The sequence below is a fragment of the Podarcis vaucheri genome, assembly GCF_965113315.1.
Source record: "Podarcis vaucheri genome assembly, chromosome: 12".
In the NCBI taxonomy this organism is placed as follows: Eukaryota; Metazoa; Chordata; class Lepidosauria; order Squamata; family Lacertidae; genus Podarcis; species Podarcis vaucheri.
The window spans coordinates 26,169,362-26,312,868 of NC_138750.1; the positions used below are offsets into that span (position 1 = coordinate 26,169,362).

Genomic DNA, 143,507 nt, shown 5'->3' on the forward strand with positions numbered 1-143,507 from the left:
TGGACCAATGCTGCCTGGCTGTGTACAGGCTGGTGGGGGTCATGTAATGCTACCTGCTGATTTTTAAATACAACCAGGGTGGATAAAAATCAATGATTATTTTTTTATTTGAAAAAAATAGAATTTTTAAAATAAAATGCTTTTGGAGGAAAAATCTTTCTAAAGATAGTTTTCTATTTAAGTCACATTATAGTCCAAAGCCTATTCATCAGGAAATAAGGATTTGTTTTACGCTTTTCATGTGAGCTCAAACTCAGTCTAAGTTGTTTTTTTTTAAATTGTTTAACATCAGTTAACAAACATGGAGACATATGCTATAATGTTATTGTTTTAGTTCAATAAATTGTTTAAATTGTTATTAAGGAAATGATTATTTTTCTCCTTCCAATGAAGTACAGAAGAAAAGTTGTCCAAATATAAACAGTTAACTTATTAAACCTCACAATAATTTCATAACTATTGGTCTGCGTATTTTTAATAGTATAACCAAATCAGTAATTTTTGATATAACTGTTAAAACTACACCAGAATTTTATTATTCCAAAAATGAAACCAACCATCTGGTTGTAAATATTAAGGTTATACCAGCAAGAATGAGTCTTTCTGTGTAAATTTTTTTTAAAAAAATACATTAAATCAAGTCTTAATGACTAGTGATTTAAATCATGATTTATATCGATTTGATTTAAACCAAATCCACCCTGAATACAACCATACATGACAAAGATACCCAAAGTCTCTAGTGTGCTCTCTGTCAAGGAAATCTCACATTTGGAAGAGGCAGACTTTAAGGAGGAGTGGAAACCTTTGCTTGGATATTTAAAGAACTATTGCAAATGGAGGTAGTTTTAGAAAGGTACGGGTGTGTTCTTGATGGCAGAAAGTGAGGAGGAACTAAAGAACCTTTTAATGAGGGTGAAAGAGGAGAGCACAAAATATGGTCCGAAGCTCAACATCAAAAAAACGAAGATCCTGGCCACTGGGCCCATCACCTCCTGGCAAATAGAAGGGGAAGAAATGGAGGCAGTGAGAGATTTTACTTTCTTGGGCTCCATGATCATTGCAGATGGTGACAGCAGTCACGAAATTAAAAGACGCCTGCTTCTTGGGAGAAAAGCAATGACAAACCTAGACAGCATCTTAAAAAGCAGAGACATCACCTTGCCAACAAAGGTCCGTATAGTTAAAGCTATGGTTTTCCCAGTAGTGATGTATGGAATTGAGAGCTGGACCATAAAGAAGGCTGATCGCCGAAGAATTGATGCTTTTGAATTATGGTGCTGAAGGAGACTCTTGAGAGTCCCATGGACTGCAAGAAGATCAAACCTATCCATTCTTAAGGAAATCAGCCCTGAGTGCTCACTGGAAGGACAGATCCTGAAGCTGAGGCTCCAAGACTTTGGCCACCTCATGAGAAGAGAAGACTCCCTGGAAAAGACCCAGATGTTGGGAAAGATGGAGGGCACAAGGAGAAGGGGACGACAGAGGACGAGATGGTTGGACAGTGTTCTCGAAGCTACCAGCATGAGTTTGACCAAACTGCGGGAGGCAGTGGAAGACAGGAGTGCCTGGCGTGCTCTGGTCCATTGGGTCACAAAGAGTCGGACACAACTAAACAACAACAACAACAAAGGGTGTGTTCACTGGGCTCTAAGGTGGTAATGTTAAGTTGTTGGATATTCCTGTTGCCTTTCCCCCAGCTACTCACATCAGCAGGACTTCATTGGTACGAGATTTGTTTCTGTTTAGAGACTTCCGGGTTAGCGTGATCGGCTAATGGCGGATTCCCTCCGAGCTCTGGAGGGAATCTGCTCGACAGGGGCTGGGTCTTGCCGTGCCGGCGACGCGGGGACCCTTAAAAACCACGGGCGCGGATGCCCGTGGACATGGTGACTTGGCGGGCACCGTTAGCGCCCTCCCGACCCGCGAAGGAGCCTTTTTAAAGGCTACGGAACGGGTGACGGGGAGCGGCGTGGTGCTGTGAGTCTTCTGCTTCCCCTGCCGAGCGAAGCCGCATGCCATTTGTCGGAGAGCGCTGACTTCTTCCTTTTAAAAATTTGGACTTAAAATCAAGAACAACAACCCGTGAGTAATTTGGAAATTGGACTAAAATTATTTCTTTTGTGGATTTGGCACGAGCGGGGGAGGTGCAAAGAGGAAGTCCGTCTCCCCCCCCCCATTGTAAACAGTTTAAAGCAAGGATTTGCCAACTAAGGTTGCGAGAAGAGCTGTTTTTTCTTCCTGATTGGATAAAACTTATTAATTCCACGGATTTAAAAGTCTAAGTTACTGTGCTGGAGGACAAGAGTTTATTTGTTTAGAATAAGTGCCACTCTTCTCGAGACCGGGAGTAACCCGTGAAAAGAGCCTGCTGAGGGTTTACAGAAGACTTTGACAGCTGTCAAATTAGCTGTCAAAGTCGGAAAAAACTGAAAGCTTTGGCTTTAGCCGGTTATATTGCTACAAAGTATTGAAAGTAAAGAAAGATTGATACAAATAAATTTGACTTTTGGATCGGAAGTGAAAGGAACATTAAGTAACCAGAATCCCCCTAGAGGGGATTCACGGACATTACAAGAATGGAAATAGGTCGGAAAATTCTGGCAGATCTGGATGAGGTTGTCTTTCTCATGGGAAAACTGCGAAAGATGTATGAGCAAGGCCATGTTTTGTCTACAAGTCCTACAAAACCGAAGTCAACAGTAAATATACCCTCTGAGTTGGAAAAGGACTTGATGTTCAAAACACAGGCAGCTGGACAGGAAAAGAAACCAAAGACTGAAGAGGAGGAAAAGATACTTGCTGAACAGGAGGAGCAGAAAGGAGGGGTGGCCGAAATGTTACAGAAGGTAAACGAGAGCCGGAGACCTGTCAAGATGACTTCAAGCTCGACCAAGGTGGAAGCTGGAGTATTTGGGACACATGGATTTAAGAAACAGAGCTTGAGCTCCACCTCTAAACAAGTAGGCCTGGCTGGAAGGATCATGGACATTATTGAGAAAGTGCCTCTTCGAGTTTGGGTGTCAACCATAAGAGACTTTCAAAGAAGCCGGCTGAAAGGGACTGAGAGAGATTTGAGAGCCTCGGACGTAAGGTCACCAGGCTAGAAAGACGGACTAATGGACTATGGTTTGGGTTTGAAACCGGGGAGAGAAGGGTGGGGTTTGGAAGTCCAAAGGGGGCTTGATCCTTATTTTGCTGTGTTAAAATTTTATGTTGTTTATCATTATAAGAATGGGGAATTCGTGGAAAGGAAATAGGGTCAACCTTAGAAAAGGTTTTTTTTTCTTTTACTTTTTTACATATGATCAAGGTATACAATTTAAAAGTTGTTTTATAAACTGAACTAAATATAATAATGAACTAAGGGTTAAAATCTACTATAAAGAAATACATTAACAAATTAAGGTTAAGACATTAGGGATAAAAACTTGTTGAACAAATAATTGGATTTGGAATACAAGAAGGGGAGGTGTGGGGAAGTCGTGAAAATAAGTTACTGAAAATGAGATCTTAAAGGTGGAACCTTTTTGTGTTTTATTTTGTTTTTCTGTTTTGTCTTTTGTACCTTTTGAAACTTTAATAAATATTATTTTTTAAAAAAGAGATTTGTTTCTGTTTATGTTCACACCAGGGCACATTAACAGGGTGGGGATGTCTTTATGCCACACCTGATCAACATGTGCTTGTGCTGTTGTCATCAATGCATGCTCACTGATGTTGAGGCAAACTGAGGCACAAGAGGGCAAGCGAATGTCCAGGTTTCTAATGGGAGGTAGGGATAGCATGTTGTTTGTATAGTATGTATAGTATGTATATTTATGGAGAGAGAGAGGGAGGGAGAGAGAGAGAGAATGAATGAATGAATGGACAATTTGCTATTACTTACCGGCTGCTGACTTGGCTGTCTCACTTTGTCTAGCAGTTTTGGCCTTGTCATAAAGGCCCTCAAGAAGGGTAGAGATGACCTCTTTCACTTTATCCTTTGTCCTTTTCACTTTATTTATTTTTTAAAAGCTGTTTATTTGAAAACCTATTTTTCAAGTATATTGATATACACTAGTGACCAAAATTGTCCTTTACCTTATCTTTTTTTTTAAAGCTATTTATTTGAAAACCAATTTCTCAAGTATATCGATATACACTGGTGGCCAAAAATGTGGAAAGTAAAGAAACTAATTGAGGTAACTAAAGAAACTTGTTAGTCAGAAGCAACCCAGCAATAAAACCCAATTAATAGAGGCAATAATTCAATCTTGGTTTCACATTATTACAGCTGCAGAACAAAAAAAAAAATTGGTTCACTCCACGAGAAGGCATTGTAAGGCCATAATTAAAGCTAAAGGTTATCCAGCTAAGTATTAACTGACATGCTGAGAATTTTTGTATATCTCATTTCCCCCCCTATGTGTTTCATGTTTCTTCTTTATGACTGCTGTTTTAATAAAGTATGGCAAAAAGAAGCAGACGGCACAACTCGTGACTGCTGTGGTCAAGTGTTCCGATGATGAGCGGCAAAACACCTGGATTATTGATTCTGTATCTTGTATATAGTAACTTGTGAGCCTGCTGTAAATAATAAACCTCTAAGTAACCAAGTTGTTCTTGTTCATCCAGTCAGCTTGCAACCAGATACTTCCAGAAAGTCTGCGTATGCTCTGCAATATTCAAAAAGGAAACACACTTTTTCCAAAAGGTTTCCACAGTTTTGGCCACTAGTGTAATACTGCAGATAGTACTGTAAGAGCTGCACTGTAGCTGCTACAGCAAAGTTGCCCAGCTATAGACCCCATTCACCCTTAGGCCCATCCAGCAAGAAAAGACCATGGTTCTGCCCAGTGCCGGATTTAAGTATAAGCTAAACAAGCTATAGCTTAGGGCCCCACTCTCTTGGCAAAAATGTAAAGGACAAAAAAACTGGATGTACATTTCCAAAATATAAGATATAAAAAAATGAAATAAACCCTACATACAGCAACAGTGTCTTGTGATGTGTATGGACCTATTAAGTCCATAAATTAAAAGGTTAACCATTAGGTCCAGTCGTGGCTGACTCATCTCGCGGGGTTGCGGCGCTCATCTCGCTTTACTGGCCAAGGGAGCCGGCGTACAGCTTCCGGGTCATGTGGCCAGCATGACGAAGCTGCTTCTGGCGAGCCAGAGCAGCGCACAGAAACGCCGTTTACCTTCCCACCGGAGTGGTACCTATTTATCTACTTGCACTTTAACGTGCTTTCGAACTGCTAGGTGGGCAGGAGCAGGGACTGAACAACGGGAGCTCACCCCATCGCGGGGATTCAAACCGCCGACCTTCTGATTGGCAAGTCCTTGGCTCTGTGGTTTAACCCACAGGTCCATAAATTGCCATATAGCATATATTCAACAAAAAACAAAAAAAACCAGCGACAATTTGTTGTGGACAAAGGGCAGCTGGACATATAAAGGGCCCCATTACCTTCAGTAGCTGAGGGCTTCATCAGATCTAAAAGAACAGTAGGGCAGCATCCGAGATAAAGGCAGCATTTCTTGTCAGGGAACTCCTGGAATTGATACTGAGCCATAGGGAAGCACAGATGCTACTGAGTACATGATCATAGCAGTTATATTATACGTTGGCCTTTTAATAGCAGTTACTCATTTGTCTTGTGACTGCACTGAATTTCAGCTTGGAAAGGTTGCCGGGGTTTCTCTGAACAGGTGGAAGAGTTGAAACAATTTTTCAGTGATGCTTTATTGCCACGGGCTCACCGAAACACCAGCTCTGCACAGAGTCCAAAAATCCTGGTCCTACATTCTGGCTATAATTGAAAACAACAACAAGTGGGCCTGGGTAGTAGGCATGCATGACAAAACCATAACACATTTCTTTTCAAAAGTGTGTGTGTGTGTGTGTGTGTGTGTGTGTGTGCGCGCATGCGTGCGTGCGTGCGTGCATGCAATCTGTCACTATTTTGTGGGAGGGATTCAAGTGTATAATGGAAATCTGGGTTTAAGCAAATAAAGTGGATTTTGAAGCACTCAGTTGCTTTGGCACAACAAAGTCTCCTTATCTCTCCACCATATCCCCATACTTTTTGTGGTTAGTAAAGTGCTGGAATGGGACGCGGGTGGCGCTGTGGGTTAAATCACAGAGCCTAGGACTTGCCGATCAGAAGGTCGGCGGTTCGAATCCCCGTGAGGGGTGAGCTCCCGTTGCTCGGTCCCTGCTCCTGCCAACCTAGCAGTTCGAAAACATGTCAAAGTGCAAGTAGATAAACAGGTACTGCTCCGGCAGGAAGGTAAATGGCATTTCCGTGCACTGCTCTGGTTTCACCAGAAGCGGCTTAGTCATGTTGGTCACATGACCCGGAAACTGTACGCTGGCTCCCTCAGCCAATAAAGCAAGATGAGCACCGCAACCCCAGAGTCGGCCATGACTGGACCTAACGTTCAGGGGTCCCTTTACCTTTACCTTTAAAATGCTGAAAGAATGCATGAGAAAGTGTGGGATGAATGCAGAAAGATGTATAAATACTACACAAGGAAATCAAGGGGATTCAGAATGAATGGTCATCATTGTATAACCTCCCCACAAACAAATCAGAACAAATGCTCGGTAAAGATTAGATATAATCTAACCTGCATGTAAACTTTGTGGAAGCAATTCTGGATGAATAATGAATAACAGGTTGTCTGGAGATGCCCATAGTAACTCTGGTCTGTATTGATGACAGCGCTGTTGCTGTTAAGAAGTATTAAAAAAACACATACCATCACAGCAAATATTCCAGAAGTGTTGTAATTCATTTAATCTATGTTTTGCCTTTCTGTATAAAATATATTCCAGAGGGCTTCCAAGAAACACAATTGAAACTAGTAAACAATACTAAGCAACAATGTAAAACAACAAGAGGAATTTCTCAAAATGTGGGTGATAGCCAATGTTTGTCATACTCACAGTCGACCCATTTAATCGACAAGCTTATGTTGATTTCAGGGGTCTGCTCTGAGTGTGACTTTGCTGGAGATCACCTACTATCATCTTAGGCAAAGAGACAGCAAGCTGGGGCAAAACTGTTTATGCTTCCTGTCTGGAGGCCAGCAATGATAGGGTCAAGATTATGGTCCTGTGGATCTCAGGAGCAGCGCAGCAAGACTTGGCTGTAGCAGAGAGGGCGCCATTTGTGTTCAGGGCTTGCCGATCAGAAAGTTGGTGGTTCGAATCCCCGTGACAGGGTGAGCTCCTGTTGCTCTGTCCCAGCTCCTGCCAACCTAGCAGTTTGAAAGCATGCCAGCGCAAGTAGATAAATAGGTATCACTGTGGCGGGGAGGTAAACGGCGTTTCCATGCGCTCTGGCACTTGTCACGGTCCTCCATGCACCAGTAGCAGTTTAGTCATGCTGGCCACATGACCCAGAAAGCCGTCTGTGGACAAACGCCGGCTCCTTTGGCCTGAAAACGAGTTGAGCGCTGCAACCCCTTTGACTGGACTTAACCGTCCAGGGGTCCTTTACCTTTTACCTTTTCAGGTAGCAAAATATTGTGGACTGTCACTGGAGGATTTCTTAGCTGCCATAGTTGGCAAAACCTTGAGTGGTGGGAGTGCATTTCGGTGGTGCAAACATGCTGAATTTTATTGTGCTCGAGCCGCCTTTTTCATTTTTTAAAGAATCGTAATTAATACTTAGGCCATAATTAATAGACAAGTATTTTTTCCCCCAACAGCCTTCCCTTGCTTGAACCAGAAGAAGCAGGTTAATAACAACAGAGTGTGCTCGTTTCTTGCCCTTCCTCCTCCTCCACCACCGCCTCCGCCATTATTTCCTCCACCACACTTCAGGCAGGGATGGAATTCTGTAAGTATGGCTTCAAGTTTTTATTTCTTGTAAGCAATTCCAAGAAACTGCCCTGCCACAGAAAGTGACATAACTCTTGGTGACCAGAGATGTAATGTATCAGAGGTGCAAAATGCAATCTGTTTAATGGTCTGGGGTTGCTTGTGGGCACATCTGGAATTCTGAGAGAAAACAAGGATAACATTCCCACTGGCTGCCATCACCCACCCCCCCGGACAACTAGAACATGGGCAGGCAAACTAAGGCCCAGGGGCCAGATCTGGCCCAATCGCCTTCTAAATCCGGTCTGCGGACGGTCCATGAATCAGCGTGTTTTTACATGAGTAGAATGTGTCCTTTTATTTAAAATGCATCTCTGGGTTATTTGTGGGGCACAGGAATTCGTTCATAATTTTTTCCCCAAAATATAATCCGCCCCCCCAAGGTCTGAGAAACAGTGGACCGGCCCCCTGCTGAAAAAGTTTGCTGACCCCTGAACTAGAAATACAAAGTGTGTTCACACATGCACAGAAAACACAAAGAGAGAAAGAGACTTTGCTTTTCCATGGAGTGGGCAAAATGGATCCTCTTTAACTGATATGATTTTACACAGGGTGCTCAAAAAATTATGATGTAGATTTCACAACAAACTCTATAGATCCAGTGCTTGCCAGCACCTCAAAAAACATGGATCCAAGGCACTGATACTCATGGATGTTGATGATTTTTACATACCTAAATGTTGTTGATTTTTACAACAGAACCAACAAAAAACCCACCAAACACATCTGTAGGCAACGACATGACCTTGGATGGTATTTTGAGGCGATGCAGTTCTCTAGGCAAGCTGTGTTTACAAAAATGCATATATTAGCGAAAATTATGCATAAAAATGAATATTTTAGTGAAAATAATGAAAGTGCATTATATGAGGATAACTTGCTTGCAAAAAAATGTGTATACTAGTCAAAGATGCATACAGACATGTGTTTATTGGAGAAATTCAAACTAAAATACGGATGAATGTTTATGAGGATTTTCAAAAAGAAAATTCGCAAATTGCTACAGAAATGTGGAGAGCCAATTTTAAGATTGGAAAACTGAGAGAACTGAAAAAACCAAAGCTGATAGCTCTTTCCACCCGTAGCCACGCTTCTTGTTTCACACTAATGCTGTACTTACACCCACTGGTGCTGATGCCCTATCATCACCCAGTGAGTGTCATTATCAATCAATCAATCAATCAATCTCAATCAATCAATCAATTTATTTATTTATTGTACCCTACCCACCTGACTGGGTTGCGCCAACCACTCTGGGCGTCTCCCAACATAATATAAAAGAACACAACATAACATCAAATACAGTGGTACCTCGGGTTAAGTACAGTGGTACCTCAGGTTACATACACTTCAGGTTACATGCGCTTCAGGTTACAGACTCCGCTAACCCAGAAATAGTGCTTCAGGTTAAGATGGATGAGAACAGAAATTGTGCTCCGGTGGTGCGGCAGCAGCAGGAGGCCCCATTAGCTAAAGTGGTGCTTCAGGTTAAGAACAGTTTCAGGTTAAGAATGGACCTCCGGAACAAATTAAGTACTTAACCTGAGGTACCACTGTACTTAATTTGTTCTGGAGGTCCATTCTTAACCTGAAGACCACTTTAGGTAATGTGGCCTCCTGCTGCTCCCGCGCCGCCGGAGCACGATTTCTGTTCTCGTCCTGAAGCAAAGTTCTTAACCAGAGGTAATATTTCTGGGTTAGCGGAGTCTGTAACCTGAAGCACATGTAACCTGAAGCGTTTGTAACCCGAGGTACCACTGTATTAAAAACTTCCCCAAACAGGGCTGCCTTCGTATGCCATAGAATAATTTATCTCTTTGACATCTATAGATAAGATTGTGCCGCAAATGTATAAGGTACAGGTTTGAGGGTCGGAGGTGGGTCAAAAAATATGCTTCATGTCATGTATACATGTGTACATGTAGCCGCCATATATTATAAAAGCTTCTTGTGATTTATGAGGCTTCCTACCCTCGTAACCCTACCTTCCCTCAACAACTTTCAGTACACAGTACAAGTTTGACCTAACATACCTAACATGTCACACAATATAGCATTTGTGTTGGTCATTAGGCTTCTAATGTATACCGGGGTGGGGTGGGGGGATGACATAGACTCAAATTCTGTTGGCACATGGATCTCCAATTATTGGAATACCAAGGTGACCCTGTTTCTTGACAAAGTGTTCTTTGAGACAGTCCAGCTCCTGATATATTTTGCACGGTTACCTATTGGAATTTTCCCCATTCCCTTATATGATATTAGTTTTAATACCTCAAGAGCCGCAACCCTGTTGTGTCATTTCCTGGCAGTCACTTGTCATTTTACTGCAGGTGAAGGCAGATGACAAAGAATTGTACAAAATCAATCTCTCTCTCTCCCTTTTATACCACTCACTCAATCAGTCACTCTTGCTGTAACTGCTAGGTCGAAATTTAGAGCATACGTATTGGGAAGAAGTCCAGTAAATGAAGTAATGCCGTTCTTCGTAAAATCTGTATAAAGAAGCTGAGAATTTCAAGTCAGACAGCATCATTGAACTTTGTGCCAAGGGTACATAATGTGAAATAAATCAAATTAAGATGCAACTCAAAAGCTGGCTGCCGAGGGGTTGTTGAATGTGGCTGTGGAGTACATGCCATTGCTGGAGTGAAGAGGGAGGTGGAAGTCTGGGTTTGGCCACGGAGACTATTTAACACCGGTCCTGAAAGACCTACATTGGCTTCCAGTACGTTTCTGAGCACAATTCAAAGTGTTGGCGCTGACCTTTAAAGCCCTTAATGGCTTCAGCCCAGTGTACCTGAAGGAGCGTCTCCACTCCCATCATTCTGCCCGGACACTGAGGTCCAGTTCCAGGGACCTTCTGGTGGTTCCCTCACTGCAGAAAGTGAAGCTACAGGGAACCAAGCAGAGGGCCTTCTTGGCAGTGGCGTCCGCCCTGTGAAACGCCCTCCCATCAGATGTCAAGGAAATAAACAAATATCTGACTTTTAGAAGACATTTGAAGGCAACCCTGTTTAGTTAATGTTTTATCATGTTTTTAATATTCTGTTGGGAGCTGCCCAGAGTGGCTCAGGAAACCTAGCCAGATGGGTGGTGGTATAAATAAATAAATTATTTTGTGTGTGTGTATAATTTTTCATTAACAACTCCAATATGGGCCACATTATTATCATGCCAAATCATAATACAATTTATACAGCTAATTATACATTCCAAATTCAACAAATTCAGTGACTTCCCGTGTTCTGATCATCCGGAGATAATTATTCCTAAATCCTGCATATAATTTCATATATAATCCAAATACAGCAATTCTGATCTTCATCCTTTCTTCTATTTTTGCAGCCACTGATGTAATGACTTCACTCGTATTCAAAAAACCCATCTCCATTAACTTGCAAGAGGGATTTAAAGCCTGTAGTTTTCTGTGTAAAATATTTATTATTATTATTATTATTATTATTATTATTATTATGATGTAGGGTCACACTTAGGCCGTCAGAGACCTCCAGGACACCCGCAAAAAAACTCCATAGGTGTTCCACCAATGGAGGGGAGAGGGGTAGCCTTGAATCCACAGAACCTAAAGTCCCAATTTTACCCTGATGTTCCTGAAACTACACCAGCTCTGGAAGGGAGGAGAGAAAAAGGCAGGTCTCCCACGTGAGCAGCCATAGCTTGGGATACCATAGAATTTCCATCCAACTGCTCTGCCATTTACCCCACCCAAAAACATTTGAACTCTTACCAACTGAGAGAATGATAATACTGTGGCTTTCTCCCACCTTTCGGTACATGTTTTGAGAGGGTCCTAAGCTGCTGTTGGAAATGAGAGATGGAGTAAAGGATGTAATTTTGTGTAGCCATCAAGAGGGAATCCTAAAGGCATGGAGCATAGGATTTTCTGCTGTGTACATTTCAGCTGCAGTACAGAAAATAATTATATAGCACAGCTGGATTTGTATGCAGTCTTCTCGATGAGCAAACACTAGCGGTTCAGCAAACAATAACTTGTGAGGGGGAATAAAATCTAGGTCTTGTGTCTCATATATATATATATATATATATATATATATATATATATATATAATTATACGTCCTATAATTGCTATTTGATAGATGGAATAATTTGATTTAGTTTCTGTGTTTATCCACCATCTAATACAACTTCTTCCCCACTGGCTTTGCCAAGGAGCAGAATTTGGCTTCTTTTAGTCATGCAGTCTGTGTTGCACTCTCATGCAGTATGAATTATTAGGAGAAGCTATTTCTGGGAGCATCTGCTACTTGCAAATTGAGCTAGGAACAAAATAGCCTTGTGTATTACTTGGGCTGAGGAGGATGGGCCATATAGTACTGGAAAGACTAGTACAGTGGTACCTCGGGTTACATACGCTTCAGCTTACAGACTCCACTAACCCAGAAATAGTTCTTCGGGTTAAGAACTTTATCTCAGGATGAGAACAGAAATCGTGCTCCGGCGGTGCAGCGGAGCAGGAGGCCCCATTAGCTAAAGTGGTGCCTCAGGTTAAGAACAGTTTCAGGTTAAGAACGGACCTCTGGAACAAATTAAGTATTTAACCCGACGTACCACTGTACTGGAGTACTAGTACTCCTTTTGCAACAGTACTGTATGGAAGATGGAGAAGTGCAGATGAAGAAAATCTAGTTCAGCCTTGCAAGAGAGTGTTTAAAAAATGTGTCCTTGATCAAAGGTTTACTCTTCTGCTGTGGCATTTAGTGATCTCTCTCCCTTTTTAAAACTTCTTAGATGTTGTCTCTGAACCTGAAAAACCTATGTCAAGAGCTTCAGATAATACAGTCTCCATGTGTAGAATCTCTGTGCCCTCCAGGACCTCCTGGGCCACAGGTTAGTACCTCCTTTCAGAACACACCAATTCAGATTCTTTAGACAGGTTCCTCAGTCTCTGCAGTTGAGAAGGCCTTCATTCTTCAATACTGTGGCAGTTTAGAACATAACGGCAGCTGGGATTCCTCACCCCCTGTGCAGTATGGTACCTCATTTAAATATGCATTACAAGTGACTTCTGGATTAGTAATGATAAATAAACCAAGGCTCATTAATGGCAAGGTGCATTATGTTGCTTCCACTTGAATCCTTTCAGTGTGACGTAAAAGAATGATGAGAAAATTCTCACTCTCCCAGTCTTTTCGCAGGAGACCGTTTTTTTCGGAATAGCTCACAGAATAGCTTTATTTAATTCAAAGCCAAGATTGGGATATTAAATATCATCCAGTAGTCAATAATATAGAGAAGACAAAAGAATATAGAGAATCCAGAAGAAATTTCAGAGTTAAAATTAGAGCATGAAACTACAATTCCTAGGACTGTATCAGGTCAGATGGATGGAATCACATTTTTGATTACTCTCACACCTTCTTTCCTAATATGGAACGACTTTTCTTCCAAACTCCATGATTGCTTTTCCATTATATCCTTCCACCCCTCATCACCTGACCCATCGCTGCGCCTCATTATCTCCTGCCTAAATGGAACTGTAGTGCGTGCAGCTGAAAATTAAATCCAGCTAGACAGTAGAGACTGACAGATGTGAACCCTCATGAACTGAGCTTCGTGTGAGAACTTCGGTCCTGATCTGAGATGGACTGAAGAGGCTGAAACATGGTAGAGATCCTTGGCAACAAAAAAAGTAGGAAGCCTTCTGATTACTTTGTCATAACTGACAGGCGAAAGACGCTGAGGCGAGCAGAAGAACAAACGAGGAGTGTTATCAGCAACGTTGAACGTCCCATTTCTTCTCTTTTTTTATTTTTAGGGCCCGCAAGGCGTTCCTGGCGTGAAGGGACCAAAGGGGGAAAAAGTAAGTGCCAGAGTTGGTTTTTGAACTGTGATAATTGGTGAGCCTTTGGAGGCTCACCATTAGATGTAAGGTCATTTCGGAACTGTAGATTAATTACCAGGACTGGTATCAGGTTTGAGGCAAGGTCCCACCAAGCGACACCCTGGTGGCATCCCCCAGCTAGTGTACCAGAGGCTGAGGTAGTGATGGGCAGTTTAGCATAAGAAAAGCAGATGAAGCAGCTGCTGCAGTCACCCCCAGAGGCATTCTGGGAAAATTAAGATGCTTTGCTTGAATCTTTTTGTTATGTACTGAGCTGAATCCTAGAACAATAGGATCCAGAAAACAGCAGTCTGATTCGTCCACAGGAGCCACCCAATCCAGCTCCTAGTGGAAGTGAATCAGCGACCTGATTGGCCTGCAGGAGCAGCCAATCAGGCTCCTGGATGAAGCGAATCAGCAATCTGGTTGGCCTGCAGGAACAGCCAATCAGGCTCCTGGATGAAGTGAACCCGTAACCTGATTGGCCTACAGGAGCAGCCCAGAATTAGCCAATCACGCGGAGCCCATTGTGTAAATTATATATATATAGCTAGACGTTTTGGGGAAAGATTCATTCATTGCTACTACAAGCTGAATAAAGAGCATGAAATTCACACTCGACTCTGAGTATATTTCACTTTTTTAAGCAGCATTTATATATAGTTTGGGGGGGGGGTTTAAAAATTCCTAAAGGGATGCTGGCATCAGCCCTGGCGTGCCCTCTAGGACCTGAGCACCCTTGAATTTGCCCCATACTGCCATGCCTGCTGGTTCCAGACCTGTAATGTCTGAGTTTACGATGACTAATAATGCTATGTTTTTAGTAGCTTCTCGTTTCAAAGCGGAATTTGCAATATCTCATTGTCTCGTTACCTGCTTTGTGAAGGCTTAGGCTATGAAAAGCAGGATGCGCCTATTTAGACAGGCCAATAAATGTACATGCCAGCAATCCCCACAAGCCAGAAACTATTGTGCTCCACCTCTAAAGTTTACCACGAAACAAAACTGCACATCTATCCCCATGGCAGTGTGTTGCAGTGGTTAGGGGTTCCCTGGGATACCAGCCTTCTAATCTTCACTTGGCCATGAAGCTCACTGGGTGAAGCTCACTCCCTCTCAACCTAGTCTACCTCACAGAGCTGTTATAGCTGTCAACTTTTCCCTTTTCTTGTGAGGAATCCTATTTGGAATAAGGGAATTTCCCTTTTAAAAAGGGGAACGTTGACAGCTATGCAGGGCTGTTGTGAGGATTAAATGAGGAGGGTGGAGAACCATGTATACCACCATAAAAGGGTGACTGAAATGCAGTGAAAACAAACAAATAAATGTGTTTGTGGTTTCTCTTGCCTTCCCCCAGTTGTCTTTAGCCTGGCACAAAAGATTGCCGTATGCTACTTGTGACCTGTTTTCTACCTTCTCCCATATTCGTGGGTTGTTTGTGTCTCCTACTGATGCGTTACTTTATCTTACAGGGTGAGATTGGCAGACCAGGAAGGAAGGTATGAGACAACTCGCATAACACCCTTGTACAGCACTGTGCCCATTCACGTGTTAAAAGAGATTTTTCCATGTCAGACCAACTGCAATGGAAAGAGTTTGAGGAGAAGAGGGGCCAAATGGAGCTCTTAGTTTCCCGCCTCTTTCTCCTCTGCAGTCACATAGAATTGTTGCTGCTGGGTAACAGTTGAGGGAAGGAGGTGTCTGAAGGTGTTTGGCTTAGCAGAGTCAGTTGACTGGCTCTGTGACACATCTCTCTCCCTCTTCTGCAGTCTGATGGAATAGCTGCTGGCAAGTGAGCTGAGGCAGAGGAGGAGCCTGATGAAACTGGCTTCCCAGCACTGCCCACAGAGTGGTCCTGTTTCCCATCTCCTTCTGCTTCATGTTGTTTAAACAGAATATTTTTTACAATCACTGTCACAACTCATCAGTCGATCCCACTTGCCTGCAAAAAAATCCCCACACATTGTAAGATATTTTTTTAGAATTGAAATGCAACAGGCTGTTGGAACTGATGCTACTCAGCTGACCACAGTACAGTGGTGCCTTGCAAGACAAAATTAATTCGTTCCGCAAGTTTTTTCTTCTTGCGAGTTTTTCGTCTTGCGAAGCACGGTTTCCCATAGGAATGCATTGAAAATCAATCAATGCGTTCCTATGGAGACCGTCCGGGGACAGAGGGGAAGCGCCGCGCGCCTTCCCCTCTGTCCCCGGACCTGTTTAAAGCAAGGGGCGGCGGGGAGAAGATTGCTTCTCCCCGTTGCCTGCCCCGCAATCTCCGGGGACAGAGGGGAAGGCGGGCGCGCCTTGGTTCAAAAGGGGTCCGGGGACAGAGGGGAAGGCGCACGCGCGCCTTCCCCTCTGTCCCCTCTTTTGAAGCAAGGGGCGGAGGGGAGAAGATCGCTTCTACCCGTTGCCGCCCCTTGGTTCAAAAGGGGTCCGGGGAGAGAGCGCGCCTTCCCCTCTGTCCCCGGAGATTGCGGGGCTGGCAACGGGGAGAAGCAATCTTCTCCCCGCCGCCCCTTACTTCAAAAGTGGTCCGGGGACAGCGGGGAAGACGCGCTGCGCTTCCCCGCTATCCCCGGAGCTTGTGGGGCAAGCTTCGTTTTGCGAAGCAAGCCCATAGGGAAATGCGTCTTGCGAAGCGGCTAAGAAAACAAAAAACTCCTTCGTCTAGCGAGTTTTTCGTCTTCCGAGGCGTTCGCCTTGCGGGGTACCACTGTACCAGGTTCACCTAGTGGTGTTGCTTGGGGAAGACCAGAGGGGCAGTGGCCCTGGGTGCACGGGGTGTGTGTGTGCATTTTGCTCCTCCGGGTTCTGTCAGCCCTGTGCCGCTGTGTTCCTGGAGTGCACTCCCGCTGCCCTGCCAGGCCTGCCCTGCTTTGCGTGGCGAGTTCCCGCCTCCAACCAGTAGAAATAAAGACACATGACACCATTATTTTAGGTTAATGGGCTAAAATTGGCCACCACTTTATTGGTTACAGGTAAAGAGCGGTATTGGCTTAGGCATTGGTCCTATCCGGCTTCAGCCTAATTGCTTGAAGACCGGGAAGGGTTAACACCAGCAGGGGGAGCCCTGCTGATGCACATCAACTAGGGACTCCCCCGGGGTCACCGCTCAGGGGCGCGCTTTAGGCCCTGGCCTCCATAGGATTCGGACGAGGCCACGCCCCCTGGAATCCTTTACCGGACTACCCTTCAATATTTGGGGGAGGTGATGGCGCTCCTCCCCCCCACCACATAACAATACCCCTACCAATGCCTAGCCGCCAAAACCAAAGGAGTTGTGACGTTTTGCTACCAGGTAGGCAAAAAACCAAATGACCGATGTCGATTTGCCAAGTGGAAGAAATTCCTACCAGGCCCCTCAATGGCGACCAACTGAGGTCCATAGCAAGGTCAGAAGGGAACCTTAAAGGGCGGGTGGGTGGGAAATCTCAGCAGCTGACCGGGACCAAAGAGGGAGATCCTGGGGCTGTGCTTGCCTTAAATGAGGCAACCCATACACCCCGAGCCAGCTGATTGGTTGGCTCAGGGGATGATGCGGTCCCAGGATTCCCCTGATCACACGGGGGCTGGAAGCCAGCCTCCGCGCTTGTGTTGAGGGTGTGAAGCCCGCAACATCATCTCCTCCCGAAGTCGGAAGTGGCTTTGCGACGCTGCAGGGCTGCATGAGGAGGGCGCAACAGGCATGCACGCTGAACAGGAAGGGCGAATGCCTGTTGTGTCCTCCTCACACAGCCCTGTGGCATCGCAGAGCAGAGTGGGGCTGGCAGGGCAGCGTGAGTGTCAGGTCAGGGGCGCAACACAGCCCTGCTTTGCTCCAGGAGGTGGGGCGTTGGTGGCGGGGGCTGAGCACGGGCTCTGCTCACCCTCCACGCCTCTTCCCTCTCTGTGTGCATGGACCACCCCGGAGTGCCCACCTGCCCCAGGTGCCAGCAGCACATGCTATGTTCCTGGGCTCGCTTTGCATGCATGTAGCAACTGACCCATTCTGTTAATTACTCTGACCGCTGTCATAAGCTAGATGGATGCTGGCCGGTATACATGCAACAAATGGGACCACAGCCCAAAATGAACAATCATGTCCCAACACTATCACATTTAATGTTCTGTGGTCAGGAAGAACTTCCAAGGGTGTGGCTGGGAGCCTTATTGTCATTTGAAGAGGCTTTGTTATACCGTATTGGCCCGAATATAAGCCACACTTTTTTTCCGAATTCTGACTGTGAAAAGTTAAAGTGCACCTTATATTCACAACCTTTATGCACCCAGCAAAGCGGCACGGCTCCCCCCCCCCGGAAGCAGCCCAGGTATTGTCCCCCCCCCTCAATTTTAAAGATGTGGCATATTTGCGGGTGCGGCTTATATTTGGGCCAATATGGTATTCAGACATTACTGCTACCAATGTTGATGTTATTGCATCTGATTTTTTTCTCTTTCTACTTCCTTCCCCCCATCCCCGGCCTCTTTTTTTGAAGGGCAGGCCAGGTCCCCCAGGTGTCCCTGGACTTCCAGGACCTATTGGATGGCCTGGCCCAATAGGACCGAAGGTAAGATTAGGGCACCATTTACTAATGTGGTCAAACCTGTAATGCAAATTAAGTTAAATCCATCTTGTTGAATGCAGCCTACTTGTGGTAGAGTGAGCTTGTAAACGATTTAGCGTCCCTAGGTTCCTAAAGGCATATGGTTTTCGGACCCCAATGCAATGGAGAGGAGGACTTCCAGCTCAGAAACACAGGTTTCCTGAGGTCAGGCTTCTGTACATGGTTACTCATTCCGGATTTGAATGCTGCACATGTTTCTTGAGCAGTACAGTGGTACCATGGGTTAAGTACTTAATTCTTTCCGGAGGTCCGTTCTTAACCTGAAACTGTTCTTAACCTGAAGCACCACTTTAGCTAATGGGGCCTCCTCCTGCTGCTGCTGTGCCGCCGGAGCATGATTTCTGTTCTCATCCTGAAGCAAAGTTCTTAGCCCGAGGTACTATTTCTGGGTTAGTGGAGTCTGTAACCTGAAGCGTATGTAACCTGATGCGTATGTAACCTGAAGCGTATGTAACCCAAGGTACCACTGTACTGGAATGTGAAGCCGTCTTTATTTCTGAGCATGTGCAGGAAAATGTACCACAGAATGATAGTGGGAGTTTAGAGTACGGGAAGATGGCAGAATGGACCATAGTGGTATCCATGGGGTGATAATATTCTCTCTCTCTCTCTCTCTCTCTCTCTCTCTCTCTGTGTGTGTGTGTGTGTGTGCGTGTGTGTGTGAATGATGTCTTATAACCATCATTTGCTATGGACATTTCTCCTTAGTCCCCCTGCCTTCTCTTACCATGCCACTTCTCCCATATTCTTTGTTTATTCCTGATAACTCTCTTCCCCATCACTTGGCTACAGGAGTGCCATAACGTGGACATGAAACATCACACACACACGCCTGCACATAGTACGTGCGATGTCCCTCAACTACATGCAGGTGTGTGTGTGTGTGTGTGTGTGACATCCCATGTCTGTGTTTTGGCAGCCGGTGGCAGCGACTCCTCTTCCTTCTCTCCTCAGCCAGTGAGGCACCCTTTCCCACCATGCATTCAAGGCCCATCCCCCACCAAAAGGGTGTCTTGCTCGCTGGCTGAACTGTTTCTCTCTCGGATGCAGCACTGCTGCTGCCTGCCGGCTTTTCTCATTGCCTTTGTGGGTGCCCGGCCCCGACAAATATATTATTGCGGGTGCAGAAGCACCCACAGCCCTCTGGAGTTGGCTCCTATATTATCTTAACAAACACTTAGCCTACTAGATTTGATGATGACGACAATGATGCTCCCCACCCCCAAATCACCTGCTTCCTCATTTTTCAGATGTTCACTGGACAGCGGAAACGTACGTGGCTAGAGACATTTCTGCAAACCTGTTTGCAGACACAAATGACTACCAGAACACATTTTGTTTTTTAAATATATAATTTTTATTACATTTTCTGTTTTACAATTTAAAATACTCATTTAAACATCCTTAAAATATCAATGACTTCCCTTCTTCTCTTTCCATGGTTCATTTGGCATACCATCAATCCATGCATATTTTACAAAAAAAACTAAACCATTCAGTATTTTATTATTGCATCCATCAAAACTTATTTACACTGCTGAATTTATCTTAATGCTGCCAACGTTTTCAGGTGTACCCCCCCCATATATTCACATTTTGCAAGCGAAACTGACAGCCCAAGTGGACTTCAGCAGCTGATACTGTAAATCAGAGAGACTAAGTTGGCCCAATCCAAGAGGCAGTACAGGCAGCTGCCTGGGGCACCTGAATGCAATAGGTGCTGGGATGCTCTGGGAAAACCCCAAGTACCTTGGGACCGCAGGGTCTGAGGCTGGGAGTGAGCAACAGTCTCTACCCCCCTTGCTGCTTTCTTAAATGGATCTCCTTCTCATTGCTCAGTTCACTATGGAGCAGGAGACAGGGGCTGCAGTTTAATAACACTAATAATTTAAGAAGGGCAGCAAAGCAGACATTCCCCTACAGTAGCAATATAGATTGAGCCAGAAGTGTTGTGCAGTTGCTTGCGGATCTCATTGTAGTGCTGTTAAATGACCATCTGTTGCAGGAGATGATATTAAGAGGCAACACATTTCTTTACAATTTAGTCTGAATTAGCTGTATGAAACTTCGTGTTGTATTGCTGCTTGAGGAATCATAGGACTGTGGTCTGTTTCCGTTCTCTCTGATTCCGAACCAGAACAGTCTGCGTTCCAGTTACTGACACCTTTCTGCAGCCACAATGAATAACTTCTTTTTATTGACCTCTCTAGGGTGAAAAGGGAGATTTGGGTTTGATGGGATTGCCAGGTACAAGAGGACCAACGGGCTTTAAGGTTTGTTTCACCCAGCTGCTATGTCGTCCCCATCTGGCTGCTTACAGCTGCTTCCTTGGTAACAAAGTGCTTGTGTATATCGTTTGAAGATAGCAGCAATGTCCGTGGGAAGAAGGAATAATAGGAAAAGACAGGATTTCCCCATAGCAATAATGAAAAATCAAAAGGTTTTGTCAGCATGCTGGTTTTCTGCTTTATTCTTAATCAAATACCTTACTACAACCTAATATAAAGGGGGGGGGAAAGTAATTTGAAAGCAAAACCCATGTAACATGGACCTCAAGACCCCAGGGCTTTTCATTTCAGCTGGAACTCAGTTCCGGCACCTTTCAGGTGGGCACCATTGTCATTTATAAGAGAACAAGGGAGGTGTTCATGGTGAGTTCCAGCCCCTTTTTCTCTAGAAAAAATAGCACTGTTGTACACTATATTTGTAAAAGCACCATTATCCAAATCCAAACAAAATTTAAAAAGTCCTTCCAGTAGCACCTTAGAGACCACCTAAGTTTGTTATTGGTATGAGCTTTCGTGTGCATGCAGGTGTGATGTTAACATATGAGAGTGCTGGAGGTGAAATAGTTAAACAGGTTAACCAATCAGAACCCAGGGGGGTGGAGTCAGAGGGACTGTAAAACCAGCTCTGGAAGGGGCGAAGGGGGGAGTTCGTTGGGAGTTGGGTGGTTGGAGTGGATGTGAATTGGGAAAGAGTCTGTGGGAGGGTTGAGTTAGTGTAGCGAAATAAGCCAAGTCAGGAACAGTTAGGAGCTAGGAAGACAAGTAAATATCTGAGAGGTGGTTTAGAGAGTGAGAGCAGGTAGTGGAAGTTATAGGTCTGGATAGGCACCCCATGATTTATTTGACAGATAGCGTTTATGAAACCACACGCTTGTTAAACTGCAATAAATAAACAGAAGTTTATGTTCCAACTTAACCCTGTCTGGACTCAGTATTTTACCAGGTAGGGCCTGGGTGGTGGCAGTGAGAAATAAAGTGGTGGCACAGGGATCAATAGATGGTGAAACGTCCGGGGACCCTGTGTGATCACCACAGCAGGTATCAGAAGTATCTGAAGAAGCTCATACCAATAACAAATTTAGTTGGTCTCTAAGGTGCTACTGGAAGGAATTTTTTTACTTTGTTTCGACTACAGCAGACCAACACGGCTACCTCCCTGTATCCAAATCCAGACAGTTATAATTCCCCCCCCCCCACGTTCCTCCTGCCACCCTCACGTATTAGATGGTGTGTGTAACCTTGGTCCAAGAATAGGATGAGTGGACTCCCCTTTCTGCTGCACCCAACTTTTATGTCTAGGGTGCTGGTTTTTGTTTTGGGTTTTCAAAACAACATTTGACATTTAAAAATGGTTAGTGGTTCCGAAGCAGCTGGAATATTTGCTAAAGGAGATTGCTTTATCTTCTTGTTTTGATAGATGTGCTGTACTGATGGAGTACTAGTCATCTGGGGCATGGCCACAAATCACAATCCTGCAAAACATCCCACATTAATTTGTAGGCGCCATGCCAAATTGTGAATTGTGCTTGTGCAACACAACTTGGATTATTTTCCTGTGCATTGGATGTCTTGCGGTGGGTGCAGGACCATGAAATCCCTCTATATTATCATACTAAAAGTGCATAGGCATAAGACATTAGCAACTTCATGTTCAGCAGAAGATGAATTGATTACAAAGTGACAAAACTAGAGTACTGTCTATAGCCAAAGGCAATTTAAAAAGAGAAAAGAACCTTTGTTTAAGCATCATTTGTATCCAAAACAGATACATATTGAGGCTATATCTCTTTAATGTTGATTTATTTATTTAATTGCTTGACAAATGGTATACCACTTAATCATTAAAAACCACTAAGTGGCCTAGGTATTTACATTACGCAATTGCAGCTATAATTTCTTTTAAAAAATCTTAAATGTCCATGGGAGTTGCTACAAAAGAATTGGGTCTAAGCTGAAGTACAGTCAAAGTAAACACCAGAGAGAGACTTGCCTTTGCTAGATAAGAGGAAACAGCTGAAGAATATGGCTTAAGGCATTTTACCACAGAGACTGCTTTCAATTATATTATTATACCGAGAATTATAATGGCTTTCTGCTGCTGTTTTAATTTCCAAAGCAATTTCTAACAAGGCTAGCATGCTTTCTGTACCAGATTTATTTGTTTCTCATGTCTGCCTCCAGGCTGAGGCTTAAATGCTCATATTTGTGATTTTCTTCCAACGGCTGCAAAGGAAAATGTTGCTGCAACTTATTACGGATTGCTTTTCCAGCCTGATTTTAAAGTCCATATGTTACTATCAGTAGCAAGCATGTAAATACCTGCCCTTTTATCTTCTTCTAGGGTTACCCTGGAAGCAGAGGAGAAAAGGTTCGTCATGCAAAGAACTCTTAGTTAATTCCTGAAAAGCATTACGACCTATGTTCCTCAGGCCCCCCAAAATGTGATGCTTTGGTATGTTAGTAATAACAGGATCAAGGGACGCGGGTGGCGCTGTGGGTTAAACCACAGAGCCTAGGACTTGCCAATCAGAAAGTTGACGGTTCGAATCCCCGCAACGGGGTGAGCTCCCGTTTGGAAGAACCAATTAAGGCCACTTTATGATGTGCATTCCCCACCCATTAGGAATAGTATCAAGAAATGGGTTATATGTTCTCATACAGCCACAGATTAATAGCCACTGATAGGCTTAGCAGCAAAAGAGAAAGTTTACATATTTGGCCAGGAATCATCTGGACAATCATGCACACGTCAGCAGGCAAAGTGCTGGGAATACAGTACATTGCTTTCTTCTATTTTCCTCTCAGTTCTCCCCCCTCCCGCTCTCTCTCTTTGTCCTGTCCTCTCATCCCCTTTAGTTCATTTCATTTGTTAATGCATAGAAAAGGCATAGGCGGATGAGACGTAAGGCTCTGCCTCCCCCACAACCTACATTTCCATTTCTGAAAATACCTGTAATTTGTACATGTTCAAGTTTTGACACACAGCCAGCTCTCTGTAATCAGGAAAGCTGCATAGGGAGGAGTGGGTCAAAGCACAGATTGGGGGTTAGTACCTGCTGCGCTTGCTGTCCCTGCCTGCGTGTGTCATTTGTCCACACATTAAAGCAAACAAAGGGTACCCATGCTGAATGTTGGTACAATCTACATTAGCTCAGAGACTGGCTTAATTCAGGTGACGGCCCACTAGCTGAAGATCAGTAAATGACATTTAACTTGAAAGTCGTTGTGTTCATTACATCGCCTGGAATGTACTGAGGATGGTAATTGTGGGGGAACCAAGAATCTAACAAGTGTTCTGTATACCGAACAACTTCATTTTGATGGGCTTCTGTGTTTAATTCTACATTCAGTGCTGAAAGAAAACATCGGTTTTTGAAACGCCGTGTTCTATAGCTATTATCTCCTGTATGGTTTTCCACAGGGAACTCCCGGAGAGAAGGGCGACAAAGGCAGCAAAGGAGACAAGGTAAAATTACCTTAATAGAGCACCTAATTCGTGTTGAACGTAGCTTGATTTGTGGTTGCATTCATAGCATAGTTGTATGAGGATGGAGATTATAGATGCAGACTTCGTTTAACTTCCGTACGCAATCAGCTATGCTCATTGCTAAGACAATAACACAAATCTATTTGGTTGAAGGTCTGGTGAACTATAGCCCTTATCTGTGAAGTCAGAATTGGTCAGAAATATCTGCAATAGTCTATGACCTCGTATTTTCCAAATGTCTTATCATATATATATTTTTTAAAAAAATCATTTGCTGTATTTATTTACGTACTGATTTACTACTTGCATTTATACCGTACTTTTCCTCTGAGAAGCTCGAGGTGTTTCTCCTCCTCCCCATTTTATCCTGTGTGGTAGGCTGGTTTAGGGACTGTGACTGGCCCAAGGGGAGCTCCATGGCCAAGTGGTGATTCGAACCCTGATCTCCCAGGTCCTACCTAGTCCAACACTTTATTATTATTTAATTGAATTTATATACCGCCTTATATTCGGAGGTTTCAGGGCGGTTCACAGAACAAAATCAAAAATATAAAACCACAAATATATAATCAAAATAAAAACAACAACCCAATAACCCCCCAAACCCCACATTTTAACAGGGTAATCACTACACCTCATTATAAAACAATACATTATTTTACTGATAGTACTTTATACATTTGTTTTAAATGGTTTGTATCTTTTGCTTATTGTATGCATCCATCTTGGGCTTCTATACAAGGAAGGGCAAGGTAAAAAATAAACCGCAACACATAAGTAATAGTTTTCCTGGTGATTTATTTTTACGGATATGCTCGTACCCCTTCCAATCTGCGCCCCATCCCGAGAGACAAGGGTAGGGTGAGAAAGGATTACTCACCTCCGTCACTGGTGTTGTGCAATGCCAGGTCTATAGGCAACAAAACCGCCACCCTGCGAGATTTCATCATCTCGCAGGGGGTCGACCTGGCTTGTGTGACGGAGACCTGGGTGCACGAAGGGGTAACTGTTACCTTACGAGAGATGGCGCCCCCGGGTTTCTCCGTCCTCCACCAGTCACGGACTGTGGGCCGGGGGGGAGGGGTGGCATTATTAATCCGGGAAGACTGTTCTTTCAGGGCTCTACCACCGCCATCGATCCCCGGCATTGAATGTGTTGGCCTAGTGTGGGGCTCCGAGGTGAGCTTGGCTGTCTGGCTGGTGTACCGGCCACCTAGCGCACCAGCAGCCACCCTGTCAGGCCTGCTGGAGGCGGTGGCCGGCTGGGCCTTGGAGTTCCCTAACCTATTGGTATTGGGGGACTTCAACATCCATGCCGATGCCACTCCCTCCTCACAGGCTCTGGACCTGGTGTCTTCCATGGCGACACTAGGGCTCTCCCAGTTTGTTTCGGGCCCCACACATCAAGCAGGCCACACGCTGGATCTGATCTTTGGCGTCGGTATAGATGTGATCCTGTCTCCTTCGATGAAGGTGCCATGGTCGGATCACTATGCTCTGAAAGCCAGGATTGATGTTCCACCCCCACCCTGCTTAGGTGGTGAGCCGATTTGGGCTCGCCCGCGGAGGCTGATGGACCCTGATAGATTCCGTCAAGCCTTGCGGGACCTTTCTCCCCCTGGCGACTCATTGACTGAGCTTGTTGAGGGCTGGAATACCCAGCTCCTGGCAGCCATCAATGAGATCGCACCTAAGCGCCCTCTGCGACCCCGCAGAAACCGGGCTCCCTAGTTTACTGAGGAGCTCCGGAAAATGAAGCGGGACCTCAGACGGCTAGAGCGAGTATGGCGGGGTGCCCGTGACGGAGCCTCAAGAACATCTTATAGGGTTTTTATGAAAACCTACGAGATGGCAGTGAAGGCCGCCAAGAAGTCCTACTTCTCGGCCTCCATTGCATCCGCTAGCTCTCGCCCGGCACAATTATTTAGTATAATTCGGTCTTTAACGTCCCTCGAAGGACAGCCAAATTTAAATAACAATTCGACACATAGCTGTGAGGCATTTGCGAGCTTTTTTGAGGAGAAGGTCCTGTCGCTCCGCCATGACCTCCCTGCCAATTTGGATACAATAAAAGAACTGGAGGCCCCTCGACTGTCCTCGGGTCCAGTATTGGACCACTTTGACCGGATATCCCCAGCCGATGTGGACAGACTCCTCCGAGCTGGAAAGCCCACCACTTGTCCTCTCGACCCGTGCCCGTCTTGGCTGATTAGAGCATGTCCAGACGAGGTGCGGGCCCCCCTGGGGGATATCATCAATTTGTCCCTTGGCACCGGGACATTCCCAGGGGAACTGAAGGAGGCAGTGGTGCGTCCGCTCTTAAAGAAAACATCATTAGATCCCTTAGATCTATCCAATTACCGCCCAGTTTCGAATCTTCCATTCCTGGGCAAGGTGATTGAGAGAGCGGTTGCTGAACAGCTTGGTAGGTTTCTGGATGAAACATCGGCTCTGGATCCATTCCAGTCCGGCTTCCGCGCTGGTCATGGGACCGAGACGGCTCTGGTCGCCCTAACAGATGATCTCCGTAGACAGCTGGATCGAGGCGGGTCGGGGCTGCTGATTCTTCTAGATCTGTCAGCAGCTTTCGACATGGTCGATCACGAACTTTTGGACCACCGCCTCGCCGACGTGGGGATCCAGGGCGCAGTCCTTCAATGGCTGCGCTCGTTTCTCTCTGGTCGGGGACAGAGGGTGGCGCTTGGGGGGGAACTGTCATCCCGCCACTCCTTGGTGTGTGGAGTGCCTCAGGGTGCGATTCTCTCCCCGATGCTTTTTAACATCTTTATGCGCCCCCTCGCCCAGCTTGTCCGGAGTTTTGGGCTGGGCTGCCATCAGTATGCCGATGACACCCAACTCTATCTGTTGATGGATGGCCATCCTGACTCGGCCCCAGACACACTGATCAGATGCTTGGAAGCTGTGGCTGGATGGTTACGTGGGAGCCGGTTGAAGTTAAATCCTTCGAAGACAGAGGTCCTCTGGCTGGGACGGGACGATATGGGATTGAGGGGGCAACTCCCATCTCTTGCGGGGGTGCAATTAGTGCCAGCACCGTCCGTTAAGAGTTTGGGTGTAATCTTCGATACCTCCCTCTCTATGGAGGCGCAGATTGCAGCTATAACAAAGGCGGCATTTTTTCATCTCCGCCAAGCTAAGCAGTTGGCCCCTTACCTCTCTCGCCCTGACCTAGCCACTGTGATCCACGCGACGGTCACCTCCAGACTGGATTATTGTAACTCGCTCTACGTGGGGCTGCCCTTGAGACTGACCCAGAAACTCCAGCGGGTGCAGAATGCCGCAGCGAGACTCCTTACGGGGTCTTCGCTGCGGGATCACATTCATCCAGTGCTATACCAGCTGCACTGGCTCCCAGTGGAGTACAGGATCAGGTTTAAGGTGCTGGTTTTAACCTTTAAAGCCCTATACGGCCTAGGACCCTCGTATCTACGGGACCGCCTCTCCTGGTATGCCCCACAGAGGAACTTAGGTCCTCTAATAAAAACATCTTGAAGGTCCCAGGCCACAGAGAGGTTAGGCTGGCCTCAACTAGAGCCAGGGCTTTTTCGGCTGCGGCTCCAACCTGGTGGAACGCTCTGTCACAAGAGACAAGGGCCCTGCAGGACTTGACATCTTTCCGCAGGGCCTGCAAGACAGAGCTGTTCCACCAGGCCTTTGGTTAGGGCACAGCCTGACTCCCTCCTTCAGCAATCTTTACAATACTTTAGTTTATGGTTGCCATTAATTTTGATTTTAATTAATTCTTATGATGTTTTTATATTGTTGCACTTTTTTAGTGTTGTTAGCCGCCCTGAGCCCGGCTTCGGCTGGGGAGGGCGGGATATAAATAAAAATTTATTATTATTATTATTATTATTATTATTATTATTATTATTTTATTTTATAATTGCAACCATCATCAACATCAAACTGAATTGGTGACTCGCATTCATTCTTATTGTGTTTATACGAAACTCAAAGCGATTCATTAGAAAACAATTTAACTTGTGTCTTTCCCAACATTTTCCTTGCAGGGACACATAGGTTTCCCTGGAATGCTGGGGCAGAAGGTACGTCTATACGAACCAAGAAATTCTCAGACTGTCCACCTACTTGGCTTATGTTGGCATTAATATTTGGGAAGCCTTTAAAAAGTGCAATCCTTCATAGATTTACTCAGAAGTAACTCCCATTGAGTTCAGTAGAACTTAACTTTCTGTGCACACTTATGAGGGGATAAGCCCAGTTTCACTCAGAGGAACTTACACCTCAAAATATAAACATTGCACTGTTAAGACTCCTAAGTGAAATGTATTCTGCATGAGGTTTATGCTGCCTGGATCTGTGAATGAGTGTGGGGGAACCTATGTCTTAGGGACAGATTCAGCCCTTTGCTGAATTCCATCTGGGCTCCCTGAGGAGGTGTGGATTTGAAAGACAGAAAGCTGACTGGATCCATTTTTATGTTTGAAGGGACAGATCCGGCAAGCTGTCAGCTGCCTGGTCCACCCCTTCAAAGCTCTTCCTTCTCAGGCGGGTGGGAAGCTGCCCAGGGCTGGGCTGTAAATAATAACCAAGTCAATATATTTGTTCTAAAGCTCTTCTCTTTGTCCTTTCCATCCCCATTAAGGGAGAAATGGGCCCAAAGGGGGAATCTGGTTCATCCGGACACAGAGGTCCAACTGGAAGACCAGGGAAAAGAGGGAAACAAGTAGGAATCCTGTACTGTATTTGATTTAACCTGTTTCCGAAAATATTTTGTCTGTGGACTGCATCTCAGCAAGGGATGAGGGATGAATTTGGTTCATTTGGCATGTAAAGATGAATATTATCTAATTCACACTTTCTGAAACAGTACTCAAACTTCAACGCAGTCATCTCTCAAAAAATCTCCACATTTTGCAATGGAGTGCTCTAGCTGAGTGATGGATACGAAAATGCATATTCTACAGCTAAGCATGCATATAATATGTGTATGTTAGTGGAAACAGCATACAAAAATGCATTATGCCTGGGAAAATTGGTTTGCAAAAATGAGGATATTAGGAAACATTACATAGAAAAAAATTGTATATTAGGGGAAATCAGCGCTAAAATGCTGGTTAATTCTTTAGACTTTTTTTAAAGATCACATGCAGATGTGGAAATGTAGGAAACTGAACTTATTTAAAATGAAAAAATGAAACAATGGCACTGGCAGCATTAAGGTAAATTTAACAGTGTAAATAAGCTTTGATGGATGCAATACCTGTAATGGAATACTGAATGGAATAGCTTTTGTAAAATATGCAGGAATTTATTTTATGTAAAATGAACCATGAGATGAGAAGAAGGGAAGTTACTGATATCTCAAAGATGTAAAATGAGCATTTTAAATTATAAAACAGAATATTATATATATATATATATATATATATATATATATATATATATATATATATATATGCTTTCGTAGATTTTCACGGGTATAGGAATGCAGGTTTTGGTGTCTTCGGGTGTCTTCCCGTGTAAGAGTCGGGGTGTCTGTGCGACGTTTCGACGAGGTCTCACTCGTCATCTTCAGGCTGGTGCTTTCGGCTTCTTGTTACTGGAACAGAGCAGAGTCTGGTGTTTGAGTTCCTATAAATACTGTTGAGGGGTGTGGTGTATAGCCTCCAACGTTCTGGGTAGAGAGGAAGTTCCTAGATTAGTGTGCCTTTTCTTCTTTTGTTCCTTAATTACTTGAGGGATATCTTGGGTGATTTCATGAGTGATATTCTGAATATCACTGGGTGGGTCATTAATTACTTGAGGGATATCTTGGGTGATTTCATGAGTGATATTCTGAATATCACTGGGTGGGTCATTAAGTGTAGATTAGTTGCTAAAGCTCTCGTGTCTTGACCTCTTGAGCTTGTGAAGAGTTTTTCTGAGAAGATGGCTGTGCTGCATTTAGTTGTGCTCTGGCTTGGCTTCGTGTATAGGGGCGAGCTATGGTTTTGTGCCTTGTGCCAGCCAGATCTGTGTAGGGATTGCAGGGGGGTGCAGCATCCGGAGGTGCCACTATAGTTTGGTTGCTGGATGGAGTCTGTAATATGTCTGTGGAGAGGGTCTGGGTTTGGGTCTGGTGTGGTTGATTGGTGACGGCGTTCTGTGTGCCTCTGGTTCTGGTGTCGGTTTTTGTGGGGAGGGCTAATTTCCAGATGTCTGGCAGGCGGGACGTGTCGTCACGCTTGTTCATGTTGTGAGGGTGTTTCTCTATCTCGATGGCTTCCATGATTATTCTCTTGTGGTGATGTTCCATGTTAAAGAGCAATTTGGAATCTGCAAAATTAATTTCGTGTCCTGTTTCTTTCATGTGTTGGAAAAGAGAGGAAGTTTTTTCTTCTTTTTTGACGGCATTCTTGTGTTCTGCGATACGTGCATTTATTCGTCTGTTTGTTTGTCCAATGTACGTGGCTGGGCAGACTTTGCAGGGTATTTCATAGACCCCTTGGTTTTCCAGCTGGATTTTGTCTTTTGGGTTTCTGAGGATATTGGCTATTTTTTGGTTGGTGCAGAAGGCTGTTTTGATATTGTGTTTATGGAGGATTTTGCTGATTTTGTCTGTAGTGCCCTTGATATAAGGAAGGAGGGCCATGCCATTGTTTTCTTCTGTGTCTTGGTTTTTGGGGGGTGTTTCTTTTTGGATTAGCTTCGTAACCCTGTTTTTCTGGTATCCATTGGCAATTAACACATTTGAGAGATTCTGTAACTCAGTTGTCAAGTGGTCTTTGTCAGCCAGGCGTTTGGTTCTGGAGATGAGAGTCTTGGCTACGGAGTTTATTTGTGCAGGGTGGTGGTGTGATTGTGCATGTAAGTAGCGGTTGGTGTGTGTTTTTTTCTGGTAGATAGTGTGTCCTAGGGAGCCATCAGGTTTTTTGTAGATTAGGACGTCAAGAAAGGGGAGTTGGTTGTTGTCTTCTATTTCCATAGTGAATTGTATTTTGGGGTGTAGGCTGTTGAGATGTGTGAGGAAGCTATCTAGTTTTTCTTTCCCGTGTGGCCAAATTACAAAGGTGTCGTCAACATATCTGAGCCAAAGTTTGGGTTTGTGTTCTGACTTGTCTAAAGCATTGGTTTCAAAGTGTTCCATGTACAGATTTGCGATGACCGGTGAGAGGGGTGATCCCATGGGTGCTCCTTCTATCTGTTTGTATCTTTGTCCATTGTGGTTGGATATATATATGAGACAATGGGAGAAACCAAAATTGACAGATTTGCCTATCCTTGGTTAGACACTACATTTTTGGATGTATAATTGGATCTTCTGAACATCCTATTTTTTAAAAAAAACAGGCCAGATTTATTGTCACTTGTATTAAATGCCATGCAAAGGAACAAGGATATCTGATTATGATTCATAATAGGGCATAATATCGCCAAGAAAGGAGGAAATAGAGAATATAAGTCAGTTCAGAACAGATAAAGACTGCTTCATCCAGAAATATGGCAGATGACAAAACATGATATTTAATGAGTGAAAAGCAGCGATGCTTAAAGGTGGACCATGGAATCATGTCAGGTCAAGGAGCTAGACCCTAGAATATTGCATCAATCTCTTGGTACAGTACAGCACTGTTGCTTCAAGAAATTGTAGAATGTAAAATGATCTGCAGTCAGAAATAATGCATCTAGAAGGGAAAATGTAATAGCTCTAACTTGGTTTTACCATCATTAATTCAAGGAGCAGTGACTGTATCTATGTAGTCCTGGTTCACACAATATTTTTCTCTATGTAGTGGTTAGTCTGGAGATTGCTGGGAAAAGGGGAAATGCTTGCTTGAACCACTCCTTAATGTCCATTTGGTTTGGGAAGGAATTTAAAAAAGCAGTTGAGACTTTACTGAATAAAATATATTATGGGGCTCTCTTAGCTTTTTTCTCCCCACAAGCCAAAGTTTTCTGCTTTCATAATTTTGACCTTTTGAAGAATGATGACACTCCTGCTTCAGCAAATTCTAGCTTCAGAAGAGAAATTTCCCTCAGGAAACAGTCAAATTCCCCTACCATGCCTACTCTGCTCCCCTTAATACACAGTACACACAGAGAGATGCTTAAATTTACAAACATATTTCTGCATACCTAGAGAGTCCCCCAAAAGTATCAAAACAACTGCCCTACTTTGTGGTGGCCCCGCATACTAATAGCATACCCAAGTTCACTCTATGTCTCTTGGTAAAGAGCTACAAAATAAATAAATAAAGCAGTATATTTTGCTTGAAAAACTTTTATTGATGGAGGAGCGGACGTCCTGTAGGCATCTGGTCTGATGTTCTTACAAGTATGGATGTCTTCTAGAAAACATAATTGTTTGTGAAGCGATCACTTTCTTTGATGTCTGCTAGCACAAAAACCTTTGCGTACGCTTTCAGCAAGAGAAACCCGGCCCAACATGGCAATAACTAGAAAATATTACATGTGCTTTTCTTAAGGGTGTAGCTGAATACAAATATGCTTGCCGATTGGTTCCCGTTGATTCTGTTACAGGCCTAGAATTTCCTAAAGTCCAAATGTTGTTTTGAAAAACCGAGTGCCGTGTGTACATAGCTGTTTGTAATAAGAGGGGCCACTTTTCACCTACTCAGTCATTTCCTTTCTCCAGAGCCAGCTGACAACCCCATATAAAATGCCTGCAGTGGCAGCTAAATTAAGAAGGTGTTACTTCCACTTCCATTCTGAGATCCATCTTGCTTAGCTCATTTGACTCCTTCAGGTTCATGAGGAGTCTTCTCAGGCTCGCGTCATTCAGTTACAGTTACACCAAGGCTGGCCTGTGCAACTCTGCCGGTTTCAACCTTACAAGTGCCACACTGTGGTGGTGGTGATGATGATCATAAACAACATTATTTGGTCTACATAAATTCACAGTAAAATGCTGGTGAATTTTATGAGGGGGGTGAATATGTATATTGTGGAGAATTGAACTTAAGGTTGGAAAAGCGAGAAACCGGGGGGAAAACCCAATATTGATAGATTTGCCCATCCCTACTCTTGAAGAAATTTCCTCACAATTTTTCTCTCTGAAAATTTGGTGTAGTCCTAGTACAGTGGAACCGCAGTTGTCGAACACATCCGTAATTGAATTGAATGCTTTCGAACGCTGAAAACCCAGATGTAACGGCTCCGGTTTGTGAATGATTTTCGGAAGCTGAACATGCCACGCAACTTCCATTTTGAGTTTCCCTATTGTATTGAGGCTTCCGTATTGAGTTTTCGGTTTTCGAACATTTCGGAAGTCGAACCGTCTTCCGGAATGGATTATGTTCGAAAACCGAGGTTCCACTGTATTAAGCCATTCTGAAATGTGCAGAACTAGGAAATTTATGGGATTGTTCAGTAATATTTTATATAATATTATATATATTTTTGTTGGGGAAATGCATGGATTTGCCATAATATGTATAAGGTCCTGCAGATTTAATTTGCAATTTTGGCATTTCGATCTTTTCTGTGTAGTTGAAGCGCACGCTATTTTGACCCATGAAGCCATAGGATTTGCGCTATAGCAGAGTACATTAGCTTATTAGGGAATGTTATAAAGAAACAGTCCTTTCTTTTATATACTAGGGACAAAGGGGAGACATAGGACCTCCTGGTGCCTCAGGCCCACCTGGAAGACCTGGCCCCCCCGGTCAGCCTGGTCCACCTGGCCCTTTGGCAACAGGTAAGGCAGACCTTTCAAAATGGCCGCTCGTTCCCTTTCCCCCTTCAATTTAACCATATTGAGTTGCCTCACAGAAAAGAGGCATGCGTCCACGAGGTTTCTGCCGAACCACTAGCTGAGGGTGGAATCACACATTTTTAAGATAAGGTTTTAGTGTGGGGTTGGACTTCTTTTGCTCTCAACTACCCCTTGCACCCTGAAATAAGGGCCCTTCTAGACTGGTGCCATATGAGCCAACTCCTAGGGGCCGAGGTTCCTTCACCCCCACAATAAAATATTTGAGGTGGCTGCCCCCCCAATTGATGGGCATTGTCATTCAAAGGGTGTGTGTGTACCATGCAGGATGAGGCTTACCCATTCCGCCCCTCCAATACTTTATTCAAGTTTGCACCCCTGACTGGTGGTGTTTTGTGGGTGTATTTTGCAGCAATCCATACCCCACCAGTGTCCTGAAAAAAAGAGACATCCCATTTTTTCTCATGAGAGGACAGTGGCCATTTTGAGCACTGTGATCTCTCATGATGCTCCAAAATGGGTATATTGTGGTGCGAAATCACGTGAGACCTCGGTGCCCAAAATGGCTGCCATCCTCTCACAAGAAAAAAAACAGAAAGATGGTGTCCCAGTTGTTGCCTTTGATGTGTTGGTGGGAATGGACATGCCATTGATTCAATAATAGTGAATAAGAGGTGGATTTAAACTGGGCCATCTACATACACTTTGACTTCATTAGTTGCTCTGCGATGCTTCCAGATTGTTTCCATGTTATTACCACCTGGAGAGGTGCATTACAGAACAATTAAAGTGGGACAAAAAATAAACTGGAACTTTTGTGGTTTGAAAAGTTTGAGGATTTCAGCAGTAAGGTATGGAACAGAACTTGGAAATGAAGCAGTATGCCCACCCTGAAACTTTTGCAGATACAAATAGTATTGAAAGTGGGATCATGTTGAACTGCCCCAAATACCATCTTGAGCATAAATAATAGTTCCTCTGCAAACCTTCTGCTGAGATCCAAAATAGTTATTCACTCGCTCACATAGCCTGGTCTTTTGTTAAAAAGGCAATGATAACGGTGCTTCCAGATGGGGCTTTAATTTGCAAATGGGTCATTGCTAAAGGGTTTGAGTGTGTGTGCGTTACTTATTGGATTTCCCCTGGAAAGGGCAGAAGGATCAGTCTGAAGTTAATGTGGAGGGGGTTTAATGGGTTGGCATTTAAATGCCAATGACTCAACTTGCATGCATGAAGAGCACAGAATCCACAATAAACATCCATCTGGAAACATCCCAAGTTAAAGACCAATTTAATAACCCATGGAAATCAAACAATGATGGCAAACAATATACAACCACCCCCAAAGTTGGAAGGCCAATAATATTTGACAAGTGATTGTACAAGCCCCTAAAGAAGCTTACAGGTGTCAAAGACAGCTTTTCAATATGAGATGCTTAGCTCGCAGGCAGGGACTCGATTTTCCCTTTTCAGTATGTCTTTATCTATTTCAGCAACTACCTTGTGTGTCAAATCTGATGTTTTCTAGGGCAACTAACAATGGGGACAAAAGGAGAGAGAGGACTTCCTGGACCTCCAGGAAAATGTCTCTGCAACGCTCCGCAAAATGGGAATATCCCACCCTATGACGAGCCACTGTTTGGACAGCCTTATTCAAAGGTTCCTGCAGTAAGTGAGGTTGATAGGAGTTGATATGGGCATACTGTGTTAACGGATCCAGACCGCTGGCATGAAGTAGCCGCTTTGGTCAATTTGATCTGGGCTGTGGGTTTGTCAGTGCAGACAATACAGAGCTAGATGGATCAATAGTCTGATTCGGTATGGGGCAGATCCCATGTTCCTTAACTTATGGGCAACTGTGGAATGGTGCCTGTGATGTGACTATGATGCAACCATAACTACCTCCTCCCCCTGTCAATTCTGGAGTTAAACAATTTAAAACAAGTAATTGCTTAAGTTACCTCTTCATTTGTCTCAAACTTTGGAGGTTGTTTTCTCTCACCTTCTAGACATGGAGCACCTCTCTCCCTCGTTCTTTTTCTCAAAGACTATTCTACCTACAGAAAAGAGTCTCTATTTTCGCTTGCATGAGGATGGGCAGATAGCAACACTGGTTACGTATTAGGCTAGGCCTAGGAAATCTGCCACCCTCAAAACTTTGTCAGACAAAGCTTCCATCATCCCTAACATTATTGCTGTGCTGGTGGGGGCTGATGGGAGTTGGAGTTCAGTGACATGTGGAGGATAATTCATTCCCCACCCCCTGGTTTTCATTATTAGTGGAGTGTGTTCATAGTATCGGGTTCCTGGTCCCTTGATTAGAGCAAACAGTACATTCCGCTTAATTACAAGTGGTTTTTTGAGGTCAACGGGGAAGGTTTCAGATAATGCAAATCCTTCAGATTTGGAACTGGTCTCTAAATTTCCATTGCCACTTAGTATTCTCTCCTACAGTAGGTGTTGCGGCAGCCTTGTGTCTTCTCCAACTCCTACTTTTTTATTTCTCTTTTCCAGATTTTTGTAGTGAATAATCAGGAAGAACTGGACAGGTTAAACACAGAAAACGCCCTAGCGTTTCGTAGAGATCAGAGATCTTTGTATTTCAAAGATGCTTTTGGATGGCTTCCGATTCAGGTAGGTAGGTAAATAAATGATAAATAAATAGTGCAAGTTTTGTAAGCATTTCATTCCATTGGAACTAAAAAAAATTATGTTTAAAATATTTATTGGGTGAAGTGAATTTCTGCAGCAGATGAACTCTCAATTGTCCCCTGTCCCGCCCGCCCCCCGAATATATATCAGAAAAAGCAAATATCACTGAACAGAATATGGCAGACATAAACAAAACAAGTGGTCTATACCAAACCCCCTCCCCAACATTTCTCCGATGAAAATAGGGACGTCACATTTCATAATGATCATTTTACTATTTTTACCTCACACATCTTACTGGGTTGCCCCAGCTGCTCTGGGCAGCTTCCAACATATATAAAAACATAATAAAACATTAAACAATTTTTTAAAAAATGTTCCCTATACAGGATTGCCTTCAGACAGCTCAGGGGTTGGATAACTCTACACCCTCCAACATTTCTCCAGTGAAAATAAGGACATCCTAAGGGAAAGTGGGGCATTCTGGGATCAAATCAGAAACTCGGATGGCTTCTGTAAATTCAGGACTGCCCCTGGAAAATAGGGACACTTGAAGAATCTGCTATACATGTGTATCTGTATAATGTGAAAGGGCAGTTTGCAGGGCGATCCTAATCCCCAGATCAGCTGGCTGGAGGGAGTTAGGATGGGGCAGAGAGTTCCTCCAGCAGAGCAGAGGGCACCTCTGTAGGCATAAATCTATTTCTGCCAGCAGTAGGCCCTGAAACAGGCATCTAGCAATTGGGTGTGTATGTGTCAGACCTGGCCTCGAATCCATTGGACTCAAATTCCCTTCATTATTCCAAGAGGCTTCAGGATCAGGAGCATCAGCTACACCATTCAATCACACACACACACACACACACACCCCCAACACATACACACATTTCAGATGCGATGAATTATATGCCATTTCACTCCACCACACTATCCTGCCTGCGATTTCTCTGCCCAACTGCAGTCCTATATGCACTTATAGGGGAGAAAGTCCCCTTGCACACAGTGGGGTGTGCTTCTGAGTATGCACGCATGGGATTGCACTCTTCAGTTTCAGAATTGTGTAGATAAATATCCCATGCTTATCTGTACCACAAACTACAAAAACCATTGTCCTGTTATGATACTCCATAATCAGTCTTAAGGGATACAGACTGCAGAACAGTACGTTTCTTCACCTCATACTTAAGACTGAAGCAATTAAGGGAGAGACTGATCAATCAATCAATCAATCAATCAATCAATCAATCCGCAGTCTGTGCTAGTCCTGAGGGTCCATGATTCTATGATCGCGGGCTATGTAAAAAAGGGAAAGGATTTTAAAATACACACCCTTCAACCTAAATTCACTGAACTCCTCAAGGGTAAGTAAAGACCTGCCATAAAATAAAATGGTTTGCATTCTGGTTTGGATGTAAATTGTTAGAGGTTCTGGCTGTATTCATATTACAGCTGTGAGGACTCTGACACAAACATTTCCAGCGGATTGTGCATTTGGCTGAAGTGGCAGGAGCAGACACCTAATCTTCAGCAAGTGAGAACAGGAATCACATGTTCCTTTGGTGCCTCCTTTTCCAAGATGTTTATAGTTCCGCTCAAGTATCTGTTTCGTGTTTATTCCAGCAGCTCACTCCTTTTTATCCTGTGGACTACCCGCTGGAAGATGGCAGCACCTGTGGAGACGGGGTCCTCCAAGATGGTGAAGAATGCGATGATGGCAATAACATAGTGACCGATGATTGTATAAGTACGTTTGATGTTACCAATTCTCGTTTTCTTGCTTTAATATACACAAGGATTCTCAGATAAATGGAAAGCCTAATTCATATACTTCACTTATCCACATGTGATCTGGATAAAAAATCAGCAAAACACTCAGGAAAAGCTACTTTCATTAAGTGGGAAAGAGCTGGTATTTTACTTTTCAACAGATAGTTTTGTAAACATACACAGGCAAGCAAACTGATTAATCTTGGAGTTAATGGGTGATGTGGAAGAAATTTCACGCTGTCCTCTGACATGCAAGGAGCTAGCTAGCAGCTGCAAATAACCCCATTTATGTATTTATTTACCTTTCTCTTTTATTTCGGGTTTATTAGAATGTCGCCATGCTTATTGTGGAGACGGCTACCGACATGAAGGTGTAGAAGAGTGTGATGGGAAAGATTTTGGATACTTAACTTGCAAAACGTATCTCCCTGGGTAAGCCAAATTTAAGTTATTTTTGTCACATCATGGGAGAGTATGATTCGTTTTAAAAATCCACAAAAGATTGGACTGGGAAGGAAGATGGAGGCAAAGGTCTGTTTTCATTGCTTTGCTCCACCAGGAACCAATGGATGGTTGGTTTTAGTGGGGGGGGGCTGATTCCTGTGGCCCCAATCACATGTTGTCTGTGGTTGCTTGGAGACAAAGGGAGGGATCCCTCTTCACCTTGAATTAATAGTTGTAGGGAAGTAACTGGCTGTGCCTCTCTATGGTCACCCCTTCTTCCCAGTGGTCATTTCAATGATGATGATCCAATCTCCCTTTGTTTTACCTGGTGGGGAGGAGAATTGGGCAGGTGGAAGATGGGGTAGAAATATTCTGAGGAAGTGGGTACAGTGGTACCTCGGGTTACATACGCTTCAGGTTACATACGCTTCAGGTTACATACGCTTCAGGTTACACACTCCGCTGACCCAGAAATACTGCTTCAGGTTAAGAACTTTGCTTCAGGATAAGAACAGAAATCGGGCTCCGGCAGTGCAGCGGCAGCAGGAGGCCCCATTAGCTAAAGTGGTGCTTCAGGTTAAGAACAGTTTCAGGTTAAGAACAGACCTCCGGAACAAATTAAGTACTTAACCTGAGGTACCACTGTACTTTGGTACTAAAGCTGTTGGGACACAATAGCTAGCTCCGCAGATATGACCCACCATGGGACTTCAAGAAACCACTGGCTAGAAAGACCTAGGGAGACCTAGGTCTCATGCATCAAGGCATCTTGGGGTGTAGGGACAACGTCCCCAGATTTGTTTCACTTGGCATCTCTAGGAAACCGAGGAGGAAGAGGAGGCTCCGCCATCATAGTCCTCTTCTCTCTCATGCACCCAAAGCTAGTTACTTACAATTACCTTATGTTGTTGGGAATATCCCCAAGAGTCATGAGAGACTCATAGATGCATAAATTTTAACTGAAGCAGATGGAGAGGCCACCTTTGTTTTTGTGCAAGTGTAGGACGTCTCTACTGTTTGCAGATTCTCTCCCCACCCGATTTAGGCACCCATGAAGTCTACACTTGAATTACAAAAGAGCTAATTAAGGCTGTGGTTGCTGTTAGCCATCAGTTGTACACTGGAGTGAGCTAAAAACATATTCATGCGGTACAGAGCTGTAGTGCTTCTCTTTAGTCCAGAAGGGAAATTGAGGTCACACCCACACCATACATCCATGGCTTCCCCCAGAGAATCCTGGAAACTGTAGTTTACCCCTCACAGAATGACCATTCCCAGCACCTTTAGAAAACTACTGTTCCCAGGATTCTTTGGGGCAAGCCATGCGCTTTAAATGTATGATGTAAATGTGACTTTAGCTGAGGCCTTTGTTTGCTTGTAATCTGACTTGCATGCATTGGTATTAATAGCTTCTTCTGGTCAGCAGTATTTTACCTGCAATAGCTGTAGCTGTCAGGTATCATTACGATCTTACAGGAAACATTCCATTTGCAAATGAAATTATCTGCAGAGTTCTCATGGCTCCTGAAAGAGTAATGTGTTAATTGGCAGGAATAAAGAAAACCCAAGAGTCAGTTCTGCAAACCCTCGTCTGTATTAACTCTCAGGATGTAATTTAACTCCTTACAGCACCTTTTACATCAATGGGACTCGATAAACAGACATTTTAGGAAAGCAACCGTAAAATGTATACACGTTAAAGGTTGATATTTGGTCAAGATTTTGAAAACCGAGGCCTTTACTTCAGGATTTTCAAATTTCCAGACATGACAGCAGCTGTGATAATTGTGCTTTGTGAATCTGCAAATAACTTCATATTGCCCTTTGAGCATCCTGTTAATTGGATGCATAATGAGATATAGGTTAAAACAAAGCTTGATATTGGACTGTATTGATTAAGTGTTCAGTTGGCAATGTTATTGCAAATTGTACTTTATTTTGTGCCGCAAATCATGTCTCTGCGCAGCCTTTTTTGAACATCCCTCTGTCTAACGTATTTGCCTCGCTGCAAAACGCTGCATTCAAAATCCATCTGTGGACACCCTGATAGAAATAAGATATAAAAACCAACTGGTAAAAAAAGTGTCATGTGTAATAATGACTGGTGTGTGTTCATCTTCTGTCTTAGGTCTTATGGAAAATTACGCTGCACTTCGTTTTGCAATATTGACTCTACAGAGTGTCGATACTTTACATGAAAAGTGAGCCCTGTAATATGTGAGTATCCCACGTACGACATCCATACATCAGGTGCTATGTTACCATCAACCCAAGACTGAGCAATAGAGAAGCAACCCATCTCTATGATTAAAAAACAACAACCAATGTCCTGCTGCTCGTGGTGATTGGAGATGTGTTTTTAAATTGGCTCACACTGGAAGAAAATAGGACCACTGAATCCTGTCTTAGTAGAGAAATGTCACAGTTAAGACTTACTTTTTCCATGGCTGCTTACAGGAGTTCCTCTTCACAACAGGAAAACCAAATAACCGGAATACTGTATTTTACTTCAATACTGTTACTTCATAAAAACACAATTATACCTCAACTTGGCACTCCTAGTCCTACAGATAAGCTCTTTGGGTGTTTTTGTTTTTTTAAAAAAATATTTTTTTCCAGTATAAACACAAAGCATATTCTGGTTGCAGTGTTTATAAGGACTATTTATGGGGGTTTTTTCTCATTACCATGTGAACTTTGTACATGCTTTAGCTGCATGAATCAATCATGTGTTCAAGTGAGAAGTCCCGGGTTTGTATATATTGACTTGGGGCAATTAGGCTGCAATCCTATGAGCACTTATGTGGGGGTAAGTCCCATTAAACTCACTGGGACTTACCTCTGAATAGAGATGCATAGGATGGCACTGTTAGTTAAGTGGAAGAGAACCAGATCGAGGAACTGATTAGCTTTATTTACATTGCAATTCTATGTATGCCAACTTGGAAGTACTCCCAGGTTAAGTGGATATAGGCTTAGAAACAGAAATTGTATAACCACGTGAGAGATGTAAGTAGATTGAAATATATCTAGAGTGACTGAAATGGAAGAATTCAGAAGGGAGTCAACACTTGTATATAATGAATTCTTCAGCGTCAGATTATTACTTTGGGATGCTTGACTCATGTGGGACATGCTCTCGAAAACAAAGTCCTACTGCCCCTTACAAGTTCTTAGACTTATAACACTATATACTGTGTCTAATATGCCTGAAATCTGCATTCTGAATTATGCAACAGAGTGGAGGTTTGCACCTTGAAAAGCTTAGAATTGCCTTAGAGACTATTGTTGCAAAACTGCTACCATCAACTTTCATTTTAGTTGTTATGCCAGGAAGTGTTACTTGCTTTCTCATGTACGTGATACTCAGTTCTACTGGTTTCTACCTAGAAATTGCTTTCCAGTCTCAGCTTTGTACAACAGGATTATTGGCCACGTTCATACATCATCATGGTTTAGTGTGACCTTCATGAGCTGAAATGAGCCCAGGCGATTGTTGGGTTCACACATTCCCTCCATTTTTCTGTCTGCATGGTTTGAGGGAGGACTTCAGCAGTATTTAGGTACTTTCTCTTAATCTCAGGTTTCCATTGCATGTGGACTGGGGATTGTGGTTTGCACTATGCTTAGTTTAAACAAGCCAGTTTTATAACCCATGGTTTGAATTTGGGAAGTTTTTGAAACTGCCCTGGGTTCATATTCCAGTTCATATTCCAGAACAAGCAGAGTTTAAGAGGAACTGAAATTAATCACTGCTGAAATCCTCCCTTCAGGCTAATCAAAGGTAGAGAGGGGAGGGAAAGCACACATGCCCAAACCTTGCTCAGGATCCTTCCAGCTTCTATTTGTCGTGCTAAACCATGGTTTAATGTGAACACAGCCACTTGTGTATATATTCCTATTTGTATAGCCGATAGGAGTCATCCCATAGCGTGTTATTCAGATTACATGTTGTATAGATTTTGTATGTATATATGCATATATATATATATATTCCAAGTGGATTGGTCAGAGATGGTTATGTTATCTTTGAAAGCATTTGAGATAATTACTGATTTCCTTTCTAACAGATACTAAAGAGCAAATTTCATGTTGGAAGTATACTGAGTTAGATACATGTGGAAGTTGCCTTAAATTTAGATAAACCTCTGAGTAAATTCTTCATACAGTGACGTGTGGATTCAGGTTTCAGAAAATTAAGATAGGACATTCTTTTCATATCTGTCAATATTCCCGTTTTCCTTTTCTTTAACGGTCTAAAATGTTTGTTTGAAGTACATGAACCCATGTATAACAACAGCTATTGTTGTTATGTTATGTTACTTCCATAGGAGTTGAATAAGAAAGATATTATACAATTATAATAAAAATTGAAGTAAAACCAACAGTTATGCAGACATTTTTACCGCATGGATAGATGCGTGGATTACAGTGTGAATGCAGATTTATGCTAAAGTAATGTGGTAAGAGTTTTAAAAACAAAAGACAGTGAGTTAATTGGGATGGATATTTCTTATCTGAATTGCTTACAGTATTGTGTATTTTAAGGAAACATAAGTCCATGGAGCTCAGCAGGATATCATTTAATTCCACTCTTAATTTCAGCAGCTTTCAGTGTGCCAAATTTTCCCTGGAACATGCCCAATGATGCTAACTTGCATGGCCACTTGGGGGGTGACATGCGCACTGCATGTGCAGAAGAAGAAACAGGGTGTCTATCAGGACCATCCCACCCATGAGGCAAGGCGAAGAAACCGCCTCAGGTGGTAGGATCCACGGGGGCAGCAGATCCCGATGTGCATCTATATTCCCTCCTTGTTCCTGATACAGATCTATGCCTATCACTTCTACCCTGCCGGGGAGGGGAGCATCATTTGATCATTTGCATCAGGTGCAAAAATGTCTTGAGCCAGCCCTGGTGTCCCTACTGTGTAAACGTGAACAGGGGAGGGTAGGGGGGAGGGAAGAGTAGACTAGAGTCCTTTCCAGCTCCCTCCCAACTCACCGCTGAGCAATGGCAGCCCCGGGCAAGTCTTGGAGCAGTACATGAAGTGGTCTAAGCACAGAGTGGGCGTGACCTGCAGCCTGTGTCCTTAGATGTTCTGTGAGAGAAGTGGAAGGTTGCCCTGTTGCCGTGCTGTGTTCCAGCATGGAAGTGGCACGGCCAGTGCTATTTTTATAGAGGAAGAGGTGCCAGAACTCACCGTGAACACCTCCCTTGTTCTCTTAGAATGGCAATGGCACCCACCTCAGAGGTACCAGCAAGTTCCAGCTGAAAAAAAAAAGCCCTGGGCATAGCATCTGAATGGACTCTGTGGGAGCGGTCATTCTTTGTTATTTGGTTTATGGAGTCTGATGCGGCAGTGCTGGATTTAGGATGGTGCGGGCGGTTCCAGTGCATAGGGCACTGAGCCAAGAGGGCACAAAACAACAACAGCAGCAACAACCACCACCACCAGGGCTCTTTTTTCAGCCAGAACTTGCTGGAACACAGTTCCGGCACCTCTCAGGTGGGGGCCATTGCCATTATAAGAGAACAAGGGAGGCATCCATGGTGAGTTCCAGGTATATAGGAACTCTTACAGGTACAGTGGTACCTCAGGTTAAGTACTTAATTCGTTCCGCAGGTCCGTTCTTAACCTGAAACTGTTCTTAACCAGAGGTACCACTTTAGCCAATGGGGCCTCCTGCTGCCGCTGCACTGCTGCTGCACGATTTCTGTTCTCATCCTGAAGCAAAGTTCTTAAACCGAGGTACTATTTCTGGGTTAGCGGAGTCTGTAACCTGAAGCGTATGTAACCCGAGGTACCACTGTATAATAACACCTAGATTTATACAGGTACCTACTCAATTATTGTGAAAATAAGAAATATTTAGAGGGGGCGCCAAATTTTGTCCTCACTCAGGATGCCGTATTACCAAAGGCCACCCCTTTGGTATTTGCACCATATGATTAGATTAGCAGTTTTTATTTTAATTTCTTCAAAAAGCAAAGGAACTAGCTATGTCCTTAGCGTCACCCAGTAGTAGAAAGCACATGATTTGCACTCAGAGGTTCCCAATCCCTTGGCCTCTCTAGGAATGGTTAAGGAAGGCTAGAGGTTCTGCTAGTCACTGCAGGGCACCTGGTTGGGAACACACACAGGCAGCAGTTTCCTCAAGAGCCATTTGCTGCAGAGTAATTACATGTTCCCGGGAAACATTTGATTAAGGGCTCAAGTTACTGAACCTTCGCTATGTGCTGCTGGCAGAAAGACGGTGTGAAGAAGACAAATGTGAAATGTGAAGTCTTTGTCAGTTCACCAGTAGTGAATAGCGGATGTCTGCTAAATCCATTAGGGAACGCCGCAATTTACTTTGCCCAGACAAAAGCAGCTCAGATTAGAAAATGGGAGTTAGTGGTAAATGCAGATTGACCTCCCTCTCCCCTTCTGTCTCATTTCTAAGGTTAATGTATTTGTACAGTACCCCCAGAGATGTGCACAAGTCCTATTCTCCCCCTTCTCATTTCTATATTGGTGTCTGGCAACACTCCAAGTTCTAACAGGCTGGAGGAAAAAAGTCTTGTGGCATGTTTTGATTGCATTTGTGATCACTGAGCCAGTTAAGAGAGAAGACCTATGGCCAATTTGTTCAGCAATGGAGATGTTGTGTCTGATAGGGTCAGCCAATCGAAATTGTATTAAGGGAATGCACTCCTACTGGAAATTACATTACAGATTTATTTTATTTAATTTCTGGAAAGAAATCAGAAAAAAATAACTTGGTTATTTATGCTTCTTTTCCCTATTAGTTTTTTTTTTGTTTTTTTGTTTTGTTTTTTTTGCTTTTCCAGCAACTTGTGTATATGTGTTCCTCTATGAAAGGATGAATCCTCAGTGAGTCTCCCTCGGGAGACGGCAAACTCTTCTTTCTTGGAGATTTTTAAGCAGAGGTTGGATGGCCATGCATCATGCATGCTTTAGCTGAGATTCCTGCATTGCAGGGGGTTGGACTAGATGACCCTTGGGATCCCTTCCAACTCTATGATTCTATGTTTCTAGGGGTAGGCAGCTGGGGAGGACAGGGATCCAAATAAATGCCATATATCTGAATGTGTTTCAGTCTTGCTAACTCTAGTGCTGCATTTTCTCCTTTCATTAGAAACCAGGAGAGGTAAGGAGACTTTCTTCTGCTGCAAGGAATAACCTTGTGGTCCAGCTCAAGCTTAACAATATAAAATTAAAGGTGACAAGAATGAAACTTGCCTGGAAATCACACCCTTTGATCCAGCTGCCCTAATTTTCCTACTGTACAGGGGTAGATGGTGGTTGGTTACTGTCTAGTGAAGAAGAAGCACACTATCAGCTTGTAGACACTCTCTCCTGGGGGACTTTTTAGAATTGGTCTTAGTTAAGACCTACATGGATTCAAGCATAGGAACACAGGGAAGTGCTATACGTCAAGTCAGATTTGGTGGTTGTTTCTGTTGGAAAATTCCATTCCACCTTTAGTTGCAGACATGGAATAGTTACATGTCACATGTCTGTTTACATACCAGCACAGTCTGCTGGGAACTTCCGTTGTGTGTATAGCTTTTGCTTTAGACTGTCTCTCTCACTGAGAAGACAAAGAGAGAGACGACATGTTTCTTTGTCCTGATTTATGATTAATAAATCCATAGTTGTAGTATGCTTCCACAAGACTCACCCCTATGCTGTGTGCACAGTTTGCTCTACTGATATAGTTTGCCCTAGCTTTGAAGCCTGGGTCACTGATTTATGTCAGATCAGAGGCCAATGGGTCTTTGCAGCGGAACAGCTGGAAGGAGGCTCCCAAGTGTGGGCATTTGCCCATGGAAATCAGTAAGGTTCAATGATCCTTTATAGCATGCCTTCTCTAGGGCTATAGGTCTTTAAAGCAACCCACAGGAAACAATGGGCTTAACTTGCAAAATGAAAATATTAAATTTAAGCATAGGAACCCCCAAAAGTTTCAAAAGTCCACACAGGATGGACTGTTGCAGCTGTAACTGTGTCATCAGCAGCAGAAAGTGTGATAAAACGAGAACTCCACGGAAAACACAGTACTGCAATGGTTTGACAAAGAACATTGCTCAATCACTTGTTCTAGAGCATCCATACCAAAGATGATCCTTGAGGAGATAGAGGCTGGTGTGGGAGCAACCAAAACCTCTGAAGAACTGACCACGCTATTCCTTTTCCATTCTCAAGAAACACAGCCCACCAAGAGATACCCCCCAAAATACTCAAGTGTTGTTGCTACTCTTTAATTACCCATAATATTTGTAGTGAAGCCATGGGATGTGGCAGCTGGTCCACATCATCCAGCCCAGATCCCTTAAGTTGTGAGATAGCTCAGATTTCTCTGTCCCGTATTTTGCATTAAGATAGCTTGGGAGAAGCATTGTGGCGTAACCTAATGAGGATTTTCCATACTGTCAGCACTTCAGAATGAAATGATTTCTCCTCTGAAGGGACACCCGTTCAGCGTTGCCTTAGCTGCATGCTAATTCCAGGCTTGGACACATACTTAACAATCCTGACTTAGGCAGATGATCAGAAGTTTCCGCACTTTATTTAGAGAGGTGAGCTGTGGCAGCGTCCCAGAGCTTGTTTCCTTCCATAATTTAGGCAACCCAGAGATTTGTAGTAAAAAAAAGGGGAATCCACCTGGCCTACGCAAAGGTCAGATAAATCCACAACAGTGTCAAAATAGCATTTACGGCACTCTAAATGCTTATTTTGGTCAAATAAACAGGTAACTTTATCCTTATTGCTGTTCTGTTGAGCTTTTTGGTTTGATGGAATTCGTCTAATAGACTGTGGGCTGGAAAGTTGTTGTTGGGTGTCGATTTCAGTGTGATATACCTGAGCTCCTCTGATATTGAGTTACAGGGAAAGAATGGGAAATTGTGCCTTAGAGAAGACCCAGCAAGACCTAACCATGATAAATTGCTTCTCGGTTGCACGATGGAGACTAGATGCCAGCTGTTAAGCGAAAACCAAGTGGAAAACCATGACCTACTGGAAAATATTTGAGGCATGTCTAGTCTCTGAAGATGAGATACGAGCGGACAATATCAACCCTGAAAACAGATGCTAAATTAATTGGGGTAGGGTTGGCAGAAAGCCACAATCGGAGTGCTGGCGAAGACGAGAGGCAAAAGGGAAGGGGGAAAATATCCACACGCTTTTCAAATCTATTTGCATCTGCACGTACCAATGGGTGGCAACCAAGTTCTACAATATGCTACTTTGAATTCTGTACCAAAGGCATTAATAAGAAAATGTTCCATTGCTTTGTCTGCTTCACCTAGTACCAGGCATAGGAATGGAGCTATTTGGGAACAGTGTAGTCCCTGACCATTGGTCTGTCCTGCTCAACATTGCCCATCCTGCACATTTATAGGATCCTAAGCTTTTCCACAAAAAGCGCTAGGCATATTGCCCACATATTGCCTAGGGGGAGACCTCTCCAGCTTTGAACACATGTTGCATTGCCAAAAGCACAACCCAGTCAACTATTAAGGGGAGGGAACAAAAAACAGCCAAATAAGGACTGAGCAAGCACAAAACGCTGACTTTTGAGGGAGAGTGAAATCAGAAAACTGGAGAGGATAGCTTGAGAATAATGAACAGGACTGTGGCCGAAACCCTGAAAAGGAGTGCTCCACATCACAACATTTTGTTGCCAATGCCATTGGTTAGTTCCATAGCTGACTGGATGGCACTGGGGTCTCTCATCTAGAAATAACCCCATCCCTGATGCTCCAAGCGGTTAACAACATTGATTTAGTTCCTCAACACCCTCGGGGCAATTTTCTAGATTATTTGGAAGAAACCGCTTGCAAGACTAGTTTTGCGGAGTGCGGTTCTGCCTTGAACCAGATGTCTTCACTATTACTGCCGCTTAGTATTCTCTGTATTTTTCAACCCACCATTCCCATCTAGCAGAAGAGATAGACACGCAATTCTGCATATCGTCGTGAAATGAGCGTGCATCCGGATACACATCGAACCAAATGAGTCTCTTGCGGCAAGACGAGTTGTTTTACTGTTTAACTGGGTTCCTCTGGGAGGAATAGCTACTAGCCAAGAGTCCTATGTTCTACTTCCACTGTCAGAGGCAGTGGGAATCACAAGTGGGGAAGAATGATGCTAATAACACACACAGACAGAGAGACGGGTTGATGTTTATTGTATTATCAATACAGTTGTACCTTGGTTTTCGAACAGCTTAGTTATCAAACGTTTTGGCATGACCTGGAAGTGACCATTCCGGTTTGCAAACTATTTTTGGAAGCTGAATGTCCAACGGGGCTTCCGGTTGGCTGCAGGAGCTTCCTGCAGCCAATCGGAAGACGCGCTTTAGTTTCCAAACGGACTTCCAGAACAGATTCTGTTCGACTTCCAAGGTACCACTGTACTTTGTTGGGAGCCGCCTAGAGTGCCTGGGGCAACCCGATCAGATGGGCAGCATATTATTATTATTACAGTACGTCAGGTTACAAACGCTTCAGGTTAGAGACTCCACTAACCCAGAAATATTACCTCGGGTTAAGAACTTTGCTTCAGGATGAGAACAGAAATCGTGCTGCGGCGGTGCTGCGGCAGCAGGCGGTCCCATTAGCTAAAGTGATGCTTCAGGCTAAGAACAGTTTCAGGTTAAGAATGGACCTCCGGAACGAATTAAGTACTTAACCTGAGGTACCACATTATTATTATTATTATATTAGTATTAGTATTAGTATTATTGGAATGGTGAAACTGTGAACACATCTGCAAATTTATCATCCTAACACTTCACTTATGGCTAAAGACAGAATTTAAGATGCCATCCATACACATGAATAGATCTTTGCCCCCTTTCCCCCTTATTCATCAGTGTCTGCTGCTCCTACAGTTGGTGAAGACTGCCCCATAGTGAAAATCTCAGGGAACAGCACTATAACTATTTCCTGAAAAGGCACGGACCACTTGGGGGCTTCATTCCTAGCTGAAGTATCGCTAATGATGGACAAATATGTCAATTTCGGTTCTTTTCATTTCTCATTTTTCCTAATCTTAAATTTAGTTCTCCACATTTCTGCAGCAATTTGCTTTAAAAAAACAAACAAACAAAACCCCTCACAATTTGATATTTAGGTGGCTATTGATGACATTATTTTGGTTTAAGAAGGCCTTCCCTAAAGTGTGACCTAATAATTTTATGGAATAATTGTAGAAATGGTTTTAGTTTACTGAGTTTATTATACTGTACACCTTTTTGGTAGCTTTTGGTTATGAAGCTATTTACAAAACCTGCAAATAAATAAGAAAGCTAAGAAGTCACACAGAAACTATAGCCCACGCTTTGGTTTTGTCTATGCAGAAACGTTTTGTGTAAGAAAACCCTGCCATGCTTAAAGGCTAATCTCTTATTTCTGTCCAGCATCCCACTCCAATAATCACTATATATATGTGAAGCTTCTTAACACCGAAGCCGGCAGCCTAAATAAATCTGCTGGTATGTTCGGGACCCATTTCGTTGCCCTTCTCTTATTGTTCCGCTGCTCTTATCAGCGCTTTCCAAGCAGCAAAGTCCATCTTTCCCCATTATACTGTCCCCAGCGTAAGCCAGGGAGCACTAATCCTGAGCAGCCCCAGGACCCATTAACTGAAGGCTTCAAAAGACAGTTTAATTTCACGGGAAATCTCCCTCTTTGCTGGCAGGGCATTCTTCAAAGACAACTGGAAGGTTTGTCAAGGGTGCCTTCCCTTGCTCCCACTGCTTGGCGCAGAGCTTGGGGGCAAATTTCTTAGGCAACAAAAGGGCAAAATGCAACCATTTAAAGCGACAGTTCCAGATACCTCGTGTTGCGAATCTAAGGTGCCTGATGAACCTTGGTTAGCCCAAACATCTAATTCTAACAGTATAAGTGTAAAGCATACAAGGTGCTTCATTCTGTTACTAAAGCATTTCTTAGCATAAAGTCCCTGATGTAGCTCCCTGTGTGTTTCAAATTTTACATAGCAGAAAGTTCAGCACAAAGCACTGGTCCAATGTGGATTCCCCTCTTTGGAAACCTGCCTGGACTTCAGATATCACCTTATTTGTATCTGCCCATTCTTCTAGTCTTCCAAGAAGGAGCCTGGCATATAGTTTGGAGGCTACATCTAACAAACTAATGGGTCTATAATTGGCAGGGTTTTTCTTATCACCCTTTGGGGCAATTATACTCAGCTTCCACCCTTCAGGTATGCGACCTGAGCTGTTAATGTATGAAAACAATTTTGCAAAAATGTGTGACCAGAAATCAGGTCTTATCTTATAGATCTCCATTGGGATCATGTCTTCTCCTGGAGCTTTATTAGCTAGTTGGCTTGCAATTAGCCTCTTAATCTGATTGGGCGTGAAGTCTGGCATTCTGGCAGTTCTAATAACTGAGTATAGTAAACTTGTGGGGGTGAGTATTTATATTTATATACCGCCCATCTGACTGGGTTACCCCAGCCACTCTGTGTGGCTTCCAACAAATTAAAATACGACATCAAACATTGAAAACTTCCCCCTGAACAAAAGTCAGTTAAGTTGTTTATTTCCTTGACATCTGAGAGGAGGGAATTCCACAGCACGGGCGTTACTATAGAGAAGAAATAACCATCGCAATTTAGACACAATAAAATCAAAGGAAGTTTTATTGTCATCATCAAAGCATTGCGGAGTGCATTCCACACGTCAGTGTGGTCAATGGGGAAAAGCCCATGTGTTGTTGTTTTTTATATACTGTATAAAAAATCTCTGGATTGTACCCCAATGCCTAGTAATTGCATAAGTGTTGACCATTTCCCAAGCCATGCAACATGTTCAAATGAAGGGAGTGGCAATAATAAATAGAATTGTATAGTTTTCCTACCATGACTTCTACTAGGATAAGTTATTCTCTGATATATATATATATATATATATATATATATTAAAGGAATATTTCTTTTAAGAACAAGACCCTTGCTGTGATCCATCAGTATAGCCAGCCTCAAAACCTTTGCCATTTCAGTGTAACAAATCATGAGAATGTGATGATATATGCCACTACGCCCTTCAGGCTGCCTTTTGGTAACTCCCTGTGTTTTCAAAAGGAAACATTACAAAATATCCAGATCAACACAGCACATACTGGGGACTCCTGTGGGGTGGGGGTAACTCTAGTAAAACCTTTTGTCCTTCATTCAAACACAACAGGCATGTACTCTACTTTACAAAGATATACAGAGTGCAAGTCAAACATGCCGACAGAAGTTCACACGCAGTACAGTTTTGGAAGCTTCTTATGTCTTGTGCAAAAGTCCATCGTTCATACAGTTTAGAACAGAAATGCACTTTGCAGGAGGTCTCAACTGGTCTACAACATTATTTACATGAACAATCAGAGTCTTTAAAGACTACTGGGTTTTTGCCCTTGCTGCTCAAATCCCTGAGAATATGTATTTACCAGCCTTTTCTTTTTTTTAAAGGGAGTCAGATGACAGAAATGCACCAGGACATATCATGCTGCAGCAGCTAATTGCAATTCACTGTTGCTCATGTGACACAAGTCAGTGACACATGTTAACCACTTAGCTGTCACTTGAAGCGTGCTTGTAGTTCAGCTGAAAGGGACACCTCATTATTCTTTTAAACCTCAAAACACTCCAGCTATCCTCTAAAATGCTCACACTTAGCAGAGTTAAGAGAAGCAGCCATTTTGTCCGCTAGGCAGACGGCTGTGTTTATTTGCAGTGTCTATATACAAAATGGCTTCCATACCGCCAACTGCTAGGCAACGTCATTTGACAAACAAAATAGCCATTCTAGAGGCCCGATACTATAAAAAGAACACTACTTTTCAGAATATCTCTCTTTGTGTGTTTGTTGGAAGAGAGAAATTGACCATTTGAGGAAGACCACCTGCTCAATGGGTAGGGGGTGGGGAGCTGAAGATAAGGCGATATTCTGAGGAAACAATGACAAAATGGAAACAAGCAAAATAAAATGCTGTTGGCACAAGTGCCTACTATAAAATGATGGGCAGCTGTTGGCGTAAGCAGATGCAGAATGGGTGCCATTTAATGGCAAAAACAAACAAACAAGTTAATCTTGACCCACAGGGGAAGGGTTTTGTGCCTAGCTTTCAACTTGAAATTTACCACTTGTCAAGCTATTGGAAGTGGTGAGAATGGTGGATATAAAGAGAGGTAATGAGAGTAGAGTACATGGGGAAAATATCACATGATCATCTCTGCACAGGTCCTCTTAATCTACCTAATTCAGTTTGGTCACATGAACCAGACTCTATAAACAAATAGTGAAAAATCCTCCATCTTGGATTTTCACTGGGGAATGATGAAGAGATAACTGGAAACTTGCCCTCTGCTGCAGCTCAAATGTTATGACTTATCTAAAATAACAGCCAATGCACGAAGTGAATTTAGAGGATTAGGGAATCTTTCCTTGAAATTATTGCATTGCTGCAGAGGGGATTTAGGTAAGATGATGGTACAAGTGAGAAATTCCCTCACCCAGAATGTCAACAACAACATTTATGAAGTGCCTCAAAGATCTAGGTGCTGTGCATTCAAACAGAGAAATGCAAAGCTGGGTTCCTCTGCTTAAAATATGGCCTCATTGAAATTTCTTAAGTTGCAATGAGAATAAACTATCTTATCAACAAATATTCAAGACAACAGACATCTAAATAAATGATGGGAAATGATACATTGTGAGCACCAGAAGTTCAAAATAAAAATAGGGCTATTGGCTGAACGTTTCTCTATTGCAGCCTTTCTTAACCTTGGGTCCCCAGATGCTATTAAACTACAGCTCCCATCATCCATGACCTGCTGGCCATGTTGGCTAGGAATGATTGGAGTTGTAGTCCAATATCATCTGAGGACCCAAGGTGTAGAAAGTCTGCTCTATTGAATCACACATTTATGACCCTGCTTGCCACCTTGGGTATTTATCAGAAAGTCAGGGTATAAATGCAATAAGTGAATAAACAGGAGATTATATGCTCCACATGGATGAAAAGTTGCAGATGAAATATGACTGTGTTTGGAGTAATCCTGTTGACTTCTGTGCCAGTGACTAAAAGCAGGGCTGCATTAATGGTAGCATTTGTGCCCAACAGTACAATTTCCCTGAATTTTCCAGATTCCAGATTATTTGAAATTTTATAGCCCAAGCAGATATTGTGGTGTCTAAATTCAAGTACCTAATTTTGTGCTTTAATTCATTTAAAGCTTTCTTTTAAACTGCTGACTCAGTGATCGCCTATTTCAATCCTAAAGGCAACAGAGGTCCATAGGTATGTTTCAATTATAATGTGGATTTATTTTTTTTTTTTTAAAAAAAGACTTGTTCTATGGGAATAGCATTGTGGAAAGTGTTTGAGGGTACTGGAACTGGTTCCTTCATGATTTTGCCACCTAATTTAGTCTATCCATACTAGTTTTTACCTAGAGACATTGAGGGTGTATTCAGATGACTGGAAGCTCCAAGACTGGTACTCTAAGGTACCATGAGGTACCAATTGAACAAGTGCTACCTGTAACTTTGTGAGATTGTCACTGCAGCCTCCAAATATGTATTTTAGGCTCAGCATTATCACTTCTTCTGAATATCTTTGAAATCAGGGGACATGACATGACTGGCCACACAAATCTCTTTCCCATATGGTTACAGACCACACAATAAGCTTTCAGGACAGTTATCTGTTGGCTCCTGACAGCCAGAGTAATCATCTCCTTCAGAAGAATTCACCCCGAGGTCTCCATGGTCTTCCACATGAGACCAATGACCCCAAAGGATTTCAAGAAAACAAAGGTTCCATTTTGCGTGTGGGGAGAATGCGACACACAGGGAGGAAGAAGAATGAGACAGAAGAACTAGGGAAATGTGAAGAACCAACAGAAGGGACAAACAGAGAAACTGCAGTGGCAGTTTTCTGGGATGGGAACATTGAGCCAAAGACTGGTTTTGGCAATATATTGATATGTAGCCCTTAAGTCTGGGGAACACGACACACTACTTGTTCCTGCCCAGGTATCATGTAACATTTTGAATTCCCTTGTCTGTAAGAACTCAGAAGTAATTCCAGTAACACTACTAGTGCCTATATAAATACACATTTCATATACCAGCTTTCATATACCAGAGGTGAATTTTATATATAATTGTAAGGAAAGCTGTTCACCCTGAACTCTGATTAGACAAACCTAGTAATTTTTTTTAAAAAAAACAACATCAGCAGTGGAAATGCTCATGTATTCTAAAATTACATCTGGACCTTAAAAAAAAAAGGCTTCCAATTACTCTGAAGAAGACAGTTGTTTATGGATTGATTCACCATTCCACAGATTCTGCTCTAAATCCAGCCTTTTTGCAATCCAGAGTTGAGAATGATTCAAATACAGACACGGAATGTTTATGATTTGGTTTCAAACAGGCCTCTAAAGCACAGGCAGCAAAAGCTGCAATCCTAACTCGCCAAGAGTTCTACTGATTCCAAAAGCAAGTGAACCCGGAAGTTAGAAAGCATCTGCAACCAGGGGGTGCTGGAGCAAAGTGGTGCATTCTTCTGTTCCCTCCACCTTCTGTTAGAGCAGAGACAGGCAGTGTGCAAGATACATGATCGTTGTGGCACGAGGAATTTCCCAGTGCTTCTGGCTTAGCACGAGAACATCAGCTTGGAAGCAATGGAAGCACGTTGACAGCCTTAAGAGGTCAGCAGTCATCTGTCACCATGGTATGTGAGCATGGGGCAGATCCTTTGTTTCAACTGATGTGGAGGGATGCAGCCAATTGCTTCAACATGATGAAAGCGGGTGGTTACTTGTGACCTGGTAACACCCTGGGTTCTGGGTATGATTTAACCTGCAAGGAAGACTTGCACTAAAATGGGAAGTGTGGCTTTGCAAATCCTGGCTACGTTTTACAGCCACTAGACTGAACGCTACTATTGCTTTTGTTGATTCGACCTGCGGTCATTTCACCGGTAAGGAAAAGCTCTGAACTATTCAGCCCAACGGTACCAAATGCCGCGGCTACGGCTCTTGGAACCACCGCCATGTATGGCCTGCCACGCAGCAAAAACGGCAAGAGCCAGCTGTCATCAGGACAGTCACAATCTCGCCTGAATGTATAGCACCTTTGCGTTTAAACACGAGCAGGCATTCAAATAATAATTGTAAATAGTAATAAAAGTGTATAAAAAAGAAAGCTTTGAGTCCCTTCCCAAGCATGGAAAAACACAAAGAAACAGAATAGCTTTCTGGGGATAAAAAGCTATGTTAGCGGACACAATCCCTGAATTTGCGAGGCACCGCGTGGGGCTGGCAATCACACCACTTCGTCCGACTCCAGCCCGTGTTCGTCATACAGTGCGTCCAAGATGCAGAGCTGATTCTCCATGGCCGGTAGGTAGATGTCGAGGTCCCTTTGCATTCCGTTGTAAAAAGCTTCTTCCTGGTTCTCGCACTCTCCGAGAGAGAGCGCAGCCACAAAGTCTGCGTAAGTCGGAGATGCCCTTAGCGCGAGCTGCAAGGAACAGAAGCGAAGGAGATCCACATGGTGTCTTGTGATTTTAACTATTGTGCACAAAGACTGGGAAGGGTGCGGCGGGAGATAAGCAAACTTTTAGGTGGGCGTGACTCTTTGAAAGGCAGCAAAGAGTCCTGCAAAATAATGAAGACCTATCAAATGTGTATAGTGGTACCTTGGGTTAAGTACTTAATTTGTTCCGGAGGTCTGTACTTAACTTGAAACTGTTCTTAACTTGAAGCACCACTTTAGCTAATGAGGCCTCCTGCTGCCGCCGCGGTGCCAGAGCACAATTTCTGTACTCATCCTGAAGCAAAGTTCTGAAGCACTATTTCTGGGTTAGCGGAGTCTGTAACCTGAAGCATATGTAACCTGAAGCGTATGTAACCCGAGGTACCACTGTATGGTGGAGCAAGAGACTATGGATCCCTCCAGACAGGTGTTTTATTGCGGTTGCATTCTGCAACAAAATAAGTACCTCGGAAGTCGAACGCCTTGCAAGTTGAACGTTTTGGTTCCCCAATGCCGCAAACTGGTTTGTGAACATTTTTTGGAACCCAAACGTCTGATGGGGTTTCTGTGGCTTCTGATTGGCTGCAGGAGCTTCCTGCAGCCAATCAGAAGCCACAATTTGGTTCCGGAACATTCTGGAAGTCAAACAGACTTCCGGAACGGATTCCGTTCGACTTCCGAGGTACGACTGTAGAGCATTGGTGGTAGATTTATTCCACTTTATTAGTTGATGCTGTGACACTTCCCCAGTGCTACCATGCTACTGCTGTCGGGAGGGGTTCTAGTTCAACAAAAGCAGAACAAAAATAAAGCTGAATATTTGTGGTATATTATTATTATTAGTATTATTAGTATTAGTATGTGTACTCCGCCCATCTGAGTGGGTTGCCCTAGCTACTCTGGGCGGCTTCCAACGGAATATAAAAACATAATAAAATATCAAACATTAAAAACTTCCCTATACAGGGCAGCTTTCAGATGTCTTCTAAAAGTTGCATAGTTACTTATCTCCTTGGCATCTGATGGGAGGGTGTTCCACAGGGCGGGTGCCACTACCGAGAAGGCCCTCTGCTTGGTTCCCTGTAACTTCACTTCTCACAGTGAGGGAACCACCAAAAGGCCCTAGGAGCTGGACCTCATTGTCCGGGCTAAATTACAGGGGTGGAGACTCTCCTTCAGGTATACATGGCCAAGGCCATTTAGAGCTTTAAAAGTCAACACCAACACTTTGAAAAGTTGCAGGATACACCCATATGCAGCTTCACTACAAACAGTACTAAAAGTGGGCTTGCGTATGACTGCTCCTATGGGAGTAAAAATGCGCAGTAAAAAGCATGTCTGGATGGAGCCCTAGCCTACCCCATAGGGCTGTCGTGAGGATAAATGGGAAGGGTGAGAACCATGTACACTGCCTTGAGATTTTTGGAGGCAAGGTGGGATATAAATGTAGCAATAATATAAATGTTCTGTGCTACTACTTCCAAATCCCCACGCACCCCTGATTCGGCTCAAGAGTCAACCCACAGGTAAGTATGTTGCATTCTTATACTGAAAAAGACTAACAGCAGCACACACCAAAATCCCAATTTTTATCCAAATCCCAAAACAACACAACCACAACTGGCTTGCGCAGAATCCCGGCATCGTTTCTCACATTAAACAGAAGAGGGGGCTGCCAACTTAGACCCATTTACTCAGGAGGAAGCCACAATGAAAAATACCATATTTTTGCTCTATAAGACACACCAGACCATAAGACGCACCTAGTTTTTGGAGGAGGAAAACAAGAAAAAAATAATATTCTGAATCTCAGAAACCAGAACAACAAGAGGGATCGCTGCACAGTGAAAGCAGCGATCCCTCTTGCTGTTCTGGCTTCTGGGATAGCTGCGCAGCCTGCATTCACTCCATAAGACGCACACACATTTCCCCTTACTTTTTAGTAGGGAAAAAGGGAGTCATATAGAGCAAACGATACGGTATATGCTGGTTAAAGCGTGGTGTTAAGGATGCAGGTTCAATCTCTGTATGGGACAGCTGAATATTCCTGCACTGCAGGGGGCTGGACTAGATGATCCTCAGGGTCCCTTCCAACTATTATTCTATGATTCTATCATTGAATAGCCAGCCTCCTGCCCATAAAACAACTTTATTCTTGGTAAGCTATTGAAGTACCAGAGGCAAGTCAATGGCATTACTACTGACAGCATTGGTGGGGGGACCTGTGACAACAACTCCCATCATCTCTGACCAATGGCAAGGGCTGATTGGAGTTTGAGTCCAAGCCTCTGCTGGCTTACAGTGTCTGTGCGAACTAGCTAGCAGTCATATGTAAAGATCAGAAAACCAGTTCATTGCAATACATGAATATATCCAGAGTGTGTGTATACGATCTGTAAAATAACTGAGTTTAAAGAAATCTACTCTTATGAACACCGTTAACTAAAAAAAGCTCACTCACCGCAAAAACTCCTCGGACAACCCAGCCGTGGTATTGTCGTAGTGTTTTGCCGTAAGCATTATCTGTAATTCGACAGAAAGGGGGGCAGGGGTAAACATTTTGTAAGATGCTGTGCAGAGTAAAAGTTTTTGAGACAGTCTCAGGGGTTTGGCAAAATAATAAATTGAACAAAGGTTCCTTCTTAAAGCAAACATGTTTAATTTCCAAGTATGGTTTTCATTATAAACACCGCTGAGTACATGTGATGATGTGAGTGAATTAAGCCAGTTTCCCCTCTGCCACCCTCGAAAATGTGGAGTTCCATAGTTTTCTGCAAAATATTCTGCACTTACTCAATGCTGTTTGAATATTCTTCTCTCCATTCTTTAGCTCTTTCAAAAACTCCTTCAGAAATTTTAAACCCCTGTTTGGAACGAGGGAACGAAGTTAGAGCACATACTGTCGCTTGAAATTGTTACTTTAAAATATATCTTTTAATAGAAAATATGGACAGTGGGATATTGGATAGGGGAGAAACCACATTCTGGTTGCTGGTGTTAACAGTGTTGTTCGAAAGGCAGTGACCAGAAAGGGTTTATTAAACATTTATTTTTAAAAAATATATTTAATGGATAATCTTTAATGGATATTGTGCTAATAAAGAAAAGAGAAGCTGCCACTGCAAAGGTTATAAAGTGTGCTAAGCTTCAAACGGCTGTTCAGGTGAATCACACCTTCTCCAGCCACAGCAGCTATGTCACACCCACAGGTGTGGATAAAGGACAGTGGTACAGTGGTGCCTCGCAAGACGAAATTAATCCGTTCTGTGAGTCTCTTCGTCTAGTGGTTTTTTCGTCTTGCGAAGCAACCCTATTAGAGGCTTAGCGGATTAGCGCTATTAGCGGTTTAGCAGCTATTAAAGGCTTAGCGGCTATTAGCGGCTTAGCGGCTTAGTGGCTAAAAGGCTATTAGCGGCTTAGCGGCTTAGAAAAGGGGGGGGGAGCAGGAAAAAATCGGAACACTCGCAAGACATTTTCGTCTTGCAAAGCAAGCCCATAGGGAAAATCGTCTTGCGAAGCAGCTCAAAAACGGAAAACCCTTTCGTCTAGCGGGTTTTCCATCTTGCGAGGCATTCGTCTTGCGGGGCACCACTGTACCTCGGAAGTGAAACTGAATCCGTTCCAGAGGTCCGTTCAACTTCCAAAACGTTCAGAAACCAAGGTGCGGCTTCCAATTGGCTGCAGGAAGCTCCTGCAGCCAATTGGAAGCCACAGAAGTTGCGTCGGACATTTGGGTTCCAAAGAGCGTTCACAAAGCGGAACAGTCACTTCCGGGTTTGCGGCGTTTGGGAGGCAAAATGTCTGAGTCGCGAAGCGTTCAGGATCCAAGGTATGACTGTACAGCAGAATGGAGATACCGAAAAATGTGGCATCCGCAATAGTGTGAAAAGTCAGTTGCAATTGTGGTGGGTGGGTGGGTATATTAATATTTTATTGGAAGAATTTCAATTATAAAGAAATAAATTGATACAAAGAAAAAACGGGGGGGGGGAGAAAAGAACAAGAATGTGTAAACACACACACATGCACACACACACACGTACAATGTAGTATACTCCCATACATTCTTATATAAATTGACATTATGTTACTATCCTAATACATATGTAGATATTAATAGCCTGCTACGTCCTGTATGAACTGATTTCAAATGTTTCCATATTTATCCAAACAAAGTCTATGTCTGCGAGCAGTCCATTCATAAGCTGCAAGTGTGGTCATACTGTCAATCCACTGGTTAAAGGGTATCCTATCTATATTCTTCCAATTCCTCAGTATCAGTCTCTTCGCCACCATTAGGGCTTCTCAGCCTTTAGGCTAAGATCAAGTGCAGTTGCAAATTCTGTTTGTAGTTTACAGGAAAAGAGACACGATCATTTCCAAATGGAGAAACCCACCTACCCCTCTGTCTGCAAGCAGCCTTGATATGCTTGAAGGCAGGCTGAGAGAACCTCTGAACAATTGATGTAAGTTCTATTTGTAGCTAACACCCATACTGAGCCTTTTTCACTTCACCGAGGGTGGAGAATTCACTAGACAGACGAAGGAAAGGGAGTCCACAGGAGGTAAGGCCCCAGACCATGTTTACTGTCACCGGTGATCATTAAATGTGCCCTTTGCATTCTTCTAGAATCCAAATTAAAAAGCAGTAACCGGCTTATATCTAGCGTTAGTCGCAGAGACGCACTACGAAAACCAACAAACTTAAGTCTGTTGCTTTCAATTGGTATGACTTAGCTGGATATTTGGTTCTGGCCCCAAATGGATCCTGGTTAGCAGTGTAACCAGCCTCACCCATGTCCCAAAAATTAGACAACCTACCTTTTCAGCCAGAGGAGGGCCTGTGTGGCAGAGTTTCTAAGTGCTGCCTCTTCAGAGCTCAGTTCGTGTAGGACAATTTTCTGAAGAGTGGTGAACTCCTCTTTGTTGGTTATGTATTTCTGATTTATTTTCTAGACAGGAGAGAGAGAACCAGGTCACACACTTTGGCGTTTGGCATTTCTGGCAGGCCCATACCCAGAAATTATATAGTGAGGGGCGTCCGACAGGGAAGGAACAGAAGACACTTGCCAGGTAGGGTGGAGCAAATCCCCGCACTGCATCTCAATTAGGAACCACATAGGTTGGTCCAATTAAGTGGTTTCTTGGGGAAAGTAACATCTGGAAAAGAGCCACACAGTCCACCCTAACAATGTGGCTCTTGGATTCAAATACTCAGCAGCAAGGCATCTCACCATGGCACATGGCGGAGGGTAAGCAAGGCCTAACAACTCATGGAAGAATGTCTCTGGACTCATGGTCAAGTAAATAAATAAAAATACTTAACTAAAAGTAGAAATGATCAGAATACAGTGCTACCTCGGGTTAAGTACATAATTTGTTCCAGAGGTCCATACTTAACCTGAAACTGTTCTTAACCTGAAGCACCACTTTAGCTAATGGGGCCTCCTGCTGCTGCCATGCCGCCAGAGCACGATTTCTGTTCTCATCCTGAAGCAAAGTTCTTAACCTGAAGCACTATTTCTGGGTTAGCGGAGTCTGTAACCTGAAGCATATGTAACCTGAAGCTTATGTAACCTGAAGCGTATGTAACCCGAGGTACCACTGTATCTGAAATGTTTTGACCACTTGAAGAAGAAGAAGAAGAGTTTGGATTTGATATCCCGCCTTTCACTCCCCTTCAGGAGTCTCAAAGCGGCTAACATTCTCCTTTCCCTTCCTCCCCCACAACAAACACTCTGTGAGGTGAGTGGGGCTGAGAGACTTCACAGAAGTGTGACTGGCCCAAGGTCACCCAGCAGCTGCATGTGGAGGAGCGGAGACGCGAACCCGGTTCCCCAGATTACGTGACTACCGCTCTTAACCACTACACCACACTGGCTCTCACTTGGGGTCAGAAGAAAGTAATTGAAAACTGTTGTGGAGACATTTCATTCTGAATCTGCTAGGCAGAACAAGACAGAGGATGACAACAGGAGGTGTCCTGTCCCCCCCCCAACATAAATCCTGGTTGCGCCCATGTCCGGAGAAGCACATAAAAAACCATGCACAGAGTGACTTCCCTTTTCTGAACAGCACCTGCAAGATTATTTCAGCATCTTTTTTTTCATTTTTAAAATACTTATCATTAAGAACTGAATGTTAAGCTGAAGCCATTACCTTGATGTTCCCTTCAAAATCCATTTTAACGGGAGCAAAGACTGTAGGCCCAAGTTTGTCTAGGAGAAAGAAGATGAGTTTTCAAGACCTCAAAGGTCAGCTTTAGCTCCACCTACTCAACCTGGATCACAGGCAACAGGGCAGAAAGGATTGAGCACCTCTGATTTTTCTTGAAGGCATGAAAGAAGCTGAAGGAGGACCTGGGTTAAGAACGCAAGAATATTTGCGTCCTCTATAAAGCAGGGCTTCCCCTCCATTTTGTAACCAAAAGGAGTTTTTGTCTAGGACGATGATTTGGGTAACTCAATGACATTTCACTGGATCAAAGGCAAGCACAAAGTCCCAGACAGCTTAAAAGCCAAGCCATTGGGTACATTCACTGTAAAATAAGAGGTCTGTGCTGGCTATATTTATAAGATTTGTTTATTTATTTATTTGTTCTTACATCCTACTTTCTTCTGTCATGACACTCAAGGTGGTATGCATGCGGTTTATTCTGTCTTTGGGGGAAAGGATGCCCAAAGAACACACTGCTCTGTTCACATAACACAATGGTTCCATTTGAACACTTCACTTATCATGTGAACAAGACTAGTCTCTTCCTGGGTTCACACATTCCACCACCCACTGTCTTCATCCAACACAGCTGGGTGTAGTACTTTGGAGGTTTTTTTGTTTTTGGTTAGCCACAGTTTGTTGTGTTGCCCAAATCCAGTAAACTGTGGTTAATATTAACTACGGTTTCTGAAGCTAACTAACCTCAATTAAGATTAACTGCATTTTAGGGGGTCTGAATGACATGGCAAGCTCTGGTTATCAAAGGCAAAAGCTTCTGAACTTATTGCTGCTGACCACGAGGGAGGAGAAGAGGGGTTGGAGGAAGAGAGGTGAAAGGAAGAGCACACAAGCTTGGTAAAAATTGGCTAGATTCATTGATTTCTCACTAAGCCACACTCTATCATTATGTTCTTAATGGAATCACTAAGGCTTCAATAGCAAAGCAGAGATATTCACTGTGCAACATATTTCACGGAGGAAACAAGCAATCACATACCCAAGACTGGAACTATTTCATTACAAGATTGTAGGAATTCTTCTGTGGGTATACCTCCATCCTCAAAAAGCTTGATATCACTAAACCTTTGGGGAAGAACACAAAGAGCACATTAAGAATTCCAAGGTCACACTGCAGTCAGAGATAATGGGCTAATTCCACTTTAATCCTATTTCAAAGCCATTTACGTTATTCATCTTCACAACTGGGATAATGCTGAAATGATACAACTGGAGAAACCCACAGAGTGGAAAAGTGCTTTTCAGGTGGACCAAGAATTTGATTACATACATTTTATAAAAGAGATCAACATAAAGTTAATAATATCCATGTCCAGAAATGTATGCATTTGCATGTTCCTGTGTCACCTAGATATTCATATTTGTCTGCAACAGATAAAATTGATTTGTTGCCGTGTGACAGACATCCAAATATTGCTGTAGACAATACTAAGCTAGAAGGACCAGTGGGCAGACTCAGTAGATGGCAGCTTCCTATGTCCCCAAAGCCTGCCCTCTCCTTCTGTACAGAAAACTGAGAACGTAGAGCAAATTCACCCCCTTAATGGGCCATTCCTTAAGGATCTCTATGCAATTTCTGTCCAGGTGGCCATAGCTGTCAACTTACAGATTTGAAAATAAGGGACCAGCAGCCTCGAAAATAAGGAATCAGCAGCCAAAATAAGGGATTTTCCTAGCACAGGTATGTTCAACTTCTGAGCCCCTCTGAGCCAAAGGCAGAAAGCCCAGCCAGCAGCCAAACAAAGCCTCAAGCAGTGGTTCCCACAGCACAGCAACCCAGCAAAGGGGATACAGCAAGGAAAACCACCGTCACCTCTCCGCTGGGAAGCACTGAGCAAAGGTGAGTCCCCAGGCAACGCGGCCGATTTGATCGGCACAAGGCATGCAAGCTCCACCCCCCGTCGTTCTTAGACTCCTTATTGGGTGAGCAACGCAGCCAAGCAACACAGTTGGAGCCTCCCTCCTCCCTGGCCGGCAGGGAGGGAGGGAGAGGAGCTGCTTCCTTTGAAACCCGGGAAATTTGAGGGACATCATCAATAAGGGACAGCAGCGGGACACGGTGCTGGGATAAGGGACTTTCCCGCCAAATAAGGGACTGTTGACAGCTATGCAGGTGGCACATTACCTAATGCTCATAGCGCTGAAAAAAGTAGGTAAAGCTTTGTCTGATTTCTCTTCTGACTGCAATGCTGTTGATCTCTTTGCTGATTCCACTACAGGCTTTAAAGATTTGTCGTCTTGATTGTCCTCTTTTGGCAGCAGCTTGTCCTCTCCATCGTCATTGCCACCACCTTGGGTTTAAAGTGAGAGACATCTTCAGAAAACAAAACTTGGTGACCTGGCTCTGAATGTAAACAAAAGGAGGGGGGGAAGACTGTGGTGGATTTTATATCTTCTGTATCGTTAAATGTCCTGTTTTGCAGGCATGCTTGCTTGCTCATCTGTGCAGCTTCTCACCCGTACAGAATCTGAACGGGAAAACTTTTTGAGATGGATGTAGCTTGCCAAAATCTGTCTCTAGATTTATGCATAGCCAGTGTGGTGTAGTGGTTAGAGTTTCAAGACTCAGAACAGGGAGACTTGGGTTCAAATCCCCCATTCAGTCTTGGGCCAATCAGTATCTCTTGGCAGAAACTTACTTTACCTGTAGGTAATTTTGCTTCATGAGAATAAAAGGGGAGCGGGAGAGAGTTGTTTATACTGCCCTGCGATTCTCAGAAGAAGGGCAGGACAAACATGAAATAATACAGACTTCAGAATGACTGCCTCCACATCAGTGGCTTTCTCAATTTCTTTTTCGTCAAGAGTATACAGAAGTTTCAAATTACACATTTGTTGCATTAAATCACAATAATAATTGATATGCTCCATTTAGACGGACGCAACACTGGTAAAAAACCCGAAAAGTGGACGTGTCAACACCATTGCTTCTGAATAATAACCACTGATGAATTTACCTGCCAAATCATCCTTGATCATGTTTGTGCAGTCCATCTTGTCAGTTTTCAGGGGGTCAGGGGTCAGTTTATCAATCAGGGATCGCTCATGAAGGTTGGTGTTTGCATACAGAGATCCGTTTTCACAGTTTTTAAATTCCATCTTCCTGGGAGGAACAAAAGAAAAGAACCCTGTTTGTTCAATAAAGTTTGTTGTTTTGAACAGAATTATCTGATTACAGTTTTGAACAATATAATTTCTCCGAACTATCCAGAATGGGGTTGACGCTTACCTCAGTGGGTTTCGCTCAGCAGTGCGGAAGGCAGGACACAGCGGAGATGTGCCACTTCATGCCAGTCACAATTCCCAGAATGCTTTGGGAGTAATGTAACGCAATGCGGCTTCACTCCCAAGGCATCCCAGGATTGAGGCAGGAAGTCACAGAATCGGTTTACTTTTTAAAAGGCGCTCTGTAGCCTCGAATATGTATTTTTAGTGTGCATATTCAGTTTTTTTTAAAAAAATATACCGTATTTTTCGCTCTATAAGACGCACTTTCCCCCTCCTAAAAATTAAGGCGAAATGTGTGTGTGTCTTATGAAGCGAATGCAGGCAGGAGGCTCTGCTCAGCGCTCCCTTTAACAAGCCGCTTGGAACATGTGTGCGGCTCTTGGGGGCTTTTCCCCGAGGAGGGAGAACGGCAGCCGCGCACACACTCTGCACACTCTTTAAAGGGAGCACAGCTTTTGGTGGAGCCTTAGCCGTGCGCAGCCTCTCCGGGGCAGGGGATTCAGAATGTATTTTTTCCTGTTTTCCTCTTCCCAAAACTAGGTGCTTCTTATGGTCTGGTGCGTCTTACAGAGCGAAAAATACGGTAACCCAAGACTAGTAAAATAAGAGAACACAACTTAAAATGGTTCAGAAGCACTGCCTTAACAATATAAATAAACTGACATCCATCAGTTTCTTGGAATTGATATGCATCCTATTTCAGGTGGTGAGACCTAGAGGATGGGCTCCTTTGGAACAACTTAAAGAATGTATATTATATGTTGAACACACATACACACGCACAGCTTTTATGCTTCTTCTCTTTGTTATTTCTAACAGTGAGGCATAATTGGCTTCATCCCAAAGAGTCAGACTCTGAGAATTTCTACAACTGAATGCAGAAAAAAGTGCACCGTACCTTTCTGATATATCGCGGCTAAATAAGACGGAAGGTATTAGCTGTGGGGAGGAAAGAAAAAGAAAACTGTTTAGGCTAGTATCATTAAATCTCAGAAACTTACCTTCCTTCAGAGTGCCACTGTGGCCAGCAGACTCATTGCTCCTTAGCAGGAGGGGAGCAGGTAGTGGCAAGGATGTTGGTACTGTGTGGACATACCAGCAGAAGTGCCAGTTTTGACTCCACAGGTGCATCCATACAGTGCCTATGTCCCAACTGCCTCACCCCTCCTCCTCACAGTCAACAGCAGCTATTCTGATGGCTAGGTTTGTGGCACCGCCACTTCCCACTGGCCGCTTCAGCTTTCCTTAGATACATCCAAAGAATATGGAAGGAATCAAGACACAAACCTATGCGTGTAGGGCTGGCCCTACCATTAGGCAGGTGAAGCAATCATCTGATGTGGAAAATGCTGGATAGGCTTCCTGCCTCATCCCCCTCTCCTCCAAGTCCCCTAAGCTAGGTTGCCCTGAACCCTCTAAAGTAGCTGCTGCCCTCAAGTGTGAAGAGGCTTCACATCGCCATTCTATACATGGAATGGGAAGGGCACTATCTTGTCCTTTTGCCTCAGGCAGCAAAATGCTTTGAACTGGCCCTCTATATAGCAGTATGCTGCTCTTCGTGGTCTTAGGGGTCAGTTTTCCCTTTTTCTTGTCCTTCTGATATCAAATTGGTCATTGGTGACACTTCACCAATGACTATACTGCAAAATGTCTTTGACCCTCAGCTTGATTTATTGTATAGTCAAACCTCGGTTCCCGAACGGCTCTGTTTTGGAACATTTTGGCTCGCGAACAACGAAAACCTGGAAGTAAATGCTCCGGTTTTTGAATGTTTTTTGGAAGCCAAATGTCCGATGCAGCTTCCGCTTGAGTGCAGGAAGCTCCTGCAACCAATCAGAAGCTGCGCCTCAGATGCCAAACATTTCGGAAGCCAAATGGGCTTCCGGAACGGATTACGTTCAACAACCGAGGTTTGACTGTACGCTTTAACTTGTAAAGTTCCAAAATTGGGTACAACTCAAACAGGCAAACTAGCACAGCAGCTTCCTAGTTAAATTATGCATTCCAAAGATGCTAAATAAATGCAGTGCTGAACAATAGCGCAACCAAGGGAAGGGGGATTGCCACTTTAGGATCAGAAGTTGCGCTTAAGCTTACATTGTTCGGTTTGGAAACGCTGGGAGATTCAGGCGGGAGCAGCTCCGAAGAGAAGGCTGCGTTTGCAATGTGCATACAATCTTCAAGGGTCTTCAGAAAGGTGGTGCAGGTGGATTTCAACAGCGCTCCCATATCAATTCCATTCTGAAAAAGGAGAAGATGACTTTACCTTCCAAGAACTACCTGGTTTCTAGGCTGTCGAGCCTGCCCCAAGCCAGGCTCCTAACGTTTGCTTTTTCCAGCACAGGTTGACACGCCTGCACAAACAACTTATTTATTTAGTTAAAATTCCGGTGTGTGTGTGTGTGTGTGTGTGTGTTCACAAGGACATAAAAACACAACAATAAATCAACAGTATAAAAGGCACAGATAGAAGAAGTAGAGCAACAGTCTAAGACAATGCTAACAGAATTTTTAAAACAAATTCTGGGTGAATAGAAAGGTTTTTTGCTGCACAGTAATTAGTGGCAAGTTAGACCTCCTAGAGGAGTGGGATAACATCTCCTCTCTTCTGTTGACATCTGCCTCCCTACTGATTGGGGAGGCACTGGCAAGAGCATCTCAACAGATGATACAGTGATATGGGGGGTCTCTTTCTCCCCAAAACTTCAGACTCGGGTGTCCAGGGCATGCCATTCTTAACAACCATAATAACATCCTGTTCTACTAAATGTTGATCTTTTCCAGTCTGCATCTGAACTGGAATTGTTTTAAAGATCCTCTTTGGAAGGGTGAGAGATAAATTTAATGAGTAAACATAAATGCACCAGGAGCGGCATACGGCAGAACCATACAAGCTGTACTGATATGAACATAAAAAACACCCTCAATAAACAATTTCTAAATAATGAAAAGCATACAATACAACCAACCCCCAACAGCAGCAGGCAAAGGCCAGCATCTTCAGACCGGCCAAAAGCTGAGGGGGTCTTGGGATGTGGCGTTAAGTGCTGCTCCACCTGTAACATATTATCGATGCTACAGCGGAGGGATTGCTGCTATGGATGTGAAGTTCTCTCACACCTTGGACATGGTCAGGGAACTGACATCAGAGCAGAGGGGAGAGGCGAGGCTCCCAGATTCTGCAGGAGAGGGAACGAGTAAGGGTAGAGAGAGAACGTCATCTGGGGAAGGAAGTCCAGGTGACACCAGGAAGAAGAAGGAAGAGGCAGAGAGCATCTCGGAGGTGAGGCTCCGAGACTCTTCCAGTGAAGTCAGTGAGGAGGGTGGAGGACCACCACTCGGCACGCCCACTCTGCGCAGAAGGCTTCCGCGCAGAGAGGCGAGGCGAAGGTTGTCCGTTAAGGAATTCTTATGCTGGAGGAAATTTAGGAGACGCCCACTCACGGATTCTGCTAGCGACTGAGCAGCAGCGCCAAGGCTGCTCAGTCAGGGAAAGACACAACCGCCCCTAAGCAGTTTGGAACAGCTGGAGGTTTACACACAAGCAACCCCAATTCCCTTGACAGACATGGTCAGGTTTTATTTGATACCACATTACCTGAGCTGCTGAAACACCAGACATGCCGACTTCCTTCGTTTTAGCCACTTGCTCAACAAGGAGGTCACAATACAGCCGGAGTTCTGCCATTTTTGTTTTCAAAGTGTCCGTGTTTTCTGTAAACTCTGAAGTAATAGCAGTAACACAGGTAAGTCAAACAGATGTGATCAGAAAAAAACTTTATAAAGCTTCTAAATTGCTAAATCAGGCATAGGCAAACTCGGCCCTCCAGATGTTTTGGGACTACAGCTCCCATCATCCCTGACCGCTGGTCCTGTTAGCTAGGGATGATGGGAGTTGTAGTACCAAAACATCTGGAGGGCCGAGTTTGCCTATGCCTGAACTAAATACTTTTCAATGCTGCAAATAAATACCCATTATCACAATTCCCACCCCCATAGGTGGGTTATTTGGAGGGAGGACAAAATTTAATCAACGAACGAATAAAGTTAGCAATTCTTTCTTTCTGTGCCCACGTAAAGCTGAATCAAACTAAGTGTGTTGGAACTAAATAGAGCCCTAAAGGCTGTGGTGTGGAAGGTCCCACATAACACAAGACAAACTGTTCTAAATATTTGCTGACTGGAAAATAAAACTGGAAACACAAAGCAAGCAATGTTGTTTTCTGGGATGCTGGGAAGTAAGGTGGGGATAGAAGTCTCAGCTAAGAATGGCTTGCCTTTTTCTTTCTGTGTCCGGACATCCGTCAAGCAGGCCTTGGCAGTTCCTAGAGCGATCAGCCACTTTTGCCTCTCCGACGCATTTCTGGCTTTCAGATAGAAGTACTGTTCTCCAGGGATGATCAAATCTACCCGTGTATTGTCTGCAGAATGAACTAAGATCAACAGAATTAGACTTGACTCAGCTTACTAAGCCAACATCATGCAAGAGCTCTGTGCTCATGAATGCTGCCAATTCCCTCTTCCGTTCTCAGCGTGTTGTAGCTGAAGATTTCCTAGGTCAGTTAACCACGGGTTCCCGTTATGTCCAACAGGTCAAACTATGGTAATGAGGATGGGGGCGGGGGAGACAGGATCTGAAACCAACTTCAAACCACGGTTTCAGGTGCTGGCTCGTTCTCTTCAAGGTAACCACGGTTTCCTGAATCATTTGGTTAGTTAAGCAAGGAAGTATTCCGTTGTAGCGTGTCAAGGAAAGATAGGGTGGCACAAATGTGTGTGTGTGTGTTAAGCCTCAAGCATATCTTGGCTTGATAAACCAAGGTTTGTTACTTACAGTCAAATGAGGCTGTGTGTAGATGTCTGAATGGAATTGACGTGTTCTAGTTCACAATGGAAGGGACATGGGTGGCCCTGTGGGTAAAACCTCAGCGCCTAGGACTTGCCGATCGTCAGGTCGGTGGTTCAAATCCCCGCGGCTCCCGTTGTTCGGTCCCAGCGCCTGCCAACCTAGCAGTTCGAAAGCACCCCTGGGTGCAAGTAGATAAATAGGGACCGCTTACCAGCGGGAAGGTAAACGGTAAACCAGCGGGAAGGTAAACGGCGTTCTGTGTGCTGCGCTGGCTCACCAGATGCAGCTTGTCACGCTGGCCACATGACCCGGAAGTGTCTGCGGACAGCGCTGGCCCCCGGCCTCTTAAGTGAGAAGGGCGCACAACCCTGGATTCTGTCAAGACTGGCCCGTACTGGCAAGGGTACCTTTACCTTTACCTCACAATGGAAGTCCCACTGCATGTTAGTTACCTTGAATTTCACAAACTGCCATCTGGATGCTCCCCTTACAGCCTTTCCAAGCATCTTCCCGTGAATCATAGTAGGATAACACACCTCCTGCGAGAATGAACCATCGAGGCTGCCAGCCTGGGAAGAAACATGTTTTTTTAATCACTGCCAGAAGGAATATACATGTAACTAGTTGGTATTTGCAAAACTGAAAAGGTTTAGGATCAGAGTTTTCCTTCTCCCAGATGGGCAACCGGCAACCTTCCCAGGCTGACAAGCCCCACAAAACAGTGAGTCCGTATACTTTTGCTAAACCCCAAACTTGTGGCAGAATCAACTGAGTTGCCCTGGTTTGCACGTCACACTAAGCCAACCTATATACAGAATTTCGGTTTTTTTAATAGCAAACACTTTTTTTTTTTTACAAAAAAAAAGAGACACATCACGTAAGTGCACACCTGACTGCTGAGAAGTGAACAGCGCAATCCTAACCATGTCCCCTTAGGAGTAAATCATACTGAATTCAATGGGCTTACTCGCAGGGAATGGGGGTTAGGAGATTGCAGCCCATCTCTTAGCTCAGTTCTTCTTGCAAAGTCTGTTCCAGAATGGCTCCTATGCTCTGCTCCCCTTCTCCGGCTACTGCACGGCAACAAGACAGCCAAAATGAAGCAGCTCCAGAACAAACCAAGGCCCACACCTGATGGAATAATGGAGGGAGGCCATTGCCGGCCATCACTGCTATGCTTTGGAAGAACTTTGCCTTCACTACACAGAAAGAGGTGGGTCATTCCTGGGCAAAACTGGCTCGTTTCACACAAGCACCAGCTGTTTGCAGCATCTGGCGAAATGTCAGGCACGCAAACTAATCCTGAGCTGCGGCCAGGCACAGATCTGCCAATACGTCCATTAAAGCCAAGGTCTTGCAAGAGTACAGGCAAACAAGTCACCCTTCCCCAGAGCTACTTGCCCTGATGCTATTGGAAAAACACCTCTGCTTTCTATTACCAAATCTAATATACAAAGCCCCTACTGCAGTTCCAGTGGGGGGAAGGTCTTGCCAGGAAGACTTCAGTTCCTCAATCTGTGTCCTGAGACATGAACGGGAAAGGCAACAACATGGATAAGATAAACATCACACACAGGAAATAGATGGGATACAAAACTCCTCTTGCAGAATTTTTTTTTAATTAAATGTGCTAATACGAATGGAAGTCAAAAACTCTGTAGCTGTTGATAAAGAATTAAGATCAAGATTGAATGTAATTGGATTAATTAAGACTCGGAAGCAGGATGAAATAATATCATTTCACCTTGAAATCCAGCACGCGGGAGGCCACAAAAAATGTATAAGTGGCTTTATAATTTATATGTGTGTGTGTGTGTTTATATGAATCTGAATTGTAATTTGAGATTGATAAAATGTGGTTTATATTAGATTTTAGTCATTGAAAATTAATACAAATTATTTACAAAAAAAATGGGAGTGGGAGGCAGGGTAGTGGGGGGGGGGGGAAATAAGCAATCCAATATAAATATGCACGGAAATTCAGGTAACAGATAATGAAACGGTGTGTTCAGTAGCAGCTAATTGTTTTAGACCTCTCCAGGGCATAAAAATGACTGTGTAAGGAATACATAGCACTTCAGTCAATGTAATACTTTAATTCACGGTTGGGAGTCTGATCATAATTAATCTTAACTATGCTCTTTCGTCTTGCTGCAGCGGCAGAACAGCTCCTCCAGCACATGACCAATTTACAGTATTTTTGTAACAAACTGTAAAATGTGTTTTAACCACTGTGCATAGGACCTCCCGTTCCAGTCCACATTTGCGCAGTCATGGGAACTTGGTGTGTTGTGAGAACCAGGCCACTGAAAGCTATATACAGATGTGGAGTGATCATTATATGGTACTTTTGAGAGTGCAAGTATTTGAACTTGCATCTACCGCAAAGCTTGGTTACGTAAGTAAGTCACACCCTTCTAATTTAATATTATCAGATTAATTCCAATATAGATGCAGATTAATTTCTGGAGTTAGTACATGGAAACTTGCTTCGAACTGGGTTAATCCCAAAGCCATATTATGCTATTACGTCACATTTAATCTGAGCTAGCTCTCCAGCAAAAGCCACCAAGTTGCATACATTCCTAAATGATTTCACAAATGGGGATTTAAAAGAAAAAGTGTTGAGTAAAATTACTTAGGGTTAAAAATCCAGCTCAAAAACAGGCCCTAGCTATTGTCTTATAAGCCCTGTTCAAGACCAAATAATATTTTGAAATCTCCGTAATTTGTATTAGCAAAATGTACCCCTTTTATTGACATAAATTTTAAGAACCCTACTGCAGGGAAGCTTTCAGTGTTAATCAAAATGCTGGCAACAATTGGGTTCTATTTTTAGCATAATAAGAAATCCAGGGGTAATCTAGAAATGACAAGCTGGTTAGTTTAACACAGGCATAGGCAAACTCAGCCCTCCAGACGTTTTGGGACTACAACTCCCATCATCCCTAGCTAACAGGACCAGTGGTCAGGGATGATGGGAATTGTAGTCCCAAAACATCTGGAGGGCCGAGTTTGCATATGCCTAGTTTAACATCTGGTTCTGGCGAAACTGATGGAAAGCATTGTTAAAGATAAAATGACCCAAGCTTATAGAAGAACAACTCTTACTGATATAGAGCCAGCGTGGCTTCTGGAAGGATAACTGTCTCACAAATCTATTAGCGCAGGATGGAAGGCTGTGCAGGATGGAAGACTGAAGAAACCCCAACTAAAGAATCATGGCAAGAAAAATTGATGGATTATGCAGAACTGGCAAAACTGACATACAAGCTACGGGACAAGGATAACTGTGACTTTAAAGATGAATGGGAACCCTTTACAAAGTATTTGAAGACACAACAAAGTGAACTGGACTCCTTGGCTGGTTTTGAATAAACATTCACAAACTTTTTAATGATAATAATCAGCTAAATAGTTTGAGGAGCTATACAACTGTGTAACATACAGAAAATAGCATTTTTAGAGAAATCAAAGACTGGAACTGAGGGAAGTCGGGGGTGGGGGTGGGTGGGTTTTATGGGGGGAGGGAGGAAAAATGGAGGGGGGAAATAAGGATGATATGTTTCTGGATAATATGCTTTGTTTTAATTTTGAATAAAAAGTTATTTTAAAAAAACAAAACCTATTAGCGCCACTTGCAACCATCAACATGCATACAGAGAGAGAACAATGTTTCTTGTTGAGATTGTGTATGCAGAAATTGGGACATGTGCTTTTTAACTTGTTCATAAATGATTTAGGGCTGAGCAGTGAGTCAGCCAAATTGTTCAAGGTTGTCCAAACCAAAAGAGACCATGAAGAACTCCAAAAGAATATCTCCAAACTTAACAAAGGGGCAGTAAATTAGCAAATGCAATTCGATATCAGCAAGTGATATACACTGGGACAAAACATCCTAATTTCACACACACACTCATGGGGTCTAAGCTGATGGGGACTGACCAGGAACAAGAACTTGGCAAAAAGTGGAAAAAGCTCAATGAAAATGTTGACTCTGTGTGAAAAATATGAATTCCATTCTAGGAATCGTGAGGAAAGGAACTGAAAACAAAACTGCCAATATAATAATGCCATTATAGAAATCTATGGTGTGACCACACTGGGAATACTTTGTCTGGTTCTGATGGCCTCAGCTCAAAAAGAATATTGGAATACCAGAAAAAAGTTCAGAAATGGGCCACCAAACTGATCAACGGGCTGGAGCAGCAACTCTATGAGGAAAGGTGACAACATCTGGGGTTTCTTAGTTTAGAAAAAAGGTGTGTAAGAGGAAACACGGTAGAGATGCATCACAGTGTCGAGAAAGCAGATAGAAAAATGGGTTTCTCCCTCTTGCATGACACCAGAACATGGAGACATCAGGTGCAGCAGAATGTTGGAAAAGGACTTTTGCACTCAACCAATAGTTAAATAAGGGAATCATCTTCAACAAGAGCTACTGATGGCCACCAACTTGGATGGCTTCAAAAGAAGGTTAAATCAATTCCTGGAGGATTAAGCTATCAATAGCTACTAGTTACCACGGCTATCCTCTGCCTACAAAGTTCAGAGGCAATATGCTTCTGAATATGGCTGGGTGGTATCTGGTTTTCAACATTGTGATATATCACCAGCCTAACATCATGATATATTGATATATTGCAATGTCTGAAATAATGATGGAGGTACGTAGAGGCATTGGCATTGGCTTCACGGTTTTTCTCACATTGTTATTTTTGCACAGCACATACACACATCATGATTCACAATATATCACCAGGTCAAAAATTACGAAACGAATATCACGATATGGACTTCAAACTGGTTTGGGACAATGTATCGCCCAGTCCTAACACACATCATGATTCGCGATACATTGCCAAATCAACATTTATGAAATCGGTATCACAACATGGAATTTAATCTGGATTGGGATGATATATGTTGCCCAGTCCTACTTCTGAATTCTGGTTGTTGGGAGTTATTGGTTGGGAAAGTACTCTTGTGGTCGGATCCTGCTTTCAGACTTTCCATACGTATCTAGATGCTAGATTAGATAGGCAATTGGCCTGATCCAGTAGGCTTATGTTCAGTTTTTGTTTTGTTTAATTGCACTGATTTTTTTAAGAAAATAAAAAACATAAACTATATAGAGCCTCACCATAAGATCAGGTAGGGTGTTTTTTTAAAGGCATAGCAACAAACACCAACAGAGAGCATGACTCACAGTGTAAAACTGGAAGAAACGACATGTGGTATGAGGTGATATGTGGCATAGTTCAGCCCTATCTCCCCACCCATTAACTACAAACATAAGAACCTGATTGTCAGCTGTCTCAGCTCTAGCAAGGAAGACTCATCCATTCCCTCCCACATGGGCATGGCAATGACTTAAGCACTCCTAAAGTAACTGACTGGCTCCTGGCCAACCAGTGTAATAGTGCAGTTCTGTGCAATGTTTATTTAGAAGCACATCTCACCTAAACTACTACGACCAACTCCTACAAAATCTACTGCAAAGATTGCAGCCTATGTAAATGGGCTTTGATCCTCTTAATACTTAAACTCAACTCATTTGTGGACATTTCCTTGGCATAGCCCTGCGTATGTTTACTTGAGAAGGAGTCCTACTGAATTCTGCAGTTTACTTCTGGGGAAAACATGGATAGAATCGGGCAGTTGCTCTGTACCTCCCCCCCAAAGAAGCTTGTTGCCGTGCTGGACAGCATAGCTGAATTCAATTAACAGAACAGGGCAGTTTTGTTCTGGAAAGCAAATTCATACATCTCATGGCTACCGAAGAATGATAAATGTGCTAAAAGCCCAGGAACAGGAGAGGAAAACTTGGGAAGCACGTCAGCGACGGAGGAAGGAGGTCCCTTTTGTGATCTGTTGCCTGCCCACGCCCTAGTTCTTGATCTCCGTACAAATTTCCTTGTCCGATCACTGAACTCCTACCGCCCTTGTACAACGCCAAGTCATCAGATATCAATGAGATGCTAAATACTGCAGCAAGATTCTGAACTCATTAAGCTAAAGCATGCCGTTTCACACTCTCGAGTCAGGCATCTGGATTCTAGTTTGTGAAAAGGGATCAATATATTTCCCCAGCATTGAGGATGACCTATTTCATTTAAATGTACCTTTTCATTTAAATGTACCAAAGTGTCATTCTGTGCTTATGCAACACTTCGTTCTGATTCATCCTTGTAGTTTTGTTGCTCTACAACAAAGAGTGACAGAAACTGTTACACTTTCTGATTTCTTTCACGGTGAGCTCCGGCCAATAATTCCATGCACCTGGCCATGGTTTGCTCTGCAAATATTTGTAGGGCAGAGGACGCAATTCTTGTAAATATTTGAAAGCATGGCACTTCTCTGACATTATTTAGGTTTTAAGAGTGGGCAGGAGGGAATGAAGGCACTGAAATCTGCTAAGCATGCCTGGTGGGTTTTGTTTTATTATTATTTATGTATTAAGTGTTTTATTTAGTTACAGATTTTGCTCTGTAAACAGGAAACAGTTTGAAATTTGAATATTCTTCAGGTAAAAAGCTGCAATCCTATAATACTGTCTTTGCAATCCTATAATACTTTCCCTTTACACCCTGTAAGATTTACTTCTGAGTAGACATGTATAACATTGTGCTGCTAAGTGGCTGAAGTATTTTTTTTTAAAAGTCTATTTACCACTATTTGAGTTAGGCCTATTTAGTCCCAATGAAATCTTCTGGACAAAAGCTAATCCGCAGGTAAAAGCCCAGGTAACAACTCTGTGAGTGAGCTGACAGAGTCCATCAGTCAAGTTGCTGTGTGATACTTAGTTAATCCTTAGGCACAGCTGCCTTTTCTATATGTCTTTTCTATATGACCAATCCAGCGGTGAGGAATCTCTGGCTCAAGTGCCTGATTCAGTCCACAAAGCCATTTTCTCTTAGCTATGCCCACTGGTCCTTCACTTGGCATCATATATGGGGTTTGCAGGAACTGCCAGTCAGTTGACCTTGGGTGCCTACACATCATTAAACCTCTGCCCATGTGGTCTGGAATAATTCAGGGAAAGGAAATGGTGACATTAAGATGTTGTCAGGTGACTGGCAGGTGGATGGCCCTACCCACCTGTCAAAATGGTGTGCAGGGGATGGTGAAGGTAAGGATCCTGCTCACTGGTTGGAAATGGTTCCCCACCCCTGAGTTGGTTTAAATCAAAACTATTGTTGTTATCATTATTATTATTATTACTTATTGAATTTATATACCACCCTATACCTGGCAGTCTCACCCAGATTTGTATTACAACTTGATCTTCCAAAGGGTAACTTCTCAAACAGAAGATATGCTTCACAACACTTTGAGCACCACAATCAGGGCACAGGCACACTCTTAAGACACACACATATATTGTGCAGGAAACTCAGACTTCAGTCAATTGACGAAGGCAACAACAACAGCCCACTGAACACAGACGTGAAAGAAACAAGACAAACATCAACTGCATATACATATATGTGTATCATATTTATCACTCCGTTATCAATAAATTCCTCTCACTTTCTGTTCTTACCCTCCAAAATACATAGAGGAGCTACGCTGGTGCCAGGTGTAGACTTGCAGAAACACACGATGCTGCACCCATCCCAAGTCAGACTTATTCATCCATCTAGTCCCCTGCCGCCTTCTTCCTTAGAGGCAGCATTCGCTGTCCCAAGCAAAGTTCTCTTCCCCATCACCTTGCCAGCTCAGACCATGTCTAACCCGAGGTGTGGCCAGAGGCTGAGCCTGCTGCTCTTCTCATGCGCTCTGCTGCCCTTTAACCTGGAGCCGCTCCCTGCTTGATGGGCTTTTTTTGGGGGGGGGGCCAAGGAAGCAGATCCTACACTTGCTGCGCCTCTGAAACTCTTTAGGGATGACACAGGAGTCCCAAGGCACCTTAAAGATGTATGCGGTACCTTCGTGGTGGAGCCTGCCCATTGCAGCGCTTGGGACCGGGGGTGTCAACTTGAATAAAATATTGGGGGGAGGGGCACAGATAAGAAGACTCGATCACATGACACGGCACATGGGAACCATTTGAATGAAAATGCCCATCAACTTTTTTTATGAGATCCAGCGCCGAGGGCCTTCTGGCGGTTCCCTCGTTTGCGAGAAGTGAGGTTAAAGGGAACCAGACAGAGGGCCTTCTCGGTAGTGGCGCCCGCCCTGTGGAACGCCCTCCCATCAGATGTCAAGGAAATAAGCAGCTATCTTATTTTAAAAAGACATCTGAAGGCAGCCCTGTTTAGGGAAGCTTTTAGTATTTAATGCTGTATTGTCTTTAACACTTGATTGGAAGCTGCCCAGAGTGGCTGGGGAAACTCAGCCAGATGGGCGGGGTATAAATAATAAATTATTATTATTATTATTGGGGCAGCCCCCTCAAATATTTTATTGAGTAAGGGGTGAAGGGACCCTAGGAGTTGGATCCTATTCCTGAGACCCACCGGGAGAGTCAGGATGGGGCGCGTGCGATGCTGCCCCCTTCCCTTCCCTTGGCACACAAAGACACGTCCCTGCCTGGCGAGGGGAGCAGAGGACAGGGCAGGACCGGTCTACTCACCGCTCAGATAGTTGGTCCACTTGTACAGCACCCCCTCCATGGTGACAAGGGCCCCCCCATCCAGATCTGCCTGGGACAGGGGAAACCTCTCCCCCTGGCCTTCCCGCCCCCCCAGAAACTTTTAAGCGCTCAGCCCCACGGCTGAAGCACTGGCACCCAGGGCCATTCCGAGGCTGGCAGAAGCCCGGCCCGCCTCCCTGCCTTTCTCCCGCACCCGCCCACCCGATCCTCCCCTGGCCCTTCCCTGCCAACCAACTACGGGGCACTACGCCGGTAGCGTAGACGTCGCACCCGCAGGACCTGCTCCTTCTCCTTGCTCTTCCTTAAGGACAGGCGTAAACGCGTTTCGGAATACGGGCTGCCCACGTGATCGCGGGGAACGGGCGTGGCGAAGAACGCCAGGGAAAGCGGCGAGCCAATGAGGCCGCCGCTCTCGCCGCCGCGCCAGCCAATGTCCGCGGCGCAGAAGCCGGTTGTATTGTGCTGAGGGATTCCGAGATGTACGCGCGGCATTCTCTTCCTGGAATGTTGGGGCAGCCAATCGCCGCTCGCAGCGGCTCGGGAGGGTGTGTTTTGTTTGTTTCAGTGTATCGTTTCGAAGACTGGCAGGTCCGTGGCCCAATGGAACGGCGGCGTTACCTGGGTCCTGCCCCTCGGGGAGGAGGGTGGGGGGGGAATGAATGGACGCGAAATCGTCGCGTTCTGGGGGCGAGTTTGCCACGTCTGCGGATTCGAAGAGCGGGGATGACGGGCCGGTGGGATGCGCGGGGCTGGCCGGAAACGGGAGCCCGCCTTCATTCGCGGAGAGCGCTGGGAAAAGCGTGGGCTTCCAAAGTTCGGGCAAGTGGGAAGCGGAGCTTGCATGGAGTGGCTGCTCCAGGAAATAAAAATTTAAAGAACCCAGTGCTCTAACAGCATTGAGAATCTCGCACAGAAAATAAGATACAATCGCCTCTACGAAATCTGGAAAGGCTTTTTTTCTTTTTTAATTCAGCGTCCTGGGGCCATTTAGTCTTGTGTCCGAATGTCTTCCCGTCTTCTTGTTTTTAAGGGAAATGCGCACGTTGCCTTTTAAACTGAAAGATTGCACACACGCTGCACACACGGCGGTGAAAATGAAAGGTGCCTTTTGGACCCTGCTTGCCTTTGCGTTCGTGGCTTTGGGGGCTGCGGGTCTCATCCCAGAACCAGAAGTGAAGATCGAAGTGCTCCAGAAACCGTTCATTTGCAAGAGGAAGACGAAGCCGGGAGACATGATGTTGGTGCACTACGAAGGCTATTTGGAGAATGACGGCTCGCTCTTTCATTCGACGTGAGTATGCCTCCCTCAACACACGTACACAGACGTTGATGTATGTGCAATGTAGGGTGCAAAACTACATCTGAATTCTTTTGCATTAGACTCTGTAAAACTGCAGGATGCATGAAATCCCATGGCAGGTAGTTGGGCCTGATTCTGTGGAGCAGCAGTGGCTAACCCAGGGATTCCCCCTCCGAATGTTTGTGGAACTACAATTCCCATGCTCCCTGGCCATTACTTAGCCTTGTGGGCTGGGGTGGATGGGAGTTGTAGTCCAACATGACTGGATTGTGTGGCCAGTTTTCAATGCAGCATCTGCGGGAAGCTGCACAGATTAGCCACTCCTGCTTTAGAAACCACATTCTTTTCACTAATAATAATGATACTGTTATGTACTGAAGTTCTCACCCTGGGCCAGCAGGGGGATACTGTAGATAGTTCAGGTCCACATATGCAAATAAGGGATTGAAAGTGTCGTTCAGTGATTGGATAGTTACAGAAAATGGTTACTGTTGCATTCTAGTGGACCTCTATATAAGCAGGCTGGCCGAACCCTTCAGTTCAGTTCTGTTCTGGCCTGTGAATAAACAAGAGCTGTTTGAAGAATCGCTGTGTCGTCTGATATGTTCACCCACAACTTAACAAATACGTTTAAATTTCATCCTTTTCCCAAGTAGCTCAGGCGTACATGGTTCTCTTGCTGCCGCTGTTTCCATAACATCTGAACAGCTCAGTTGGCAAACTCTTAATCTCAGGGTTGTGGGTTCAAATTCCACGTTGGGCGAAAGATTCCTGCATTTTAGGGTGTTGGACTAGATGACTTTCGTGGTCCATTCTAACCCTACAGTTCTAATGAATCTATGAAACAACAAGGTTCTTAAAAGAGATTGGCCAAATTCATGGAGCATAGCGCTATTGATAGCTGCTCACCACAATAGTCATATTCCTAATTTACTGTTGGGGTGTAGTATGCCTATATATACCAGTTGCTGGGAATCAAAAGTGAGTAGAGTGTTAGGTTTGTGTCCTGCTTAACTGGTTTCCTATAGACATCTGGTTGTTTATTGTGAGAACGCAGTGCCAGACTAGATAAGCTTTTGGTTTGATCCATCAGAACTCTTTCTTCCATATGTGTGGCTGAGAGAAAGATGCTGGTCCTAGTTTGCACAATGAACTTTGTGGCTGAGAACCCAGAATCTTCATGGTCCTAGTCCAAAAAATCTAACCCATAGATGGAGAACCTGTGGCCATCCATTTGTTGGACTAAAAATCCTACCATCCCTGACGGCTGGCTGGGACTGATGTAGGTTGATTCAACAGCATCTAGAGAGGCACAGGTTTGACACGCACACACACCCAAACTAACCATGGTATCACATTTTCTTAAAAAAATTAAAAGATTTCAAAATAAAATAAAATTTAGTTAGAACAGAAATGGGAAACCTAGCTCAATTTCACATTTGAGTTATTAACTTAAAAAAATAATCAGTGGCTTGCGAAAGGATGGGAAGGCGGCAGTTGCAATTAAAGAAGAAAAGGCACAGAAAGTTGGAACCGCCAACCAATTAAACAAAGTTAAAAAGTTGCACAATGCAGCTCTTCTTGATTTGATGAAATCTGTCTTATCTTAAAAATGAAATACAGTAACTCTAAAGACGTAATCAGATTGATTACGTCGTTTCCAGATGTCGCATACATGTGCTTGTAACGGGCTTCATCTTAGAACACCTCCCTCCATCCTAATGCCCATTTATTTATTTATTTGCAAGAATTTTTATTCGCCCTCAGCGCAACATAAACCAGTAGATCAGATTAATACATCACCATAGCTGGATCACCCATCAGGGAAAGGCGTCATGAAGAGGTAAGTTTTTAAAACAAGTTCCTACATGCCAATCCTGTATATACCTGCTTTATGTTTGTTGGATGCAGGTGTTCTTAGTAGATAAAAGACAAGCCTTGAGAGTATATAGCTGCACTAAGAGTGTCTCCTAGTACTTTCTGCCCCAGGCAAATTTTTAATTAAGGCACAATTAAATATATAGTGATTTGTCCTTCGCAAGGCTGCACTGTATCCATGTGGTTGCACAATGGACTATCTCTCTGTGTTAGTCCTTTGAAAGTCTTTGACCCCTGGATCTTAAGTGGGTCTCTTTGGCTTGCTTCCTAGAAATTATCCTGCTGATCAATGGCACCTGCAAAGACCCTTTCCAACTGGCTTCTCAAGTGCCAACGATCAGCTTATTGTGACTGTATGGCACCTGACTCAGTAATGTTTCCTGTGTGTCTGTTTCAGCTACAAGCATAACAATGCCCAGCCAACATGGTTTACTCTCGGTATAAGGGAAGTTATCATAGGCTGGGATAAAGGTTTGAGACAGATGTGCGTAGGAGAGAAACGCAAGCTAACCGTTCCCTCATCCCTGGCTTATGGAAAAGAAGGAAAAGGTAATAGTTCGGGAGAACTCTGTCCAGGTTCAAGGAATCCTTAACATTAATATTTCATGAAAAAACATTCTGAACATCTTGATCATAGCATGGAATGATTTAGAACATGGGTAGGCAAACTAAGATCCAGCAATACCTGGAGGGGCACCTGTTCCCATCCCTGTTTTTTATCAGTGAGTTACCGGAATCCTAATGATCACATTTTTTTCTACTATATTTTTCAATAACTGCACAAAGCCCGCCAGAATAAAGGATAAAAAACAGGAATACTGTGCTTTGTGTGTCATCACTAGCAAAACACTGTCAAGAGACTCTTCTACAATTTTATTGACTTTATAACTTGTAGCAAACACTTTAGGCACAACTGTGAAAAACAAAGTGGGACTCATTTTAGAGTAAACATGTACAGTCATACCTCGGGTTGAAGTACCTTCCGGTTGAGCGTTTTCGGGTTGCGCTCTGCGGTGACCCGGAAGTAACGCAACACGTTACTTCTGGGTTTTGCCGCTCATGCATGCGCACACATTCAAAATGACGTCACGTGCATGCGCGGATGTGGTGAATCGCGACCCACAGACGTGGGTTGCGTTCTCTTCAGGATGCGAATGGGGTTCCGGAACAGATCCCGTTCACATCCAGAGGTTCCACTGCACAGAATTGCACTTTTAGAGCACGCTTGTATAGAATTGCACTGTGAAATCTCCTAGCAATGGATGCGATGTTTGAAAAGAACTAAAGGAGAATAATGGAAACAGATCAAACCCCAAGCCTTTCTAAAAGTTATCACATCTTCGTCCAACGTAATTCAACCAGATTTGTTCTTCACAAACACACACAAAAACCAACTAATGGAGCTTTTCACTTCAAGTTTTCTTGCTTCTATAATCAGCAATGAAGTTTACTAGGTAACGGGAAATCAAAATACCTTTGAACAAGCCATCTATTTACCTAACTTGTACACCACTTTATATTTCAAAAAGCCTTTAAGTGGTTGCTTTATAATCTTGTGTATTCTAAATCAGGGATCAGCAAACTTTTTCAGCAGGGCGCTGGTCCACTGTCCCTCAGACCTTGCAGGGGGCTGGACTATATTTTTTTTTGGGGGGGGGAGGGAGAATGAATTCCTATGCCCCATAAATAACCGAGATGCATTTTGAATAAAAGGACACATTCTACTCATGTAAAAACACGCTGATTCCCAGACTGTCCGTGATCCGGATTTAGAAGGCGATTGGGCCAGATCTGGCCCCGGGCCTTAGTTTGCGTACCCATGCATTACACCATAAATTCATAGCCACTTATGCGGTTTTCTATTCCTTTGAGCACAGTAGCTAATGAAACAAGACAAGCTGTAGGATGCAAATTCACACTGACAATGCTTATCTTCTTGGTTACATTTGTAATCTTGTCTCAATGTTTATGTACCATGTTGGTTAGGAAAAATTCCACCTGAGAGCACTTTGATCTTCAACATCGAACTTCTAGAAATCAGGAATGGACCGCGGTCTCACGAGTCCTTTCAACAAATGGATCTTAATGATGATTGGAAGCTTTCCAGAGAAGAGGTGAAAAGGCTAATGCGTTCTACATTTGTGTGTTAATGTATTTAACAGGAAAATAAAAATTTAGGTTTTGCTTCCCTTGAGGTTATGCTTTGCAACTGTGACATTTGTAAGTCTTTACTGTGGTGTTATGAGCTGCCGCAGATTGCGAAATATTACAGTTCCAATTTCCTTTTACACACTCAAAACTGGTGCTGTGCAGAGAGCTATTCAAGGTGCTGATTTTAAAATTCAGTAAGTATTTGCAGTGCAAAGGCTACTTGTGCCTGCCTTTCTGAGTGGCAAAGAAAGGGACATTATTTCTAAGATTTTACAAATAACACTGCAGGGGGAAAAAAGAAATCCTCTTCAGTAAATTAAGTCTGTTTTTGGAAATAATTGCTGTGTTACTCTTCTACTGATTGCATCTTCTGGTTTTAGAGTTTTCAAACAAAATTGGAGTTTTCTTTGAAACAGTAATCACAGTGAGGCTGAATTTTTTGCTTCCATTTTCAGCTAACTACAGTTTCATTGACAAATGTCTGTGGTTGCTGCTACCTAGGTAGGGTTGTCATATATCCTCTTTTTTCCAGGATACTTTCTCTTTTTTTATGGGTAGAGTCGTCATAGCAATCCATAGTTAAAAGTAGAAGTTGGGAAACACTAATGTCTTAACAAAAGAAACTGACCTGTAGAAAATGTAACTTGAAAAAAAGAGACATTGCACATACCTTTGTAAACCAATAAATCTTTAATAAAAAATACCTTTTTTATAAAAGGCAACCCCAACTATGGTTTGTATCTAGAAGGCATCTACCACAATTTGAAGTATGCATCGTTTCAATCAACCATAGTTAGCACTAACCACCGTTTGTCCAAGTTTGGATGTAACAAGAAACTGTGGTTATTTGAAAATAGAGTCAAAAGCCTCTGATCTCCTTTGCAACCATATTAGGGAGAAGGAGTGTGCAAACCTGAGGCTCACACGTAACAGCTAAATCTCTTCTGTGGGCCCTTACCTATGAAATTTGATCATGGAGAAAAGCTAAATAGGCACCTTCACTGATCTTCTTTGAAAAACAATAACTTTGAAATGATATCTTTTTAGAATGAATGCCTACAGAGTTTAAATTGAGATACTGACTAACGGGACTCTTGCCCAGGGCTAGGTTTTTTCCAGGTTTATTAAAATCATAGAATTGTAGAGTTGGAAAGGGTTGTTTAGTCAAACCCACTGCAGCTCAGGAATCTGTTGATTAAATGCAATGGTTTTTTTTTAAAAAAAATGTTGCTATATTAACTGATTTGATGGATCTTATGGATTGAACACTGCTTTGTGAGCAGAAAGAGAGTGCAGAAGGCTTTAAAATAAAAATAAAATTGTGTTCAGTGTTTCATGTGAACACAGCCAGTTCCGTTGATTGTAAAATTCATTTGGGAATGCTACAGCTGTTGCTTTGCACAAATTATTATTACCTGTACTGAACATACTAGAGAGGATGGACCATTTTACATTGGCTTGCTTTCTCATATTCAACAGATACGTAATGATTAAAAGGTGTTTTTTTTTCCTTGTCTTATTCCATAGGTAAAAGTATACTTGAAGAAAGAATTTGAAAGGCATGGTGCACCAGTCAATGACAGCCACCATGATTCTTTAGTTGAAAACATATTTGAGAAGGAAGATGAAGACAGTGATGGATTTATATCTGCAAGGGAGTTTGTATATACACATGATGAGCTATAAAACATTTCCAACAGGAAAGTAATGACTGGCAACCTGGTGCTTCAAAATTTATAATATATATATATATTCTATTTGGAGTTGCCTGTTACTCATGGGAGTTGGAACGTGTTTCCCATTTTTCTACTTGAACTACTATTGATACAAAACATTGAGACTTGTTTTTATAAAGTGGGAGCATCTGTTCAAATGATACTTTAATAGGAAAGCTCTGTGCATTTATTTATTTAGAAAACTATGAATAAAAAAAAAACAGCCTCTGTTTATTATTACTGCTTATAAGTACACTCCAACACTGTTCTCCCCCTACCCACTCTTAAATTCAAACTTTCCTAGCATTTAAGTATTTGGTCTATTTTCTTGTGTTCTGTCAATAAGCTATTGATTTTTTTAAAAAAACAAAACAGTATTAATATTATAGTGCATCCCTATGCATGTCTGCTCAGGTAAACACCATTGAATTAAATCAAATGGGACTTATTTCTGGTTAAGTGTGCTAATTATTGCAATTGTAATCACTTGTGAAGTGTGTCTCGCTATTTTAATTGTTCCAAATGGCTTGCCTTCCTAAGCCCCTTTGTGCTTAGGATGAAACACACTGACTATATCATTGCAATCTCTTTCCCATAAAGCAGCAAAAAAAGGACAACAGAGCAAGTAGCGATGCTGAGTTTTGGGTGTGGCAGCAGTTTGGAGCCCCACACCTAACTTGCCCATGAGAAATAACAAGCTTTTCCCCAATCCCTTTGATATAAGCACCAGTTGTTTGCTTGTCTTGTCAATAAGGCTATCCTTAGTTGATCTATCCCATGGGTTGGCAAACTAAGGCCCGGGGACCGGATCCGGCCCAATCGCCTTCTAAATCCGGCCTGCAGATGGTCTGGGAATCAGTGTGTTTTTACATGAGTAGAGTGTGTCCTTTTATTTAAAATGCATCTCTGGGTTATTTGTGGGGCATACAAATTCGTTCATATGTTTTTTTTCCAAAATATAGCCCTTCTCTAACACCTGAGCCCTTTATTTGTGAAGCTCCTGTTCACAATATACTTGGCAAGCCTTTTAAATCCTGCCTTTCTGCTCCTTTTCACTGTGACCTTGTCAGTGTAGGATAGCACCTATGTTAAAATTTAGGTAATGTTTGAATTCTGTTTGACACAGGAGCTGGGAGATTCCCCCCACCTTAAATGGATCTAGTTTTGCATCTTAAAAGGAGGAATTTTGACAACCCGAGCTACATTAAGTAGCAGTGCTTCTCTCCCAAACTGCCTACTGTATTTGACATACCCGCCTCCTGATACTATTTTTGTGTATGTTAGAAGAAAAATTACATGCAATCTTAGTGGCCTCATTTTCACATCACAATAGCTGATTTGTCATAAACATGGTTCCTGTACGGCTCTCCTGCCTTCAAAACAAGTGATGTCTTCTTTTCTGAACATGGTCAATGGTTTGTTTCAAACAAGCCACGAGCAGCAAGTCAGAAATAAAACCAAGAACAAATGTTGGTTGGTTTCTGGTTTGTCACTTGTGGTTTGTGTGAAACGTACTATGGCTGGTTTGAGCTGTGTGCGCTGTAGGAATGAAAAATCATGGGAGACGAGAGAGGCAGGTGTAGCTAGGCGTCTGTCAGGGCGGGCCCTGAGAGCCTATTTTATTGAATATTGCAAGCATTGCCCCAGGTGGGCCTGTGGTTGATTGGTTGATACATACACACAGAAACTTGTAATTGGTTAACATAAGTACTAAGGCGGGAATTACATCTGAAAGGTGGGGATTACATGTGATCATTTATCATTGATGGAGAGAAGGCTGAGAATCAGAGCTAGAACTAGACAGGCATGAAGCCTCCTAATTGAATTGTAACTAGGGATTAATTGGCACAAACAATATAACAATCGGGTTCTATAGTTATGGTCAGCTAGGCATGGAGAGCAAGTACAGTTTGTTTTCCATGAGCTTAGGATGTCTGTTACTAATGATTGATCATATCATGTAACAATGTAATCAGGTTCTGTAGTTGTGGTCAGCTAGGCGTGAAGAGCAGGTTCGTACAGTGTGTGCAAAAGCAGGGAAAAACCTACGAGCAAGACTTCTCAGAAAGCAAAAGAAAAGAGGAGCAAGGCTTCCCCAAAATGGAGCAGTTTTGTGCAGAAAGAGACTAACAGTTATGTGCAGAAAGAAGACTTCCCTTTAGTGCGCATAGCCGCACAAGTGAACCATGGTTAAAATAAGACAAACTGATTGTACTGTAGCCCCTCCAGACAGCGATAGCCAGATGGCATTGGGGAAGCACAGCAGAACAAACCCACCAGCAATGTACTATTATCATGTCAAGAACATGTGAAATAAACCTGCAGCAATAAAACACCACAGCCTAGAGGAGCCCAAAGTGACTTAAGTGTTGGTTGAATGGAGCTCACTGTTATCATCAGGTGCATGGAAGCGTTTCCCTCTGGTAGATACAAAGGATCAAAGACCATGAAATAGAGGTCAGCCACCAGGGCGTGCAATTTTAGGGGGGGCGAAACTTGTGCAAATTTCTTCAGTGAGGGGTCTTAAAAACGTGTTTTGGGTGTGAGGAGTTCAAACCTGCTATTCTTTGTGTGGCTGGATGACATTTAGCTTGGTAAATTACGTTTGATTAAAAAAACATGTAAACTCTCGGAAAACCAAATGATACCTTCTGAAAAGGTCAGGTAATGCTATAAAAATAGTTTCTCCTTACATGGGTGTGTTTTTAAATACGTATGCCCCCCCCTCCGCCAGTTAATGCATCTGATGAAATGAGCTCTAATCCAAGCTTATCACAAGAAATGTGTGAGTCCTTAAAAGTGCCCTGAGACCGTTGCTCTTCATAGGAAACCCTGCAGTGCTCTTAAGAGAGGGATGCTTCGTCACAGCTGTCAACGTTTCCCCTTTAAGGGGATTCCCTTATTCCGAATAGGATTCCTCGCAAGAAAAGGGAAAAGTCGACAGTTATGTGCTTCATGGCGGCTCCCGTCGTTCGATGGTTTGAGGCTGCGGGGCTGTTTCCAATGGCCACATCGCTGCCGAACCGGCTCCGGCATTGCAAGGAGCTAAGCAGCAGCGCGAGCTCCTCCTAGCCGTCACCTCCGACGCCGCGCAGTCCCTCTGTGCATGCTCAGAGGCGCCCTTCTCAGGGTTCCATCACCCAGCTCCGCCCCCGCTAGCCGGACCCGAAGGGCTTCTTCCTCGCAGCCGTCCTTCCCCAGGCCAGCGGAGGGATACTCCAGACGCCCCTTTCCGGCCAGAAGACCCTCCCGCTTCCTTGTCTCGCCACGGCTGCAGCTGCACGCCCGCTAGGCGGAGCCCCGCGCAGACGCGACGGCGCTGAGGCGCGAGGAGGCAGCGGCGCCTGCTGGCTCGCCGCTCACGTGAGCCGGAGCGCAGCTGTTACCTGGGAGGAGAGGCCGCCGCCGCCTGCTCGCCCTCACGCAGACGGAGCTGCAGGCGGAGGGAAGCCCGAAGGGAGCAAGCAAGCAAGCGGCAAGGTGAGGTCTCTCTCTCTCGCTCTGGGGGTGTCTCTTTTTGGGGGTTTGCTCGTCTCCGGCAGCCACCGTTCCTCGACTGAGGGAGGCGGCGGCGGCGCTTGCCAAGGTCTCTCCCATCGCAGCGAGGCGGCCTCAAGGGCGCACCTGGAGGTCCCGGCAGGTGCGCTGCTGCTGCTGCTGCCTCCGCCGCCTGCACGGGGAGCCGCGGCCAGGGCTCGCCGAGGATGCGCCTTTTCTTCTGCTCGCCGGCCTCTCTTTTTTTCGCAGGTGCAGCCATCGGGGATTCTGCAAAGAGGCAGGTCACCTCCTAGCTTTCCCACCCCACCCCCTTCATGCACATGCACACAAACGCTTTCCCTCTCCTCCAACCCAGAAATCAGGAGAACGAGCTCTAGCAGGGGTGCCAACTTGAATAAAATAGGCGGGGGGGGGGGGGCTCAGGTAAACCCCAGCCTACATAATCGATCGCAAGATGCGGCTCGCACACACCATGCCCATCCATTTTGCAGGGGCCCAGCCCCCTTAATATTTTACTGGGGACCCAAAGAGACGTTGGCTCCTATGAGATCTAGGGCCAGGGCATCCCCCCCCCCCCAGGCAGAACTCACCAGAACTGAGTTTCGGCACCTCTCAGGTGAGTGCCCTTGCCATTTTAAGAGAATGAGGTGAGTTCATGGTGAGTTCCAGCATCTTTTCCTTTAAAAAGAGCACTGCCTAGGGCTACTTCTCCCTTGCCTCTCCTTGATCTTTGCACTTGATGACTCATCCCTGGGCCCCACTCTCCGCTGCATGTGTTAGTGGCCTCCCCTTGGTCCACGATGGCCGCTTCACACAATCGCTGGATTGTTGCAAGCTCTGCCCTGGATGGAGTCTCCATCTCACCCCTGACCTCCCATTCACCTTTTGCCCCTGGGTGTGTAGTGTCCTCCATGGGGGAACAGAGTCTTAATTTGCTCAGGCTGCAGATACTGCATCTGAGATTTTTTGGAGAGGCGGAAGTCCTTGGATGCTGCGAGGCTTTGGATGTATAACTGAAGGGCAGGTGCATATTCCTGAGATGCTGTAGTGTAGTGGAGCTGTATCTGTAGAGATGCTTGCAGGGTGGAAATGTAGGCTTGCTAGCTGTAGTAACTCCGTTGCTGCTAAGTTCCTGAGCTGTTTTAACTGCCCGTTGCCCCAGTGTGTCTTCCTGCACTTCTGACATTTCCCATCCATCTTCTGTGACCTTAGATCAGTTCCACTGCTTCTTCCTGTGGTTTTCTGGCAATTCCTATCTCATTTACAAAGGTTTAACAGGTGATGTCTATCTAGAATCTAGTGTGAAGTATAATATAGCTGCCTGCTATATATAGTCTAGCCTTTGTGCTTCATCTGACTCATTGAAATCATTTCTACAAACTTGCTTTTCATTGTGGCCCCTGGCTCCTTCCTATTTAAATATGAGCGTGGGCACAGATTGCAAGTAGTAAAGTGAGATTTTGCTGCTAATAATGCATGGTTTTCTTTTCTAAAATTGTGAATACTGGAACATGATCTGAAAGTAGGTTTATTTCTGCCTGGTGGGTTTTTTGTTTTTAATAATTGCAATAAATGCACCTTCTCAGGCGGTCTCTTTGGGACTTTAATTCAAAAGTTCTTCAAGGCTAAAGTACTGGGCTTTACTGAAATGTTTTCTCCCTCTGTCCATTGTTTGATCTACTTACATAAAACAACAAGCTTTTAGCTCAAGGTTATGGTTTTGAAATGGCATTGTGGGTTTTGGAGATTCACGTGCATCTTCCTTTTCACAAAATGGGGTTTTCTGGTTATTTTTAGATCTTCATGATCTGTAGTTTAAAGCACTATTGGCCTTTGTGTAGCTGTGCTGCCCTGTAAGGCAAGACCTTGATATTTTAGTGGGATTCTAGACTGACCCCTGAACTACTCAGCTGCATAGGCCCAGTGGGCTACCTCTGTATACAGTGCCTGTAGTAGTGTCCATTATACTTTCCTTCTCAGTTAGATTCTATGAGTGCTTTCACCTGGATGGAATGTGTCCTTGACCTCTGATAGTCACAGTGCCCTTTGCTTGCCTGGATAGAGGACAAGATGTGTGTGTGTAGAAGCTAGCCTACTAGCTCCACCCACTTTTGCCTCTGGCCCCGCCCATCACTGGCATGTAAAATAAGGGAATGTGGCTTTCAGTGTACAGTGGTAACTTGGTTTAAGAACAGCTTAGTTTATGAACAACTTGGATTAAGAATGCTGCAAACCCAGAAGTAGGTGTTTTGGTTTGTGAACTTTGCCTTGGAATAAGAACATGTTTCGCTTCCTGTTGAGTGTGTTCCATTTGTAAATTGCGTCCCCCGCTGCTATGGGAAAGCATGCCTTGTTTTAGAACGCTTTGGTTTAAGAACAGACTCCAGAACAGATTAAGTTTGTAAACCAAGGTACCACTGTAATTATTTCTGGTGGCTCATATGGAGAAGATCCTTTGTGGAATCGGCACCAGATTTAGGGAGGTGTGGGTGGTTTATCTGCCCAGGGTGCCGAGCCAAGGGGGTGCATAATAATAATAAATTTTAACAACCTGATATTTATGCAGGTACCCACTGAGAAGAGACATAAAAAAGCAAGTGTACCAAAATGAAGTGTGTGTGTGTGTGAAAATAAGAAATATTTAAAGGGGAGAGGTGCCAAATTTTGTCCTTGCTTAGGGCCCCATATTACCAAAGTCCACCCCGCTAGAATTATTGCAGAGCTGCTGCTAGATTCTTTCCACACTGTATTTTTATCAGGAGGGTAGCAATGCTTATATTCTATAAACGCCTTTCACTAATGTATCCAAAAATTGTTCATCCTGCCTTTTTTTTGAAGCAGTGGCTTGTATGCAGCTTGTGATAGAGGAATCGCCCCATGTATTGTTCCGTAGCCATAATTTTCCAGCTAAATTACAGTTAATAAATGTTGTTGGTACCACAGTGATCAAGGTTTTGCAGGTGTGCATCCTATGGCATGTGTTGCGTTGTTACGCAGTGGCATCGCTCCACGGAGGTCTCATTGAGACACAATCTGCTGAAGGCTACTGAAGTATAGCATTCTGGTAGAGATTATTGCCAGACCCCTGGTGAGTTGGCTATGCATGAGAAAAACTTTGTTTCTACTTTACAAGAACTCATGAGGGTTCACCAACTCCTGGTTGTGTGAACCTCTTGTTTGAGCCAGTGGCATCATGGGAGGTGAGGGGGTGTAGACTATTTCTCCAAAGCATTTTTACCCCCCCCCAAAAAAAATGCCTCTCGGAACATCTTATGTATGTTTAACAAAGGGGGGGGGGGATAGTGGCCGGGATAGAAAAGGGTAGAGGTAAACTCAGGCACCAATCATTAAATAGTAGTCCTTCTAATGGCCAGCTAGAAGGGGATGGGGGAGCCAATTATACCTGTCTCCCAGCAGAGCCAATGGGGTGACCCTGATTCCCATCACTTCCTCTGTTGCAATCTGGTAGAATTGCTTGCTGCACTTTGTGAGTCATACACTGGGATGACTGGCCTATATATGCAAATAAAAATCTGCATCTGAATTGTTGTACATCAGGAATTCGAACAGATTATTTTTAAAAGCCTTTTGTTGCTGCTCCTCATGTACGTATAAAATAAAATGCCATATTTTTCCTCTATAAGACACCCCCATGTATAAGATGCCTCCTATTTTGGGGGACTCAGATTTAAGAAAATGGGGGGGGGAGATATATCCACATATAATATGCCCCCCTAATTTTTGACATTATTTTTTAGGGGAAAAACTTAGTCTTATACACAGAAAAATACGGTAAGATTAGAAGTCAGACTCTTCTTGTCCACTGCAGGTCATCTAGTGATCTAGTAAACGATGGTAAATTATCTTTTGCCTCTCCCTAATCTAAAGAATAGTGAGAACTCTGTGTCTGACCCCACTATCACAGAGCATTGCAACCCCCTTGAACTCAGACCATTGGGAACTATAGAAGCATTCAGTTGCCCAGCAACATCTCCTTTGCAGTTCAAATGTAGCATTTCAAAGCATGTAAGACTGAGACAAGCCATGGTTTAGCACAGATGTACAGGCTCTTGGAATGGAGATTACAGGCATTTTGCTGCTTCTCAGCTCGTGCTCTTGTGAGCTAGGTCTATCTTGGCTAACATGTCTTCTGACATGTCAGGCTTGTGATTTGCCTTGAACTTTAAACAAAGAGCAAAGATTGGTTGCAGCTCATTATTTATCTGGAGCAAAGCAAACCATGAGCCCAGGTTCATAAAGCATGCTAAGCCAAACCATGGTTTAGTTTGCCACAACACACCAGAGGTGGAGCAGAGCTCCCAGGGAGACTCGCCTAACAGCTTCATTGCATATTTTCAGCCAGAAACGTTCCTCTTTCTCTCAGGCCTGTGGCTAATTAAACAATCTACAGTGATACCTGGGGTTACATACGCTTCAGGTTACAGACTCCGCTAACACAGAAATAGTACCTCGGGTTAAGAACTTTGCTTCAAGATGAGAACAGAAATCATGCTCCGGCGGCGTGGCAGCAGCAGGAGGCCTCATTAGCTAAAGTGTTGCTTCAGGTTAAGAACAGTTTCAGGTTAAGAATGGACCTCCGGAACGAATTAAGTACCCGTAACCCGAGGTACCACTGTATAGCCTTTTAAACTGGTGTGTGTGTTGTTGTTTGTTATTATGTTATGTATTTTTGTGTTTTTATACTGTAAACTACCCCGTGATCCTCAAATGAAGGGTGGTATATAAATTTAATGATTGAATAAATAAAATAAATAATAACAAAAGTGGGTGTGGCTTAGCGCAGACGTGGGCTCCTAGAGAGGACGTTTCAGCCACTGTGCAATATTATTTGTGTGACATTCGTTTATTAGAGCAGAGGCTTGTTTTGCATATTGTAGCAAATCCTGACGCCGTTTGATAGCTAGGATTGTGATTAATGTGACTGCCATCCTGCAGGTACAAAATGTTTTGTTGTTGTTGTTGTTGCAAAAAGTTGCAGAATCCGGTCGGCTCGTACTCCTCTGCAGATCTCAACGGCTGATGTGTCGCATGAAATAGCAATTACCGCTGCAAAATATACTAGCTATATTTACCGCCTTGAGGGGTGAACTAAACTAATTGGAATACAGATTTGAAATAAATTAACAATATATATATATATCTATATATCTCCAGTCTCCTGATTTCATTTTGCTCACCTATTTATTTCATTTGTAGCCTGCATCGTCCCAGAGGCATCAATACAAGTTTCTGAATTACCATGAGTGCTGCTGCATATTCCCATTACCATGTCACTCCTCCACTGGCATAAGTGGAATAAACAAACCAGGAAGCATAGGCACAAACTTGAACAAAATATTGGGGCTGCTCCCTGCACTTCTGCCCCCCCCCCCACTGCACTGTGGATCGCACCCTCCTCTGCTGCACAAAACTGGGCACAGGCCTCCGCTTCCTCCCACCCACTTGCCTCTCACCCCCCCACACACAAGAAGTTTCTGCCCCCCTCACCTGCTCACCTCTCCTCCTGGCCTGCCTCTTCTGCCTGCCTGCCCTCTTGTCTGGGCAAGTTGCCTGGCTCAAACGTGCTCAGAAATGGTGCCAAAAGCTGGGAGGCAAGCTGGCAAAAGAGGGTGGTGCCCCCCTAAATATTTTATTGGGGAGTGAAGGGACCAGGGCCCTATAGCGTTGGCACCTGTGCCAGGAAGGATATGGTATATGAACTGAGGATTGTAGTACGTTGCTACTTAACAAGCCCATGATGTGATCTGTAAGCAACATGAGGTTGGCTAATAGCCATGGCTTCTAAAGGAGAAATGGACCGCAAAACCCTGTCTTGGGTATAATGGGAAGCCAAAGCTACCTGGTTTGTTGATCCCACTTATACCAGAAGAGAATTGGCAGTGTTTAGGCAGCATGAGTATGCTACTGATTGGTTCACAGGAAGTCAGAAACTCTTGACTTACCATCAGTGTGTGAGCATCATTGGAACTACAGTGGTACCTTGGGTTACAAACACTTCGAGTTACAGACTCTGCTAACCCGGAAGTTGTATCTCGGGTTAAGAACTTTACCTCAGGATGAGAACAGAAATCACACGGTGGCAGCGGGAGGCCCCGTTAGCTAAAGTGGTACCTCAGGTTAAGAACGGTTGCAGATTAAGAACAGACCTCCGGAACGAATTTTCATAATCAGAGGTACTACTGTAGAATGTTGTAACCTAAGATTCTGTAGCCTTTTTTCCTTCCTCTCTCCCAGTTCCTTTTCCCTTTTGTTATGTCCTTTTAGCATGAGGTCAGGGACTGTTTTATAGCTGACATTTGTAAGCTGTTCTGTAAGTCTTTTTGACTGACAAGGGAAAATCCCCCCTTCCTTAAATTATACTGGGTGAGACTGTAGCCCCATCCAAAGTTTTGCACTGTTTCTGGGTATAGGGGCTGTAGTGCATCTGCAGGGGAGCTTCAGTGAACTGCTGAAGAGCTGCCACATTTCTGCATAGCCTTGAAATTCAAAGATGGTCAGCTGCTTGATATTGGAGGTAAGGTAAAGGGACCCCTGACCTTTAGGTCCAGTCGTGGCCAACTCTGGGGTTGCGGCGCTCATCTCGCTCTATAGGCCAAGAGAGCCGGAATACAGCTTCCGGGTCATGTGGCCAGCATGACTAAGCCGCTTCTGGCGAACCAGAGCAGAACACAGAAATGCCGTTTACCTTCCCGCCGGAGCGGTTCCTATTTATCTACTTGCACTTTGAGGTGCTTTCGAACTGCTAGGTTGGCAGGATCAGGGACTGAGCAATGGGCGCTCACCCCGTCACGGGGATTCGAACCGCCAACCTTCTGATCTGCAAGCCCTGGGCTCTGTGGTTTAGACCACAGCACCTTTTTATGCAGTTCCCAGAGGATTCCTGATTGTCTGCATTGGGCCACCCTATAGTGAGAGTGCGGCTGAAGGATGGTGAGCGTGGCAGAGTTGGTAGAGTATGAGATTCTTAACCTTAGGGTCGTGGGTTTGAGCCCCAGGTTTGGCAAAAGATAACTGTACTGCAGAGGTTTGGACTAGATGACCCTCGTGGTCCCTTCCGACTCTACAATTCTGTGATTCTGTGTCTGAATCGGGGCCTGTGTATTTACAAAGATAGTCAATATGTATTACTGTGCACAAGAAGATCCCTTTAGAATGTGGAGATTCTGAATCTCTCTTTTAGAGCATTTGGGGTTGGCAACCACAGATGCATTAAGAATTCAAGTCACTTTGAAATATTCATATTTAATAAAGAAAATGGTAACCCAGTCGTACTATTTATACTTGCATTCTGCCTGAAGGGGAATGTAAGAGGTAGCAGAGCTGTGATTTATTGTTTCATCATGCAGGCTTTTCTCCCAGCAGAAATGCTCCCACCTGCCTTAAGTTCTTTTAATAGGAAAAATGAGTCTCCTTTGAACAAATGCTTTCCTGCAAAGCTTATGCCTTTTGCTACTGCTCAAGAAACATGAACAGAGGATACTGATGGGGAGGAGCCTTCCGTATAACCCAAGACATTTATACCAGCATATGGTTCTTAACTAATTAGTCTAGGTTTGTTTTTAATATGCATGCCTGAATGTTCCCCAATGTGTAGCAGGTAGTAAGGAGCACCTTAAGGTTGTTTCATGGAAACAAAGGGCCCCAAATTAGAAAAGCATGTGGGGAAAGTGTTTAAAGACCACCCTCCCATTCAGTACAGTAAGCAATTGTTCAGATTGCAAAGCAAGACTGGCTTTTCCCACACTTGGTTGGGCTTTTTTTGTGGGCTGTTTCCTAGTGACTGTATTTGCACCAGAAGCTAATGGCTCTAGCCATCTGAAACAAAAGGCAAAACAAAAACCCCAGCTCTCCCACCCACCACCTCTGCTTGCAATCTCATTGTTTCGGTGCAAACCATTGCAAAGTATTGACCTATTTCCCGGGCTAAAAATGTGTGCTGATTTTACCAGCCCTGCCTGCACATCTTTCAGTGTATAATGGAAGCAGACTAAACACACTCTAATTAAAAGTCATTAGAGCTGAGAATTAGACACTTTTAATATACATATGAACAACCTGAGAAGCAGCACGAGGGGTTGTCGACTTGCCAAGTCTCACAGCATACCTTGTGCTTATCACAAGTCAGAGAATGCAGCCTTGCATTCATGCAGATATATGTATAAAGGAAAGAAAAATAAAAGTTTGCTGTCCACTTCCCACAATAGCCGTCCTCAGTTCATGCTATGGCTGGCAAGTCACAAGTCCGGGAGACAGCCCTGAGTATCTGTACAGATGAGCTCTTGACGGCGGTTCTTATTTTAATAAATAAATAAATTTCCCCCATTTAGGCTCACTGAAATGTCTTACAAAGAATTCATTTTACATGTTAATCAAAGCTATTTACTCTTCGGCATGCCAGCCTATTTTAAGCACATTGGCATAGTAACTGAAAAGGCATTAGCTGCACAAACAGCAGCAAAAATAGCAGCATACAGCCAAATTCCCTTGAGATTAATTTTCATCAAGAAGCACTAGACGGTGAGAAATCACTTGAAAGTTGTCACTTCAGGTAGTCTCAAGGGAATTGGATATTGCATTCTGACCATTGTCTTGTCTGATAAGATCTATATCAAAGCAACCTGCTAAAATTGTGTCTTGGAGCTAATTAACTGTGCATGAATAATACAGTTCAGCTCTCCTGGGATTTTTGAAAGATGTATCAGTCTCCTCATTCTGTGGGTTTATGCCTTTTGAGACAAGGGATATAATCACAAGCAGCATATACCCATCAAGCTTTTAAAAAGTGAGTGATGCTTTGTATTGTACACAATGAGCAATTTGTGGCTGGGGAAACACAGCTTCTCTAGCTGTTGCAATAACACTAGAGGAATCAGCATCCATCCCAGTGGTGAATGTCATAGTCCGCATCCTTGCTGTGTGAGCTGAGGCCATTTTTATTTATGTTGGATCAGAGGCTGGAAGCTTGCTCTGTGATAGCACTAGCTCATAGGGCAAATTCTATTAAATAGCATGGCCAACGCAAGGAACTTGGTAAGGATTCCTCCCCCCCCCGCCCCTACTTAAGGTGTAACTGAAATGTAAAAGTGCATCAAATAATTGGTGATGTTGGAATATAGTTAAACACTGAATTGTGCATAGGGTTGTGTTTGTGTGATGACAATGAAGAGGCAAACCTATTTTGTCAAAGGCCCACTTTGAATATCATGCCAAGCTAAACTTAGAGCCCCCAAAATGTGTTTTTTTGCTAACAGACACAAGAGCAAATAAGTTGGAACTCCATTTCTGCTTTCAGATTCCTTCTGCTCAGCATTCTGACTACAGTCATACCTCGGGATAAATATGCTTCAGGATAAGTATTTTCGGGTTGTGCTCCGTGGCAACCCGGAAGTAACGGAGACCATTACTTCCGGGTTTCACCACTCGCGCATGCACAGATGGTCAAAATGATTCCACGCACATGCGTGGAAGCAGCGAAATGCGGCACGCACAGACGCACAATCACATCTTACGTTCTATTCAGGATGCGAACGGGGCTCTGGAACAGATCCCGTTCGCATCTCGAGGTACCACTGTATAGCGTAGTAACCTCCAGAGGCAGAGATTGGACAGAATTATGTTTCTGGCCCACCTGCTAAACATGAAGGCTGCCTCTCAGATGGTGCCATCTGAGGCAAGGCAGGACACCCTCTGTGGTGGCACCCCAACTTGTGAATCGTCTCCTCAGGGATGCCCGCCTTACAGTTCATTAGATACCTTTTTGCCTACTGGTGAATACATCTTTATTCACTCAGGCTTTTATTTATTTTTTAAAACAAGGCTTTTATTTTGCTTGCTTTGCTTTTGTTTCATTTTAATTGTATTAGTACCAATTTGAATATTGGTTCAAATTAATGTAAATCACTCTGAGATGCTTTGAAGTGTGATGGATAAATAACCAGTTGCCATTTCAGACATTATACCAAACTATGGTTTGCAGCCCACTTTGACCCAAAGTGCCTTATTCTTGTTGTCTTTTCTTTACTGTTAAAGACATTTTAATAAACCATCTTTCTGGGACACAGCCTATTCAAGGCAGCTTCCAACAATACCTAAGGCATAATAAATTTTAAACCCCAAAACACAAGCATTAATAACAGTATCCAGTGATAAAATCAAAACACGCAGCCCAGAAAAATCCTAAAACTTCAGGAACAGTTAAAGATAGAATGCCATCAAAGATACCAACACCCCAATTGCAGTCTTTAAATCACGAGAACACAACAATAAATGGGTATGTTTTTGAGGACTTCAATCATTAAGCATGATTTATTGCCACACATTTGGAGTTCTCAGGTTCCACCACCAATGGCAGCTGGTTGTAAATCATGATTTGACGTCATGTGTCAACTGAGCCAAAATATTGGTCCAGAGTTTTGTGGCAGTTGGTCACTAATAGCACAAGATGTGTCAGGTATTCTCCAATTCTTTAAGACAATTCTCTGTTGAGGAAGTTAAGACAGTAAAAGAACTAACACACAGCTTTCTGCTAATGTATATCCAATTAGGGCTGCCGACGTTAATTAATGGAAACAAGTAGACTTAAGTGCATTAAAGCTTCAGTCAGTTAATTGGTGGGGCTGAGATTATAAGGGAGCCCCAGTTATTTTTCCAAATAACCTTGTCTCAGGTGTGGCACGTTTGTGGTACTTAAAAATCCTTGCTTATCTCTCTGCCAAAAAAAATTGAGTTAGGAAGCACCTTATTTTTCGTCCCATAGGACGCACCTAGTTTTTTTGGGGGGAAATAAAGGAAATTCCCCCCTTTATTTCCCCCCCAAAACCAGGTCGGGGAACAGCAGGATGGCGGCGCTGCGCCTCCCCGCTGTCCCCCGAGCTTGTGGGGCTGGCCGATGTCTGCCCGGCGCACGGGGCGCTCTGCTTCAGCGCGCCCCTTGCTCCGTGCAGCAGGCTGCTATCCGCAGCGTGGGGAGCCCTGCGGGAACTCCTGCAGGGCTCCCCAGGCTTGCTGATGTCTTCCTGAAGGCTGGAGAGCGAGAGGGGTCGGTGCGCACCGACCCCTCTCGCTCTCCAAGCTTCAGCAAAAGACTGTATTCGCCCCATAGGACGCACACAGATTTCCCCTTCATTTTTGGAGGGGGAAAAGTGTGTCCTATAGGGTGAAAAATACGGTACATTTTACCTGGCTATACTGTACCTGGGTATAGTTGTTTATAAGAGAAAATAATCTGTTTTAATTATTAAAGCAGATCCCACTATTCTCTCCACTAATTCTTCCATCATTCTCCTTTCACACTCAAAGGACTTTGTTTACTGAGCTGCAGTAAGCTTATTTTGGATGGCTTTCTTTCATTAAAATGGGATTATTTAGCTGGTGAGACAAGAATAGCAACCAGACAAATGCCAGTTTGGTCAAGTTAACCAATTTGGGGAGAGTCTGTAGTTCAGTGGGAGAGCAAATCCTTTGTGTATCTTGGAGATCCCATGTTTAATCCTGGCATCACCACTTAAAAGAATCGGATGATGGGAAAGGCCTTTCTCTGCCTAATACCCCAAAGAGCTGCTTGTCAGACAGCAAATGCAATACTGGGGTAGCTGTATGGCCTGCCCTATCATTAGGCATGCTGAAGAGATACCGTGTCTTGTAAAGAGGCGGAAAATTGTTCTTTCTTATTCTGTTTTTGCTGCCAGCAAGAGGGGTGATTGTGGGATTTTCTGCCTCGGGGGTCAAAATAACTTGATCAACCTTGGGCACAATGCCCTGTGAGAAAGGCTCGGTTTTACTGCATCGCTTCAGGCAGCAAAATGTTTTGGACCAGCCCTGGCTAAATGGAGAAATAAAATGGCCTGGAATAAGGCAGTTTCTTATGATCCTAAAATGTCCCTTTTTCTCTAGGATGGCTCTGGCACCTCCCAGTTACTGTTTTGTTGCATTCCCACCACACACTAAAGATGGCCTTGTAGTCATTGGGAAAAATTCTGCACGGCCCAGGGACGAGGTACAGGAAATAGTTTATTTTGCTGCTGCTACTCATGATCCAGGATGCAAAGTTGAGGTAAACAGCTTTATTTTGTACTTAATTTGTGGGTTTGACAAAGGGCATGTTTGTCAGATGTGACATATAGACTCTCATGGTCAATATTGTAAAATGGCTTGTTGCTCTGTTCTCTTTTCACCTTTTCTCAACTTTGGATCCATTTACCTGATAGTGAAAATTTATACATCAATTGAAAACAGGAATCTTAAAATAAGCCTGTTATCTTTGGCTCACAAATACCTTGGAGTTATCCAAGTCACAAGTCACTTTCCTTTTGTTTTCATAATGACCATTCTCTTTTTTCTGTACTTTCAATCCAGGCACTGCCAGTCTAACAGCAGCTGGGTCAAACTGCAGTTTATACAACAAAGACTTTAGTCAGAAAAACGGCATATTCTGCTTTCTGATGAAAGATTATTCCAGAATCTACAGAAACAGAGATACACATACTCTTGCTTTTCTGCTCCCCTTATGAAGTCCCCCCCCCTTTTTAAGGACTGACATATTTTTGAACATACAGTATATGCTTTTATTAGAGAACCTGCTTATCATAACCAGCTGCGTATTTGATATAAAACATCTGTCATAAAATCAAATGGATTTTTCTCTCCTAGTGCTAGAAATTCATGCATCGCTCCTCTACCAGTACATGTTGAAATCCAATGGAAAGTGACATGTTTGCCTGTATTTTATTTTTGTCCGGTACAGTGGTGCCTCGCAAGATGAAAATAATCCGTTCCGCAAGTCTCTTCGTCTAGCGGTTTTTTGTCTTGCGAAGCAACCCTATTAGCGGATTAGCGCTATTAGCGGTTTAGTGGCTATTAAAGGCTTAGCGGCTTAGCGGCTAAAAGGCTATTAGCGGCTTAGAAAAAGGGGGGGCGAAAAAAAACGCAAGACTCGCAAGACGTTTTCGTCTTGCGAAGCAAGCCCATAGGGAAATTTGTCTTGCGAAGTGCATCGAAAAATGGAAAACCCTTTCGTCTAGCGGGTTTTTCGTCTTGCGAGGCATTCGTCTTGCAGGGCACCACTGTATCTTTTGTGTATTCATGGTCAGTTTTGCAGCTAGAATTGGGTTACCTTTGGGGCTGGTGAGAGGTCCTTTGGGATACACTAAAACGAGTTTGTAAGTTGCCACTTACCTGTGGCAAGTAAAAATCTTTCTGTGGTGACATGTCAATATGATAACACTGTACTTTCTATGGAGAAATGTAATCTGATTCAGTGAGGTCTTCTCTCCCTCTTCCCCCACTGTAGTGCACATACATTGAGATTGACCAGGTGCCCAAGACCAACGCTGTTGCCCTGAGCAGACCTTCCTGGCTTTGGGGGGCAGAAATGGGGGCAAATGAACATGGAGTCTTCATTACCAATGAAGCCATTATCACCAAAGAACCAGCCTCAGAAGCTGAAGCTCTCCTAGGAATGGATCTTGTCAGGTGGGTGATCAGGGTGGATGAAAATCAATGATTTTTTTTTTTAAAAAGGATTTCTAAAAACAATTTAAATCTGTTTCTTTTTATATTTAAATGTTTTTTTTTTAAAAAAAATTCTTTTGGAGTAAAAATCTTTCTAAATATAGTTTTCTGTTTAAGTTACATTGTAGTCCAAAGGCTATTCATCAGGAAATAAGGATTTGTTTTAAGTTTTTCATGTGTGCTAAAAGTCAAAGTTTTTTTTTAATTGTTTAATCACATCAGTTAACAAACATGGATACATATGCTATAATGTTATTGTTTTAGTTCAATAAATTGTTACTAAGCATATGATTATTTTTCCCCTTCCAATAACATACAGCAGAAAAGTTGTCCAAATATAAACGGTTAACTTATTAAACCTCACAATAATTTCATAATGATCAGTATATGTATTTCTGATAGCATAACCAAATCAGTAAAAACTGTAAAAACTACTCTGAAAATTTATTATTCCAAAAATGAAACCTTCATCTGGTTGTAAGTATTAAGGTTATACCAGCAAGAATGAGTCTTTCTGTAAAAAAATTGTTTAAATCAAGTCTTACCAACTAGTGATTTAAATGGGTTTGATTTAAATCAAATCCACCCCGTGGGTGATTAACAACAACATGGTGGATGGGTTGTGTAGCCTGATAAGTGTTCTGAGCAATGAATCAGCTGTACGAAATATCAGCAGAAAATCAAACCCTCCTCTTGGTAACATCACCGTTTTGGTCCACATATGGAAAAACACTGTGCGCTTTTACACATGAAGTACAATGCAAGTGTTTCTTTTCATCTTTAATACATGAGCTGCCATGTCTCTGTGCCTTTTAGCATTGTATGTGATGTATCCTTTGGTCTTGAAACTCTGGGAATGGCGAGCACGGTACACAAACTTTAAAGTAATAATTGGGCACTCCTATTATAAAAAAAAAATGGATCTGCCAAGATGCAAAAAGTCGGAAGACAACCTAATGTGCTTTTAAAAGCAGCAGTTGCTTTGTAAATCTGTACAGCCCATGAGCTTCATTTTAGTCTTCATTTTCAAAACAGCCTACTGTGACTTAGAATTCTTGCTTGTGTGCTTCAAGGCAGGGAGGTGGGGGAGCGGGGACTCTGGCATAATTAAATCATTGTCAGGCATACTGCATCTCATGCATTCCAATGGAAAGCCATTTGCCGTTGACTCAAGTGCTGACAAATGAGCTCCAGAAAATCGTTTTATTCTAGCCCAGCTTGATTGACACGGTTCCTCTGGCCAGTCTTGTTTGTATAGTACAGCGAGATTAGCTTAATGTCAGGAAGAACTATTATGGCTGGAAAAGAGACACTAAGAAGGAAAGGGTGGAAAAGAAATGAGATTGGCTTCCATGCTAGAAAATGCAATAGGGCCATAGGCTGTTGTTGGAGCTAATAATAATAATAATAATAATAATAATAATAATAATAATAATAATTTTATTATTTATATGCCGCCCATCTGATTGGGTTGCCCCAGTCACTCTGGGCAGTTCCTGACAAAATATTAAAAACACAGTAAACCATCAGCCATTAAAAACTTCCTAGAACAGGGCTGCCTTCAGATGTCTTCTGAAAGTCAAATAGTTGTTTATCTGTTTGACATCTGACAAGCTGTCAAGCAAGACTGCTAAGCAAGCTGATTGGGTCTGCCTGATTCTCTCTTTTTGCATGAATTCTCCCCGTTGCAAGCAGTTCTCAAGCGTGCAGGTCTTATAACTGTCCTTGCAAGATTTGAGTCCTCCTTTGGGAAAACACAGTTGTATCCCGTTCAGTTTAGTTAGAAGATCAATTCATCGCATGACTGATTAGAAGTATATTTAATAAGCTGGGTTTTTTTGTACATTAAGCTCCTCTTTTCCATTCTTCAATCAATGCAGATTTCTACGCTGGAATCTTCTTTTATCTGCCCACTTTGTTATGAACAGGAGGTACTTTTATTATTCACAAATCCATTTTGCTTTTCGAACTTAAAAGCAGCAGGAGACTGGCAGTCACTGACTTTAATGGGAATAAATCGGCTTATATCCAAATACTCCAGCATGAATGGATTCTGGGATTAATTCCCTAATGGCAACAGCAGGCCAATATTAATCAAACTTATGGATGTTTGAAATGTAACTTTCTAATAAGAGTTTGCTTTGGTCCTTACAAAAGGAGCTAATTTTAATTAGGTTATAGAAGGCAGGGTGAGGTATGATGATGATGATGATGATGATGATAATAATAATAATAATAATATACCCGACCCATCTGGCTGGGTTTCCCCAGCTACTCTGGGCGGCTTCCAACCAAATATTAAAAACACAATACAGCATTGGTTCCCTGTAACTTCACTTCCCGCAGGGAGGGAACCGCCAAAAGGCCCTCGGTGCTGGACCTCAGTGTCCGGGCTGAACAATGGGGGTGGAGACGCTCCTTCAGGTATACAGGACCAAGGTTAAGTTATGACCTTCAGAAGGTCCAGTTCCCTTATTTCACCCTGTGACAATTCCTCTCCATTTTCCAGCTACCTAGGAATGTTATCTGCTAACATTCTGTTTTGATTTAGTAAATTGGTGGTGGGGCAGGGCAAAATGGAGCACATAGACATCTTAAGTCCCTTTTCCTGCCCTAAAGAATATACAGGCACAATTAAAAAACCAACTACACCCCACAAGAGTTTATATTCAAAGAAAAGTGGACCACTGGTTCATTTTGAACCAAAATATCTTGTTCCATGTCACAGCAGGACGCTATGATGAAAATGAAAACTATTGCCCATTTCAAACCATTTTAATGGTACAGTTGTGACAACCGTCCTCAAGCTACTACAAAATAAATCTTCCCTAATAGCCTGCAGAGCCAACAGGACGACCCTGTCAAAGGCTTAGTCCACTGAATACTACTACTACTACTAAAAATAATAATAATACAGTGTTGTATGTTCTTGTATGTTAGTGCTTTACTACGTATCTTAGTGTTCATGAACTAAGTGTGGTAATGGGATGCAAATATTTTAAACTAAATTGATTGTTCCGGTAGGGATAATGAGGACGCGGGTGGCGCTGTGGTCTAAACCACTGAGCCTCTTGAACTTGCCAGTCAGAAGGTTGGCAGTTCGAATCCCTGCGATGGGGTGAGCTCCCATTGCTCTGTCCCAGCTCCTGCCAACCTAACACTTCGAAAGCATGCCAGTGCAAGTAGATAAATAGGTACCACTGCGGTGGGAAGGTAAACGGCGTTTCTGTGCGCTCTGGTTTCCATCACGGTGTCCCGTTGCACCAGAAGCAGTTTAGTCATGCTGGCCACATGGCCCAGAAACTGTGGACAAATGCCAGCTTCCTCGGCCTGAAAGCGAGATGAGCGCCGCACCCCATACTTGCGTTTGACTGGACTTAACCGTCCAGGGAGCCTTTACCTTTTAATGGGGCTTGGGGAGTCGGGTTCATGATCGCTTAACCAAATGATGATCTTGTTCTAGATTTCCTTTTATCGTTTGTCAGGCTGGTAAGCTTGCTTTGACATGGCCTTCCATTGTTGCTGTAGTTGAGTTGCTTCTTCCCCACCTCCTTTGGTTCCCTCCCCAGGCTTGGTCTAGAAAGGGGTGGAACAGCTAAAGAAGCCATGGATGTCATTGTCTCTCTGTTGGAAGAGCATGGCCAAGGAGGGAATTATTACGAAGATGGGAGTGTATGCCATGCTTTCCAGACGGCGTATCTGATAGCGGACAGAAAAGAAGCTTGGGTCTTGGAGACTGTTGGGAAACACTGGGCAGCAGAGAACATTACAGGTCCGTTGTAATTTTTATCCCAACCTGCTATTTATGAGGAAGCGATTGAGTACATGAACATTTGCCATGGCGATGATGAGTTGTTCATGAATGAATTTCCTATTTCCATTTAATGTTTGTTCCTGCTTTCCAGATTGTAATGGTAGTATGCTATTTAAAGCAGGTTTTGTGGTGTTGTTTTTAATTGTCAACCTTAAGGACAATTTCTGGAAGTTTCTAACATATTGACTTGGTTGAATTTTATGTCAGGATTCAGAACGCTTTTTATGCGTAAGGAAATCTGTTTCTGCCTGTGTGGAGTTTTGTTTTTCTCACTCAAGCAGAAATAACAGTTGATTGACCAAAGATCTTTTCTATCTGCAGGTCTTCTTCTCCCATTCAAGGTTAATTGTGCACATTACTTTCACATCTGTCCCTTGAAATTGTGGCTCTCTGACTTGCTGACATTTTCATGTCAGCTTCAGATTGTCGCTGACATGCACTGAACCTTTAAAAATGGTGCACCATCAAATTTAAGCCTCCCACGCGCAAATTTGTTCCGGCTTGTAAGTGTACATAGAAATCAGTTTTAAGTTTTAAGGCAAATTGTGCAACTGTCCTTATCCAAACCCTTTTTTGCTCAGTTCTTCATATACTCTCATGCTCATATGGAGCCTCTACAGCAGGCTTCCTCAAACTCAGCCCTCCAGATGTTTTGAGACTACAGTTCCCATCATCCCTGACCACTGGTCCTACTAGCTAGGGATCATGGGAATTGTAGGCCAAAAAATCTGTAGGGCCGAGTTTGAGGAAGCCTGCCCTACAGGAATGGTATATGTTCTCTAGTTTGTTTCAATGCAGGCATCCCCAACCTTCGGCCCTCCAGATGTTTTGGACTACAATTCCCATCATCCCTGACCACTGGTTCTGTTAGCTAGGGATCATGGGAGTTGTAGGCCAATACATCTGGAGAGCTGCAGGTTGAGGATGCCTGTTTCAATGGCTGACACTTTTTTTGCACACACAGTAATGTGAGCACTTCCACTGAAAGGAAGGTGGACTTGCTCTGTTTGCATATAGGACTGTATCTGACCATAGTCCTTGGCCAGCATGCTAACAGGGCAATCCTCATCATGCCTACTCAGAAACAAGTCTTGTGGAATTCAGTGGGGCTCACTCATAGGTAAGTGTGGACAGGATTGCTGCATTGATCTCCAGTTTAAAATGATCGTGTGGCAGCTGTTGGGAAAGACCTCTAGTTGAGACCCCTGGAGAGCTACCTCCAGTCAGAGTAGACAATACTTGGCTTGATGGACAAATACTCTGACTTCCTATAAATAAGGCAGCTTTCTGCATTCCTATGACGCCACAGGTGTAAGGTAGACTTCATGTTTTGCTCTCGAGTCCGTTTTTCTAGTATGTACAGTGGTGCCCCGCAAGACGAATGCCTCGCAAGACGGAAAACCCGCTAGACAAAAGGGTTTTCCGTTTTTGAGCTGCTTCGCAAGACGATTTTCCCTATGGGATTGCTTTGCAAGTGTTCTTGCAAGTGTTCCAATTTTTTCCCCGCTCCCCTCCCTTTTCTAAGCCGCTTAGCCGCTAATCCGCTAAGCCTTTAATAGCCGCTAAGCCTTTAATAGCCGCTAATCCGCTAAGCCGCTAATAGGGTTGCTTCGCAAGACGAAAAAACCGGTAGACGAAGAGACTCACAGAACGGATTAATTTCATCTTGTGAGGCACCACTGTAGTAGCATTCTCAGCAACTAGTAAGTTACCGTATTTTTTGCACCATAACACTCACTTTTTTCCTCCTAGAAAGTAAGGGGAAATGTCTCTGTGTGTTATGGAGCGAATGCCTACGGATGGCGGGGGGATCTGCTGCAGTCGTGAGCAGAGGATCCATGGTTCCCCTTCCTTCCCTCCTCCGTGGCTCGCTTTGAAACAGCAAAGTGGGAGAAGAGCCGCTGAGTGGGGAGGAGAGAGGGACAGAGAGGCTGCTTCTTTAAAGGAGCAAAGCGGGAGAGGAGAGGAGCCGCTTACACGAGTCCGGAGCTGTTTTTTTCATCGAGCTGGGGAGGAGGGAGAGAACAGCTTGCTAAATAGCAGCAAAGTTTTTCAGCGAGCCGGGGAGGAAGGAGAGAAGCAGAGCCTTTAAAGGAGCAAAGCGGGAGAGGAGAGGAGCCTTCTCCCCTTATACCCCTCGCCTGCATTATTAGCAGCATCCTTCTCCACCCACCCCACGCGTGCTCCTTGTCCCTTGAGTGCTTTTCTTCCCTCCCCACTTAAAACGTGGTTACAAAGCACGGATCCACATGGATCCTCAGGATTTTTGCACTGGGTCAACCCAAATTCACCATCAGATCACATAGCATGTCCATGGCTACAGCCTGCACCAAAAAAATCACGCACCCACTGTTGCCTGGGGCCGCAGTGGTGCAAAAACGTGGTTACAAAGCATGGATCCACATGGATCCTCAGGATTTTTGCATTGGGGTACCCCAAACTCACCGTCAGATCACATGTCTGTGGCCACAGCATGAACCACAAAAATCATACATCCACTGTTTCGTTTAGAATATTTTCCCCCCTGTTTTCCTCCTCTAAAAATTATGTGCGTGTTATGGTCGGGTGCGTCTTATAGAGCGAAAAATACGGTAATTTTGGTGACACTATATGGTCTTATACTGAAAGAGACAAGTGTTCTCTTGAATCTGTCCTAGAAAAGGGATATGTCTTAGAAAAGCGATATGCACCAATTATTTGGACTGCACCAACACAGATACATGTTGGTAATTATTTCTGTAGGTTTCCCTTGTGAGTTTGTTGCACAGAGGTAGTCCTTGTCTCTTTTAAGATCCCTTTGGGGGCGGTTGGGAAGATAACTACTGCACTTTGCTGCTCCATTGGGGTAGAAGGAAGACTTCATGCTGCATTGAATGATCATCTCTGCTTCATGAAATGCAGTGTGTTGGTTCACAGAGCTAATGGGCTTACAGTTAGAGACGAGCTACTTCTTTCTTGCTCTTGTCCTCTACATTAGCATATTGCATTTGAAGCGAACTATGTTAGTTCCAGTTGAAATAAATAAAATTTCAGCTCAACTAAGTCATGACTAACTTGGCTCATTGACTTAGTCTGGATCCAGGCCTCTGTCTTTTGTAAGACTGATGATGCCTGATTCACTCTGCACATTATTTACAAATAATCCTCAAAAGTCTTTGACTCTGAGAATGGTGATCCCATCACAGTACCACGGAAATGAATTTTGCCACCCGCATTTCGTGATCTCTGCATGCCTAATTGATTGATATTGCACGATGTAAAATAGATTCAGCTTAAATTTGCATTTAATGAACGACGATAGAATATATGAATTTTTTTCATAGAGGGAGTCAAGTGCATTTGCAACCAGCTTTCCTTAACTACAAAGATTGATGCAGAGCACCCAGAGCTTAGAAGTTACGCGGAAAGTCAAGGGTGGTGGACTGCAGATACAGAGTTCAACTTTTCTCAAGTATTTTCTCAGGCTGATAACCATTCAGATTGTTGTTTGGCAAAGGAGAGCCTAGAGAAGCAAGAAGGTATGTAGAAAATCCACCACTACTCCTCCACTTTTGATAAACGAGTTTGTAGCCAAAAGTGTGCGTGAACTGAGTTTTGAAAATGTCACTTCTGTTGGTAAGGTTATGCATTTCCTTTTTTGGAAGGAAAACGTTGTATAGACCTTGAGTGTATTCTGTGTATAAGTGATACTTTAGAGATACATGTTCTTGTAAGTGAGAGAGACTTTGAGATCTTTGGCTGCCTTCCAGCCAATAGACCTATGGAAGCATCAGTGCCTCTGATGGTGTAAATGTTAGCAAGACTTTGATCACTTATTAACAATTAGAGATCCTTGCCCCCCCCCCTTTACGGGATTAACCAGTTTAAGTTACAGACTAGGAAGGGACCCAACCATTGAACCCAACCCTCTGCCCAGTGTGGGAGCGGCAGTGTAGGAGAGACCTAAATTTATTACCCTGTTAATGCCTCTATTTTGATATTTTTCCAGGCGCTGTCACTGTGGAAATGATGATTGACATCTTGCGGGATAAGTCTGGTGGTATATGTGTGGATTCAGAGTCTTTTCTTACTACATCAAGCATGGTGTCCGTATTACCTCAGAATCTTAGTTCCCCGTGCATCCATTATTTTACCGGCACACCAGATCCATCAAGGTATATTGGAGAAAGTGCCTGGCAGGCTGCCAGTACTTTTTCAAGCCTCAAAAATTAGTTTCTAGTTTTACATTTTAAAAACTTATTTATCGGGCTAATTCCACATTGTTTTCTGATGCAAAGTTAATTGATGCAGGGAAGCAATCAAAGGGTCCCTTCTTTGCCTAAACCCATTTCTGCAGTCGCTGCCCTCAGTCTAGATGCATAAGGCAGGTTGGGAAGGCAAAACGGCAAGCAAGTCAGCTGATATAATAATAATAATAATAATAATAATAATAATAATAATAATAATAATAATAAAATTTATTTATACCCTGCCCATCTGGCTGGGATTCCCCAACCACTCTGGGCAGCTTCCAACAAAACACTAAAATACAATAATCTATTAAACATTAAAAGCTTCCCTAAACAGGGCTGCCTTTAGATGTCTTCTAAAAGTTTGGTAGTTGTTTTTCTCTTTGACATCTGATGGGAGGGCGTTCCACAGGGTGGGTGCCACTACTGAGAAGGCCATCTGACCTACGGCAGAACCTACTTCAGTTTTAACATGGCAACCCTATTAGCCTGTTTCATCCTGCCTTTGACTAAGTACGTAGAAGCAACGTTGACTCAGCAGAATTCCTACAGTGGCTCCTGCTGTATCGGGACTATTTACTGCTTTCGTATCTACCATTTTGAGCCCGAGAGCTAGAGCTGCATTCTGTTTTTAACTGCATCAGCATTTATTCACACTCCGCTAATCCATTTGCTGTAAACTGCATGCAAAATAGTTCATCAAGATCTCTCTTCTGCCAGTCCTTTCCTACTTCTCCCCTCCATCGGAATATTTGCACTGAGACATCTTTGAATGTTTACTTCTGCTGTATAGAGAGTTTTACCTAATAGTCTATAGGTCATAAGGCTTGCTCCTTAAGTGTGGATAAGACCTCTAACAAGAGAGAATACTGGATCATATATTGAATAGATTGTTAAGTTTCCCTAAGAAAAACAAATGTGAATGTAGTGGATCGTTTTTGGTTACGCACCTAACTTCACTCAACACTATTTAAGAACATCGGTGTAAAGTGAAGCACTTTTGAGTCGCCATATCCTTTGTTTTCTGTCAATGCAATTCTTTCGATCATTCTTGTCATTTTCAGGACAAGGGTTCACAGCTCTTCTACTGGCTGCAGTTGATGAGAACCTCAATTTACTCTCTAAAGTATTGGGGGGAAATAGCAGCCATTTTGCAATTCCTGATGAGAAGATCAATAGTTCTTCATTAGCATTCCATACAGTAGGTCTTACCATTTAATCCTCCTTGTGGCATTTATTGCTTGTTCAGAGTCCCGCCTTCAATAATGGAAGGGAGATTCTGAGTAGAAGCAAACCCCTTTAATGTAATATCTTCCATAAATGAAAGGGATGAAAAGCGAAAGGATAAGCAGAAAGCAGTACAGTTAATTTAACTTGCTTGCTTTCCTTCTCAAGGAAAGCTGCATTTTATTATTCGGAAGGAGATTTGCTGTTATTCCAGTTTCCTGATCTTCCCTTTTTGGTGCAATTTATTCGTATTAAAAAAAATTCTCCTCAGAGCTAGAGAAGTGAAAATGTATGCAAATCTGCCTAAAAAGTTTTAGCACTTCAAAAGAAAACATCAGTGAACCACAAATGCTGGTTCTTCCCTGTTTACTGAAAGCGTGTTACAGATCTCATCTAAAATATCTTAATGGAGCCCCAGAGTAAAGGAGACAAAGAAGATTTGAACATACCAATTTGTACAGGCATTTCTTTAAAACAGCATCATTGTCTTGTAAATGTTGCTAAACACATCGTGCATCTATTCTATTTTTTAAGAACAGCTCTGTGCAGAATATTTCAGGATTAAAATAATATATATTTGCTGAGCTATTCTTCATGGCATAGACTGGCTTATTCCCTAACATTCAAAGGAAAGAGAAGTCCTAATCTGCAAACAATTAGAAGGAACTGATTTAGTATATATGTTTAAAAGTAAGTGTAGTCTGTTTTATGGCTTTTGTCTCTGTGTTACTGTTAATGCCTCTTTTCAGATGGCCCAGTTATTTTGTGCAACACATCAAAGTTTGTGTGATAATTTTTCTTCTTTCTTTTTTAAAAACAAGCTGAGCAAACTGCTAGGCGATAATATAAAATGTAGCCTTAGCTAACAATTGGTGATTCCTCTGATCTCTTTCAGGTCCATATTTAAACCTTTTATCTTCGTCGATAATGTAAAATTAGTATCAAAAGTACAGTCACCCATTTTTGGTAGTGATGATCCTGTGAAAAAAATCCCCCGGTTCCAGGAGAAACCAGACCGTAGACATGAATTGTACAAAGCACACGAGTGGGCGCGATCTGTCATGGAGAATGAGCAGGTAAACCAGCACTCTGAAAATACACCAATGAAATAAAAAAATGAAGATCTGGGGAAATTGCATTTTGTGTTCTGCTTCGTTCCTCCTGAGCCTTGAAATTCAGTCAAATACCCTTATAGGTCACTGTAAACTTTAAAAAGAGAGGATATTTCATATCTGAGCAACATGTACAAAATCTCCATCACCTCAAAATAACCTTGCCTGTGAAAATCCACACCTGAAATATTTTTAACCTTTCCCTCCTAAAGTGCTAGTTTTCTGTGCGCAAAATTCTCCCCCCTCCCCCCTGGCACCCAGATGCACTTAAAGGCATCATTCAGTCCTCTTGCATTTTGTAGCACTACAATTCAGGAACTGCTGTGGCATGTGCTCTTTCTGAAAATGTAGTTCAGCTCTAAATTTATTGCATTGACCTATTATCACGCTGCTCGGCCATATAAGAACATGTAGTAGTCAAACTGCATACTAGGAAGCAACAACTCCTAATGCAAGGTAAGCAGCAGAGCTGACGAAATTCCAGTGTTATATACATCTAAAAACCTGGACATGTAAGAAATACCGTATTTTTCGCTTTATAGGACACACTTTTTCCCCTCCAAAAATTAAGGGGAAATGTGTGTGCGTCCTATGGAGTGAATGCGGGCTCCTTGCGCTGCGCTCCGAAGGCTTCGGGTTCCTTTAGCTGAAGCTTGGAAAGCAAGACTCTCCCGGCTTCAGCCAAAGGAACCCAAAGCCTTTGGAGCGCAGCGCAAGGTCCCGCTGCGCTCCAAAAGCTTCAGCCACGCACCTGCCTGGAAGCCAGAGGAGGAACAGAAGGGTCTCCTCTTCTCCGCTCGCTGTCTTGGCTTGTGCTACAGCCATGCGCAACCCCTCTGGCAGGGAGACGTTGCGCGCAGCCTGTACACTGCTCTTTGGGGCTGAGGGGGAAATAAGATTTTTTTCCTTGATTTCCCCCTCTAAAAACTAGGTGCACCCTATGGTCCGGTGCGCCCTATGGAGCGAAAAATACGGTACTTGGCTCCAAGAACTGCATGAGGAAGACCCCGGCAAAGATGGGGAGCCTGATATTTGTCCCTTCAGATGTTGCATCACCCCTAAAGAGTGGCCATGTTGGTAGGGCTTGATGGGAGTTAGAATCATAGAGTTGGAAGAGACCACAAGGGCCATCGAGTCCAACCCCCTGCCAAGCAGGAAACCTCACCCAACAATATCTGAGGACCCACAGGCTAGGGGAAGGAGTTTCAAACATAGGGCTATGTATCTGGTCACCACCCACCTTACCTCTGATGAGGAAGGGGCAGAGCAATCCCTTGGGAATAGCATGGTGCTTGGGCAGGTTCATGGAAGAGGAGGCAGTCCTTTTGACATTTCCGTTCTTTAATGCTTGCATTCAAATTTCCAGATGCCCGAGTGATGGGGCACTCCTTGGATTTCTCCAAATAAGTTAAGGGGGGGGGGTCCCAAAGGAATGGTGCAGGTGTTGCAATGAGATATTTTGTTGAAAGGCCCGTTGGCTGTTGGGAAATAAGTTTCTTCGGGAAGTATTTAGGAGGAGATACTTGTAGCTGAGGTCTGGAAGACAGCCAGTGCAGTAGTCTTGAGGGTTAAACCATTATCTGTAGAAAACTGAAATTGATAATCTGCCAGTTTGACAAAGCGTACAGTGTAAGTGAATGAGCTTCCTCTCCAGCAATACATAAATTAGTTGTAATGGATCCAGCAAGAAAGTCATATGAGGAAGCTTTATTCCAAATCTCATTCCAGCTCTCTGGCATTCTCATTTTCCAAGTATAGATCCTTAATATGGGTGAAGTGGCACCACCCATACCCAAGCAGGCATTGGTGAGGGGGACCCTCAAAAGGTTTGCAGTAGTACAAAAGATGCTTCGGGAAAAATAAATCCAAAAAAGGGAAGGAAAGCCCCAAACAGCCAGTGTGGAAGGCAGACTGGACATTGTGGCGGGGCAAGTATCGTGCAAGAAAAGCACTTGTCTGACAAGGAAGCCTCTACACCGCAACATTTTGTTGCAGTCCCACTTGTTGTATGAAGCAAAAATGGCCTCTAGGCTATTTTCTAAGTCCAGTAAATGTTACCATTCTTCTTAAGGCACATTCTTGTTCATCCTTTTCCCCTCAGTACTGATAAGCCTCGCCTACATGGTTGAGGGACGTTAAACATTTACCCCAGTGCTGCTGGACTGACCCACAGAAAAAACACCACCTAGAGTTATAGCGTAATGTTTAAAATCTCCTTCCTCGAATCTTAAATTCACATACTCCACCCCTCATTGCAGAGAGAAAGGAATATGTAAACTAGGCTGTTTGTTTTTATTTCAACATGATCTCTGGGCGAAAGCATCCTTTTTTCCAGAACTGGTATTTCTAAACTCAACAGAGGCACTGCTGTGGTTTGACTGTTGTGCTATGTTTGTGCAACGGCACAGCAGATAAAGCCCCTAAGTTCTCCTTGAACTTAAAACATGGGTGCACATACAAGTTTTGAGACGATTTTGTTGGATCAAGCTTTCAGACACTTCATAGGTGTTTCATGCTGGCCCTTAATTTTTGTAGGAAAAAGGAGAGAAGTTGAGAAGAACCATGTTAGACCTCGAAAAGCAAGGCTTGGACGCAATGGAGAGCATCGTTACCAGCTCGGAGGTTCTTGATCCTTCTGAAGTAGAGGACCTTTTCTATGACTGTGTTGATACAGAAATTAAGTTCTTCAAGTGAAGTGAGTCCTTTTTATATCCTCATACCAATAACTACTTTTTTTTAGAAATATAAGTTGGCTTAATGTTTGGTCCGGCCTCTTTGTATCTCACTCCCAAATCTGCAATTGCGAATAAGAACCTGACGTTTTATAAGTTGTGGTTATTTTGCAAAGTCTCCTAATGGATTTGGATATTCCCACCCTGCATTTAAACTTGTATTTGTAATTAACAGTGAATATTAAAGCTTTGCTTTTTCTCATTGCAGTGACCATAGACACCTTTAGCCTTCACATAAGAAGATAAAGCTCTTCAGGCCTTGAAAGATATTCTCGCCATATTGCCGAATTTTTGGAGGAAATTTCCCTCTTTTTAGAGAAAAGTTCCTTAGTAGCTGTATCCAATTAACACATTCCTTTCCCCCTTTTATTTTCCTCCTGTGTGTGTTATGGAAAGAGGGCCTTCACTGACGGTGTGCATGCTGGCTAATGTAATGCAGAATGTTTTTTCATTCATCTGGGTCACCGAAACCAAGAACGACAAATAGCCACAGTCCATGTAGTTCTCAGTATTGCAAATCAAAATAAGCCTGAAAAGTTTTGCCTGAAAAGTTTGATCCACATGTAAAAGGAAAAAATACAGCAGGTACATGTGTGCTCCTAAAGAGTTTTGCCACAAAGAAATGATGAGCTGAAAAATGGGCCTTGTTAATGGGATAAATGTAAACAGTGGAATAAGCTTCTCACTTGTTCTAGTTCTGGTGATTTAGAGTTGGGTCTATTGAGCTGTGTGCTGCCTCACCTATGCTCATATTGGGCTAGTAGCTTTTCCTCCTTTTTTTTGCTTCTCTCACCTATCGTTCCATATTGCTGCATATCAGGCTGCGAAGATTACATTTAAATAATCAATTTCTCCCCAAAATAGAGTTCTGAACAGTGTGAATTGGCCTAAGCATTTAGAGAGAGAAGCAAGCTTACAGCTGAAGGTAAGATCAAGAACCTTAATTTGGTTGTGGGAACTGTACCATAGCTGCTTAGGAAAGGCAATTGTTCCAGCAAAATGACCAGAATTTGTTCAGATAATTTGCTTCCACCAAGGATGGGGAACCTACGGCTCTCCATGTGTAGTTGGAAACACAATTCTGATCATTCTTGCCTGCTGGTCATGCTGGCTGGGACTGATGGTAGGCAGTAGATTTCATTGTTCCTTTGTGCTGTCTTTGGGACTTAGTCGAAAAATGTACAGAGGCATACCTAGGGGGTGGTGAAACTGGCCCCTGCCAGGGGCGCAGGACCGGGGAGGGGGGGGACGGGACATGCAAAAATCAGTGTGGGAGAGAAAGGGATGCTAGGCTCCTTTTGGATGTTGCAGCACCCAGCAAGAGAGAGGGCTTTCAGAATATTGAGTCTACCCTCCTGGCAGGCTGGAAGCATCATTGCTCTCTTCCTTCCCTCTCCCCACCATCTGTCAGTCAAAGTTAGCGAGTCGGGAAAGGCTGCAGTGGCAATGAGCTTGAGCAACAGTCACTTCCTCTAGTTCGCAAACATTTTGGGAAGAGCCAGAGGCAGGGGGGCTGGACATGCCAACTCTGGGGAAGGTTGCCATCGCTCACAGCCTGGCACTCTTGCTAGAAGCACAGGGCCAGGCAGACAAGAGAGCAGATGCGTTTGCAGAAGCCCACAGAGGGTGCTGGTGCTGTCCAGGATGGGAGTTCTGAAGGCTGCCCCGCTGCCCATGAGGTTCCTCTCCAAACTAGGAGGAGCAGCATCCAGACAACTTGGCTCCTGCTTCTCTTTCCTGCCAGGAGGAGCAACTCCTCAGCAGGGGTGCAAGTCCTCCATTTCCCACCCTTGCCCAAACTCACCCTGCCAGTTCCTCACTCAGATAAGATGGTCCTCCCCCCCCCCTTGATGCTTGTTAGATGATCATTTAAATCACTAATTACAGCAACTGTTTTGTGTTCAATTACATTTCATAGGCAATGCAAAATAGATCACTGTACATCTAACTATTTATAGTTAAAAAGCTAATTGTGAGGTCTTATACATTTTCCTGATGCACTCTGAGGCTGTAGCCCTGTGCACACTTTTGCATGAGTAAAGGCCATGCTAAGGCTGGGCAATATCTGGCTTTCAACATTGTGATGTACCACCAAGCTAAATATCACAATATACCGATACATCTCAATGTCTGAAGTATATGGAGCTACGTAGAGGCATTGGCTGGCTTCATGGTTTCCCCCCACAGTGTGATTTTGGCATAGCGTGCACACAAATCATGATTTGTAATATATTGCCTAGTCAAAAATTATGAAACAGATGACTTCAAGCCTGTTACGGCCAATATATTGCCCAGCCCTACGCCATACCTGTTGAAATGTTCTCTCTTAACACAACTATTAAAAGGTTTGGGAGTCCTCAGTGATGCCAATCAGGATAGGGCTTTGGGGGCAAAGATACCAGGGACCCACTCTGCAGGATGTTCAGGGTGTCCCAAATGTAGCAGGGTTGGCTTACAACAAGGGTCGCCAACCTAAGGACCACGGGGGTTGTTTAACAGGCCACCGAACCACCCGCTTTGCACAGGTGCAGTGCAGCACGGGGACTCACTTCTGTGGTGCAGGAAACTGCAAGCGGGTGCGCTCACACTCGTGATCCAGCCCACAGAGGGATCTCCGCTGGAGTGAACCGGCCCAGGTGAGGTAAACCTTGCCAACCCCTGGCTTACAACATTGTGAGGCAATATGCAGTTCCTTGCCAAGGGATGTGCGCCTCTGATCCCATAATTGTAGCAGAACAAAACTAATGTACAATGTGAATCTCTCTTTTCCTTACATGGGGAATCTAAATTATTGGCATCGTGAAATTGTGTGAAATGGCTGAGGATAAACATGATACTCTTCCCTGATTGTTATGTTCATGTTGAATCTGTCTTCCTTTGTGTGGTTTGCTTTGTTGTCAGTGTTGTGTAGATTAACATCAGACATGGTTAAAGTGGAAATCAAACTCTGCTTGAAATGTATGTAAGCCTTTGCTCCAGATCATTGCTTCTGTTCTTAAAAAAAGGACGAGAGCAATCATACACCTGTAAGTATCAAGCAAACATGATTAAATTCTAGAAACTATGGTGCTAGTCCTGTAGATTAAAATGTCAGGGCTCTGATTCTGCGCAGGAAAATTTCCTACCACCAAGTGAGCTGTGTGTGTTCACAACCCTTAATTTTTTTTCTTAAGAGGGGAAAACTCAGACGTAGTCCATTGCTGAACAACACAGAGATCTTGAACTTTCAGTGTAAGTGTAGTTTCTGGAAGAACCTGGCAACTGAGGAGGAGATAGAAGCAAGTGCAAGAGTTGTAGGATGGCTCTTCTCTTTGTTCTTCCTTTCAGAAACTAAGTTGAGACTCAGCCTATTTACCTCCTCCTTGGTTGCTCTGTTGCATCTTTGTGGAGTCCATCTAAATCCCTCATTGCTCAAATACTATGTCAGAAGTGCATGTGCAGTTTCTAAATCAAATGCCTAAAATATAAAGTAAGTTGACACATTACTGCTTATTTCAATCCACAGAAGAGGCAACAAAAAGCAGTTGGAAATTATACGGCTTGGTGAATCTTAGGCTGGAAGGCAGTAAAAGTGCATTTGGTTTCCTCTATAGCAGATGCAGAGAACCTTTGGCCCACCAGCTGTTGCTGAACTACAACTCCCATCATCCCTGCACATTGGTCATGCTTGCTAGGGACATTGGGAGTTGGAGTGCAGCTGGCGGGCCATATGTTCTCCACTCCTGAGTTACACACACTAACCAAAGGCTTGGGGTACGTTGAGAAAAATTGGCCCTGCTGCCTCACCCAAGATATGTTGGCATGAACAGCATCCAATTGAGTCAGAATCTGTAAATCTTTGTTTACATATTTCTCGTGGGAACTAATATGTATGGGTTTGCAATCATCTGGGATTCGTGTATTAGACAATGCTGATTGACAAAACTAATAAAATGGTTTCTGCACAGAGTAATCTCTTGAGTGGCTAACTGCTTCTGTACACTTTCCTCCTGGTTTTTCTTTCAGTGAAGAATAAATTCCAAGGATAAAAATTACTACAGAATTAGACACTGTCTCTTGGTTACTAATGCAAGCTCTGGCCCTCAGTGTTTTCTACCAAATCTAGTAAGTTTTTATATACAGGGGGAATCTGAAATGGATCTCAGCATCCATTGCAAAATATTAGTAAGCAAAACATGTGTTTGATGGCAATTTAATATATGCAGATCTAAATGAAAGCACTTTTCAACCATTGACTGACTTAACAGGCTCCAAGAGTAGAAAGAAAGAGGAAGTTACATTTCGCATGGCATTTTAAAATGAAATCACATGGTATTTTTCATACTATTGAGAACACTTATTTGTTTTTAAATATCCAATTCACAGAAATACTTTGCTGCTATTTTGCTAGGTGCATACGGTCTCCCATTTTGCATTTCTTTCTCCCTGCTAGAGACAAAATGGGCAGAGTTCAGTAGTCAAGGAGACCAATATGGATGCTTGCTCCCTTATTTCAAAATCAAGAATCATTAAGCCCCCACAACCTGCTCATCTTTATTCCCTAATGCAGACTGATGCCCCCGTTTTCTGGTTGCTGCTGTATCATAAGCGCACTAGGAGCTTGTGTGTTAAAGCTAGCCAAAAGAACAGGTGTTACGTTGCTCTTTCCCACTTCTTAAACAACATTTAAGTACCCTATTTTTTGCTCTATAAGACTCACTTTTCCCCTCCTAAAAAGTAATGGGAAATGTGTGTGCATCTTATGGAGTGAATGCAGGCTGCGCAGCTATCCCAGAAGCCAGAACAGCAAGAGAGATTGCTGCTTTCACTGTGTAGCGATCCCTCTTGCTGTTCTGACTTCTGAGATTCAGAATATTTTTTTCTTGTTTTCCTCCTCCAAAAACTAGGTGCGTCTTGTGGTTTGGTGCGTCTTATAGAGCGAAAAATACGGTAGAACTTTAGTTTGTTGCTAAAATCAGAGGTGCTAGTAGCCTACTTTCAGGAGCCAAGCTGAATATCACAGAGCGCGCACACATGCAAAAAAGAACACCTGCTACCCTTCTTACATATTTTTGCTATATGGTACCTAGCGTGGCCCCTACGAGTAAGATACTGGCATCTTTCCCCCCTTTTAATACAAAGCAACCAGAGGACACTACCAGTTTGAAAGCAGGAGCGGCAGAGGAGGTATCAAACCCCATTTTCCCTTATTCAAAATGTTTTCCCTGCTGCATTTCCTCCAGCTTCCTGTTGATGCTCTTCATCTGGAGCAACATTATTCAGAAGAGCCATATAACCATCTAGTTTGGTCCTTCAGATTTGCTGGGGATGTTAATATAATAAATGTTATGCCAGGAGGCACAGTTGTGTAGTGATGTAGCCTAGATGCTCATTAGTCAATATACATTCTATTATCCTTTGCCTCATTTCAATAGTCAGCTGTCAGGTTTTCCTCCACTTCCTAATCAAAGGGATGGGATGGGACAGACCATCCAGGAGGGATGTTGGTGATGTGTGAAAGGCAGCAACGTGGCAAAATTCAGGAGAAGGTATTCCATGCTTGCTAATCAGCTGGAGCTTATGCATTTTCCAGTGAACACCTGGTACCATCCTCTGCTGTGCTAAGGAAGGTTAGTGCTGATCACCTACACACTTGAATATACATATATGCACACATGCTGCACTCCACTGGCAATCCACACCACTGCATTAACTGGAAAGCCATTTTAGTGTAACTACAGAGAGGCAAGGCAAAGAAGGGGATTATTCCTAAGGGAATGGATGGGAACTTGCATACATTTAAATACAGCAAACCTAGTTTGAAAGCATGATTTACGTGGTCGAATAAATTATATCCAGCAGATACTACAGGCAGGAACTTCAACCATTGTCGTCTATGCAAACTCGTTTGCATTTTGAACAGGGTGAAAATAAAGTATGACCCACACAGGTGGGCTACTAGTTCATGTTTTATATTTATATATATATACTGAGTATTCCACAAAATTAAAAACAAATCTCAGCCCAGGTTTAAAGCAATTGAAACGGAATTACACAACAATAGGTTTCCAATTGCGTCCTAGTCCAGTCAATCCCACTGTTTACCACGAATGATCTTGGATGTAGCGCCAGCTTTGCCTGCATGTACTGTGCGGTCATCGAAACAGGGTCCTACGTTGCACAATGCTCTGCTGATCCTTCCAGTGATGCTCCTGCTACTGAGCTCTCTCATCTGACTTGTGTCCTTAATGGAGGGTTGTTGGTGCTATCTGTAAGAATTGAAAGAAGGCTAGCTAGAAAACCAAAATGACAAAAAGCCACGGCTGAACAACCAAGTCCGTAGATTTCAGGCATGTTTCTGACATGCAAGGAGAAGCCACTTTAGCTTTCAGTGCCTTCAAATCCAACCAGGCAGGCGTCCGAGTCTTGTGGCTTGTTCTGGTAACAGAATCATGAGTTTCAAAGGTGGACTCAAGTTCAGAATGCTAAAGGAGATTCTGCAATGAGGATTCAAGCCAGGTGACCCAAGCCAATGGCTTCCTAGCACATAGAAACAAGTCCTTTAATGCTAGCTGCAAAACTCTCGCAGATTATTTTTATCTACATGATCTGACCAAGCAGACTTCTGTCTAGTGAGCATCTCCTCTATTTCTGACCAGGCCACTGTTTCTTGAAAATTTCTAAGGAGTCATAATCACGCAACCGTTTCTAGTCTTTAAGAGGAGTAGAATAATTTAACTATCCTGAACTGATCAGACTGTAAGAGAACTTTCTCACTTACCTCTAGCTTCCTGGCTAGGATAAATTTTCTGGCATGGCTTAAACTCATCAGGAGGAGGGAATTCTTCCACGGAATGGAAAGTAAATTTAGATTCAAAGTCATCTGGAGAATTAAATGGAAAACACCCCTTTGAGTTACAACAATTCAACCAATTCAAGGAACTGTAGAAAAATGATAAAGGAATGGTCTAAGACAGTTCTTGGAATAAAGTCGTTTGAGGCAACAAAGTTTACTGCACCAGTTCAAAAATCTCTGAACTACACCCAAAGTAGTTCATTGCCAACTGAACTGAGTGTGAATTAGGTTCATTTTGGGGTAGAACTTTGAAAGATTTCGAGTTAATCTTCAACTCCATTACCTTACACACACACACACACACACGTCTTCAAACTCCTTGGGCCATTAAGCTTAAAGATCACAATTGTTGAAAAAGATAAAACCATTCACATCCCACTATGTGCATGTTTTGATGTTTCCTTAGTCTTCTCAAGTGTATTTTATACTTCAAGCAAAGAGCTTATAATATTCTGAATGCTGGGGAAAAAATAGCTGGGATTCCTGCATTGCAAGGGGGTTGGACTAGGTGACCCTAGGGGTTCCTTCCAGCCCTACAATTCTGTGATGATTTGGATGAACTTGAAGTCACCTGTGAACTGTATGTGAAAGGAACTAGTTTGTTTTGCAAAACAACTCCTGGAAATTGAATTAGTTCTTTTGGGAGCATGTTGAACCTGAAAATGGTTTGCATGTTTTGTTTGCATGCTTTTGAGGTGGAGGGTGTTCCGTGTTACTTGTGGTGTGTGAAATTATTTTTTAATAAAACAACAAGAGCCAGAATGTCCATGCTCAGCCATTAAGCGATTTGGCAAACTTATCGCATGGCAGAATTTTTACAACATCAGTAAAGATACTTACAGTATAATAAAACTGTTTCACCTTACAAAGAGTTTGAGAGGGTGCATGTAAACAGCTTTCAGTTTTTAGATAGCTGCTAAACATTATTGGTATTATTCTCCCTCTATTTCTAAAAAAAGTTTCCACCCAGTTATTCCAGCAAATATCCATTTCTTAACCTCACAACAACAACAACAACAACAACAACATGAAGTTACATTTGTATCTAAAATCTACAGCAAAAGAAGCTCAATGCTACATCCTTAAAATTTAATTTGCTTTTTTCCTGTAATATCATTGTTTAGGTTCTTGCCATTCCTTAGTAAATTAGTAAACACCTTATTTGAACAAGTCTTCATGGGTGAATACCCCATCGTTTTGCGAGAAGACAAGTTCCTGCATGTTTTAAGCTTGCCATTTTTGTCTTTGGGCAGGGCAGAGACATAAATTTATCAACATTACCCATTATGTGGACTGCCCCATTCTTAATTGCTGAGCAGAGGTCTGGGCTAGGCAGCCAGGGAGATACTTGAGCATATTGGCATTTGCTTGAGAGTTCAGTTGTCGGAGACCTTGCTGGAGGCGCTGGGGGTGTCATCAGCTTTCCTAAGACAAAATACACATTAGAAAAAGGCTCAGAGAAGATAAGCAAACATTGCATCAGACATACATAGTCCTGGGTAGCTCAGTTGGTTAGAGCGTGGTGCTGATAATGCCAAGGTTGCAGGTTCGATCCCCATATGGGACAGCTGCATATTCTTGCATTGCAGGGGGTTGGACTAGATGATCCTTAGGGTCCCTTCCAACTCTACAATTCTATGATTCTATACTTGTTTTTTACTACACTTACATCTTATCCTCCTCCCAAGGAGCTCAGGCTAGCGTAAATAACCTGTACTCCACCCCTGTGAAGTAGGCTATAGGCAAAGAGAAGGTCTAAATATTCAGAAAACCCCGATGTTGCAGCCTTATTGGCATGAGACCACTTTAAACATACAGGCTAGTTAGCATGCAACGTACGTAAAACAACAATAGTAACCCCTTTTTGCAATATTGTGGCAAAGACACAATCCAACACCAGCCAGTGTAGCCAATGTTAGGGGATGCTGGAAGCTGCAGGCCACGGCCTTGGCTGACCCCTGCATTTTGGACTATGGCACGTTGAAATGGACCGGCGGTGATGGAGCTAAAGAGTGCCATTCCTACCTCCGCCTCTGCCTTGTCTCCTCTTGTGTGTCACAGCCACTTGCTGTGTGCTTGGAGGGGCTGGGGGAAGAGGCAGCGACTGAATGCTGGGCTTCTGCATCTGGGATTGCACAAACGGCGACTTGGGGGGCAGCGGAGGCGGGGCTTCGCCACTGCCGCTCGAGGCACTGAGAGAAGTTGGCGAAGGGGGCAGCGGCAAAGACGTCCTGTGTGAGGAAAAGGTGGACATAGAAGGCACTGGAGGTGGCGGCGGTGGCGGAGGGGGCACGGAAGGAGAACTGAGCCTTAGGTCAGGCTGGGAGGCCGATGGGCTGGGGCCCTCGCTGGTTTTGCCTGGGAGTGAAGTAGGGGGCCCTAACGGCAAGGGAGGGGGAGGGGGAGGCAGTGGCGGCGCCGGCATGTGTGAAGGGGATGCTGGGGTTTTGCGGGGAGAAGGGGCAGCGGCGCTTGGGGAGGGGAGGCTCTCGGGATTTTCAAGCAGAGGAGGGGGAAGAGAGGGAGGAGGGGGAAAGATAAGCGAAGGTTTGCTGGAGGAAGGCGATAGCGGCAGTGGCGGCGGCGGCGGTGGAGGAGCAGGGATGTTGGGACGAGCCGGAATCGCTTGCTGGGCCTTGGATGCTTCCGGTGGACTTGCTGCTTTGGGGCTGTCCGACGCAGTTTGAAGGTTGCCGCTGGCCTTCCCATTATTGTTTGGTGGGTCTGGACCCTTTGCAGGAGGAGATGTCCTTACAGCGCTTGGCTGACCCGTTCGACCACCTGAGGAAACCAAATAAAAGTTTTAGGAAACAGCAAATAAACCAAGGTAACAATGCGCCACGCGCTTTGAGGGATGACCAAAAAAGAGAGATGTGAATTTGTTCTGTCAGCCTCTTCACAAATCTCGTTTCCCTTTGCCACAAACCCCCATTGCCTGCCTGCCATTCCAATCCTACAGACTAGCTGTCAGACGCTGCAATATCAACAGTGACTCGGCCATTTCCCAGGAGGCAGAGCAGAGGTGCCTGAAACCCCGACACATTCTGCTCCGACGCGAACGACAGAAATTCACAGCCTCCTACTCAACAGGGATGAGCAATCATTCCTGTATATCTCAAGTTATGCTGCACCGAGGCGAGGCAGCAGAAGCCCTGGGGCATTCGTGGTACGGACAGATCTGGGCGTTTTTTGCCCTTTCCACCCAGCTTATTAAGCCTGCCATTTCCGATGTACATTTCCCCAAGAAACTGTTTGCTTTAATTAGATTTCTCTCATTGGAATGAGAGCATATGTATATAGAGATAAACCTGGTCATGGTTCTCAGTGGCACTTGTCACGTCACTTTTTAGACTGCTGCAGTGTGTTGCTGGTGGGGCTGCCTTCTGAAGACTGGGAACTGCAGGGAACGCAAGTGGCAGCACTGGGGTTGTTAACTGGGCATACGGAACATCTCAACACCAGAAAACTCTACGCTTAATTGCTAGTCAATGAACTAGCACAAGTCAAAGGACCGGTTTTCACTCAATGGCTTGGGACCAGGGGAACGTGCCCTGCCTCAGAGGCCTTGTTCCCTGTCTGCTGCCTTCTCCCTCCCTCCCTTGTCTGACGTGTGATGGGTGATGAACAGAGACAGAGCATATTCTGTGGTGGCACTCCATCTTTGAAATGTCCTTCCAAGAGAGGTTCTCCTGGAGGCATCTTGGTGTTATTGTCAGCTCCAGCCAAAGGGCCTGAATATGAAAGGACCCTGAGGATCATCTAAGTTCAACCCACGCAATGCAGGAATTTGCAGCTGTCCGCTGTGGGGATTGAACCTGCAGCCTTGGCTTTATCAGCGCCATGCTCTAACCAACTGAGCTATCCAGTTTTTCCATATGGTTTTTTTGTCACATTTGTTTTTATGGGCCAATCCGAAAACTGCTCTTGCGAGCCATGGCTGAAGAGTGGTTCGTGGTGGCTTTTAAATATATAAAAATACTGTTTAGATGGTTTTCCTATCCTGGGCCAAAATAAGATTGTTGCTAGGGAAACTGAGTGTAAAGGGAGAGTCAAAGAAGCTTGCCCTACAATGTTTTACTGAAACAGATTATATATATATAGAGAGAGTGTGTTTATTGTTTCTGAAGAATAAATTAGTGTCTCTTTCAAACGTATCATAAGAAAAAAACATCGTGTTTTGTTTACCCAGGCTCTAGTTACTGCAAGAGGACGATGTTTTTAAATAGAAAAATGTTTTTTTTTTTTTACCTGTCAGATCCCTTTGGCCTACTGGTCTCAGAACAGGAAAACCCTCTGCAAAGAGGTTCCCCAATGCCTGAGGGATGTCACTCCTGCCGGTTCCTGAGCTTCCTCCATCCCTGCTGGCCCTCCTCCTAGAGTCTGTGACAAAAGAATAAAATAAAAATTAAATCTGGGTTATTCTATCAAGCTTTCCGAGTTACTGGCCCTTTTTATTTTTGCCCTCGGTGTCTTTCCCTGCAGCATATAATGAATAAGAAAGCGACTTGATGCAACAGCCACATACACAATTCTCCACATCTGGAAACACAGCACCCTCTGGTGTGTGAATGAAGGCAGGGACCTTCTTCTTGCTAATCTATCCATCTTGACAGCAAGATTCCGAGACCATACAGATCAAACATTTAATAAAAAGTGGAATATTTACAGAGCATAGATAAAAGAACACTGTAATAAAATTAAATTTGCTGGAATATGTGAATCCTGCCTTTTTACAGAGAAAATGGCAACTATTCACAGTTCCACTTTCCTTGTGACATGGGCCAATGAACAACTGAAATGCTGTTAAAGGAAAGACCAGGGGGCTGGGTGGGAATCTAATAAGAAAAAAGTAAAGGATGAACAGTGTCCGGTCTGCATTTAGAACACCCCTCTCCAGCAACATAATTAACTTTTCAAACTGGGGTTAGGGAGTCTTAAGAAAGAATCCACAACACGTTTCCTCTCCTGGGCTGGTCAGAAAAAAAGATATAGGCTGTCCACCCCCTTGCTATATATACAAAGAAGTTGTACATTAATACAGACCAAAAGGCAGGAGGCTTATAATGGGAGGCTTGGTCTTTGCAGGGCGGGGTGTGGAACTGGACAGGCCAAACCTCAAGAAATGTGGCCAATATAAGCAACTTCCAGCTCATAAGTAGAAGAGGCTTATCTACGTGGTGCTTTTCCAGGGTTTGGTAACCAAGCAAAACAAAAACAAAAAGCCCACAGGGACTTTCAGCTTGGGGAAAAAACAGCTCTGTGACCATTGCTTTGGAGAAGTTCTGGAAGCTGAAGACTCACTTTCAATCTGCGGTGCACTTCGGTCATTGGTCTGCGATACTTTCCTCAGCCGAGTCCCTCTCTGGATCTCGTGCAGCAAAGCACTGCGGCTTTTGGAGTCCTCCCTCCTCTGCTTGGGCGGCTCGGAGTTTGCCTGTCAAGGAGAGCAGACAGTGAGGCTCACGGTTCCACAGAGGGTGAAGAACAAAGAAGCACAAGGAGGAGAGGAGAGGAAGGTTGGTCCATTAGGGAAAATGGGGCCCAGAGGTGATTGATGCCCATTGATAGGATAGATGGGAGGGAGGAACAACACAACAGTAGGCGGAGCCAGAACCTATGACAGGCGGAGCTACACCCCCCCGCCTTCTTGTAAGTAAAGATGTAGGCTGTAAGTGAAGGCTGTAAGTGTGGAGGTGAGCAAAACCACCGGGTCATCGTTCGCCACCTGCTATGTTTATGCTAGCTATTCAATATACAACACGGTGCCCTCTAGATGTTATTTGCCTCCTTCCCCCAACAGCTCCAGCCAAGCATGGCCACTGATCAGGGCCAATCCGAGTCCAGCAATCTTCGGAGAGCACTGTTTTGGCTACCTCTGTGATATGCAACAAACGTGTCTTGCAATGCCTGCTTTAGGAAACGTCTCTTTGCAGTATATTTGCATCGCATTGGGTTGGACTAAATGACTTTCAGGATCCCTTCCAACGCTACAATTCTATTATGAATTATTTTTTGGCTCTGTTTCTTCAGACATCCCCCCCCCCCAGACAATAATCACAATCCCACTGTGATACTGGTACAGTCCCACCACTAGATCCTGTATTTACAGCTTACGGACACTCACTGAACATGTCAATCTGTTTCTCACTGTTGCAAAGACAGCGGAAACCAGATTGGTGCAACTGGAAGCCGGTGAAACTGAAATCAATGGGATTTACTTTCACTTCACCTGCTTATGACCAGGGCAAAAGACAGGTGTGGCTTAGGACTGCTGAAGTGTAGGGCCTGCCAAACGTATCTTATGCAAGTTGAATGCTGTTTTCCTGCTTTTTTCTACTCATCCTTCCTCTAACGGGCATGGGAAATTCTCTTGAAGTCACACAATATAGGACCACTTTCAATCAGCTTGTGCAGTTTATTCCGTTGACCATAAGTGAGCTGGGACAAAGGCAAGTCTGGAGGAAGTGAATCAACATACCAAACTCTGCAACTCTTGGGCTATATACATATTAGCCAGGGGTCAGCAAACTTACCGCACCTCGGTCCGGTGTCCCCAGCGCCGATTGCGCGGCGAGCCGGAGGGCAGGGGAGCACGTGCCCATACGCGTGCGCACACGCTATTCCCGGCACAATTCCAGGTTGGAGGAGCACTGGGGAAAGCTTATGTGCATGGGCCTTGTCCGACCCGGATGTGCACCAGAAATAACACTTGCCCATGCGCAAATAACACACATGCACACACGCTATTTACAGTGCTCCTCCAACCCAGAAGTAGGCAGCCGCGCAGTACAGCACTGGAAAGAGTGGCCGGCAGGGGTTGCTGTGGGCTGGATAAACGAGTCCCTCAGGCCTTATCTGGCCCATGGGCCTTAGTTTGGGGACCCCTGCATTAGCGGCTTAAAGTGTAGCAAGTTGGTTTCCCCTCCTGCCGCTTTTCAAGTTGCATCTGTGTGCTGTTGTCCCCACTGGAGAGGAGGCTGGGATGTCTCTCCCCACCCCAATGCGTATTTCCTATTTGGTTTCCCTGCCCTGGCAAGCATCCTTCAGCTCCTATTCATGAAGCTGTCATCTGTGCACATGCTGTCATCGGCACATGCGCAGTGGCTGTCTCCAATGTACACACCTCAGCTTAACCGCAAAGTGAGTGCGGCTTAAGTTTTCCTGGCATACTGAAGATGGTCTGAGGGTGGCGGACAGACACCCAACAGCAACATTTCTTTAGAAATGACAGTTGCATATTTGAGGGACACTAGTAAATAGATTCAAGAGCCAGTGGAAGGAAAGCACAGGAGTCAGAATAAATGGAAATCTGTACACAACTTTAGTCATGTGACAGGGAGGTTTGCCTCCAACCACAGCTGTCATGAGTGATCTCGTTCTGCAGAAAAGGCAGCTCCACTACCTGAAATAACCCCCAAGATCCATTTGACGGCTAAGCTTAATACACTTTTATTCTTCCCATAGCCAGTCTTTATTATAGCATTCCTGACATTGTCAAATAAGCTTATCTAGAAATGCCTACTCCCTTCTCTGGCAGAGCTAGACTGACCTGGACATTCATTCACAGTCGATAAAAGGGGCAAACCTAACGAAGAACACATTATCTCCATGGCAATACTCCGCTAGGACACAAAAGTGAAATGCTTTTCCAGAGTGAAAGGAGCTGACAAAGGACACAGACAGACCTGTAAACAGCATTTCCTTCAAAAAATAAAATAAAATTGTGCTGCTGTGCTTGTATCTTTCCTATGAGATTTCAACAGGGTCTTTGTTGTTGTTGTTATTGTTGTTGTTGTTGTTGCTGTTGCCGCCACTGTAGAAACAGTGCTGAATCTTTGGTTTGATCCAGCAGGTCCTTATCTGAATGTATGATATGTTTGTTTGTTTTTTATTCTGTTGGGAGCTGCCCAGATGGGCAGTGTATAATTTATTATTATTAATTTATTATTATTATTATTATTATTATTATTATTAGGTAGGACATCCAGGTGTGACATCCAGACAAGACTAAGCTACAGCAGTGACCAACCAGATACCGATGAGATTTTTTCCCTGGGGGGACCCTTTCCCCACACCAAAAATAATTTTATACACCTTTATCATCATATCCCTGCTTTACTCTCCTAAAGCTCTGGATGTTGTGACCTGTCCTCATAGCAGCCACTGATCCTCTAGGTTGCCCTTTTCTGAATATTTTTTTCAGCCCCATAATATCCTTGTTGAGGTGTGGTATGGGTGTGTGGTGTGGTGTGTGTTGATGACAAATGGAATACACCATTGATCCACAAAATGAAAGCAATAAACAATATACTGCAGTCACACAATCAGTCAGTAGCTGAACTGGGTTCCACACAGTCACAAAAACAAAACAAAAAGTGGAAGGGTAACACTCAAAATGGAGCATGTTCAACTGGAACACTTACTTCTGGGTTTGCAGTGTTTGGGTTCCAAGTTGTTTGAGTACCAAGGCGTTTGAGAACCAAGGCACCACTGTACAGAGAATAAACAATTGCAGCAGCAGCATTGCAGTAGCATTTCGCTCACATTAGAATGTGTTTGATGCCACTAAGTAAACACCCGAAATGCTCATAGGACAGGCTATTATTTGTCTGAAAGAGATATCCAGTATAACACAAGTAGCACAAACCTACCTCCTAATGATAAGCTAAGAACTGCCAGTCTATGTATTAGCATTTTAAACAGCAGGTTCCTCATTTTTCTTTTCTTCTAAAAGTGCATAAGCTCCTCTAGATGGCACACTTGGGTACTGTCCTGTTAGAAACATTCCTGGGGGGATGATGTAAAATCCCTTTAATAGCTTGCATTCTTTATGGCTACATTTGTTGCAAAAAATAAATAAATGCATGGATGAATATATTGCTTTATAAATTAGCTTCCATAACTCAGTCCTCAAGTGCCTTTAGAAATTTCACAGAGAGACAATGTTATTTACCAGCGCTACCAAAAACCTGAATGAGTCATATAATTAGCAAATGCTACAGCACACGCAACAGTGGAATTTACAACCAATTTCACCTATCTCCTCTGGAAGAATAAGCAATACGTACTGTGAAAAACTGAAGAAACATCACTGGAACAGAATAACTCCTTGCTTCTTGTTTTACAGTGCTGTTACAAATAATTTATCTCAGCAACTCCCACAAACGGTTTTGCCGTAGCTCTGCTGCTTGGGTGAGATAGCAGGACCTCGTAGGTTTAAATTTAGAACTAACAGCTGTGGTTTTGTTCCTGGGTTCATATATCTACAGTTTGTGTCATCTCTGCATGCTAAATACTAGCTTTCCCCCCTCCCTTTCCAAAATAAGTAGATAATTTTGGGGGGAGGACTGGACAGAGTAGTAAACTCTGAACATACACAATACTTATATTGAAGAATGCAATGTGCATTTTGGTGGATTAGGGGAGAAATTGGTCACTTTGGGGCATTCAATCTTCCTTCCCTGATACTTGAGATGCCAATAAACCCTTGACCATTGTGGAAATGGCTAGGAATGCACAGGAACAGCAAAAGCTTATAACATTTTGGTTGGCCTAATAGTGGTATTGCCCTAATATGGATTTTGACTTGCCCAACACAACTATCTTTACTTTTAGTAGGAATAGCAAAGCAATACAGTCATACCTTGCAAGCCAAATGGAATCCGTTCCAAAGTCCATTTGACTTCCAAAACCAAAGCACGGCTTCTGATTGGCTGCAGGAAGGTCCTGCAGCCAATCGGAAGCCGTGGAAGCCCCATCGGATGTTCGGCTTCAAAAAACAGTTCAAAAACCAGAACACTCACTTCTGGGTTTGCGGTGTTCTTGATCCAAAACGTTTGAGAACTAAGCTGTTCGAAAACCAAGGTACGACTCTATATTGTCCTATGTTTAGGGTGGAATAGGCTGTTTGCCAAGACCCTTCTAAGACCTAATCCAGCAAGTGTTAAAATCTAAAGGATGACTCAAATTCCTGGAAAAGCTAGGCTAGCTCATACCCTCCAACATTTCTCCAATGAAAATAAGGATGTCCTATTCAATAATAATAATAATAATAATAACAATAATAATAATATTTATATCCCTCCCTCTGACTAGGTTGTCCCAGCCACTCAGGACAGCTTCCAACATATATAAAAACATAGTAAAACGTTAAACATTTAAAAAAAAACCACCTTCCCAATATAGGGCTGCCTTCGGATGTCTTCTAAAGGCTGTATAGTTACTTATCTCCTTGGCTTGGAGGTTGTATAACCATACCCTCCAGCGCTTCTCCGATGGAAATAGAGGGAAAGGGGGACATTCCAGGATCAAATCAGAATGGCTTCTATAAATCCGGGACTGTCCCTGGAAAAGAGGACACTTGAGGAGAGTCTGCTAGCTTCCTGGTGTGGTCATTGGTGATTAAGGTAACAAAGGAAATGGATCTGTGCTGGATAGAAAATGGGTGGGCCGCTCTCCACTGACTGCTAGTTAGAAAAACAAAGGTCAGAGTGGAGAGTTGGAGTTATGTGTGCTAGAAGCTGGAAGCGAGACAGGAGGCTGGGAAGGCATGGGGTCAGAGCCATGCTTGATTTCTGCTGGAATCTAAGGCTGTGGCTACGGGAGAAGCAAGACCCTTTGGGGGTCTGAATGCTGCAAACCCCTCCATCGTGGGCTCAGGTTGTATATATGTGCAAATAAACCATATAGCATGAAAGACACCACAGTCGTCTCTGTGCCTCATTCCAAAGAAAACCCTGGAAAAGCTCCTGGAATCTCACACCACTTGGAGATTGGGGTGCAATGCCACAATACATTGGATTGTACCCAATCATACTCAAAGTAAGCCCACTTAAATTAATGAACATGACCAATTTATGTCCATTAATTTCAGTTGGTCAACTCTTGACGATGAGCAATCTTGGGTACACACCCATCCCGTTTGCTTTTAAAAAAATAATAATAATAATATAGATTAGCCCTTTGAAACTCTGGCAATGAATGGAAAATCGATTTTCTTCCAAGGCTGCAGAATTTGTAAGCAGAGAGACAGCGAGAAAGGTGTCAGTCTTGTTTGGCCTTTTATGTTATTATTAGAAAAGCAAAGGGCACACCATTAGGAAGAAAAACATTTGGGCCTTTTGCCAAGGCTCTGAAGACGACAAAAACTGGAAGACAGTGTGTTTTACTGAATCCCTCAAATTGCTCCGGTAGATCAGGATAACATTAGTTGCTATGACCCAGGCTTATTAAATTAGAACATGTTCACTTGGCTCTACGTTTACCTTGTCACACTAGGAGAATTTCTACTCTTTCGTATATAAGAAATGTCAGGTTAGATAAGGAGTGTTGCACCTCCCTCTTTCCTTTCCTTTTTAAAATGAGATGGAATGAGTCATATATTTAATAGGCTGACTGTTCAGCAGAGAGGGTTATTCTATTTTTTACCACACAGTATCTTTGCTCCCAAAAATGTGTGTGTGTGTTTAAAAAAATAGAAGGTTCAAGTGGGAAGCTATGAAAAACTTACATAAATTTTTGGGCAGAGGGGGAGTAAGGCCACTGTTGGATTGCTGGGGGAATGCTTTGCGTATGTTTGCATTCATTTGCTTTGATAATATTCTAAGTGGCTTGGTTTGATGTTACCCATATCTGTGGGGCTTGGGGTGCTGGGCTCTGAGCCCAGAAAAGGGAGCTATCTGTAAGAACTGGGTATTGGCCACCTATGTCCTCTTCTGGGCAGGTGAAGTGATGGGAAGTCCTAGATAAAATGACATATGCTGCTTTGTGCATAGAGAACATCTGTACATCTGCTTGGGTGCAGAAAAGCCGTCTCCTTGCTGCAGTGTCCATCCTGCTTCTACAAAGGCTAGGAGAACTGGTGGGATGCTTTGCTGCAAGTCTATGCCTTCTTGAATAAAGCACTAGAACGGGCCATTCTCCTGTTGTTGGCACCCTCCTTTGGTATCCCTGCACCCAACCATCCCTACAAGCCCTCCTGCCGGCCAGTGGATCAGAACAGCCACCCAACACGTTCTAACTCCATTTGAGTGTTCATGCTCTTGCAGTGGCGTAGCGTGGGGGGTGCAGGGGGGCCCGGCCGCACCGGGCGCAACATCTGGGGGTTAGGGTTAGGGTGCGCAAATCCACGGGTTAGGGGGCGCAAATCCATGGGTTAGGGGGCGCAAATTACTTGCCTTGCCCCGGGTGCTGACAACCCACGGTACGCCACTGTGCTCTTGTATCAATAGGTATGGGAATGCACCAAACCCCCCCCCCCGGTTTTCAAGCAAAGAGTGTGACTGCTAAGGCTGAGTGATATCTGGTTTTCAACATTGCAATATACAGATACCAGCCAAACATCACAACATATAACAACATATCACAATGTCTGAAATAAGGATGGAACTATGTAAAAGCAAGGGACGCGGGTGGCGCTGTGGGTTAAACCACAGAGCCTAGGACTTGCCAATCAGAAGGTCGGCGGTTCGAATCCCCACGACGGGGTGAGCTCCCGTTGCTCGGTCCCTGCTCCTGCCCACCTAGCAGTTCGAAAACACGTCAAGTGCAAGTAGATAAATAGGTACCACTCCGGTGGGAAGGTAAACGGCATTTCCATGCGCTGCTCTGGTTCGCCAGAAGCGGCTTAGTCATGCTGGCCACATGACCTGGAAGCTGTGCACCATGGTCAGGGGTCCCTTTACCTTTAATACCTGAGCATACCTGACCCAAGGGCCAGTCACCACCCACCAATCCCTTGAATCAGATATCACTCCTCAGTCTGCATGAGCATCTTGCTCCTTATGTGAAGACTCTCCCTAGGCAACTTCTACCTAGCTTTGATTGCTGTTTTGGATTTAGACCGCTACCTGCTTTCAATTATGTACTCATCCCGGCCCACTTTACCATCTGCCTTGTTACTTAAGTTTTCAGACCACACCTGCCTCTGGTAGATTTCACCCCCAGAACCCCACTGCTTAGAGAAGTGGGGGAGGGGGGAACCTGTAGCTTCCAGATGTTGATAGACTCCAGCTCCCAAAGACCTCAGCCAGCATGGTCTATGGTCAGGGATAATGGGTGTTGTAGTCCAACAAGCTCCCCACCCCTGGGCCTAGAGCTTAACTTTTACCTAGACCTCAGGTCTAGAGCCAGGATTTGGAAATTATGTTCTGGGTAGGAGGGGGAGCTGGCTATCTACCCAGGTCAGCCACTCAGGTGTTATCTAAATAAGAGGCAGGATGTTGTTGTTGTTTTTAACTTTGACTGTTTTAATTAACTCGTGTTGTATTTTTTTGTGCTGCTGTAAACTGCCCTGGTGTCTTTTGTCAAAGGACAGGCTATTAATTAACTTGCTTTCATTAACTAACTAACAGTAAATAATGCAGTAATGGAGTGTAAAGAGCAGCAGACATTCACACATTTCGTGAGCTTGCATCAGTCTGCAGACAAAATAAATTGAGGTTGCTTCAAATTTGTCTGCGTTTTCCGCCCAGCACAACGCTGACTCAGAAGTAAGCCCTATTGCATCCAACCAGGTTTACTCCCAAGCACATGGAGATAGGGATAAAGGTTGTGATATTATTTTTCTTCTTAAAAGAGGATTCTGTTTCAGCACTGACAGCAATGTGAATGGGTTGTTATTCGAGAAAAGCATTAATTATTTTGGATTTGTCAAAGCATCTTCTAGTGTTTGAAACAGTGCAGTCGCAGGAAGTTCATAAATAAATATCTCCCCCCTTATTTACATCGTTGCCACCATCTGCCTCCAAGGATGCCTTCAAGAAAATTGTTTCTCGTTGCAATAGTATCAGACAGAAAAACAGAACACCTGTTCAAATGCAAGAGCTTGCAGTAATTTTCCAGACAGCTTAGTGTATTGAAATTCAGTGCTACCCCTCCCAGTGAAAAATAGTGTTAAAGGTTTTTTTTTTAAATCCACAAAGCAATTTATGTAATATCCTTCGTGATACCCAATACAATTTTCTCTTTTATTCTCACTCCTACATCAGATGCCAGACTCCATGTTAAATTCCCACAACCCTAGTTAAGCTCAGAGAGGTGTTGTTATTTAAAGGTGACAACAATTAAGCAAGAACAGTCCTATTGAATTCACTTAGGTGATTTAATAGATGTTGGATTTAATACAATCTAGTGAAGTATCCTAAGAAAAACATTAATTGCTTAGTAGAAAGGCAGAATAAATTTGGCTGTTTAAAAAACCCCCAGAATGTTCTGCTTTGAAAAGCTATATTCTGTCGAACAGAGTCCTATGTGCAAATTATTCAAGTGGGCTTCTATTCAAATTCAAATTCTACTAATCGCAGGAAGGCACCAATCTCCTAATCCCCAGTTAAAGAAAATGGGACTCAGTTTTATGATTATGTCATTCAATTCAAAAAGTGTTAGATGGTTTATCATATAAGTCTTAGTCCATTAATCCCTCAATCAGTAGTCTGATCCTATAAATGTTTGTTTATAAAGAAGTCCCGCTGTATCCAATTACTCTCTAGGAAGTGTGAGTATGTGTGCGTATTCACAATTTTCTGTATTTGTATCATTTGTATTATTAAAAGGCCTAACGTGAGTCTCTAACCGGAAGTGGCAGAAATGGCTTTGTCAAAAAAAGAATACTGTATTCAGGTAAACCTTTTTTTAACAAATAGCATCCACAATACGGGGGGGAAATACTGTTCCCAATAGGTGGAGGTGATCAAACGATGCAGAAAACAGAATGGACAATATGCAAACATCTTGGACGGTTGCTGCAACTGCAGGACAGGAAGTGCATACGTGAGGACTCATTCCATTTACATTCCTTAAGCTTCATTCCAGTTTCCTCAGAAAACCTAGCAGCTGCAGTAACAGCTGGGTAATCTTAGCAGGTGCGTGATACAGACACCAAGGCCTATAAATTCTCTGTGCAAATGAAGAAATAAAAACCTCCTAGAGGTTGCCATATTTCAAAAAATGAAAATCTGGACACAAAAGTTTTTGAGGAGTTTTTGAGCTATTTTAAGGGAGGGAAATTAGCACTTTTTAAAGGGAAAAAGAAACACTTCCGACATATGTTGCCCCGAACGTTTTCACTGATTTTCAGAAATTCCGGCAATGTCTGGTTGCAGACATATGGCAGCGCTACAGCCTCTGAAGTTAGGATATTAGGAAGCACAATGTGCCATGGAAGGACCATGTGCCTCACAAGCAGAAGATGTCCAGGTCGGGCTGGGAGACACCCAACCAGAAACTGCCCTATGATCCTTGGATGAAAGGTGGTACAGTGGTACCTCAGGTTAAGTACTTAATTCGTTCCGGAGGTCTGTTCTTAACCTGAAGCACCACTTTAGCTAATGGGGCCTCCCACTGCTGCCGCGCCGCCAGAGCACGATTTCTGTTCTCATCCTGAAGCAAAGTTCTTAACCCGAGGTACTATTTTCTGGGTTAGCGGAGTCTCTAACCTAAAGCATATGTAACCTGAGGTACCACTGTATAGAAATTTAATAAATAATAATTGCAGCTGCCAGTCGGTTTATATAAACAATACTGAAGCTAGATGGACTAGTGGCCTGTCACAATGTAAAGAATCTTCCTGTGTTTCTCTGCCTTCGCAACCATGTTCTCACAGAAGCAGAGACTTGTAGATTTGAGGGTCATCTAGTCCAACCCCCTGCAGTGCAGGAATCTTTCACCCAATCGTTCAAACCCATGACTCTGAGATTAAGAGTCTCATGCTCTACCGACTGAGCTATGGATTATGTCAACAGACTCATTGTAACATTGGGAATGGTGACAACCAAGTGGATGGAGAAATCTGCAATAAACAGAAGAACGTCTAGGCATTCAAGACTAGTTAATTTTTCTCATTAAAAAAACAACCACCTGTATTTGAATAACACCTACTGATAAGACATTTTAAACCAAGGACTTTGTAGCTAAGTTTCTAAGTCCAAAACAGAATTTTAATTGTGAGACCGCAATGTTGCAATCACAATCAAGGGAAAAAATTGAAAGATGAGCCTTACCAAAGGGCATGAAGATGGCAGTGATGGTGGACCTCCGGAAGATGATGAAAAAGAGGCAGGAGGTGGTGGTGGTGGTGGTGGACATCCAGAAGAAGGTGATGGAAGGGGAGGTGGAGGCGGGGCAGGTGGTGGACCTCCAGAACAAGAAGGTAGAGGAGGAGGAGGAGGTGGAGCTGCAGAGAAAGATGGCGGAAGAGGAGGAGGAGGAGGAGCTGGTGGTGGGGCTCCTCCAGAAAGAGATGGTGGAAGAGGAGGAGCAGGTGGTGGCAGTGGAACAGGCATCTGTCAAGTTTCTATTTTCAGTCAGTCCGCTCTCAAAGATCACAGACAAAATGATCTAGGGAAAGAAAAAAGAAAACTGAATTTACATCCTACATCCACCAGAAGCCTCCAGGTTGGTCATTCATAAAGCCAAAGGCTTTTAATAAAACCTTAGTTCTGGGTGGAATCCATAGGTCCCTCACTCCTTTCCCACGCGCATGAATAGCAGAAGTCTAAGCAGGGGCACCCACAAAGCAGGGCCCTCTCGCAAGGCCTCGGACAGCATTTCCAAGGCATCAGAGATGCTTTCTGAGGTCTTCTAAGACCTCGGAACCTGACTTCCAGTACCATGCTGGGCACCCATAACCTGGGGCCCAAATTGGCTCCCCTGAGTCTAAGTTGCCGATCAAGATGAAGGTCATATTATTATTACAGTGGAACCTCAGCTTCCAAACACCTTGGGAGCCAAACATTCTGGCTCCCGATCGAAAATTGGAAGTGATTGTTCCAGTTTTCGAACATTCTTTGGGAGCCGAACATCCGGCGTGGCTCTTGTGGCATCCGATTGGCTGCAGGAAGCTCCTGCAGCCAATCAGAAGCCACGCCTTGGTTTTGGGAGTCAAACGGACTTCCAGAACGGATTAAGTTTGGGAACCAAGGTTCTACTGTATTAGCTTGAGCATGGAACATGCCAGTGTTGGGACACAACTAAATTTCCATTGACATCTAATTTTCTATGTGAAGACTTTTAAACTTTTTTAAAGAAAGAAAGCGCATTCAGATATGATCCCTCATGTGACAATCTGACCTGATACAGTCCACACACACATAATTCACTTCAATGAGAATTAGGCACTATTTATTCCCTCTTGCCTCAGACTATTATTCCTCACTAGGTTGCCCATGGGCCCTATCAAGCCGACTGAGACTTCCCCTCTTCCGTTCTTCTACCTTCACCATTCTCACGCTCCATAATTTCTTACTCATGGCAGGCGATGACGTTCCAGCTTCTCTACAATAGTGAATAACTCTCAGCCCGCGTCAACCTTTCTAGCCCTTGTACTTTTATTTTATTCTGCCCACTGCCTGACTCAAACACTCTTCCCCTGGAACAATATGCCTCAAGTTTCTGAGCGCACCACTGTTTGCAATGATTGCACTCATTCAGCGGCGACCTTTGCCTTAAACGCCAGCTTTGCAAATGGAACCTCGTCCATGAATGTTAAAGCCACACTTGTCGATCCATCTTGCTATTATTCCTTACAGCAGAGTGTGCCCTTGAAAGGAAAGCTGAGAAATAAGTATAGCGTTTACGCAGTGCTCTGCTAACAACCACTTTCCTCCCAGATGGAATTTTCCTTTATGTGTGAGGCAAGGAACCTATGGTGGTTGGAGTCTAACTTCCATCAGCACAGCCAATGGTCAAGGATAATGGGAGCTGTGCTGCAGCAACATCCCCTCCCTGCTTTGAACAAAGGCTCTTTCCCCAGTTGTCAGCTCAAACTGGGAGCAGGCACTGTGTGGACTATGGGAATCCCAACCAGGCACTTTTTGTCTGGCATACAAGCAGGGCTGGCCTGTTGCAGATATTAATATTGCACAGTTTAAAGCGACTGGAAGCATAAGAACTGAATCATTGCCCAGGCCCAGAAAAATACTATTCAAACTTTTAGGGCAGAACTTTCTTCATTAAAACATCAAATGTACTTTTAAAAAATACCCATATAATGTTTTGTGTGCTGTCCAGCACAGGCTCAGCGTCTTAGAAAATATGAAGTAATCCCAAAATCAAAATGGTGTCTCTCCCTGCCCCCCATCCCAGCCTGCCCAAGGCTAAGCAACTCTTTTGGGAGAGCTATTATCACATGATTTTGTTCTCTGCTGTGTTCAGAGAAAGACTAACAGCTCCCTCGGCCAATAAAGGCAGATGAACGCCGCAACCCCAGAGTTGGTCACGACTGGATCAAACGGTCAGGGGTCCCTTTACCTTTACCTTCATTCTCAGCACAGAGTAGAGAAACAAACAACGGGGAATCCTTAGAAACTTATTGTTTGGGAGGAAACAATGTTAGCAATAGAATTTCCCCATTTTAAACCATTATTAATGCATATACATTTTCCATTTCTGTGTGAATTAAACCCATTACACTTAACGTGACCACCTTATTCGGCAGAATGAATGCCCCAGGAGGCAGGTGCTGGTGTGTGTGGATGAGCCAATAGCAAAAGCCTCTCAGCTTTCCCTCCTCAGCTGTTCCTCTCTGTTGGACAAGAGCACTGCCTGAGTCACCTGAGCTAGTCTTGGCTGCAGCAGCGGACACCTTCCCCTCACCAATGTTGCCGTAAGATTCATCTGGCAGTACAGTCAGCTTCTGACATTTTTGTCTCAGGCAGCAACCTGTTTGGGGCTGACCTTGCATCAGTCAGAATAATAACGTTTCTAACGCTGCATTCATGGAGAGCAGCTCAAAGAGGAAACATGAATAACAATGCCATGTATGCAGTCTATGCTTTGCTTGGTTGCCCTCCAGAACTCCCATGCCCTCCCACAGCACAGAATGCAATTATTAAATCCAATTAAGTAACTTGGAAGAACAGACGCCAAAAAGGTTTTTTGTCGTGAAAAATAAAAGCTTCAGCTTAAGACTGGTACCATGGTGATATGAGAAATTATCTAAAAACCAATTTAAATTTCTAGCTCTTCACCTCCATAGAGATTCCTACTTATTCCACATTTATAGAGGTTTCTACTTATTCCGCAAGGACCAACTCTCCCCATGCGAACTGACCTGGAACCATCATCTGAGCCCCTTCTTTGTGTGTCCCAAGAAGAGAGGCCTGGAAGACGGGAAGATGAGAAGAGGCCTTTTCTGTGGTGGCTCCCCGTTTGTGGAATGCTTTCCCCAGGGAGGCTCACCTGGTGCCTTCATTACATGTCTTTAGGCCCCCAGGCGAAAATTAAACGTGTTTGTGAAAGGGGAGTTATTCGTTTGTTGATTTATTATGCGTTTTGTGTTCTCATTTTGCACTTTTACGTTGTGAACTGCCCCTGTGATCTTCGGATGAAGGGTAGTACACAAATTTAACAAATACAGTCATACCTCAGGTTAAAGACGCTTCAGGTTGAGCGTTTCCAGGTTGCGTCCCGCGGCGACCCGGAAGTAACGGAACGGGTTACTTCCGGGTTTCGTCGCTCGCGCATGCGCAGATGCTCAAAATGACGTCACGTGCATGCACAGAAGGAGCGAATCGTGATCCACAGATGCGGGTTATGTTCTGCTCAGGTTGCGAACGGGGCTCTGGAACAGATCCCATTCACAACCAAAGGTACCACTGTAGTAAAAATAAATTATTGACCTCTTGGCCAAAGAATCACAGCTGATCTTCCTGAGAAACCCCAGGAGTCTCTGGAACATAGTATGACTCTACAGTTCAACCATTTCCTAATGGCCTACAGCACCACAAACCTGCATCTTTGTCTGAACAATGTTCTCAAGAGTGTTTATAATAACAGCAGCACTGTTAGCTTATCTGCTTCCATCAAATTCCCTTTCATGCATGGAGATGTCACGAGTGATTCCACCCGTAGCCACAGCTTGTTTTCCTCCCTCAAGACATTGCGAGTGCATGTTCACCCCTTTGTCCTTGGCTCTGTGAGTCACAGGAACCAGCAGCAGCTGTAGGTTCCCTAGTGATATTTAGTCTTGTACAATCTGATCCCGCTATGCACACCCTCAAGACCTCGCTCACAATGTTCCCCCATCTCGCCGTTTCCACGGTTTCCACTTCTGCCCTATTTGCATCACGGCAATCTCACATCGGTGCACCAGATCCACCTTTCCAATGAGGTACATTTTTGCAAAGCTTTCCTTGTAACTGAGCAAGCAATCTCCCCCCCCCCCAGGACATTGCATTTTCATTTTGAGTTTTGCACAAACGAGCTTATTGGCCAATATCCATTTTCTAGGATCTTCAGGGCAACATACCTGTTACTAGTGCACCAACCCCCCCTGAACAATATCAGGATATGGAACTCAGGAATGTTATTTTAAAAG

The 143,507-nt window shown here is 43.7% G+C and overlaps 5 protein-coding genes across 10 annotated transcripts in view; 3 read left to right on the forward strand and 2 right to left on the reverse strand.

Annotated features, from left to right (window-relative positions):
- The window catches only part of COLQ (collagen like tail subunit of asymmetric acetylcholinesterase), a 49,397-nt gene extending 6,368 nt beyond the window's left edge, over positions 1-43,029 (forward strand). Inside the window, exons 2-18 of one of the 4 annotated variants that reach the window (XR_014212495.1) lie at positions 7,705-7,835; positions 12,651-12,749; positions 13,678-13,722; positions 15,216-15,242; positions 18,222-18,293; positions 20,561-20,623; positions 22,980-23,006; positions 24,060-24,104; positions 28,160-28,195; positions 28,756-28,836; positions 33,714-33,810; positions 35,354-35,493; positions 36,340-36,459; positions 38,098-38,221; positions 38,574-38,676; positions 40,817-41,501; positions 41,538-43,029. Coding sequence is in view for 3 of the 4 variants with exons in the window: in XM_082193450.1 (XP_082049576.1) it covers positions 7,705-7,835; positions 12,651-12,749; positions 13,678-13,722; positions 15,216-15,242; positions 18,222-18,293; positions 20,561-20,623; positions 22,980-23,006; positions 24,060-24,104; positions 28,160-28,195; positions 28,756-28,836; positions 33,714-33,810; positions 35,354-35,493; positions 36,340-36,459; positions 38,098-38,221; positions 38,574-38,676; positions 40,817-40,886 (1,280 nt within the window). In the remaining variant the exon portion in view is untranslated. Of the gene's footprint in view, positions 1-7,704; positions 7,836-12,650; positions 12,750-13,677; positions 13,723-15,215; positions 15,243-18,221; positions 18,294-20,560; positions 20,624-22,979; positions 23,007-24,059; positions 24,105-28,159; positions 28,196-28,755; positions 28,837-33,713; positions 33,811-35,353; positions 35,494-36,339; positions 36,464-38,097; positions 38,222-38,573; positions 38,677-40,816 lie in introns of those variants that run through there. The other 3 variants (XM_082193450.1, XM_082193451.1, XM_082193449.1) reach the window with 3 other exon arrangements.
- An 8,321-nt stretch (positions 43,030-51,350) lies between these two features.
- PLEKHA8 (pleckstrin homology domain containing A8) lies at positions 51,351-79,304 on the reverse strand. The gene is made up of 14 exons (XM_082193481.1): positions 79,152-79,304; positions 71,026-71,142; positions 70,002-70,157; positions 69,323-69,447; positions 67,822-67,965; positions 66,623-66,663; positions 65,454-65,599; positions 64,622-64,787; positions 63,476-63,561; positions 62,422-62,480; positions 61,084-61,214; positions 59,056-59,126; positions 58,724-58,785; positions 51,351-56,247 (listed from the first exon to the last, which is right to left on the reverse strand). The coding sequence occupies exons 1-14, from the start codon at positions 79,189-79,191 to the stop codon at positions 56,050-56,052; spliced, it is 1,542 nt and encodes a 513-aa protein (XP_082049607.1). The 5' UTR covers positions 79,192-79,304; the 3' UTR covers positions 51,351-56,049.
- A 527-nt stretch (positions 79,305-79,831) lies between these two features.
- On the forward strand, positions 79,832-86,664 carry FKBP14 (FKBP prolyl isomerase 14). The gene is made up of 4 exons (XM_082193558.1): positions 79,832-80,463; positions 82,748-82,899; positions 84,337-84,464; positions 86,029-86,664. Exons 1-4 carry the CDS (start codon positions 80,207-80,209, stop codon positions 86,185-86,187), a joined length of 696 nt encoding a protein of 231 aa, XP_082049684.1. The 5' UTR covers positions 79,832-80,206; the 3' UTR covers positions 86,188-86,664.
- A 2,879-nt stretch (positions 86,665-89,543) lies between these two features.
- On the forward strand, positions 89,544-116,776 carry SCRN1 (secernin 1). Its single transcript, XM_082193516.1, has 9 exons — positions 89,544-89,696; positions 101,628-101,787; positions 103,024-103,205; positions 106,814-107,016; positions 110,382-110,576; positions 111,047-111,212; positions 113,410-113,590; positions 116,162-116,321; positions 116,567-116,776. Exons 2-8 carry the CDS (start codon positions 101,629-101,631, stop codon positions 116,318-116,320), a joined length of 1,245 nt encoding a protein of 414 aa, XP_082049642.1. The 5' UTR covers positions 89,544-89,696; position 101,628; the 3' UTR covers position 116,321; positions 116,567-116,776.
- A 5,332-nt stretch (positions 116,777-122,108) lies between these two features.
- The window catches only part of WIPF3 (WAS/WASL interacting protein family member 3), a 31,802-nt gene continuing 10,403 nt past the window's right edge, over positions 122,109-143,507 (reverse strand). For 2 of the 3 annotated variants that reach the window (XM_082193475.1, XM_082193476.1), the window contains exons 2-8: positions 139,192-139,528; positions 128,495-128,627; positions 127,442-127,573; positions 125,219-125,974; positions 124,475-124,618; positions 123,119-123,220; positions 122,109-122,606 (exon numbers count right to left, since the gene is read on the reverse strand). In XM_082193475.1, the coding sequence (XP_082049601.1) occupies positions 122,566-122,606; positions 123,119-123,220; positions 124,475-124,618; positions 125,219-125,974; positions 127,442-127,573; positions 128,495-128,627; positions 139,192-139,473 (1,590 nt within the window). In that variant the 5' untranslated portion in view covers positions 139,474-139,528 and the 3' untranslated portion in view covers positions 122,109-122,565. Of the gene's footprint in view, positions 122,607-123,118; positions 123,221-124,474; positions 124,619-125,218; positions 125,975-127,441; positions 127,574-128,494; positions 128,628-132,261; positions 132,401-139,191; positions 139,529-143,507 lie in introns of those variants that run through there. The other variant, XM_082193477.1, reaches the window with a different exon arrangement.

Coding starts and splice junctions, on each gene's coding strand:
- SCRN1 (XM_082193516.1), top strand. CDS start 101,629: ATGGCTCTGGCACCTCCCAGTTACTGTTTTGTTGCATTCCCACCACAC. Junction 107,017..110,381: donor GGCAGCAGAGAACATTACAG/GTCCGTTGTAAT, acceptor TTTTTTTCATAG/AGGGAGTCAAGTGCATTTGC. Junction 113,591..116,161: donor CTGTCATGGAGAATGAGCAG/GTAAACCAGCAC, acceptor TAATTTTTGTAG/GAAAAAGGAGAGAAGTTGAG.
- FKBP14 (XM_082193558.1), top strand. CDS start 80,207: ATGCGCACGTTGCCTTTTAAACTGAAAGATTGCACACACGCTGCACAC. Junction 80,464..82,747: donor GGCTCGCTCTTTCATTCGAC/GTGAGTATGCCT, acceptor TGTCTGTTTCAG/CTACAAGCATAACAATGCCC. Junction 84,465..86,028: donor GGAAGCTTTCCAGAGAAGAG/GTGAAAAGGCTA, acceptor CTTATTCCATAG/GTAAAAGTATACTTGAAGAA.
- PLEKHA8 (XM_082193481.1), bottom strand. CDS start 79,191: ATGGAGGGGGTGCTGTACAAGTGGACCAACTATCTGAGCG. Junction 62,481..63,475: donor TGAAATAGTTCCAGTCTTGG/GTATGTGATTGC, acceptor TCTTTCTCCTAG/ACAAACTTGGGCCTACAGTC. Junction 59,127..61,083: donor GCCCTCCTCTGGCTGAAAAG/GTAGGTTGTCTA, acceptor CGTTCCAAACAG/GGGTTTAAAATTTCTGAAGG.